Raw genomic sequence first — 104,231 nt, 5'->3', positions numbered from 1 at the left:
AGTTTAAGGATCTTTTCTGCAATTTCCAAATTAAAAAGCTACCTTAAAAAAAGAAAACGTGTGAACGTTCTGAATCAAATTTGAAATAAATCCTCCTTTTCGTCATTGTATGTTGTCTTTACGAAACTCTATATAAATAGGTATGTAGTGCAAAAAAAGTAAAACAGTTAGCAGCAAAAATTTCTAAGCTTATTTTTAAGCTTAGTGCATTATTTCATACATCAGAAGACAATAACAAAGTTTTCATAAAGCCGCATACATAATATTATTATAATATGTAACATATTCCTCGTATCACACGGATGTGATCACGTCACAAAGGTTCGTGATCGCTGCTACACATATAGCAATCATAAAACGATTACCAAAATTAAAGCAACGAGGTCAGGCGTTTGAGAACAAGACGATATCCCGATTAATAACTTCCTCATCTGTTGCTATGGCAACATAGGTTTTCGAGTGTACATAATGTATTGAATATCCGGCTCACGGATAACATAAGGAAAACCTAAGAGGAAAACTATGTTAAACTTGTAAGTATCGTCTAGCGCTAATTCATAAATATCACCTCATTTTCTTAGAAACGTGTTTTGTTCATCTAAATAATATGTTACACTATGATCAAATAACAAAGGAAAATGTATGATTGTGTCTTATGAATATGCTAACTAATCTTATAAAACAGTATTCTAGTGTTCTATTATCGTGTAGGTATCTATGGAATAATTTTGTTACACGTACAAATGTGTTCGTACAGTGGTAGATGACCCGATCCCACTCGTCGTCGCAGGCGGCCGAGACACGTCTTGGACGACTCCGACGACGACATTACCAAAGCTAACGCACGGCTAGACTCGGCGATTGAAGCCCAACGTCGAACCAACCGCGACACCGCACACACCACAGCAGAAAGCGTACACCGTCTTCGCCGGCGAAGACGAGGTCCCTTGTTCCGCGTTCCCGCGCCCACCCGGGTGAGCGCCCGTCCGATTAGGGCCCTTCTGGCCTCCTCCACTCAAGCGACAGCTCAAGCCGAGGTTCGTGGTCCCCGTCAAGGGGGGACGCCCTTGTGCATGTCGCTACCAGGGTGAACCTTCAGTTCACCCCCGCGTCCGCGTTAAAATGTAGAAGCCCTTCTGGCTAACATTGAGAGACACCACACAAAAAAAAAAAAAAAAAGTGGTAACTAAATGAAATTACGTGCATTAAAATTTAAAATTAAATTATCGATTTAGCCACTTCCATTTTAGCCCCAACAAAAAAGTCACTTTTATATAAGATATTTAAGTTAACCATACTTTATTTCCTATATACTTTCTTATAATAAGTATAATACATACGTACATAATGTGCTGTTGAAATAATGCGGATGAACATAAATTTAAAATACATACTTCAATTACGAATGCCATCTTTTCAAAAGTTCAATATTAAATACCAACATGTGTCTGCAAACAAAAAAATTAAGAATTTTATAACTGTCTGCCTAAAAGCTTACTTTTATTTCCTTATGAAACGAGTTTAATACATACTTGATTGCTTCTTCAATGAATTAACCTTATTAAAATTTATTATTCCCTATGTTTAATTCCATATGTTAATAATGAGGCTTTGAAGTATTTCAAGTTTTCTTATTTAATTTGTTTTACAAGGCTGGTTGATGTGTAGAGAATATAAGTCTGAATCCTAGACTATTGTATTTATATCTTACATATTTTAATATGTACAGTGTACACTGTACATAATATATCACTATATTGTTATTCCAAGAATAAAACCAAGACTCTTCCAAATTCATGCGTATTCACACTATACATTATTCCAATCAATTCCGAACAATGGCTTATTATTTTAATCGAACATCGTTTGTAACCAAATCCAATAAGGTCCAGCCGTAAAGTGTATTATATATATCTCTCAGCGTCATACTCGATCGGCAATATATCGTGCAAATACTTGTAACGTAAACCACGTGCACTGTAGGGTGGAGTGAAAAATATTTTTTTTCATTTTCGTTTCGGCATACCTGTGAAAAGATGTCATTATTGCTCATAAATACACATGCAAAATTATACTTTGCTGATGATACATTTAGAGGTGCCCCCAACATCATGAACTTTCAGAAATTCAAAAAATTTAGTCGAAAATCATTAAAGTTTAATTTTGACAAATTAACGCTAAATCAGATTCTGTGTTATCTCGTTGGTTGCCAACGGGAAGACACAGAATACATAATATTTCAATATATAAAAAAGTGGCTATCGCTGGCTACCAGTGGCTCTGGTCGGTGGCCCGTTTGCGCCGACTCTTATTGTGGGAAACGTTGATTTTGAACAGTGCCGTTAAGGAAATAACACTAATGTTAGTAATATTTCTTAATTATATTTTACACGTAAATACAATTAAGATCATAATTTAATATTTTTGATGTGAGTTCTATCTATAATTTCGCTTTGTTACAGTAAAGTGTTGGAAGTCAAAATACGACAAACGACATGTTGTCCTGTATTTTGTTTGCCAGAGAAGTACCCGCAGTGTCTCAATTACCAACTTATACTGATGCTAAGAAACTATTACTTATTTATTAGATATGAATTTAAACCTGATAAAATAACAAAATTCATGATTTATCCGAAAGATTAGCAACGGAAATGTTTGATGTGTGGCGAATAGCATCGCTTCCCACTATTAGCTTTAATAGAGTACTACAACTTATTCGACACACCATATTCGATGAATATAGACGCTTATTAAAACCTTATCAAGACCGACAAACTAACAAAAAAGAACAAGAAAAGATAACTGAAGTATTTTGTCACTCAGTACCAAAGGTTATTTGATATTTGAAGTTGCAAATGCATTTTTTTTAATTCTCTTTTACTTGCTCAAAAGATTATACCAATATAACTATGTGGCAAGAATGTAAGAAAACTGAGCCTCTGACTTCTAATTTATCTGAAGAAACCTTAAAAGACATCGTGAAAAGCGGTTTGACTACGTTTCAGAATATTTTCAGATTTTCTATGCCTTGCCCAGGCCGTAAAGCATATTATCAAATTGGTGACATAAGCTTCAAGTGCAGTTTGCTGAGAAAGTAAACAAAATGATTTTATAATGGCAAGAGCATCAGTATCACGACTGCTAATGCCTAATTTTGGAAAAAAAACAGCATTATCTATACTAATATTATAATCTATACTAATATTATAAAGCTGAAGATATTGTTTGTTTGAACGCGCTAATCTCAAGAACTACTGGTCCGATTTAAAAAGTTCTTTCGGTGTTAGATAGCCCATTTATCGAGGAAGGCTATAGACTGTATATCATTACGCTTAGATTAACAGGAGCGGAGCCACGCGGGTGAAACCGCGAGGCAACCGCAAGCGCAGCTAGTACTAAATAATTACTGATTTCTGATATTTTCATTCCTCTATAATATCATTTTCATTAATGAAATACGTTAAAACAACTAATCAGGCTATTATTTAGTGTATCACAAAGAAGTTTGTTATATAATAGACTTGAAGGCCATAAAAATACTGTGATTAAAAAATAAATCAAAGTTTGCGAAAAAATCATACTTTTCTAATTTTCAATTGGGTTGGGGCACCTCAAAACATCAAGACAGGTAAACAATATTTTGTATGCTGAATTCACTCATTAAAAGGCACCTTTCTGTCGCTATGCCTTTTGAAAAAAACAAAAAAAAATTTCTTTCATACATTATCACTCCACCCTGTCGTGCAGTCTCCACAGTCAGCCATGAGAGGATCAATCACCTATGAACCATTGAATCAGTCATGCAACATAACAACGTGCATATCTAATATGTTTCATGGAAACTTGATGTAATATTTCAGACAAAAAATGCATAGTTGCGTAACATCACGCACGCTGATCACGCTGTAATTTGGCATAGATTTCGGTGTTTAAGAAATTCACGAATCGGTAGCTAAGTGGAATATATTATGTAAATTGAAACCTAACAGACCTAAACTGAAATTAAAATTAAGTCTGGAATCAAGATATCAATCAGGGATGACACGGGTTGATACGGATAAAAACTAAACGAAATTACTGTAGTTGTACCTAAAAATAATGCAACCAACTTACAAATATATATCGTTCGTTTTTAGAACATAAAAATGAAAATCGTCAGAACGATAAAAAACAGCACATACAAATTTACATACTCAAAAAAATTAATCAATACAGCCTTTATACTAACAATAAAAACTCGTCTAATGCGTATTTTATTTTTTATAACCATCGATTAAAAATTGCATGATCTTTAAACTAAATTGACACATGAGGGTCGTTTAACGTCGTGTAAAAACAGAACGTATTCACGAACAATAAAGTAGTCGCTTCTTATTGCATTTTTTGCGGAGGATTCGGTCACATTCATATATTGAATTATATAATTTTTTACTTATTTTTTAAATATTTTGCTATTTTTGTTAAATGGAAAAATCTGACATTTTAGGTTTAATGTATCTTAGTATGTACCTACATGAACTTTTTGTACGGATACATAAAATTGAAGTACCTATATATACTCACAATATATCTTGATTACAATGACAAGAAATATATAATTTATTCAATTAATAAAAAACATGTTCTGTTCCTTTTATGCAAAAGTTTATTCATCATGCATCATATCGAATAAAATTCTAGTTCTAATTCTCGTCGATGTTGAGCGGAGCTTACAGGCTATAATATAGAGCTCATCTTTATTGGCAAATAACATAATGGGGGTTTATAAATTACATATGGTCCGCTTCTCGCCTCACGCCTGTCACGCTGCCGTTACAGAAAAATATAAATAAGCATGACATTGTATAAGAACTAAGTTCTCGAAACTGGTTCCCAGACCGAACCGCCCGTGAGTCTGCCTCGCCCAATAGTGTTTTTCTCTGTATATGTATACCCTGAAAAAAAAAATATTGAATCGTTAATGATTGTACATATAGGAAAATGTCAAGTGAGCAAAAAGTAAAGACCGGATTTCTTTAATTCAATAAAATCTTCCGCACTTCGAATGCTATAATAAGTGATGAGGAAACTGGGTAATTGGAAAACGTCAATAATTCAAGCATGTACTTTTTGTTGGGTGATGAGATGAGATAATGATTGCGAATAATATGGGCATAATTATATGACATATTTTTTTGTATTGTATGGAACTTCCTAGTTCAATTCAATAGCTTCAGATTCAGATTATAGATAATTTGTAATTAATAACCGATTTAATAGATTTTTATTAACAGACTCTTTGTGGATTATTTATTGGTCATCACTAAATAATAAATAATTTGTATGTCAACTCATAGGTAATGCCAAATTGGCGTATGGTAATTTAAAATTCAAGATGATTATAGCAACATCTCATGCGAACCATATCACATTTAAGATATTAACAATATTTGAATAATATAGAGAATGGGATAAAAATGTAAATGACCGTTGACAAAAATCAGTACATATTAATAAATATTTAAACAATTGAATTGGGTTCAAAGTGTACATTTAAGTATCGCAAAAGAGGTAACAGTTGACTAAGGTAGCGGTCAATCACTTATATAATAGAAAATAATTTGGAAAATCCAAAAGTGCACGCCTCATAATTTTTTTTTAATAAATATTTATTAATTATTATTTTTGTTTATTTAATAACAATTAAACCACATCGAATCAGACCCTGAAAAATGAAAGGGTTCTATTCCTGAGCATACTCAAGCGTAAGAGAAAAAAAAAGACTCGATTAGTAAAGTATTTCGGTCGCTATCGTGTTAACAAGAAAAAGGATCCGCACATACAGACACACGGACGTCCAAGACAGAACTTTTTTAAACTGTTTTTTAACTAGTTTAAATAACAAAAATGACATCAAAAATATCATGAACGTTAAAAATAGTGTTTTTTCTTAATATGTGTGTGTATGTATTATCTTACAAGTGCAATGTATGATACATAAAGACATTTTAAGTTTGAAAAATCAGATGTTTTGCGCGAAGTGACAGTAGTACCCACCTCAACGCTTCGCTTATGAGGCGTGCAATAATATATTCACGTACGGAAATACCCACTAGTTCATTACGAACATATTGTGCATGGACTTGTACACGTAATCCTATCGTTATATAATAGTGACCTTAGTACAAAGTTCTTTACCGTCTGTGAATACTAAAACTTAATACGAAATATGAATCAACTCCCTTGATATTTTAGCTAGCTATCCTGCTATCTTGGTAATAATAATATAAATGTGAAAGTTTTTATGATTGTTACTCAATAACTCACAAACCAGAAAAAGTATTGCTAAATAATAGGATACTTTTTACCCTATTTCCACCCAGGCGAAACCGTTATGGGCGGTTTGTTGTTAAAAAAAAACTATAATCTTCACCGAATATATTTAAAAAATTAAACATGTTGTAGGCAGATGAGATAACATTTTTCAATCAGTTTGAAAAAGGACGAAGGCTATTTTGATAAGAAAAATGAGGTCAAATATTAAATTAGCATAAAAATGTTATCTTTCTGCGAAATAAAACTCACACAAATCATAATTCTTTGTCCGAGTATTACAAATTACAACGTTAGCATTATTACGACTAAAACCTCAGAGAGGAATATAATCTCTATTTATAGAGTAGTAAAGCTGCCTTTTATTTCTCCTGTATATTTGTTCCTCAAAAAGTACAGAATAGTGAAACTGCCATAACAAATGAGTATTCATTTGCACCCATGTTACTTAGTAATGCGACTAGCTTAGCTTTACCCCATTAAGCTACATCTAAACTTATATATATAAAATGCTAATACCAGAAGGAAATAGAAATGACTCTATGATCTTTATATGCTACTTATTGATTCTTATTAGTATATTTTCCATATCAAGTCACGATCCGCTTTATAAGTATAACAAATAAAATGTTCTTAGAGCAGTTCTTTTTATTAAACTAGTGCATACGTGCAAACCGTCTTACTACCTGATGCCGACAACTATGTACTTCATTAGCATCCCTAGTGTTTATATTTTCATAATAATTTCGAACGTAAACATGATACATAGTATTTTATTTGTTACAATTTGCGTCATTTATCCGCTCAAATAGGTTCAAATAATACAAAAGTCATATTGATATAAAGAACTAGAGTTATCGACTTATCGCCTGCTTCCAATCACGCAATATTAGCTTTTGTGTATAGATCAAACGCATCTGTTTCAATACTTGACATATTCTTACGAAAAGTAGACAATTTGTAATGAGGTTCAAAAATATACATTAATAACATATTAGTATTACTTTACTACATAATATTACCTTACTCTCACAAGCATTCTTTTCATAATAAACAAATAGTGGTCTATTGTATGCAACTAGTAGGAAGTGTAAATTGTAACCCAATAAGATCCCCTTATATGTATCCCTCCTTCGTGATGCTGATCTTATCATGTAGCACGACGTATGGAACAAATCACACAGAGCCACTAAACCGGTTTCTAAGAACATTATGTTTTTTCTGAAAATTTCAAATGGGTTATTTGGTCAAAGGGTTGTTCGCGCGCACACTTTATTACTTAGTAATTGGCTTCGTGTATTTTGTATTAAGGGTACTAACACGCAAATAATAGAGAATAATCAAGTTTATTTAATGTGCAAATATCCACAAGGCCACCATTAGTGGTTTCTTTTTGTCAATAAAAAAGAGGACAATAAACTACTTTAAATTTACTACTTTAAATTTACTTTAAATTCAAAATTTAAACATGTTCAATAATTCATAAATTAAATTGCGAATTTTTTTTTGCTGTATGAATCCATATTTTTTTAGTTATCTGTAGATTAGGAAAACTACGAAAAATAACATCACGTGTGATTTTAAAAACATTTTTATTATTTTCAACTCACTAGTTACATTCGTTCGCTACCTACTACCTACCATGATTGACCTAGTCCAATGAAATGTTACATTTTTTAGGCCTAACCTTTCGTTTTTTAGAGGACGCAATTTTATTTTTCTGATGTGTAGGGGGGGGCGGGGTCAGTGTGAAGTTAAAACCAAGATTGGCAACCAAGGGGTCGCCACCCTTGTCCCACAGTTGACAGATATATACTACGTACACTGTATATTGTGCTTGTCTCACGGCCGCCATGTTGAAAATAGCGAACTGAGCGAAAAAATAACTGAAAAAAGTACTCACTTCGGAGCGCTGTAAAACCTTAGCTATTGACTTAATGAAAAAAATGTTAAATATTTAAAAGTTGTTTCTCGAAAAACAATCTAAAAAAATGGTCTGATAAAATTTTTTCGTTAAATGAAAAAAACAAGTTAAGTATATATTGAAATATATATCTCTAATTTCTGAACATTTTCGCTTATAACTTTTTTGTTTATGGTTCTACGGCAAGAAGTTACAAAGTTGTAGAGATTTTAAATTTCAACAAATAATGTTTATAATTTTTTAATCAGATAAATAGTTAAAGATATATACAGTAAAAACCATTTCAAATGCTATTTCAAGATAGGGCGGCCGTGGGACAAGGGTGGCGACCCCACAAACTTGGTGATAGCTTCACACTGACCCCCCCTACACGTCAAAAAAACTAAAATTGCGTCCTCTAAAAAATGAAACCCCAAATGTAACTTTTTAATGGACTTAAATAATATACTTAAATAATATGTATAGTTTTGAAACATCAAAAATTGATTGCCTACTAATTTAATCCTGTTGACCAACTTTGTAATTTACCGAATAGATAAATCTTAATATTATACGTCGTTGTTTATTCATTACATTATGTATTATAATTTATAGCTTTATTTATACATAGGTAATATTTACCTTAACCCTATATATGGATTCAAGATCCATCATAATTTTTGTGTCAATGTGATCAATACATGTTGTTTGATACAAAGTTCATATTAGCGATATAATAGTAAATAGGATGGTAGGACAATGGAAAAAATTACTATAATATAATATAAGCAAGAGTACAGAGGTTGGAGATTTCTTGAGCCAAAAAGGACAAAATCAAAAATGCATATGAATATACGCAATACTAAACAAGATTAAATAAGTGTTGTGGTATAGTTTTCACAAGATCACAGTTTGTGACCACAGATCACTTATACTTTTAAATAAAAACCGCACAAACGCCTTTACCAAGGAGGTATCTTTAGCAATCATTTCTGGGCTTTCCTCATTATTATTCCTATAAGTGAAATTATCAGACCTTGACTTTGTCCTCGTTTCTACATAACAGTCAGTTACGTCAGTTTTGTAATAACGTGAACATCACGTACCATTGCCTTAAAGTGATGTACTGCGTTCCACATGTGACTAAATACGTGCTTCGAACGTAAATTTTTCTGTCATAAATCAATTTTAGTAGTCATATTCGATATGTTATCGGCCCTACCACAAAAAGATACGCGTAAACAAACTCACACGTCAACAAGTCCTTTTCCAGTGGTATTGTTTTAATTTTATGTGGGTTTTGTTAGTCAAAGTAGCTTGAGAAAACTTCGACTCAAGCTCTCATAATTATATTTGAGGTTAAATAGTGTGAAATGTAATTCGTTGAAAAAAATTACACACACAATTTGGAAAACAGAAGAGTCTCTAGAGTCTAGAGAGATACCCTAATTTTGATGAACTTTTACACGATGTTTTTATTCAGGAGTTAGACCTTCATTTGTATTAAGTTCCATTATGTACCTATGCCTGAAACCCGAGGCAGTAAAGGTACACATAAAACTTTTAGTTGCACCATTTCAACCTGAAAAAGATTAAACAAAGGGAATTTACGAATAATGTCGAGCTAAATAAAGTGTCGTGTTTTCATATTTATTTATAAATTCATTTATCCCACATGAATAATAGAAATTGACCCAGATGAAACGCTAATATTTAAAATTTATGGACTCTTTCGTGTATCTGAAATACATACTAATTTTGCCATATTTTAATATAGAGAAGAGGCACTCCTTAAAAAATGACCAATGAAACCAAATTGGCAAATTCACAAATCGTGTTAGCAAACATTTGTCTGATTTCTATCTCAAAATGCTTTACGCACACCTCTACTTATTCATCAATTTTTTGTCCAGATTAAAATAAAATAGTTAAAGCCATTAGTGCGACGATAAATTATTATATTTTACAGAAGGCATATAGACAGAGTAACTACTAAAAATAGGACCATAATCGGTAATGTATAAGTAAACATATCGTTTTACTACCTGCCATAAAAAAATAACATCATGTTGTTAATTTATTATATTATATGGTAAACGGAAAATATTTCATTTACACTCATCAATACAGATATTTATAACTTGAAGACATAACAAATACCTTTTATTTGATAACCCAATAAAGATTACTTTTTAACCTTAGATATTTTGCAATGTGAATTTTTCAAACAGAAGTTTGGTAGTACAAATTAAACGAATTCATGCTCTCAATCGACGTAATACAACAATGAATTTAGCAATAATAATAAAGCATTGTGATTTAGAATAGATTACGATGAAATGAATGCGACAAGATCTCTTGTAGTTGTTAATGACGTTTTGTTGTTACTGCAACGAGTGAAGGCATTTGCATAATTCCAATCAAATCGATATTGCTTATGTTTTAATATTACAAGATATAGGCGCTTTGTAACAGATAATATTTATTCGTCGTACCAGTGTATTACATAACGTATATTGAATATAGCACGGCTTTTATTACCATGGGATAAACATATAAAATAAATATCGTAAAACATCCTTATAAAACACTATTGGTTTTGCAGCGTATAATTTTAGCGCTATTTAATCTATAGAAATTCATACATAATATTTATTTTGCAAGTTAACATATATGTTATCAATGTATTTTTCACATGCGAATATATCTGGTACCTAGCTAGAGTCATACGAAAATGCTATACAAATGAATATGACAAAATCTGAGGTAACTAAAATTTGTAAACAATTTTATTGTAACTTAGTACTACGAAGCGATAGCACAGCTAGTATTAATACATTCTTATGACATCATTTGTAAGTAGAGATATGTAAGATATTTTTTAATTTAATTATTATGGAGATACCAATGCTGCTAGATAGTTTTGCAATATCACGGCTACATAGTTGCATTAAGATACATGACTCGACAGCTCGGAGCTGATTGCTGTATACACAAACAACCGTATTGACTTTCCTGCTTAGCCAAGCCGCTTATTGTTATGACGGGACGAATTAGCCAGCCATTATGTTGTTCCTATTACTATAACACAGCAATTACGGTTACACAATATTTGCCATTACTTACACGGTTACACGAGGAAAACAAAGACGGAACTGCAAACTGCATCTACTCAAGGGAGACGATCGTGATGACTTCAATTATAGTATTTTATATATATAGTATTTAATTATATTCCTGTATGCGTCGAGGAAATTAAAATCCTCACAACGTTATCAAATTGTGTAAAATATTGATCAATATGCTTTGTAATTAAAATAAATTATTATCGAGTGCGGGTCTGTTGCCGGAGCCGGCACCTGGGGACCGGTCTCACTCGTTCTGCGCCCACGCAACCCGCCTTTTCCCCTTTACCACGACATTTGACACCGCGCCACTACCAACTCTGTGCACTAGTAAATTATCAACATGTTCGCTTTACATCGAGCAGTTTGTATGTTACTCCACTACTTAAGATAGCTGTGCGCGAGCAATAGAAGTTGATACAAGATGCGTATCGAACATAATCCACTCGGGCGTCGAAATTGCGTCGGACACATAATAACCGCGAGTTAGTTACCAAACTATTTGCATCGTTAAGTATTTTTCCACGAAAGCCTGGACTCCATTTGCAGCCTCATGAGAAACTTTAATGGATGAGTAGAAGCACTAATATACAAAGTAATTTATTTTTAACTAGTTTTTCTTGTGAGCGCCCGTATGTACATCGCTGAGTTCACTTAATTCACCCTCGGATGGGTTCCAGTCTCTAATTAAATCTGTTAGAGTAATTGAGAACACAATTTTCTTATTCAAATATGCTAAGTGCATTATTTTTTTTTAAATTTTATCTTTGTCGCATTTATTCTGAGAAAATATTCTTGTTTTTCTGCTGCGTGTAAGTAAATGTTTAATTTTATTAATCATAACAATAACAATAAACCTATTTTAATGTCTATTCTTACTTATACTTTTCTATTTACATAAATTCTACGATTAGCTATAGAAATAACATCTGTGTTTATTTTCATTATGAGTAGCAGCCATCTATATAATACCTATATAATATATAATCGGCTGCAATAAGGAATTAAACTTTTTTATCTATTAATAATTTTACTAATATGTCAAGATCGATCAATCAATCCGTTCGATTCCTCATTTCAAATATGTACTGCAAACCAGGAAGCGATTTACAATGAAATATCGAGCCACCCTGGTTGATTCCGACAAAATGTAAGCAGCGACCGAGGTCAATCGGAAGCAAGTCACTTCCGTCGCCATCGCCTGCCCATCGAAATACTTCATGTATTGACCATACCATTTCCTCGATACGATCCACAAAATCGCTCGCTTTTTTATTGCCCATCTTATTCTGGAGTCGTGAACTTCCTTCCTTATTACGAACGCAATGGCATATTGTCGACGCATTTTCGATGGCGTGGGAATTTATTTTCTTGATCCATTCATTGTAATAAATAAGATGGATTATAAAAAATACGAAGAGGAAAAAATACAGATTTGATTGAATCCCAATTACTCGGTTTTCCTTGTTTTTCTTGATTCATTTTTATTCATCAGATTATGATGGTCTATGACGAATGTATAAAGTGATATGTTCACATTTATCTTACAATCTATCTTGCAAATTAATAGGTTTATACGAATATAATTATTATTATTGGATAAAAAAATCTAAACATGTAGAGTTATCAAAAGTAGTCAGTAGAGTACATGTAGAGTCACGAAAAAAGTGTTACTGAATTAATATTTTGACTTTGGTTTTGATTAAGTAGATTACAGGTAACGTCCCTTATTAATAATCTGTATTATTATATCATTTATTAATAATATCTTGACAAACAAATCCTATGAAATCTCTGCATTTAAAGATAGTTCTTATTTCCAATAGAACATCTACTCGAATCTAGACTCAAACCGACACCAATCAAAACAGTAACATCAACAATCTCAACTCATTAGCGACACCAGTAGTCAAAACCTAGACAAACATAAGCAATTAAGTCATAAGTCGCGAGGCCTTCCGTCTCCACCGCTTCCGCTCGGAAGCGCCCAGCTTCCTGCCTGCGAGGCCGTTGCCACTACCTTAGTTTAGCCTGACACTATTATGTATAATATACATATATAGTATACACAGATCTGTACTTTACTTTCACTACAAAAATGATAGGGCTGCGCTATGATAACTTTTAGGAAATATTTATTGTGTAATTATTTTATGAGTATAAAATAAAATAATACGTAGTATTGTTAAAAAGGTCGCAAGTTGACAGGTTTTAAAATTTTATGTGTAAAGATTAATCGATGTAATTAAATATGAATATTATTTATGTTATAACCGTTCATAAATAAATTGTCATTAACATTAATTAATAACCTAATTTAAATAAAATATTTTATGCAATAAACCCAACTGTTTAATAACAACTTTAAAAAATGAGAAGATTATTTCATGGAAACTGTTCTTTAATTTAACAGTATTGTATTCAACACAATTTAACTGAAAAAGTAAAATGACTCAGCCGAAATCATACAGTTTAATCACCATTAATGACTCACTATGATTATCATACAAGTCATTAATTCTTATTGCTGCCGTTTACAATTTAGAATTTAGATATATCGTTCTTTAATTTTGGTAAAGTTTCGCAAAACTATTTCATTAATATTATATTTATACACATTGATTATTATCATGCGAAACCGCTCGTTTTGAAACTGTTTATTGCCCAATCAGTTACGTGCGTAAAAGTTAACCAACATTTGTCTTCAATTTATGACTTCAAATTACATAAATTCTATTAAGGACAACCATAACTAAGTGTAAATTACTACTGACGACCACACAGCTGCCTTCATATTTTGTAACTATTTGTACCTTTTTGTACGACACATAACTACAATTAAGTTTGCAATCTAATGTGAAAATATTAACGAAGTTCATATATGTATTTGTTTGAATTTTTCTGTGTTATATGTTGGGATAGGCTCATTTATTTCATAGAATCTCTATATTCTCTTTGTTGTCTAGTGTATAAGTCTGTATAAATTTTTTATTTTATATCTCTATTTATTCAATAAAATATTTCAAAGTTACTTTTACTTAGTTATAATTTTAAATTTAATCCCATAAATTGAGTTTGCCTGCTCTAACTAATCCATAAAATATCATAATTAATGTGCCGCATTCATAAGATCAACAATAGATTAATAATTGTTTATAAACATAACATAAACAGGTTTATTTCTACTCAGTTGTGAAATATTGTCACCTATATTCTTTGTATCTGTTTTAATAAAGGTTTAGGTGCATACTAATTTAATTATGACAATTAAACCAACTAATAAAAAAAAGTTTTTAATTGCGTCATGCAATATAAATATTCAACGTCATTCAAGACGAAATTGGTCCTTTGATTTAAAAATCATAAATGATGTAGGTAAATAACATCGTCAAATTGCACTAGAAAACAAAATTGTGTTTATGAATATAGTCATTTTACGTTATTTTAGTGACGTGAATATCCCATGTCGTAAAATAAACTCAAATGTGTATCATAACATAACGTGGCGTCATACCCGATTCGCTGTACCGAAATATTTTGATGAGCCCAAATATTTATCAGATATTTCTTGTAAATCGTCCACGCAGTCGCGACTTGTTTCAGATTTTTTAAATAAAACGGTCAATGAACTAGCTATTATTATGTAGCAACATTTTTTTCATTATATCCATGAAAAACCCAATAAAACAATAAATTAGTTTCTTTACAGTTTACACCGGACTGACGTGGTACATCGAATACTAATTTGAAATGCCTTTACCTAGTATCTAGCAAAATACGTAGGGTACGACCAAATCAAATACATATATGTGAGCATTGTTGCAATGGACATTAATAATTTATTTACCATAATTACAAAAATCACACGGCCATTAAATTTAACACCATAATAACTTATATATTTTGGAACAGCCGAAATCGTAATAAAAATTACTAAATAATAATGTTTATTTTTTCATTAACATCTCATATTGCGTGAATCTTCATTATTGGCTGTGATTAAAATTACAAGGTCAGGCAATTGGACGAATGTTTTAAGTTTTAAATGGCCATGCCCCAGTTCGTCTCTAATGTTTGGTCGACACAAAAAATTCAAGAGCGATTTAATAATAAACACCTAACGTATCATCCTTCGAAATGAATGCCTGGGATGCTTTCGAGTTAATGTTATTTGCATAATTCAGTCGATTAGTCGGCTAGAGGATAGTTAGAAATGCGTGTTTTTACAGTGAACAGCCCGAGGCGGTATTATTTAAATTAAAGGCTGGCTAAAAACTGGTTCTCGCTCGCGGCTCTCTTTGATATCTCATCAGTGTACAGAGGCTCGAAATGCGTAAATTGCAGGGGCTTAAGCTGAGGACACTTCGTTTCGCTTTGTTAGTCATAAGCAGGCTGGTATAATGCATCTTTCCAACGTGGAAAAAACCTAACAAGCACTATGTGAGGGCCATCTTTAACTTTCAATCTGTTTGGTCTTTAACTACCTCACTAATGTTTCTTACGTGTGAGATAATCCCATTACATCGTAAAAAACAACACAATGAACAGCAATTCCGACGCCTTCGAAGGTAAATGTTTTACATACAAAGAGAGTTTGAACATATTAATATTAAATGTCTGGGAAATGGAATATATTTAGACTAAGGCAAAATGAGATGCCTTCAAAAGAACTCTTATATTAATAAAAGAAAATAACAACAGATATTTACCATTTTTACGAAATCCATACTAATATTATAAATGCGAAAGTAACTCTGTCTGTCTGTCTGTTACTCAATCACGCCTAAACTACTGAACCAATTTGCATGAAATTTGGTATGGAGATATTTTGATACCCGAGAAAGGACATAGGCTACCTTTTATTGCGAAATATGTACCACGGGTGAAGCCGGGGCGGACCTCTAATTGAGCATAAATTGTTTAAAAATTGCAAATGTATTTCATAAAATATTCCACCCACCGACGTTCTTTATGTAGAAGTGTATAAATGGCTGCCGTCCTAACCGACTTAACGACAAAGAAACGTGCCAAATTCACCAAAACAAAGAAACGCTGTTTCGCTCCATATTCCACTCGGTAAGTTAATTGGCGCCGCTGAATTCCGAGAAATTTTCAAACAAGGCTTCTCAAACACTGTTTCATCATTAATGGTGATCAATAGGTATATTTTTAGATAATACTACACTTTTACGCGAAAATTTTATATACATTTGATAAATATGTCTGAACATCTAAGGCGTAGAACTAAAATGCTACGATACAGTAAGTAGGTACTACGTTATTACCGCCTAGAGTTAATTTCTTTCAATTAGTTCATTGCCGTTCCCATGATTGTATGGGGTAGATGGGCAGCCAACAAGAAAAACAATAAAAGCAGTTAAATGTAGTGGTAAAGTTTTTTACGTTACTATAGCACCTCAGTACTATATCAATCCTTATTCTATATTTTAAATTACCGGTTTGCCAAGTCCTAAATTTTAAATTAATTACTAGCATAGAGGAAGCTAACGTATAGATATTCATATCATGCCCCTATGCACAATACGAATTTGTATGAATATATCTGGTCCAGTCGTCTTCCTCAATTCAGTGACATATACGAGATGTTATATTGGGAGCTCGGACTCACACGAGACGCACAAAAGGAGCCTTGTTCGTGAACCGATGAAGGCCAACCGCCTGTACGACAACGGGTTACAGCGTGCAATAGCGACGAACATACTTTTAGTGAGGTTCATGGTTACTCTTATTTTTACATGAGATAAACTCCGGTGAAGAAGGTCAAGGACTTTATTTTTGGCGGATGCTCGCGCAGTCGGTGCCAGCAACTCGATTTTAATACTCATTTCATTATCTTTGTTTGAGTAAAGTCAGGCGGCATTAATGGACGTATAGTAAACAGCGATACTTGTAACGAATTCATTCATGAAGTGTTCATGCCAATCTTAGTTAATAGAGCCGAGAACGTCGAGTCTTGATGCGAAATAAATTGGCATTATTTTAGTTGTAATAAAGTTAATGTAGTGTGTGCAAAGGTGTAGGTAAATCGAATGATATGACATTTTTTAAGTACGCATAAGGTATTCAGCGTAGCGCCTGAATTAGCATTTGATCGCTGATTCGACGGCACTGTCGTCCTTGGAATAAGGATGTAGCAAATGGGTGTCTTATCTGACCGTTTACATTGTAACTAGCGCGTCAATTCAAAACTTGAATATATAAAATTAGGTAGCATTGTACATAATATCATTGTCATAACATACGTAAATAACTCATACTCAACGAGTTCGGAACTTTTCATTGTAAGTTAAGCTGTAGGTAATCCGAATTCCGATTGTATATTTGAATTTACTTTTCATATTTTATATTTGAACTTATTTCAAATAAAAACTTGTAAATACAAAATGTATGAAAATGTCATGGACGTTCACAACGTCTGTATCCGTTTAACAAATACATTCTGTAAATACATTAAAATTCTTCATATAACCTGGCCGTTGTAACTTGTACGTATATGGCCAACAAATTAACAATTTTTACAGCAAATATTATATCCAACTGATTACATAAATAGCTATTCTCAAATTAATTTTGCCCAACATAATCAATGCAAAATTAACATATTTTTTACATAATTTTATAAAAATTCAGATTTTTATATTTTAGACATTTCCGTTTATAAAAGGTATATAATATAAACGACTTTAATACATTAGAAACACAAAAGAATGTGCAAAAAAAGAAAACTTGGAGATAGAGTTCTCTCTAGAATCTAGATTGTGATTAAATTCATTATACATACTTAATAATAACAAACTAAACGTAACAATTTTGAAACCCAACAATATAATCCAGTCTGTAGGTATTTATGCTCTACAAAAGGTGGCGTAGAAAATGTTTTGAAACGATATTGTTTAGGTATGAAAGGTTAATAAAAATCCAAGTTTTCGACCTTGACGGACCCAGGCGCTAGCCGCCATCTTGAATTAAAGGTGCTAAAATTAGGTATATTTTAAATAACTTCTCAATTGTTTACTAAATCACAAAAGTGTCTATGAGGGGTTCAAAGAAGACAAAATTACCTACATTTTTTTCATACATGATTATTCTGTAAGTCTTAAAGGTAAAAAGTTACAAGCGACGGAAATAATTATATTTACAGAAATCATATAATTTTAATTTTGTTTAAAAATTGTACAGCTATCATTTTTTAATTCTCTTTGATGGCCCGGGCTGGTTAATGGTGGCTTCTTCATTATCGTCGCTGAAATTTTCTGTTTCATTGTCTGTATTTTTAGTTTCCAACCATGAAATTTCGTCATCATGATCAGAAGAAATCGAAGACGCTGGAGCACGCTTTCTAGTAACTTTTTACGGAGGGGACATGGATAAGGAATCCTTAGAAGATATCCGATATGAACGATTCATAAAGTTATCAATAAAAAGTAAATTTAATCGGCGAAATTTCATGGTTGGAAACTAAAAATACAGACAATGAAACAGAAAATTTCAGCGACGATAATGAAGAAGCCACCATTAACCAGCCCGGGCCATCAAAAAGAATAAAAAAAGATTGCTGCACAATTTTTAAACAAAATTAAAATTATACGATTTCTGTAAATATTATTATTTCCGTCGCTTGTAACTTTTTACCTTTAAGACTTACAGAATAATCATGTATGAAAAAAATGTAGGTAATTTTGTCTTCTTTGAACCCCTCATAGACACTTTTGTGATTTAGTAAACAATTGAGAAGTTATTTAAAATATACCTAATTTTAGCACCTTTAATTCAAGATGGTGGCTAGCGCCTGGGTCCGTCAAGGTCGAAAACTTGGATTTTTATTAACCTTTCATACCTAAACAATATCGTTTCAAAACATTTTCTACGCCACCTTTTGTAGAGCAGAGGCTTTTACATTTCCCCACAGACTTGACTAATAAAACAATCGAGTGATGGAACAATATTATATTTTTTCCTCTTTTAAATGCGTAAAGGAAATAATAAATTTATTTTTAATGTAAGTAAAATATAATATGTATTGTTCCATCCTCATCAGATAACGTCGAATACATAGATTTGATTATAATAACTGTTTTGCACATCTTTTATTTTTATATATTAAGTATGTTTTTTTCTCTAGTTCAATTTACGTAATACTGAAAAAGCTTCATAAAAATCGAGATTATCTAGCAGATAACTTTACGCCGTAATATGTTTGTAGGAATTTTGGCAACTTTGCTTTTAAACGGGTAGAGCGAGAACTGGTTTCTCGGACGAGTGCAACTTTTTATAAAAGCACTTACATTAACCGCATCGCCTCATCCATTTCGAGCTGGCTGTCTACAAAATAAAAGTGAAACATGTCATGACGTTATGTACGGTAATGTGGATCGAATTATTTCTTTAAATTTTAACTTTTTATCATTTACACCATAATATCGAAAGTTATATGCTTGTTTTATTTTAAGACAAATGTGATATAATGGTCTTATCATTCTGGATTTCAATACATAATAGTTTACCTATATATAAAAGGTTACATAATTTCAGTATCTTATATTCAGCTCTATTTATTTATTTCAAGTTGCAATCTACGCATACAATTAATATTAATTTTTATAAATAGCTTAATGCTTTATAACTAGAACAAATAAATGGTGGTTGGTAAACTCAATGTAAGTTAACGCCGTGAAACTGAAAGATCTCCTAGATAGTCATACATCGTTTTTTTAATTCACTTAGAATTCATGAAAAATCCTTTTTAACCTTCTTTTTAATAGGACTGTGAAAACAGATACAAGTGAGGTTGATATTTTAGACATAGGTACATATAGGTATACGTTTTTTATCATATAATTTTTTTAGTATCACAAAGTTGAAATGACGTTGCACCTTGGTGTATTTTTATCGTTGCAGATTTAGAATCCACTATTTGCGGAAAAGATTTATATCGGAATTCCATTTAAAAAACACTGTATTCACATAACAATTATTATTTCCAGGAAACATTATCTATACAAATTAATCGACGCCAGAAACTCCAAAGGAAATATAGGTACAATTTTTTTTGGGAAATTTTAACAATTTTTCTTTAGTTACTTTGTTACAAAATACATAATTAAACATTCTAAAATATTTATAGTGTTCTATAAATGGGAGTATTTTTAATATGTTGGTTTCAATTCTTAGGAAGAAAATTTTCATTGGGGGTCCGTAGAAGTTTAAGTGACTTTAACAACAACGAAGGGAAGCTTTGGAAAATATAGTTTTTAAAATATGTTTATGCTTGCATACACAATAATAAAAGAGAATAAAAGATTATAATTCTATTATTTTAGGTACCGAACTTACCTCCTGAACTAGCTTGATAGAAACACATACCTATCTACTTATTCTTAATTTAGTTATGATATGGTTGATAGATCTTCATTCAAAAATAATACCTATTGAAAAATAAATGGAATAAAGTTTAACACAGGCTGTTAAAAATTGAAAGACAGAGCTAAGTATCGGCTGAGACAATACATCGGGGCGCGTTTAGGGAAGTGCGTGACCAGCCTTATAACTTGCGGTTTGAAATAGGGATGTACGCAACTATCTATCGATATGTGATAATACATACTAAATTCTACCTCTAAAAAGTAATGCACAATCTGTTTGAGATGCAGCAAGAAACGCTGAAATAAATAATGTCTTAATCTCTGCAGACGAAATACAAATAAACTGCTTAATTTGCTGTTTTCTTATCTTATTAGTTTTATAAATACGTTCGATAAAACTTGTATGGAGAATATATACAACAATGCTATAAATTATTTTATTTTCGCAAACGTAAAAGAGTATAAAACCGATATGAGCTTAAAATATTTTAATGTCTTGGTCGTCGTAGTATGCATTCTATCCTTGAATATAATTTATGTTATTTGTCTCCATAGTTAATTTTTAATAATATTAAAATTACGATTTCATTTTTCTACAATTACCTTTAATCTGCACATCTGCTGCGATAATTGGCATTTCAATTAATGTGCTTTGGATTATTCATTGAATTAATCATAATAAAATCTATAATTTCATTCTGTCTCTATTAGAACTTAAAAGTCATAACATAAAGTATTCTCTGTTTTGGCCGACGAATCTCTATTTCCTATATTATTATTTACTTAGACATGGAGTGTATCGACAAAGGGTCTCATCACTTTTGCGGTAAGCTTGACGCGTCTGTCGAACTATAAAAGTGCATTGTACACCTCTTGGAAGAACGTACGTCATGCAACTCCATTTACATACACATAAAGCTAGCTATACTTAGTCGTTTGTTATGAGACGTGTCTGGGCTGGCAATATCCACATATGCTGATGTTTGTTCTGTTGTACACAAGAATATTATAAAATAGTAATACACGTGTTTCTACATTGTACTTAACACATTTTGTACATATATAAACATTTGAGATAAATAATAATGGCTCACTACATGAATAGAATGTAATTATAAGCTTACAGAGAATTGGAAACAATAAGGACCGAACATTTGTTTTCGGTGCGCGCTTCTCATTTGTTTAAAAAAAATGTACACATTTTAAATGCCGGTCTCGACCTCTGACGCTTCTACGAAATAAAACAAAGGAATACTCGCTGTTTTAGTGTTTCTATTGCTAGTTATATACCGGAGATTTAAACTAATATTAGAGTTCGTGTATCGATAAAATCACAATGCCATTCCGCGCACATTACGAAAAGACAAAGTAAAACAACATACATGAGATAAAAATAGAGAATCTAAATGTTAACTTACAACTTACATAAGTGACATAGGTACTCATTGTTTGGAATGGAATATTACTGAAGCTTATTAAAATTACATATATAGTTCAAATAAATTTTTAAGGTAGGTACATACGTGTATTATTTTTCTGCAAAGCTATCATTTAATTCCCGTATTTTCATTTAATCATTTATCGATCTATGCCGTTGGTGACGAGGCATTGTAATTATGTTTGCTATACACATCTTACACATGCTAATCATGCATGCCACATATTATGTACATACCTTTTGATTGTATATTAAAGTTTCTTATTAATTTTATATGTATTAATTGTACATCTAATATCTTACTAAAAACTCGTCTGAAAAATATATTCCTACAGAGATTTAAATTGATTTTAAATTCTATGTAAAGAGTAAAATATCTCTTTATATTATATAACACCCAGATTTGGCAAATCATTTTATGGTGGTTTACGTTTCGCTTTATTCAGACAGAAAGCCAAACCACGTACCGATATAATCAAAGAGATCCGCTTGCAAATACGTGATCGCATTTCACAATAGCTTAAACATTTTATTTATTGCAGCAATTGTTGTGTATAGCTAGATTATTTACCGATAATGTATCAAAAATCGTTAAAAAAGACATAAGTTTAAAAAAATATATGTACTTAAACATAAATACCTTGATAAAATGATTCCAACGTACACATTAGTTATTGAATAAAAACATTTCTAAGAAACTTTTTATCATTTAATTATGCCGTATGACTCGTATGAGTAATTTTATTAAAAATCTTCAATCTGCAATTATGCAATATTGTTGCCATTTAAGATAATTAGAAAACCATGCATTTTGGCAGATAATAATGAAGACTTATGTAAGTAATAAGTATACCATATTAAATTTAATTAAAATGAAAAAGATGTCGTGTATTTAAATTCTAAGCAAATGTGAGTAAATATGGAACCTTCGCCATTTACCTAAAACCACTTAGCTAAACGAATAAGCCCTTTTGAAAAGGCGAGAACTTCAATCCCATTAAAAAACGTTCATATAAAGCGAACCGAAATTTTTCTCTTGTCACCATATAAAAAATAAGGTTTTTGTACGACCCTCTACTTCATCCTACTCACTTATAAACAAAACAAACTAGTGTTGTGCATTTTGAATAACAAAAGTCGATAGATTTGCTTTTAGTCCTTATTTTGTTGTGAATTTAAAATGGAAACAATGATGATAATATTTAACTTAGACAACATTTAACGGCAGAACTCGCTTATCCAAATCTAATAAATTATATACTAAAATATTTCTCGAGAATCTCTATCTATAAAAAAACATTAAAATCCTTTGCGTAGTTTAAAATATTTACCAATATATTATAGAGACGGACAGACAACGACAACGACTTTGTTTTAATACTTTTTAGCGATACCTAGTAGTAGTAAATAGACTAATTCAGAAGAAGTCTTCGCCCAAAACAATTATTCGAGTATACATAAAATGATACCACTATCCACATATACGACTATCTAACTATTGACGTCTAACATCGATAGTAATGTTCCCATCACTGCAGTCACAAGTGCAAGCCGAGTCGGTCGGATTGGGTTAGGTCAGGTGTCACACTTCACCGCACATGTGTACCGCACAGACCTCGAATGTAAACCATACACTTAAAATATTACATACATGTGTCGGAATGATCTATATGGAAGTTTGTATATTTTGTTAAGAATTTCTTGAAAATCGAAATAAACTATAAATTGTTGTAAATAACCTTAGCCAGTTCGTAGTAATCAGGTGAATAAATAAGCTCAGATTAATAGCACGAAATGATTGTCTTGCATGATATGGCATAACGTATATTATTTGTTAATTGCTCTGCGTTACTAATGAAGTCGAGTCAGAAGTTATATTTTCCCCAATCCTTTCTCTTCCTAAAAATGTCTGTATTCTACTTGTATATGACCGTATGAAGTCCAACGACAGCAAATCACCTTACCTAGAATAGACAAAACTTAAGTAGCTGTGCCTCGCGGTTTTAGCCGCATTACTCCGCTCCTGTTTGTCTTAGTGTGATAATATATAGCCTTATAGCCTTTCTCGATAAATGGACTATCTAACACCGAAAGAATTTTTCAAATCGGATCAGTAGTTCCTGAGATTGGCGCGTTCAAACAAACAAGCAGTATTAGTATAGATGTGAACAGTCATTAGTTAATAACAAGCCCATTATCGTAGCTAGGAACCATTTCGGCAACAAGAAATTTTATCACCGATCTTTAGATGAAGTATCTATTAATTACAAATCGATGTATTTAGAAATCTTATTTTTTTTAATTACAAACCTATTAAAATTGACAGTTGTCACTCCCACTAGAGCCTTAAGTAAATTTATCTTTCCTTATCAATATAGGCTAAAAAGTGGGAAAACCCCAAGATCAGAAAATGTCATATAAAGTAAAAAAAATATTTGAAAGGAGAACAAAAAATAGCAACGAAAAAGCTAGCAGGTAGCGTGCATAAATCTCGCCGAAGCTGAAGCCATAAACTACAGTAGTTAGGGTTCGCATTTTTTGTACAATCGTGCCATCTGCAAATCTACGCTCGCCACCGGAGGGATGCACGCTTCAATTGCTCTCTCATTAACTCAATTTTCTTCAAAGTTCGTCGCACTTTACACAAACAATCTTTTATCATCTTGTTATCGTCGCTTGCACTGCGTGTGTGTAAAGTGTAATCTGTCAACGGCGTGTCATGCACAAAATTATGGATTGCTTACAAATACGTTCGTACCCAGAGCATATGTCGACAGAATTATATCTAATGTCGAACCATGAAGAAAGTTAGTCGTCTTTCCCCTTTGATATTTCCCTAATCAATTACGTGCCTATCAATTAGCAGCGAAACGTCATTTCAGAAACCCTAGGCGTGAACATGCATATGAAAACCCGGGAGGTAAAAATGCACCAATTTAGGTGGACCTCCATAATTTTAACGTTCTAACTAAAATTAAGCACTGAAGTCGCATGAAATGGCTCATCGTAAAGTGGCTGGTACCACATGGTGTATCGCGGGGGTGAAGGGAGGAAGAGCCGTGGGAACGTCGCAGGAACACATATGGAGCGCAGCTTTATCTTACACCATATTACGCGACGTTTAATAATAATAACTTCAGTTAATCTACACCGGCCTCATAATGACCGGATCGCATAATTGAATTATGTTAGCGGTAAGTTATATTTACAGTATGGTACACATGGAGTGTCGAGTTAAATTACTGAAAATGAACGCAAGTTAGCTTTAAAGAAAAACAAAAGTGATTCTTATCGTATTATTCTGCTCTACATACCCAAATATTAAGGCTGAAATTAAATTTAGGAGTAAACATTATTCATCACTCTCGTAGATTCATATATTTATACAATTCGAGTAAAATTTATTACGTACTGGTCATTAATATTTGTCAAACAGTTGAAAATTCAGAGAAAAATGTCATAACAATGCCAAAATTTGTCATAATTTTCTTGTAAAATACATAGATGACTGTTGTGAGTTGTGACAGCAATAGTATTTACAAGGTGGTAGAAGCGTTTTGAGTGATCGCCTGGCCTTTGTCCAAAACGTTCGATTTTATTACTTCACTTTCACACGTCTGCTGAGGTACGACTTGACGTATGTGACAAAAATAGCAAATCGGTGTAATAACCGCCCTAAACGTTAAACTCAATGCCGTTGAAGTTTCGAAACAAAACTAGATTTTCATTTTATTTTAAACAAGTAGTTTTGAAGTGAAAATTCTTTCGCAGTGTTGAACACTTTACATGGTGGGGGAAAATCTTATAGATTCGAGTCTCCGGCATATTATGCCAATGTAATGTTATGGTAAATATTATAATTTTAGATGTAAAATTTTAAGTGTATCACTAATTTAACTCTAATTTCTAATTTTATATCGCGTATAATTTCTAATTTTATATCGCGTACATTCAATTCCTTGAATGCTCATAAATCCCACGTCACTGGTACTAAAATAAAATCATAAAATTCTGCTTCGTAATCACACCGCGCGTGTAAACATATCTAGTTCAACGTCCTCAACCTACGCCAATGCAAACAATCTGCCAATAATGATCAATTAATTATCCATTACAACGCCGGCCTAATGTATTGGAAACAACTCGAACTGATTGCTGATTCCCTTGATGTGATCGAGTAATTATTATTTCCAATTAAACCCAGTTTTTTTACCATATACTAGTCTAGAGTCCATATTGTTACGGTAATTTGAATATTATTATTGTAACCGGTAGGTATGGTTTTCCTTATGAACGTAAAAATATCCGTACTCTAATAATTGTGTAATTATATTCGTTAATCATTAATTCTTATGAATTTGATGAATGTTTTGCAATATAAATATAACAACCGAACTAAATCAACACAATAATTATAATATGATGGCGTATTGTACAACGAAACAAAGCCTTGGCGACCGAAATATTTATAGGAAACAAAGCTAAGATGTTCATCAACGTCACTAAGAATTTAGGAAGTTGATCCAAACTGCCATTAAATCCGCAGATGACTATTCAAATATGAGCAAACAGTTGTGAAATGATAATCTGCGATGCGGAAGGTTTTGACTGTTGGCGTGGTGCCCGTGCTGTGTGGCATTGGGCCAGCCAGGGTCAGGAGCGGCCGATGCACTCGACACATTGATCACACGCCAATTATACACAACTTAGTGTTGGTAACGGCGAAGAAACAATAGGCCTAATCATTGCGCCCGTCGGAGTCAATGGACGTCAAACCGTGATGCCATTTCTCATTCGATCAATGGGACACTTTTAATTGCTTCGCGGAAGTGAGCGATCTCGCAGAATAGGCGTGGAAATTAAAAATAATTAACATTGGATATTACTTATTAACGTACTTATAGAACTTATTCTGTGCTTGTAGTAAGATAATATGTACTATATTGATAAGATTGTTATGTTGCCATGTAAACTCAATTATTGCTCTATTCATTGTTAACATCGCCAGAATACACACATATCTATTCTATTTATTTTTCTATGAGATTAAAATAATTTAACTACAATTATACTCCGTAGGATAAGATCACTCCAGGAACAATTTTAACAACTTCACACATTTATGTAAATTCATATCTCTAGCCTATATCAACAAAGCAAGTGCTTGTAATTTTAAAAACTTAATTATCTGAAGCTAAGGCTTCGGATAAGATAAGCGAGTACTTATCTAACCCCAAGGGACTGTTAAGAAATGCATACAAAAAACCACACAAAAACGTTTTGTGTTCACAACGCAGCAGGTATTCTCTACTTTTAAAAGGTTGCTCTTAAATAGCAAAACATAATTTTACTCTTATAATAATATTAAGAAAAGCGTAGATTTTAAGCATTAGGTATTATAAGTTGTCGTTGTTGAAATTTATTGCGCATTTACATTTTTATATTTCCATTAACTGTGTATACAGTCTTGGGTCTAGACTCTAGAAGCAACGTTCCTAAACGTTACTTTATGGATTACAGTACCTACGAATAGGTTTCCTAGTAGGTACATATCAACATAAATTTGAATGTCTGCAATTTTTCAAATTACTTATAAATTATATTATTTTATTATTTACACTAGCTGTTGCCCGCGACTTCGTCCGCGATTACGTCGTTTTTCGTCATTCGTCGTTTAAAAAAATACGTGACACTTTATTTTTGAATGTTCTTAATTGTCTCTTATAAAATTTAACTAAATTAAAATTGAACACTGATAAGAAAATCTTAAAATCGGAGGAAATCGAAAATCTGAGGAAAACATGAATGAATGTGATTTAAATTCTACATTACTTAGTATTTCAAATAATAATCTAAATTAAATGTAGATTAACAGTTTGAGCGCACTGTTATAGAATATATTGTACCTAAGTATTAAATTACGTTAGTTTACATAGTAACAAAACAAAAACACGATGACTTTCTTTCGCGCTCGGTACCACAAACTAAGCATGTTAATGGTACGTGGCCCGCGTCACTTGACCCCCCGCGAGTTCCCCTCCGTTGCTATGCGAAAATACATTCGTCGCCCTGCAGTAGAAAAAATTGTAATACTGTGGCCTGGGCGTTATAAAACGCCCAGGAAGTTCCTGAGTGCCGATAGACGTCCGTCTATCGGCATTTATAACAATTTTATATTAATATCACCATTCACCATCTTGAGGAAAAGCTTCTAATGTCGATTTAAAACTGCATACATACGAATTAACCTGATGAAACATGTTCTAAAATTGTCCTTACTCCACTTTAAAGCATTACAAAAATAACATACTACGTTAATATCGCCTATACAGAAGATGATCTGAGAATCAATTGTGAGGTTATAAGCAAACCCACTTTTATATTTGTCGGACCCCACCACCGAATTCGTAGATTGATCTTCTATGTTTACCTCTAATCTAAGTCATTAAGAATATGTCGAAATCTGTCTGCAGTAAGAGGGGCCTCTCGCTATGCGTCCGTTTCCAGAGACCGAATAGTTTCAATTCTTAATCTTTCATTAAACAAACTTATTAATCGTTTTTGTCTCAATTAATTGTAATATTCGCGTCCTTACTCTAGTCATTGCTTATGCTCATGTTCATCTTCAAGAGATCGAATAATATTATGGTGCACCCTATCATTTGTCAAACGGTCTTCATATTGAGTAAAAGTTTCAGATTCTCGAGATAAAATATGACGGCCGTGATCAGCTGTGAGACATTATACCCTCTCAGTGAAGGTTTCGGTTTCACGGGATAGTACATGCCGTTCGCGGTCAGCTGTGAGCCGCAATTCTCGTTGTGAAGCGGTTTCAGGTTCTCGGCATAACACATGTTGTTTTCGGTCTATAGTAAGCCTCTTACCTCTAACGATTCTTGAGAACTCGATAAAGATTTTTTAGGTGGCACTGATGCATGAAAATAAAAATTGAGTTGAAACGGACTGAGAGTGTTATAGACAAATATAATCAGAAAGCTTCGAACTCCTAAGCTATCGGAAGTTACACGTGTTATTGTGAGTCAACCATAAAAGATATACATTTATGATGTCGGGAGATATTTTTTATATAATAAGGAGAACATTTCTTTCATACAATATGATTTCTGTGTAGCTTTAACTCTACTTTTACTGCTCTGCTCAGGAATATGTAAAATAATTGTACCAAGTTTCGTTTAAATCCGTCGAGTAGTTTTTGTTTCTATAACGGTTATACGGACAGACAGACGGACAAAAATTTTACTGTTTGCTTCGTTGGCATCAGTGTCGATCCCTAATCACCCCGTGATAGTTATTTAGGAAATATATTTCATGTACAGATTTAATATAAGTATACATAATATATTTAGATTCCAATTTCCATGTAACGTTAAATTCGACAATACAATAACTAACAGACAACGCAGGTTACTCTCGTTTCCGTAAGTTGAGGCGGCTACATATTCGGTCCTCATAATATCACTTTTAGTGAACGAAACGACAGCGCGGTTTAATTCGATGCCAATACCATCAGAAAAAAGGAAATATTTTTAATTGTGAAAAAATATTATGATTTACACTATTAACACTATTTTAATATAAAATATATGGCTATGAGTGTGTAAAAATAAATCCAGCTAGTTTCACATCACACTTATGTTTATAATTAGCTATACGACATGAAAATATACATATTAATTACCAAGCAATAATCATACAGGTAAATACTGAACAAAAGTATTAACAGTCAAAGTTTATTTTTACTAACATTTAACAACATGTAAATGATGAAGAAATAATAATTATCAACGAACTAACCTTTTCTATAATACTTAACACAGCACATTTTTTAAATTATCTTGCTCAACTCTGCTCAAAAATTTGAGGGTTTTGTTGGAACTTTAATGTGTCAAAACTATGATATATCTAAACTACGATACAACTTGCATGCGGAAATGCTCATTACAATCTGTGAATTTAAAGAATAACTAACAACATACTATTCAATTTTATTGAGCTGATGAATATCTTTTGCCTGGAAAATCACCGCCGTCTAATAAATATACTGTGTTTTCTTATAAAATCGTAACATAATTTCTTTTATCTACTAAATTTTAATAAATAAGTTCTCTTTGTTATTTTCATCTAAAAATGAGCTTGAGCTTATATTAGGCAAGTAAAGTAAAAGTAAAAGTATACATTAAAATTTCAGGACCGCACCTTAAATGGGGCGCTTGGAAAATATGCCTACGGGTTATTAATAGAGAAATGATACACAACAAAGTTATGTTGGTTCCATTTTATTTATAAAATATAATGAAAATGGGCAAATATAAAACATATTATGTAAAATGATTAAAAATAAATAAATGAAGCAACTACGATTCAAAGAAAACATCTTTTTCAGTGTGAAAATGCTCTATGCAATCCTGGATGATGAGTATATCATGTACTCTCATCCCAGTACGGTCGATAGCCATAACGATAAATATTATAATCAGATAACAGCAAAGTCAGAATAAAAATCATAACTTGTACAGTTGTGAGTGCAAAATTTATGTTTCATTTGGCAATAACATTTTTTTCGGTACTAAAACGTAGTACTTTGATATGTGGTTGGCTGCCCCTTCTCTCCTTCCTGAAAAATATCCTCCAAAATTACCCGAGATACTTCCAATGATTGAACCATACGTTGGACATTAACTTCAGTCAAAAATTGACGAAGCGGATGATTACTAATTTCCACTTAATCCTCGCTGCCACTATCTTTATCATCAAATCATCAATTTTCAAGTGGTGTTGTAAAATTGTCAGCAGAAATCGTCTTCCAAAGGCGATATAATTTTATGAACATTGAATCTGTAAATAAAAAATCAAAAGTTAACTGTAAATCTATAAAAAAAGCTACTTACAAATAAAATTTTATCAACAAACTACTGTTCCCAACGCACCTCAAAATCTTGTAAAAGTCAAAAAGAATTCATCATTTTATTATTTCATTCTAAAAGTGTAATATAAAACCTTTATAAAACCAATAAAAATGTTGTGTGGTTTTATGAAACCACGGTAAAAGTGAAACTAAAGGCACAAAATTATCGTATTTGTACGATAATTATCGTACGGTTCGACCGTCACGCGACATGCGCTACACATACCAAAAAGTTTGAGACGATGTAATAAAAGTTTCACTTTAAAAAACATGAATTGCTATCATTATAAATAATAAATACCTATAAAAGTAACAACTTACCTTTTGTGGGAACCCATGGTGAAAATTCACAAAACACAAAGATTGAATTTGATATTTTTGGTTTTATGACATTCAAATGCTTTATAAAATAATATAAATTTATAAAAAATAAATTTATAAAGAATAGAAACATTCGATCACGAAATTATGTGGGTTCGAGTCCCGCCTCGTGATCGAATTTTTTCTATTCTTTATAAATTTATAAAACACGAAGATTTTAAAAATGTAACCAATGAACACAATCAATATTAGATTAATTGTAATATTGCTCTGTAATGTAATGGTGTCTAGTTTGACTTAAAATAATAAACATCTACCCTCACTTTTAAAAATGTAGTATATTCACACGAAATATAAGCGCACCTTATAGGGAAGGGAAGATATGGGTTAAAGAGTTAAATAAATAACATGATTATATTTAAATTATTAATTTTCAACAGTATTTTCAGTAGTGTTAACATGTAAATTGATTTGATTTTTACGAAATCTCATAGATGGCGCTGTTTCAGATTTGTCTTTATACTACTAAATTCATTATACTGTTTCTCTGCCCAAATTACGTAAATGACATAGTTTTTATTTTGTAAAGCTAGATAATAGCATGGCTTACTCGAAACCAACATTTAAACATGAGTCTTTAGATTGTACGCTGTCGTAGTACACGGAATATGTAAGAAAAATAAAGGTTCACAGCTCCTCCCCCGAAGGTGATATCATGATAATATGTTTAAACTATCCTCACCCGACCTCTTAGGAATATTCATGCAAAATTTGAAGTAAATCTATGCAGTACTTTTCGAGATTAGCTCGGTCAAACATACAGACAAACAGACAAACAGACAAACAGACAAACAGACAAAAATTCTAAAAACTATATTTTTGGCTTCTATATCGATTATAGATCATGGATTATGTATTCTTTTAAAAAAATATTCAATGTACAGTTTTGACTTTCCTACGATTTTATTATATGTATAGATTTACAGACATACAATTAATGCCTTATTACTGTCGGGATTATGGACGCGGCCAAAAAATATATCAATAGTATAGTTGAACCCTCAGTCGCATAAACCTTGCCAGACGTGTAAGACAAACTATTTAATAAGTATTTCTTCCCGCTAGTAAAGTTCTAGAAACATACTGGAAGCAGACATTTTTTTCATATAAACACTATAAACAAGAGACGAAGTAACCTTTCGGGCAATGGTTTGCTAACATTAGTGTCCAAACAGATGTGCGAGATGTTTGTTTAGGCGAACTCGTTAAACTCAGGATATGCTGTGAACCCTCAAGGTTGCTGAGGTTGTTTAAAATTAGTGAAACATGAAATAATGGCTTTTTTATTGGCAAATTAGCAAAAAATATATGTGTACTTAAGTCACGTGTTGACCAAATTAAATCATTGCGGATCACGGATTGATTTGAAATGTAAGGCCTTCAGGAAACAAGCCTTTATATTATTATTTTTTATTCATCTGTCCTGTATAATATAATGAATGACTTGTTAATATTTTCACAATAACATTACTTTAACATACAGCAAATGTAGTTAATTTGAATTATCTCCGAGTTCTAATGATTGTTTCTTTTTTTTTTATTTTGTTTATTACTTGACCAAATGATTACAAACACGGCCCTCCCTGGATAAATTAGCTTCGGCCCTTTCGAATGAATTACGTAAACTATTTCCATTAGCAGTTTGCGTTGAAAATATTTTAGCTAATTACTGACACTTTAACTAGATCTTAAAGCACGAGACTCTACTGTGACTCTACAATTACCTACATACAATGTTGCAGTCGCTTCCGCATCAACAACAAAAATGTTAGATATAGAAACTATTAATCTGTGGTTTTATGTAGACATATATATTATACAATGTAGATTATAAAAAAATAGTTTTATTTATTTAGTTCTACTCATAATATGAAAGAAAAACATTAAAAAATATTATAACAGAAAAAACACTCAATGGCAATGTTATTTTGCTTGTAAATCGAATATTTTTAATAAGAAACGTGCTTTCTACCCTAATAGACTTAAAGAAAAAATGAATTCGCCGTGTGATAAAAAAGATTCATGTCTATTAACTACGCGGAGGCTGTAATATTATAAAATTTTATTTTAATGGATGTTGTGATTTTTTGTGAGCGTAATTGCTCTTTGAAATAGACAATAATCGTTTAAATTAATGTACATTGTATCGATCTTCATTAAGAGCTGTGCGTGTGGGCTGCAAATTAAATAAAAAATGGATGAGTTCATACAAATAGTGTTGTAAATTTGTTTTTTATTTTAATGCGGAAATAGTTAAATTTGCCAAGTATTGTTTGTACTTTAAGGAGGGTAAGATATGCAAAACTTATCACTATAAATACTTACGTTTAATGATAAAAATATACTAGACTACTTTAACATTTTATAAACATACATTTTTATTATTATATTTTCAATATCTCTCGTAAACAATGATTAAATTATAAAATGTGAAATGATTAGTAAGCCACGATAGTAATTTGCTTACGTTTACATCTATCTATCAGGATGAACCAAAACAAAACATTGTTTACACTTATTATATAAATACATATATATATCATGTAGTATGCGACTAGGAGTTAAAATTTAGAATACAACGCTACTATACTTACATTTGTTATACCTGTCGCTTTTGTATCTTATGGCTTTTCTTGAACACGTCTTACCTTGAAAATTAGTTTTTTATATCCCACATGGAAATTAGTCGAACATAGGGCGCAGTTTGCGTTGTCATGTGCGTTTATTTTACGCGGTGGCCCGCAGTGCTGGCTATGTTCCAGACAACTAAAATAGCTTCTCTGACGATGTCATTGTACTAAAAGGAAGCCCTACTGCACGCTACGTATCATTCTCCCTTTGTATGATCAGATGAGGCTTTTTCCATCGACACTCGCTGAAATTTTAGCTTTGCTTATATGGTGTCAATTAAGATAATTAGTAATTACAAAGCCGAACTGTAGTATTAAGTATGTATTTTTTACATTTTCAGTACCAATTATATCGGAATTGACGGTTTCATAATTTGTAATGTTATTAAAGCTCTGGGTTTCCCAAGTTAAATTGATAAAGAAGATAAAGTTCTACCCATTCTACTCGTGCCGTCGTGGTCAGGTAAACAACCACGTCAATCGGGACCACGAATTATGGTCTTAAGCCTGTTATCCACAATAGGACGGGCTCACGTTTACTCCGGAGCGTAAAAGCACGTACCAAAACATGAACGTGTATAAACTTTTAATCTTCATTTCATCCAAGTTTCGGGTAATATGCAAATAACAACAAAAGCTTGTGGTATCTCAGGACGCGGAACAAACATACCTTTATCTACCCTCAACACAAAAGTAGGAAAGATGGCTCTACAAGGCTACAAAAAGTGGGACGATTCGTCCGTCCAACCCTTTTATTTGTTTCGACGTCTTCTTTTTACTTTTATACTAAAAATATCGCATTCACGAACCCATTTCGAAAGGAAACGTGATTCCGTTCAAGGTCAAGTAAATTAGTATTCGTATAGTGTGTTCGTTTGACCGGACGCAAAAACTCGTTAATATGCTGCTTGTAGATTTTTTTTATCTAACAATGATTAGAATTGCCTACGGCGGAGCCCCGTCTCCTTTTAACGTTTCGCGAGTTATGCAATTTAATCAACTAAGAGGGTATGAACCAGTACACAATTGGGTTTGTTTTCCGTGAGAAAACACATTGTTCGACGGTTGTAAATTACTTGTAGAGGTATGGGCGTGTTAAAGATTAAAGTGCGCATACATTAAAATGTATACGCTCTTAGCATGACACGATATCTATTGGTTCCCACTTAAAATGGTAGGTAATCTTTTTTTATTCACAAGAGTTAAATATTTATTTAGAATACCGTAGGTACTGCAACGTCATTATTTTTATGAATTTTACAAAGCATATTTAATCTAAAATGAAATATTAAAAAATACTATTTTTCTGTGCTAGTGGAAATGTTTTTATTACGTTGGTATATTTCCTATTAGGTTTTATGAGAAGTCGTATTACTTACCTACTACCAGTATATTATTATTAGTCTGTGCTACTACCTAACTATTATAAAATTGATTCAACGTCTTAAATCGTAATATTAATAACTTATAGGACGTTTATGTTAATAACGCAATTTCAAACGTGTCATCTATAGGTACCATCCAACTTTCCTATCTTTATTAAATTCTGAACATCGCAATAAAGTGGCTCGAAATGGCGACACCGCCTAACGAGTTCAGAGACAAGTTCAATATACGCAAGTGAAAAAGTTTTATGTCTAAACTTTGAACCTTGTTATTGCCGTCCATTGATATTAAAGAAGGTCTCTTGTTTACTCATTAAATATTTATATGAGATAGAGCTATCCTACATTTAGTAACTTAATCATAAAGTATACGACACGTAAGTATAGAAATACAAAGGAAAATAACAAGATAATCGCATGAGCATTGCAATAAAAAGCGAACAAATAACGTGTGATTGTGTGATTCAACTGCTCATATTATTTTATACGTGCAAGGCCTCAGGGAAGATAAAGGGTATGCTCTCTTCAAATTAATCAGGCTTCGCAAAAAATGCCGAGCTATAGAATTGCGAGAAATGTGACTCACGCTAGCTTGGTGAGAAACCTTTACGAGACAAATGAATCAGTTTTCTCAATCACTATTTACTTAAATCAAGCTGAAACTTATTATCCTGAGTATCTTCATTTTTTGCGAGCAATGTCTTATTTGTGACCAAAACAGAAACCAAATCGAAAACTTCCCATCTAAGTTAACGATACTTCTATTGGAAATAATAGCATTGCAATTTGCATAATATTAACATAAGATCTCATCTCTCATCTTAATAGATTTTATTAATAAAATATTTTGTTACGCAACTTTATAATTGAAAGCAATTTATAGTACGTATAATGATTGTTTGTCAAGGAAACACGCATATTTAAAACATGATAAGGTGGTGACTTTGTAATCCTATATACATTATACAGGTTGTTATTTAATTTTGTTCTATGTAAGCTTTATGTAAGTACCATATTCTCAATTCTAATAATAATCATCATAAAACAGTTTTGTTAATATCGATATCATACACTAAAGTAGTGTTTTTATTTGCCTATTAGAAAAAGATGCGAATTTTATAGAAGCCGGCATCTTGGTCATAACCTCAAAGCCCCAACCAGGAAGACAGAAGGGGACCGCGCAGCCGCTCAATGTTGTCACGCATGCGTGTCATCGTTTTACCAGACAAGAAACCATTAGCAGTTCACAAAGCAAAAGAACCCTCGACCGCTCGCACCAAGTCATCGAGAGATTAATGTTACGCGATATTTTCATTTTTTTATAACGAAGTACAACAAAACACTAGTGAGAAGAGCATGTGACTTGATACCAAGTGATACTTAATAAACTGAGTAGTGTTCTCCATATTTCAACATGTACAAAACGGTGCGTCATGGCGAAAATAGTCTTCAATATACCATTCTTCCGCAAACCGAAGAAGTTTTAAACAACAGTGGACTTAAGGGAAAAGGTCGTGATTACAGCCCCTCAATTCATGTGCGTCGCTCTAGGAGGAGATCGACTTTAAAATATGTTTTAATGGTGATTTTTGGAACAATCATCGCTCTGGCTCTCGCTTCCGTTCCTCTTTATGTTATGAATGGTGCGTTGTTCGCTCGAAGATTGCAGTTCGATCACCATGACACCACCACTGCGCCTCTTTCACCGGGAGGCAGAGAGATTATTCGATCTCGAAAAAAGGAACTAAAAATGTCACCAGAAATAATCACTGTTAAACCTAAAGAAGATATTAGTACTACAATAATTCCCACTACAACTACATCGACAACAACGACTACCCAACTTCCTAGCACCGTAACAAGTGAAAAGGTAACGACACCGCCTTGGACAATGCCTGCTTTAAGATCTTGGAAGTCGTCAGCTTCGTCGACCGCACTCCCGCAACTACCGACAGAGGATATAGAACGAATCCCATTAATCGGCACACCTTCTGGCAGTGTGCGCCTTTTGGATCATTACATGTCAATGAGACCATGGGATAAAGACATAATTATAAGACCCACAGTCACATCAGAACCCATAACGATACGCAACGTTTTCAACTACTATTCTCGTGCATTTAATCCTACGGAAAAAATAAATACAGACCGTGCAAAAGTATTCGATGACGTATTGATTACGACCAAAGCTACACCAATACAGACATCAACCACAAGTGATATAACCAGCACAAGTGAACGATCTAAATTTAAAGACTTGAAAGATACGTTACTATCCGTAGACGACGACGATGAATTTAAAGAATCATTAGAGGTGGACGAGGTATTTTCACTACCGCCATTAAAGCCAGATTCTGCTGTGCCAAGTTCGGATTCCGACGAAGTAACGGTGTCGAAGGCAACTGATAACGGATGGTACGGAGCGAGGTGGCCTTTCGTCGATTCTTCAACTTACTTCCAATGGCCAGTCAATGTAAGTGTCGAACGTTCGTGTAATACGTTTATATAACGTAAAATTTATATTTGCGTGAGCACATATTGCATGATTAGTGAAACGTAATCCCTAGTAAATACGTAATATAAAAACGTAAAAATTATAATTCTAAGCTGTTATTTAATATTACGCAGTTGTTTTAAGTAACAACACCAACGGCAATACATCATCTGTTTTAATTATAGCTTTGTTGTATGTGAACATTTACAGTGTGGGCATGTTGTAGAAACGCTTCAATTGCAAAAAGATAAGTGTCCGAGTCACTTTCCTAGCGTTAAGTGCAAAGCTGTCGTGACTTATGATTAATTCAATGGAATATTTTTAACTACATGTATGAGCCTACGACTCCGTCGATAAATGTGATGAATGTCGAATAAATTACTCCTTTTAAGTAGAATGAAAGCTTACTTAATGCAAGTGGAGGCGATACATGAAGATAAAAAAAATACTTAATTATAACATGGATATTAGATTTAAAGATATTAAACGGCTTACTACCAAAATGCTCTAAAAATCTCTTCGAATGATAATATTATAGATAGGTACCTATTATCATTCGAAGAGATCATATCATAATAGATTAAATTATTACATATTGACTAGCATAATTAATTAAACCTAGCTAGTTACCTACCTACTCTTTTCTATAAACATTCTAGATAACGTACAATACTGAAAAAAAAAAATATTTGCTCTACATTTTTAGGGCTAAATTTAATATGTATTATATAATATTGTGCGTGTTTCTAGTATAATCGTCAAACAAACTTGTGTTTAAATTATAGGTACTTGGCCCGTTTTACATTATTAACCAAAAAACAGCATGTATTATATCTCACACTAAATTACAATCAAAATTTAAAAGGTTAGTAGTACATACTTTGAAAAAAGAACCAGTTGCCAGCGCCGCGCACGTCTGCGTCACTTAGGTTTTAGAACGTCAACGTTTCTACTGACCGCATAGTCGTTACATTCATAAAATTAGTTAAAATTAGTAAACTATAACTAAACATCGATGATATTCCCAATTAAATCGGAACAAATACGGATCGGACTGAGATATTGTTCCGAACCAAGAATTGACACGTTCGATCAACATAAAACTTATAAAAATGCTTTTATCTAATTCCTTTTACAGTGTTTTCATTATTTTTCATTCTGCAGGGACCTGGGGACAGTTTATTACTACCGCTGCTGACTGCCGCTTTGTCATCTATGACCTTCGTTTTACTACTTGCTCTAGCAATAAAGTTACGAAAAAGAAGCAGCCATTCTTCGGCTCAGCTTGGGGTATGTGCTTTGGTATAATTTGCATTAAGGTCAATATTGTTACACAAAATTTTAATTTGTGATCGGACGTTAAATTGGTGTCAACGTAACATTTGAACCACGCCGAATGTTAAATATGTAAGTATAATTTTAATGTTATGATGTCCTTAAACTCATGAATGTTTATACATATTTTTGGGCAATAGTTAAGTGTGTCAATAATAACTGTGCTCTAAAAACAACACACTCATTAATTATTTAATAAAAATATGAATTAAGTAAAAATCGTGAAGGTTAGTCTCTATCTGACATTTAAATTCAAGAATCTGTAAATACCAATACTATAGTCTGTCCACTATAAGAATTGCTTTTTGACAGCTCGACGGGTGATACCAGAAGTGATGTTCAAAAGATTATCGATTGTGATACCATTTCAATTATAAATTCAAAATATTATCATAAATCGAATCAGGTACGTAAATAATAATTACAACGTAAACGTACTAATAAGATATGTAATAATAAGACCACATATCTATGCATTGTATGTTAAAACTAAACTAAACGAATATTTTATTATTTATTGGTTTCTATCTTACAATTTGGTTGTCTTTACGTTTAAATTATATAACATAATAGAAGAGTTTTTCTGTTTCGGATATATTTTACAGAGTATTTCTATCGATTATTATAATCTATCGACCCATCATTGAATAATTCTGTGTAGACATCACTAAGTGGGCGGGACCTGTCTATGAAGAACGATAATTATTTGTATGACATTTTAACATAAACAATACAATCTTTCATAGGCGTGAAGCTGTCAAAAAGCAAATAATATAATGGACAGAGTATAATGTTATTCCAGACCGTAATCTATGCGTATACAGCCAACCTTATCAGTCGAGCTGGATTAAGAAAAGGACCCAAACATCGAGCGTACTAATGACACAATAATTAACTCGCTACATTTGTTTCAGAAGTTAACCGCCGAATTACAGACAGATGACAACACTAATTTATTGCAAGCTGAAAATCCTGAAGAGACGGAGGAGTGAGCCGGCGTGAATTGCTTTTTATTTTATTTAAGTCCTATGCACATATTAAGGAACTCTAAAAGATAATCCCAAGCTTAAAATTATATAAAATAACACAGTATTTATTCCAAATATGTAAAAATCAATCATGAAAACTAGTATAGTGCATTGGGGGAATTTCGAATGAGGGGTAATTTCGGAAGATTGTGAATACCACTTCAGAGCATCGCTTTATCGTAAGTATCGTGAAGTAAGGGCATGAAGATATATAGGTTTGATATTATTAGCATACATATTTGCTTAATCTATCACTAGATACTTATTAATTGAACTTATACGTATTTACCCCGTGGCCGGAATTACCCCAATACACCTTATTAGAAAATTATTACCTACTCATATCCATGTAACTGTTAATTAATATTGTCAATAATTACATGATTACGTTTCGAGTATGCAAATGTGCGACCTTTCCTCAATTGTGCATAAGACGTGAAACACCTTGTAATAATTTTGCGGCTATATTAAGGGTACTGACAACTGAGCTACGTCTTACCGAACCGTATATTACCTTCTAGTGCCTATTGTTTGTATTTCAAATCAACAGATGTTTTCAAAGAAAAGAAATTGTGCTCATAAATTTATTTAGACTGAAATATTAATGCCAAATTAACTATTATAACTGGCATTTATAATCATTTAAAATTTCCCAAAAAGTAACACGACTAAACATGAATATGTACTTCTATTATTTTCAATCTCCTCTCTCAAACTAACCAATACTTATATTAGAACTATTATAGCGTTCATGAGCTTTTAGTCACTAACATTCTCAATGAGTCTTCGTTCACACATCCCTCATATCTCTTAAAGCTAATTAATATCTTGTCAGTATTAATAAATTAATGTGAATGTTTATTTTTAATATAATCGATATTAGGGTAAGATTGGCGTCGCTCTACTTATATTGAAATCATTAATAGTCCTTGTTCCAATGCCCGAACAAACGAACAATTAGAAAAAACACATTATTATTTTATACAAATAGCGGTTTTATTGATATCCTTTTTTATTGAATATATTATGAGCATTGAGAACAAGCGCTATATTTCGCTTTATGTTGTAATTTATTATTTTAATAGATATAAGACTGATGTAGGGTTTCGTTACGTTCGATACGTTGAACCTATTTTTATAAAAGGCATATTTATTTTCTTCTGTGTGCTTCGGTGTTAGTTATAAGGGGTGTAATATCATACTATACATATATATGTATCAAGAGTGGGCTACATGTGATATCGTGGAAGTAAAGGCGAGTAAAGGAATTGCAGGGCACTGTTTTAAATCGTGATAATCGAACACCAAACATTATGTAACACGCTAGCGATAGTTCATAATCACAGTATCATGATGCTAGCGAAATTTTATATCATATTATATCGCACACGAATATATTGATACTTAGCTGTTTATTTTGAACCGGCTTTTGTGTCCAATAGTTTGTCGGAACCGTATATTTATTTTGTGCTAAAACACTATGTACATAAATAATGATATAATAAATTATGTTTTCCCACTTAAATGATGTCTTATTTCCATAAAATATATTTTTCTTCGAAAGAACGACTGTAAAAAATAAAAACCGCCAGCATATGAAGGTATTACATACTGGTCGTAATTGCAGATATAATAAAACATTATAACGTAAATTAACTTTTTAAAACCAGAAATGAATAAAACAAAGTTCTTATTTTCTTAATTGACTTATATTACAGAAAATCCCAAATATTGCAGCATTTTAACAAAGTAAATAATATTTTTAATCATAAATTAAAAATAATTCTATAACTAAGTAATTCAACTTAATTATACACAATGTACACGTTACCTTAATATATTACATTTTAATCCATTTAAATCAAGGCGTAAACGTACCAACTGTAAAAAATATCTCCTAATAATTTGTGAAGGCAAACGCTTCAGAACAATTACTTCTTTAGAACAATTACATCAACTGCGTAGCGAAATCGTTTCTCGTTTGGAAAGCCAAGACACTGCAATAAAGTATCTCCAAAAACAATTTGATGAGACGAAGTCTAGTTTAGGATGTATACTGAACATCGTGCGCGCTTTAGAAATGAAAACTACCAATAATTTAATGGAAACAACTTCTAATATCGCATCAACTGAGTTATGTAAATCATCTTCTGATAACAATAGGAATATTATACGTAACAGCAGTATAGAGAGACAAGAAGACAAGCTCACAAGGGCTACAAAAAGTCGCACGGAGCCTTGTTTAAGCACAGTTACAGATGTCACACAGGGTTCAATACCAGACGATGAAAACCCCAGAAATGAGGAGCATAGCAAGATTGACGAATGGAAGACCGTACAAAAAAAACATAAATCTAATCTAAAGCAACTGAGTAACGTACGAGTGGGGAAGAATGCGGAATGTTTAGCATTAAAAGGTATGGAGCGAAAGAAATACTTACATGTTTGGCGATTGCAACCTGAAACAACACTAGAAGCCGTAACTACTTACGTGGAAAGCATATGTGGTTCCGATGCTGGTATTAAAACTGAAAAAATCATTCATAAATCCCAACGCGACTACGCATCGTTCATAATTGGTCTACCAGAGTCACTGTATAACAAATTAAACCAGCCGGAAATTTGGCCAATGAATGCACAATTTAGTGAGTGGACTTGGTTTCGGAAATCAACAAAAAAAGGTGCCACTAAATAGAACTATTAACTTATACTATCAAAACGCAAGGGGTCTTCGAACAAAGGTAACGGAATTTAGAAATAACCTAGGTTTGATGAATGCCGATTTGTTCGCGATCACCGAATCTGGCTGCACTGATTCCATACACGACTTGGAACTTGTACCGGCGGGATACCACATAGTGCGCTGCGACAGGGCTGATGGGCGCAAGCAGGGCGGCGCGCTCCTTGTGGCCGCGCCGCGGTACGAGCTGCGACAAGTATGTATACCGTTCGTGTCTATAGACTCTTGTAAGTTTGAAGTGGCCTGTGCAAACATTTTTATAAATAATAATTATTTGTTTCTGTGTTGTGTAGTATACATTCCGCCTAACAGTCCGGACCGGGACTATTTACTTTTATTTAGAATACTGGAGGAATTTTGTACTAAGTATAGGAAAGTAATAATTGTTGGAGATTTTAATATGTATTCGTGCTCAGTGAATGTTAAAAATTGTTTTGAATATTTTATACACTTTTGCGAATTCACCCAATGTAATAACGTTCAGAATAGCTTAGGCCGTCAGTTAGACTTGGTGCTGTGTACGGGTTTCGACGCGGGAACGAAGCAGCCGGTATGTGTGTCGGCGGCGGACGAGACGCTCGTGCCGGTGGACGCGTATCACCCACCGCTCGCGGTGCGCGTGAGCCTCGCCCCCGTAGCGCCCGTTGCGCCCGCCGTCCACCACCCGACGGATTCGAGAGCTCATGATTTGCGGCCGAGGTGGAACTTTTATAAAGCTGACTATAACATGTTATACTCAAAGCTAATGTCGGTAAATTGGGACGCACTGTATAAAATGCAAGATATGGAGGATATTCTAAATTATTTTTATCTTACAATTAACAGTATACTAGAGGAATGTGTTCCCAAAAAAACAGAAAAGAGCACCAACTTAAAATATCATTATCCAGATTGGTACACTATAGACTTAATAAAAAATATTAGAACAAAATCTCTACTACATAAAAAATATAAAAAAACAAAATTAGACTGTGATTATAGAGAATTTTCACTGTATAGGAAAATAGTAAAAAATGGTATTGATGATGCGTATAAAGCACATGTAAATAAAATTCAAAACCAATTTTCTAAGGATCCCAAACAATTTTGGCAATATATAAAGTCGAGACGTGGTTCATCAAATGGGGCTAATGTTATTATGAAAGAAGGTATACCGCTAACGGATAAAGAGTGTGCTCAAGAATTCGCAGCCTTTTTTAAAAAGGTTTATAACAAAGGGCCACCAGTTCTTGACACCCAGGTAGCGAGTCAGTGCGGAGCCAACAGCGCGCGCATAAGTCTAGATGTTCTTAGCATTGCCGACGTGAGGAAGGCGCTAGCACGGTTGAAGCCAAAACGTTCAGCCGGCCCGGATGGTATACCAGCTTTTATTTTTAAAGATTGTGCTCGAGTGCTGGCTGAGCCACTGTTGCATATTTTCAATACGTGTTTGAATGTAAATACATTTCCAACACTATGGAAAACTACGCGAGTGATACCCGTGCCCAAGGCTAAATTGTGTACCAGCGTACATGATTACAGACCTGTTGCAGTACTATCAACGCCTGCAAAGGTTTTTGAGGCCGCTATACATCACAGGGTGTACGAGCAGGTATCGGGGCAGCTGTGCGATGCACAACATGGGTTTCGGCCCGCGCGTAGTACTTCCACTAACTTACTCAATCTTATGGCGAACTTAGTTCCGGCGGTGGATGCAGGAGTACAGGTAGACGTAGTATACCTGGACTTCCAAAAAGCATTTGACACCGTCGACAATGATGTCTTATTGAGGAAGTTGGCGGAAGTAGGATGCACACCGAAACTCTTGCAATTCTGGGCATCGTATATGCAGGACCGGCAGCAGTATGTTTCTTACAATAGAAGTCAGTCCGAGCCCTTCTTTACAAGGTCTGGCGTAAGTCAAGGCAGCAATCTCGGTCCTCTGGAGTTCGTTCTAATGATTAACGACTTACCGGATGTTCTGGAGTACAGTCAGTGCCTACTTTTTGCCGACGACCTGAAAGTTTTTCTCCGAATAAACGAGGAGACGGACTGTGAGCGTCTACAAAGTGACTTGCTAAACATCTTCAGCTGGAGTCAGCAAAACAAGCTACATTTCAATATAGCTAAATGCTCCGTAGTCAGTTTCACTCGCGCGAATAAGAGTATACACTACAACTACTCGCTTGGATCCGTACCTATTCAACGGGTGAATAAGGTGCGTGATCTAGGAGTATACTTCACACCGGACCTGATGTTTCGTGAGCACATCACAAATATTTGCAAAAAGGCTTACAAAAATCTTGGGTTTCTACTGCGGCACGTAAGGGACTTTACAAATGTAGCAACTGTAAAAGTGCTATACAACGCGTTAATACGCAGCCACATGGAGCACAACTCCATTATTTGGTCTTCACACGAAGAAAAATATAATGTCATGTTAGAGCGGGTTCAAAATAAATTCGTTAGACACCTTTATTTTAAACTTTACGGGGTATACCCCTTTTACCCATTAATGTATCCTACCTTATTCATACTGGGTATGGTAGGGTACAATGAACTTAGAGTGCGACGGGAATTTTCCCTTGCGCTGTATTTAATTAAATTATTGCGGGGATTTGCACATAACCCTGGAATGCTGCAATCCCTCTCTTTATGCGTGCCGGACAAGTACACTGAGAAGCGTCACAGGCCGCCGCTACTTTACGTCCCTCAGGCGCGAACCATGCTGCTCGCGAAGTCTCCTCTCGTGCGAGCACTACGCATTCTCAATGACGTCCATGGCAAAGTGGACATTTTTACGTGCCCATTGGGTGAATTAGTAAAGGTTCTTTTGTATATTATTAGCTATTAATTATTGTATTATTATCGTGTTAATTTATTCCTTAGATAACTATCTAGTTCGTAAGTTTAAGTTGTTTTATTATTAGTTTTAGTTTTTCTGTGTAAAGTTTTTAGTGTAAGTCAATACCGCATTAGGTTAAGCCTGTAATGGTAATTTGATGTTATGATAAAATAAATAAATAAAATAAATAAATAAATAAATAAATAAATTCGTCCAGAAACAATTAATTGTTAAAAGTTCTTCTATAATATATAGCAATGATTGTGTTATACTTGTAACAAAAATCATACCTACAAAAACGCAGTTAATGAAAATTCGAAGGCAAAAATGTGGTCTTGTTTCGTTTAACTCAATAATGGCTGATTCTATTATAACGAAAAAGAAACACGCCCAAATATGATTTAATAATACATGATTAAATAGCAGCTTTTTGTTATGCTACTTGATGGAATTTTAATTCATTTAGGGCTGATTTTTCAATCCTTTGATTAAAACTTATTCGTCGTATAACGTAACGTAACTACAATTTAAACTATGCAATAGCCAAGTAGCTTAAAAATGTATTCTAATTGCCCATATGTGACAGTTTACTGGTGACATTTCAATATTATCGTGTAGGTAATAGGTACTTTATTGGACGAGTAAGTTTTAACCAAGGATTGAAAAATCGGCCCTTATTGGAAAAAAATAATGTCCTTATAATTTTAATGGAGATGCTTTTTTAATTACCTATATACTCCAATTGGTTGTATCCAGTAATAATAGAATCAACCCTATTTAAAGTGAATTATAAATCCTACTATGAATTAATGTCTAAGTTTCATAAAAATGTATGAAATAATTCAACTATGTACTCGATCTTTAGCACCTATTTTCATCTAGAGTAATAAAATGCGTATTGCGTACTAATTGAGTGTAAACTATAGAATAGTTCAAATGTAGTTTCAAATGAAACTATAAGATTGAACTTTTGTGCTCAAGTTATTATTCCTACTACATGTGGTTATGATCAATAAAATAATTCAACCATATCATTATAAACGCGATTGGAAGACGGGTTTCATAAAATTAATAACCGTTCACTTTCCCATTAAAAATACACACTTCGTTTTTTTTTCGTCATCGATCTTGCTTCATTTCCAATTTGAAATACCTACTAATCTTAAATAATAAGTTAAAATATATCACAATAAATAATTTATTTAATGTGTACATCCGAATATACAAATCGTTATAAATACATAACGTTTCGCCTCGACCTTAAATAAAAATTTTCTCTATTTACAAAATGCTCAATTCAACCAATAAATATGGAATATAGAAAATATCAATTTAATTTAATTTAAATTATATTGGCCTAATGTATTAATTTACAAAAACTATATTTCTTTACATTTCGAAATTAAATAACTTCAGAGATTTCCATATTTAATGATTAAAACTTACTTTTAAACTAACCACACAATCGCTACTACATTTAGGGCCGATTTTTCAATCCCGAGATAAACAGTCTAATAACTACCTTTCGAATAGATTTATTCAATTATTTATCTAACTCATAACGGCTCGCCTATTTTTCAATCGTGATTTATTTGATGAATAACTATCTGACCAAATATTTCCATATTGGCAGCTCTGCTCCCGGAGTGGCGAAACAAACATATTAAATTAGTCAGGTTAGAGCGGGATAGAGTCAACTCTTGCAATTTGTCAACAACCGTCATTGTGACTCACGTCAGGAGTGCACTTGTCTTCTATGATTGTTGATTGTTGTTTTGATTCGAGTAAAGAGTTTGGTTAAATTTGTGTTTCAATTTATATATTTTACGATGGAAACGACATACTTAAAGGCAGCGTTCGGCAAATTTTCAATGGCATGGTCATCAGTACTATCAAAAACATCAATTTCAATATGATTTTAATTGATAATAATTATATAGAAAGAGGTTTAATTGTTAATAATTCTACGCTCTATGTTATGACATACGAAAATATCCCAAATTTGACGCGTCAGTTGTCAACTCAAACGCCTAACCGTCGAATAGCGCGCTATCTGGCCGTTGGAGCGGCAAATAGATTTATTCCTCAAATAACGTAGTTATTCGATAGATACGTCCTATTCGTCTATTGAAAAATTGAATATTTTGTTAACTGAAGAATAAAGTCTATCTAGCTGTTTATCTGGGCATTGAAAAATCGGCCCTAACACATGTTAAAATTTTGTCTTGAAATTTATTCCTCATCCCAACGAATCCGAACATTCTTTTTATTAAATATTATTTACATGGATTCAAAAAGTCGACGATTATTAGGTGTTTTTATTTTCGTTAAACACGATTACTCGATAATTCTAAAGCTTGTTCATATAATTTGGCATGGCAATATCAATCAATTTAAAAACTATACTGACATTGATCCTCGAACTGAAACCAGTTATTATGAAATTAAAAAAGTCAGCATCTGTATATTAAATAGATATTCTAATTATATAATATCTATTGAACATGCATGCGAATTTCACAATCACTTTGAATTCAATCACATTATTAACTTTTACTCTTATCAATAATATCTACTGCAAATACACCGTAAATCGACGACTTCAATCTTTACTTTTGAATCACCAATCACACCATTCGACTCCTCTTTCTGTATATATTTAATTCGACGTTATTTCACGGTGCTATTATTTATCACGGTGATCTGTCATTCGACGTTACTTATAACAGTGTTATTTCACATCTTATTAACAGTAAAATCACGGGTTTGGATTAGCCGGTCTCAATAATCGCGCCAAAACATGTCGACCGCCGACGAGTTTCAACTGTTGTCCGTCCATTAGTACACTTCGAACGCCGCTAGATGTCGCTACTGATGTATTTGTGACTGCACCCTGTAAAAATATAGGTTTATTTATATTATACTTTCTTTAATACATTTGTTCTATGGGTTGCAAAAGTAATTTTGAGAACAATATTGCATGCCTATATACAAGAATTTGTAAAATTTACTCTTAATAACCCATTGAGCCCCGAACGGCCAGATCCGACCGCGACACAATAGATTTTCTATTGTGTCTGTGATTCCGGGGCCTGATGGAATAATAATTAATTAAAATTGTTAAAAGAACTTCATATTTTTAACTGCTATCTATAATATTTTTACATTTAGAGAATATTTCAGTGTGTAATCTTGGTAGGTATTTTATAGACGTATCAACAATCAATTCAAACTTAAGGGGGCGCATAAAGCAAAATAACCAATCTTCTATTAGATGATACGTGTAATATGCAAGACCAAATCTAAAAAATAAAATATATATCAAACTAGATGATATGTTCAACGATTCTGTTTAATCAAAAACATGAAATATTAAAATTTACTCGATAAAAAAAAAATCACCAAGTTAGCTCTAATTTTCACACTTTTACGTTTTCTACTTGACATGGTACAGGTAAATTAGCATGGAGAAATTTTTGCATATGTAGTGGTGTGTATATTACTCAGATCTTAGAGCGCGTTTCCACTATATCGTTCTGGCCTATACAAAAATGTTTCGATATCCTAACATTGCTATTTAATTTTATACTTATTCCTAGCAACACTTTTGTTTTCAATAAAAACAAGTTTTTATTTGAAAGAAAATGGTTTTGACTTAAAAAATATATCATTCAATTTTACGTCCTTGAGCAAACGACAAGGCGACTACCGTGAAAGATTAAAATATCGTGTCCATAATAATTTATTTCATAATTAATATTTGACCATAATAATTACGAAACAAAACAAATAAATAAATCGTCACTTGATAGTGGAAAGTGGAAACACGCACAAAACCAGAATAAACCAGTTTACGCTGTCCGCAGGTGCCACGTGCAGTCGTTTGGTACTGTTAGAACATAAAGCACACATTTCATTCAAAAATTATAATTATTATGTACATAGTTTAATTGATAAATTTTTTATTTGTTGATTGTTGTTATTATTTGTTATTATTGTTACATATAATATTTGTTGAAGTGAAATACATGTCCCGCAGCCGGAGGCCCCAAATGAAAACTCAGATGTACTTAAAAACTACATTTAATAGCTAAAATGAGACTTTTACACCCATGTCTGCACGATGCAGACCGGAGTTAAAGAATGAATTTATACAGTTTAATAATTATAAAGACGTAAGCTTGGATGCTAACTAAGGGAAATCGCATCCACATTCTATTCCCGTGCGAACGGCGTATTCAGCAGTTTTGTATGAAGGCAGGGCCGTAACTAGTGTTTAATTTGTGTGTAAGTGTTGTAACTTTATATTGTTAATTCAAAATGGCCTCAGTGTTAAAACATGGTCGAGGCAAGCCTTTGACTTCTCAAACTAAAGAATTAAACTTTAAATGTCGTTTCTTTTTCAGGTTAGTAAATTTTTCATTTTAGTAACATTGTTAATGTAAAAGTTATATGTATGTTAAATGTGCAAATATTAAAATAAAGTCTCATCTTTTTCAGAGGAGAAACACATATAGTTTAATTTAAAATCCCTTATATATATAAAATAAAAACTAAAAATAAAATGTTGTTTTATTTTATTTGCTGACCATACACTACTACAAACGCAAAAATTTCTCCAAGCTAATTTACCTGTAATACTTATAATGATTTTTTTTTCATAAACAATTATATTAAAACATTTGCAAGATATTTGTCAGAGCATTTTGCACGCCTCATAAGCGAAGCGTTGAGGTGGGTACTACTGTCACTTCGCGCAAAACATCTGATTTTTCAAACTTAAAATGTCTTTATGTATCATACATTGCACTTGTAAGATAATACATACACACACATATTAAGAAAAAACACTATTTTTAACGTTCATGATATTTTTGATGTCATTTTTGTTATTTAAACTAGTTAAAAAACAGTTTAAAAAAGTTCTGTCTTGGACGTCCGTGTGTCTGTATGTGCGGATCCTTTTTCTTGTTAACACGATAGCGACCGAAATACTTTACTAATCGAGTCTTTTTTTTTCTCTTACGCTTGAGTATGCTCAGGAATAGAACCCTTTCATTTTTCAGGGTCTGATTCGATGTGGTTTAATTGTTATTAAATAAACAAAAATAATAATTATTAAATATTTATTAAAAAACAATTATGAGGCGTGCACTTTTGGATTTTCCAAATTATTGTGTAATTACTTTTAGTTTTGGTTTTATCTGCGATAAACCACTTTTATCGTGACAAAATCAAACGTTTATCTCGAGAAAAAAAGAGCGCCAAAAGTGGTTTATCGCAGATAAAACCAAAACTAAAAGTAATTACACAAAATGCTCTGACAAATATCTTGCAAATGTTTTAATATAATTGTTTATGAAAAAAAAATCAAAAAAGACGAAGAAATGAACTCGCGCCACAGTATTACAATATACATTATCGTAATACTGTGCTCGCGCTCAGTAACGGCCGGTTACTACTTATATTTCTTGCTCTGTGGCATGTCTGTGGCCGGTACGCGTTGAATGGGAGTAACGCTCTTAATACTTTCTTATAATTCGATGTAGAAAAGTAATGCTGCATATTTCATACCCTAAATTGTACCTTTATGGTTTATTTATTAATAGTTCTGGTGCATTTATAATACATATTTCATTGCAATTTACTGTAATCATCTCAATAAATACTGCTGTTATTGTATTTTTATTTCCAGAGACAAAATTATATCCGTGCATGCCATCGTAAAGATATCAAAGCCTCTGTTAAGTATGAATTTTGGTTAGTTTTTTGCATGCATAGTTTTACATTCGTGCAAATTAGTGCGCACTCAAATATTTCAATAGCATGCAAATATAAATGATCACCTGTTGTATTTTAATCCCCTGCGCCAGTTTAACCTGATGTATGGGATTCACCTATAAATTTATAATCAATTAAAACACGTAGTTTTTTTATTCTTTCTGCAGCCTAAATTTATGGCTATGTATTAATATATTTTAATTGTACAGATTCTCCTTTGGAATGATGATAAATTTTAAGATTAATAAAGAGCTTTATTTTATTATTGTATTTACCTGTTGTAGTTTTAAAACTGGAGCTGATGTGGTGGACGTCGTAACTGTTTGTGCTCCTGTAATATAAATCCACGTTACGACTAGATGTTACTCCAAACAATTCATATTAATATATTCTTGTCAATTACGATTTTTTTGCTTCGAATAATCACAATCGATATGTTGATCCTATATAATGGGTTTAATGGAGTAGTAAATGCTGCATCATAAATTTAAATTATACTTGTATTTAGTAGAAAATATCTAAATATTGTTCACAATATTTTATAGGCAGTTTTTCCTATTGCTTAATCTACTTAAATATTAATTATTAAATACAAATTATTGCACTCACCAATATTGCTTATAACGATAGTCTGCGACGTCGGTGCCCCACTACTCGCCGGTACTCTTATGGCGCTCCCATCACTTTGCTGTAAAACATTATATTATTAAACTGATGTCTATAAAACTTGTGTGAAAAAGTTATAAGCCATAAGTTTGATGCCTGTGAGAAAAATACATAAACAGCTTTCTAAATGTAAATTTTCACCAATTTTCTTATTATGATGTGTTCTGCAATCAGCGGTTTAACACGGCCAAAATACTTGTAGTCATTTCAATAATACAATCTTGAGAAAATGTCTGTTAAACCACACCACTAATCTCAAACCTCGTTCTAAACTCAAACTCAAACATTTATTTATTCAATTAGACTTCTTCTAGAAGCACTTTTGAAACGTCATTAGGTACATATTTTTAACATTTACCACCGATTCGGAAAGCAGTATCCAAGGAGAAGAATCGGCAAGAAACTCCTTAGTTGCTCTTTTTAATCATGTCAGATTTAGAGTTTAATTTTACAAATTATATAATTATGTAACATCATATAAATAATAATTATAATAAATACACTTTATTTAGCACCAAATAAAAACAGACAATATAACAAAAAGAAAAAGACAATATAATATAAAGCCAAAAAGGCGGCCTTATCGCTACTGAGCGATTTCTACCAGGCAACCTATGGGTAGGATTTTGAATTAAAAAGGGGAAAAACAATAGGTGGTGCAGTAATGAAAATTTAATTATAATATGTTTAAACCAAAACATATATTATAGTAATATGCCAAAGATATCTCACGCTTACCTGCAGTATAATATTGTGCAGCGGCTTGGACGTAAGTAGCACGGGTCGCGCGAGTCTTGTGGCGGGAGACAACACACGTACCCCACGACCACGCCCAGCGCCCACCCCCACGCCCACCCCACCTCTACCCATTACACCCTCGAGAGATATCATTTGACCCTGCAAATTGGAAACAGAACAAGGGCTGGAAATCAAACCTTCTCAAGTAAAAGATACGGGAATAATTCAGAATTATGTATGCCAAACAGTCAAATTATTGAAGTGAAAACTTCTTTAGCGGCGTTGGGTATAAAATCTTAAACTCGCGTCAGGACACGTGACGATCGAAAAAGCGTAAGACGGATGGATATCAAACATGCTCAACGTTAATAATCAAGTTTTCACTTCTGCCGGCACTCCCGAAGTGCAACCCGTCTTTTTTACGTTACATTCGCGATTTAGATTTCGTAACAATGTTGTTACAAGCTAAATATTGCGCAAATGATATATCATTGTTTTATTATTATATTTTTTTCATCTTTAAGTTTACTAGATTTCTTGCTTGACGTGAAAACAAAAATATCTTGACTAATATTAAAATAACTCACCTGTGCATTAGTTAAAAGTTTTGCCACAATCGGTTGATTCGTCTTCTCTCCTGTGGTTTGAGTTCTTACTACTTGAGCTATGGACTTCGGCGTCTGATTGGCCAATTGCAATGTTTGTCCACTAGCCAATTGTAAGGTTTGCCCACTAGATAACTGAACCGTCTGACCACTAGATAATTGTAAGGTTTGGCCACTCGGCAATTGTACCGTCTGACCCCCAGCCAACTGAACTGTTTGATTACCTATATGTACAGTTTGCGAACCCAACTGAACGCTCTGGTTTGCCATTTGAACGTTCTGCGTATTCAACATCGTTTGTATGTTATCGCTGGCCAATTGAACCGTTTGGCCCGAAGGTAGTTGAACACTTTGTGTAGGCAAAACGCTTTGACTTGCCACTTGAACGCTCTGTCCGCTTGGCAATTTCACCGTATGTCCAGTAAGTTGAACACTTTGGCCAGCTAATTGGACCGTTTGTCCCGCTATTTGTACCGTTTGGCCAGTCAATTGAACTGTAGAAACTGGAATTTGAACTGAATTGATCGGTCGGACGGTTGGCGATTGCGTTCTCGGACTGGTATTCTTTTGGGCAACGGCTCGGACTGCTTGTACTGTTTGTGGGGAGGCCAATTGGACAGTTTGACCGCTCGGTAACCGGACGCTATGCGTTGGAAGTTGTAAGGAGGAGAGTTGTAGGGTGTGTCCCGATAATTGAACCGCTTGGCCACCAGCTAATTGGACCGTTTGATTGGATAATTGCACTGTTCGACCGCCGGCCAATTGCACCGTTCGAGTCGTGATCGATGTCGTGACTACTGTGGGCGAACTGCTCACTACATTTGTGACATTTGGTGTACTCTAAAACAATAAATTCCTTTTAATAACAAAACATGCAATAAAATATACATGTATGTTAAACTGGTTCGAATTCTAAGTTTTAAATATACCTGTGCGATCGTTGTTACACATGATGTCCCCGGTAACGACGGTCGTTTCTTTGCTGTTGTTACTGCTACAAATAAAATGACATAATTATATTATATCAATATTCATTTTTTACGTAAATTAAAATAATTTTATATAAATTATAGTAAATTTTCACTTACGTTGTGTCATAAGTGCCCGTGGTGATATGAGAGATTTTCCCGATGAGGGTGTGGCTGGACTTAATACTCTTACAACCCCTCGTCTCGCGTTTGATGGTAGCTGGATGGATTAAATTTTTATTAATGCATTTTATATTATTTTTTTTATAAACAATTACAATAAATTTTTGTTCATTTTATAAATGTCGTAACTTTTTTGTGTGCCAACAATAATAAACTTTTCTTATAATTATATGAATTTAATTTTAACTCTATTGTGTCATTTTATCTAAAATCCGTGTCAAGTGTTTTACCTGTGCAGAAGGTGTGCATACAGTGACCGCAGAAACCGTAGCAGTAGTTTGTACAGCCGGTGGTCTTATTAATAAAGACCGAGTGACTTGTGACACCTGAAATAAATAAAATATTGAAAAGACAATTTATAAAGAATGGCGAGATTATGTATAAATTAGACCGCCACGAGTACATGGTATACCTATGAAAAAAAAATGTGTGCGTTTACTAGTGTACACACGTAAGAAGTGAAACTTCTTTATGACCTTATTTTTCAAAAAATAATTTACTATATGCAACTTTACAGAAATACGTCGAATCACGCGTGGTAGGGATAAGAAAAAGATGGCGCGTAACGGAAAAATGTTACACTAAATTTTTTTCCAACCCCGATAAAGAAGTTTCACTTCAAAACTATTTTAATTACCTTGGAGGTTTGAATGACTGAATTCTGTTGATGCGCCGTGGAAACACTACTTTGTATCAATGTTGGTAGAACTGTAGATACTTGCGGTGCAGTAGACCCTGATGCAGCCACCTGTAAATTTTAGTAATTGAAGATATAATAAACAAAAGTGATTATTATTAGGTGATCATTTAGAAATGTAATATAAAAAAAATCCAAAAATATTAAAATCAACAATATTACATAAGTAAGAACTTACCGAAACCTGCGACGTTTCAATCTTCGGTAAGGACTTTTGCTTAACCATTGGCGATCGCTGTGGAGAAGCTACTGCAGACACATTCGTAAGTGACTCACTGGATTGCGAATTTTTAACCTGTATGAGATTTGGTTTTGGCGACTGTACACTTTGCTTCGGCGATTGCACACTTTGCTTTGGTGACTGTACACTTTGCTTCGGTGACTGCACACTTTGTTTCGGTGACTGTACACTTTGCTTTGGCGATGGAACACTTTGCTTCACTAACGGCTTCGATGGCATAACGCTCTGTTTCGTCTTAGGTTTTGGTGTAAGTAGACTTGTTTTTGCCTGTGACACTGGCTTTGCTTGATTAATTTTGATAACGTTTGGTGTTTTCGGCTGTGGTGTCTGCTTTGGTTGTGGGGACTGTTTTATAACGGTTTTCGGTCGTTGCGGTGTGGGCACCAGTTTCGGTTTCGGTTTCGGTGTGAGCGGTTTCGGTTGCGTGGCTTGTGTGGCTTGCATAAGAAGTTGAGCGGAAGATAATTGCGGCAATGAAGTTGAGGACCCGCTATCATCGACGTCTACGTCACTGTCGGAAGCGTTGTCGACGACTTCCTCCATGCTACCAACTTCTAACTCCATCTAAATTAACCAAAACATTTCAGTCATTTCAAATTCATGAAAAGTTTTGATACAAGATAAAAAGTAAAACAACTAAAACCCAACTACGACAAAAAACGACGCTGAAAAAGTATAAAACAAAAGTTAAATTGATGAACTAATAAAGAAGCTATGAACGAAAAGATGTGAATTATATGCAATCAGCCCATGAATACAGGTAAAGTCACAAGCAAATGCTAGTAATATATATATATTCAAAATGTGCAAGTAAAAAGCAAGTAAAAAGCTTTCAAATGATACCAAACACGGCATATTTATCTTAACTTTATTTTTTTACTCTGTATGTTTTGTCCGCTAGAGGGCGCCACATTAGATTTTGTGAAACCACATATAGCCTATAACCAGCGGACAATTAAGACGCTTCTAATGATATGTCATTTGTCGAATTCTGATAAGTAGTTTAGAAGTTACGAGGGAACAGATGAACATACATACATACATACATACATATATACATACATACATACATACATACATACATAGCCCTCCTTTTGCTTTGCCGTAGTCGGGTAAAAAGACAAATAATATCAAAGATATTAGGTATAAATTGACATTAAAACTTAAGGGCTTGGTCTAGTAGTGCAAACAAATGCATCCTGTCATCCTATATGTAAATAATACAAATGTACTAAGGGAAAGTTGCTCCACTTAATTTTTAAAAATTAAATCATTCGTATAATTTAATATTCGTAATAAGTACCAAAAATGACAATTTGAAACAATTTTCATGAAAATTACACCGGGTGATTTTTTTATCAGTACACAAAATTTGCGAATACTTTCTATTGATATCTTCAACTTCATGTTTATATATAACTGATCAACTTTTACAAAGAAATTTGGACGAAATATAAAAAAAAATAAGCTTTCCATACAAAATGCATAACTCTATACATTTTTTTCGACCTAAGTTTCTTAGTGAAAGTTGTTCAGTTTAACTAATAAAACGGATAAACAATAACAAATTTTGTATATAATAAAAAAATGTAATGTTTGTGTTAAAAAATTATAAAATAGAAAAATACGCAAATGAAAACAAAAGATATTTATTTCTGACTAGCTTCCGCCCGCGCCTCCGTCCGCGCGGATGTCAGTCTTCGCGTCTTCTACAGATTTATTATATTATGTATGATATATAGATTTATATTTATAAACCTAATAAATCTTTTGCTAGCATTCTGATGCTTTATCGGTTGCACTGGATTTATCTCTTTTTTTTCAATCGCTTGAATGATATAGGATGGGTCCTTGATGGGCATCGAATGCTGAAGTCTCGAATCAATCAATTCTGACAGTAGGCAATTTATATAAAATCTTGATAATGGTCCATCATTTTATTTTGCCTAAACGTTACATACTTTTTTATATATTCTATTTTTAACGAATGATTCACTCCAGTCCAAACAGCAAATAAGCAGACTTCTGCTTCTGCAACGTTTAGTTGTCCCTGAATTTGGAAAAAATAGTCATGATTCTTATCTATGACAAAAGTGTTATTTTTTGCATTGTATTTCAAATATTAAATTTTTTTTAACCGCATCTTCCGCATTAATGTCTTTTGCCGGAATTAGACATTTAACTTCTACTAGTCCCATTTTCCCTTTTTGATATGGGAGTGTATAAAGTAAATTTTTTAGATATTTCTCGTTATACTTTTAAAAAGTTATTATTGTCATTTTGCTCATTAGGTAAAGTAATTTCGATATCAGTTTTAAGTTTTTTGATACCTGCAATAATAACGTCATAATCGCCTGCACATACTTATCGATTACACCCTGTATACAATCCACCATCCACATTCATAATGTTTTCCTGTCCTCCTCTCCTTTACGCTTTTCACCGATACATTTTAAATGAGTAAATCTGCTACCACTGAAGGATGTTTCATTGTGATCAGCATATTTTCACCACTGTTGTTGATTATTTGTTTTTCATTTTTAATCAGCAATTGGGAATCATCAGTTTTGTTTTTTGCAGATTGGTGATGTACCCTAACAATACGTCGAAAAGGGAAAGCATCAACGAATTATCGTTTTCGTCCTCTTTTTTTATTCTTCGCGTCTCTGTTACTTCTGTTTGTTTAGTTCTCAACACCCACTGAATTTTCTATGTTATTGTGATCTTTCATTACATCTGAGTTTTGATGATGTGATGATAATCCATTCGTTTTAATATTGGTACTTAGAGTTGGTAGACTAAACTAGAAATGGCGGACTAAATTTGTCAGCGCGTCTGTAAGATCAGAATATAAAACCAACATCCTGTATTTAAGTTACAAAATTAATAATCAAACAACATGCCGCTACGTTGAAAATGACTAGAAGAAAAAATTAAAACACCTCGGATCAATTTTGGAGTAAACAAATCATTTTCCCCGTATGGGGATTTCCCCGGATGAACTTGGGAAGTTCAAGTTCTCAATACAAGTTTATATTATATTTCGTATTTCTCAAACGAAAAATAAACATTTTTGGAACTTCAAAAAAATTATATTATAAGAAAATTTATGAGCTCACTTTAGTTTTAAAGAAATATACATCCCTTTACTGACACCCCGTAAAATAAAGAAATTGTTGCCAATCACCTTTGCAATCTATTTGGTTTCATTAACTTTATGTTCGAAGATATTTTTTTTTCTAGTAGTTACACGCGTATTTTTTTCGTTTATTTTCCATATCGAAATCAAATGTTTAAAAATACGAATATTTGCACAAAACTAAGATAAAAATAATCAATTAACAAAAATATTAAATTTAATGAAGTAGAGCAACTTTCACTTCGGTATGAAGGAAAATCGAGCGTAGAGCACACGTCAGAACGCTCCGGCCCAAGGAGCGCGACTAAAGAAATTCGCTAGGATTTTTCCTAATTATTTTAAATATTTTTTTAATATTTAAAGAATTATCAAAATTCAAAAAAAAATTTTTTTAAAGGATTAATACTCATTGGTCTTCAACCAACTCGAATAAATTAATGGAAAAAATAACTTTTAGCAGTATTTATCAATAGATTTTGTAAGGCAAAAAATGGGAAATTTAATGAATTTATAACGTTCTAATTAAGAAAATCATAAGTTTTTCGGCAATTGTATTCAGCAGTTTTTAATAACGACTATATAAGGATAATAATGTGCTGATCAGATTGTGTAAATTGTAATCGGTTGCAACGTAGTGAGTGCACAAACTTAGCTCGAAATGTCTTTGGGGGAAAGAGACTTATCTTGAAGGCCTGATTAAGGTAACATAAAGTAACTTTACAAATGTGAAAAAATTCACGCGCATTGCGTATATAACACTAATTGATAAACAAGAAAAAAAAATTCAGTTTATCATTTCATTAGCCGGGAAAAAATTGTCAAATAACTTGTTGAAAACGCAATTTTGCTAGACTGCAGCCTTAAATGTACATTAAATTTAATGTAAAAATAATAGATTAAAATTTGAATACATACATTACTAACACTATGTGGTGTTTGTGGAGATTGTAACGGAGGCTCTGATGCAAGTGCTTTGTTTGCGCGATTTCGGGCATTGCTGCTTTTTAACCAGTCTTCTTCGGTTCTATAAAATAATATAATTATTTCAAATATTATACTTTTGTTACAGCAGACAGAAAGAAATAACCGCATGATAATAAAAAAGAAACTTTTATCGTATTTTTTATGAATATTATATTCTAATAACGTAAATTTTACACTACCTATTTCTATGTAGATATGTCCAAACCGCTGTTCTCTGATCGTATTTGACGATGGGATCCCGTTTAACAGAAACGAGTCGATCCAAAGCAGCCGATATAGCCGATGCCAACGTTTGATCACTGCACGGTATTATCCATTGGGACATTCTGTTCAACAAAAATGTAACATAAACATTGGTTGATTTTTTCTATTACTTACGGTAATACAAAATATGAGTAAATGTGCAAATTAAGATAAGTAAAAAACGCAACAGATTCTGTACTGTATATTTTATAGCGTTTTATTTAATGGTCTATGAATTTAAACCGCTGTAAAAAAGTGAAAAAATCTCCGAAGGAGCCGGTTATGTATATGGTAATTTAAAATTTTTACTTGACGATGGAAAATATTATTTTTAAATTTCTCATATTCGGTTTTCACTTCATTTCATTTGAAAAGTTCAATATGTATTTTATTGCATTATGGATAGTTAATTTTGTATATTACGTACTTTTTCAACATAATATTGTAAATATTGTAGTATTATTATTACACAGTGTGTAGTCCATAAGTGCAAAGTGAAGCACTATACAGGATGTAGCGACACCTCGCTCTGAATCGCGCAAGCAAAATGTTTTCGCTACAGAGCTATATATACAACTTTCCGACATCATCCATCGGGGCCTTCACGGCCGGCCAGTCGAGTAGACTGGTCGAGGATCCTCCCTTTTTCGATGCAGGAATTCCACCTTCCTTCCTCCACAGTGGTGACCCCGACGTGATCTGAACACGCAACCTTCTGATTTAAAAGGAAAATCAACGACGGTAAGTATAGACCGCCTTAAGCCAGCCTACTTACTTTCGTCTTCTACTGATATCCCTCCTTCTCCCGCTCATCCACCTCCCAGTCCTCCTCTACCTCTTCCCAGTACTCCCGTGGCATATACCACTCGTTCTGGGAGGAGAGTTCACTTTCCAGACTTTTATCGCCCTTAACCCGGTCTCTGGAGGGGAGTGATGTGGCTAACACACGATATTTTAGTGTATGTATTTTATCATACGTATATATTACACACAACAAGTATTTAAATATTTTATTTCATATTTATATTCGTATTTAATTATAACACAAACATTCATTACACAAAACACAAAAATACAGACATGCATTACACTCATACAAAATAATTATAATATTTATTATTCTATAGCATAGTCGCGGTATTTGCGTAGTATGCGTGCCGCGACAAAATTATCAACACACCAGCGGGTAGATCGGAATATTTTACATCGAATTTCTACACAATTTATAATTAACAATTTAGTTCGATCTTAGCTATTGAATACGCTCATTGTCAGTTTCTTTAATTTAGTGTCTTTTAATGTTCGAAGTGTTTTTTCTCGTGTATAGTAATTATTATATACATATTAATACTTTCCCCTTCTACGTGGAGTTAATACACGACAAAATTGTGAGTGTGTGTATAATTTGTGCATAACCCAAAAGGTACTGAGTCTACATATTCATTTACACACACCCCACACAGGATGTATTTAATGTAATTTTTAATGTTATATCCCGTTTTATTTTTAAAAAGTTATTATTATGATTTTACTCATTAGGTAAAGGGCTTTCGATATCAGTTTAAAGTTTTTTTATATCTGCAGTAGTTACGGAATAATCGCCTGTGCTAAGTGTGCGGTGTACGATTACACCCTGTATAGTGTGTGTACAATGTACACATTGTACGCACTTGAGCAGCGTCAGTATGTCCCGCCGCGTGCCCTCCCCGTTGGGCAGCCGCGCGAGCGCGTCCCGCAGCAGCGCGAAGAAGCCGGCTGTGTACGGTGTAATGTACTCACTTGAGCAGCGTCAGTATGTCCCGCCGCGTGCCCTCCCCGTTGGGCAGCCGCGCGAGCGCGTCCCGCAGCAGCGCGAAGAAGCCGGCTGTGTACGGTGTAATGTACTCACTTGAGCAGCGTCAGTATGTCCCGCCGCGTGCCCTCCCCGTTGGGCAGCCGCGCGAGCGCGTCCCGCAGCAGCGCGAAGAAGCCGGCTGTGTACGGTGTAATGTACTCACTTGAGCAGCGTCAGTATGTCCCGCCGCGTGCCCTCCCCGTTGGGCAGCCGCGCGAGCGCGTCCCGCAGCAGCGCGAAGAAGCCGGCTGTGTACGGTGTAATGTACTCACTTGAGCAGCGTCAGTATGTCCCGCCGCGTGCCCTCCCCGTTGGGCAGCCGCGCGAGCGCGTCCCGCAGCAGCGCGAAGAAGCCGGCTGTGTACGGTGTAATGTACTCACTTGAGCAGCGTCAGTATGTCCCGCCGCGTGCCCTCCCCGTTGGGCAGCCGCGCGAGCGCGTCCCGCAGCAGCGCGAAGAAGCCGGCTGTGTACGGTGTAATGTACTCACTTGAGCAGCGTCAGTATGTCCCGCCGCGTGCCCTCCCCGTTGGGCAGCCGCGCGAGCGCGTCCCGCAGCAGCGCGAAGAAGCCGGCTGTGTACGGTGTAATGTACTCACTTGAGCAGCGTCAGTATGTCCCGCCGCGTGCCCTCCCCGTTGGGCAGCCGCGCGAGCGCGTCCCGCAGCAGCGCGAAGAAGCCGGCTGTGTACGGTGTAATGTACTCACTTGAGCAGCGTCAGTATGTCCCGCCGCGTGCCCTCCCCGTTGGGCAGCCGCGCGAGCGCGTCCCGCAGCAGCGCGAAGAAGCCGGCTGTGTACGGTGTAATGTACTCACTTGAGCAGCGTCAGTATGTCCCGCCGCGTGCCCTCCCCGTTGGGCAGCCGCGCGAGCGCGTCCCGCAGCAGCGCGAAGAAGCCGGCAGCTCTCGGGCGCTGCGCCGCCACCAGCGCCGCGCCGCCGCCCGCCCCGCCCGCGCGCACGCCGCTCGCCGGACCCACCACCGAACGGTACCTGTGAGTAATTCATAGGTTACCATTGAGATATACATATGGAGACGACACCGCCTACATCACTTATGTTCCTCTCAACATACGCCATATGGCGTAACTGCACGCTCATTTTTTATTTGTTTTAAAGTGAAACGCATCAAATATGCCTTCGTGAGTGTTACGATATTGCACAAATAATACAAATAATACGGAAAAATGCAAAGGAATAACTTTCATCGGTAAGTACCTAACTAGATAATAATTTTTAAAACTTAGTTAGAGCAAAAAATGGCGCACAGATTTTGTTCGTGGTGTCTCCTCCATACGTAGTACTATTATCTCAATGTAGGTTACATGCTCAGTCCGGCGTCAGTTCAGTCCATCAGTTTGATCCGGCTTAGACTGATGCCAGAATGATCGATGAAAAACACGGGTATTCTGAACCATCAGTCCGTCAGTCAACCGGTTACACGATAATTCTCCCGTCATTCTGAGCAGACTGATGGACTGAACTGACGCCAAACTAGCGTGTAACCTATGTCTAAGAAGTTATTGTAAACACATTGGCGTATTATAAACTAGAATCGACCTATAAAAGGATCATTTATATCCGAGACGTTATGTAGATGTCCCAGACGTACTACAACTAGAAACGCGTATTGAAAGGCGAAAGATGTTATTTAAAATGTCCAAGCAGTGTCGTGTAGATGTTCCATACGAGTTATATAAATTTGCCGTTAACAATCGGCGTATGCTTTATTTTAAAACTACACAGAAATAAGAACCCCCCCGCTTTTCGTAGTTCGTCCGCTCACAACGTTCTGTTGCTTTAGCTACTACATATTAAGTATTCTGTGCTCTCGGCATAATACAAATTGCTAAACAATTTTAAACTGACGACACCGTTTGTAAACGTCTAAATTATACTATTTGCCTGCGAAATATATACAACATGTATGCATATTAACCACATTATTTCGTGGTAACCATATTCAACCATTTGTACAAAAAAAAAAGTCTGCCAAATAGACGCATAAATACTGTCACTTCGGACATTTTTTGAGCTCGACAAATTTGTTATGTGTAAGGCGATTATGAATAAAATCCATTAAAAACAAACACAAAAATCCTTGGAAAAATTGTGTTCAGAAATATTTTGTTTTCACTTTTTCTATTTAAAGCTGCATTCGCGACATTGCTGGTACTGAAAATTCATTTGGGAGACTTGTTTCTGTGCGCTTTGTTTGTTTATATGAAAAAGTATTTCCAATGTATTTAACTTTTATTCCAATTTTCTTAAATTTATTAAACTACTAAAAATATATGATATTTACCCATACTGGATGTACGTAAATGGCTTGGAAGCGGCTGCAAATCTACGTCGTTCTTGAGCCCTGAACTCAGTTATTTCGGAAGTAGTTGGCTGTCGAACAACCCAGTTCGTTGGGTACCTGCTAAAAATGTAACATATCTTTAAAACACTGTATAAAATATAAGAAATTTTAAATACGTAAATACATATTTCAAATTTAAATCATCTTTTGCATTAATAAAATTATGTATGTATAAGTAAAAATAAATACATACCTGGGAGGCGGTGATGGCGGTGCGGCAGCCCTAAGCCACCTTTCACACAAACGGCCCAATATTGCGTCACAATCTCGACCTGCACCTATCCATTGGTACATCTATCACAGAAATAAAATAATTTAAATTTTTCACCAAGCTTCTTCTATGAGCTCTGCCTCATTATAATCAAATGTATGGACCCTAACTCACTATGCGACGGTTTGGCAACGCCGCCAATTAGAAAATTCCCGTACTCAGCTGGCGACGTTGCCATTGCGTCATCGTGATGCACAGCTGTATGTTGTCTACAAAATGAAAGGCTTTTCGAATTTCGTTAAATCTTTATTATCTTTGCATTATTTTGGTTTGTTTGTAATTTGTATTTTTTATTTAAATATTTATTTAATTATAGTGCATTCGAGGAATTCCGGATGTCGGGTAATTCGGAAAATTGTGAATACCACTACAGAGCATCGTTTTATTGCGAGTATCGTGAAGGTATTGTATGAAAATAAACGGGTTTGGTAATATGTAATAGCATTCATATTTGTTTAATCAGTCACTAGTTACGTATTAATTTAACATTATTGCGTTTACCCGTCATCCGAAATTACCCTAATGCACTTTATAGATATAGATTTGAATTGATTAATTGTGTATTTATGTATACCTATTTAATAAATACTTTTTAGTTTTCTTACCTGCGTTTCAGGCATGTATTGAAGATATGGTACAAAATCATCAGGATGTGGTCCTCTCTCCCCGGCCAGAAAGTCCAAAGCTGAACTTAACTCTGAACACCAATCATCAGACACTGAAATCATTCATCATTTGAGACTTAATTTACTAATATGTAGATGAAAATCAAATAAATATATAATTTAATATATTTGTGTCAAATGAAGTTTTACTCCGAGTTAAAGCTTTAGTTTCAGTAATTCCCTTTGACTGTGAAATCATTGCATTTTACAAAATGCTAGGAGGAGTTTAAATTTTATTGTAAGTTTCGTTTTCATGTATTATGTATTAACACAAACCTAAAAAAAAGTGTGCGTGTACTAGTGTACACACGTAAGAAGTGAAACTTCTTTATGACCTTTTATTTCAAAAAATAATTTACTATATGCAGCTTTACAGAAATACGTCGAATCACGCGTGGTAGGGATAAGAAAGATAGCGCGTAACGAAAAAATGTTACACTAAATTTTGTTCCAACCCCGATAAAGAAGTTTCACTTAAAAAAACATATAAACGCATACATAGATAATATGTAGTAATAGAAACTCACAATTGTACCACGTATTGAGCGGCGCAATGGGCGATCGCATGACAGCCGCGCACCGCGCATACAACTCATGTTTGGACGCTCTATGCGCCGCCTTCGCTGGGAACAACGCGCGCACTAGCGATAGGAAATTCGCATGAGTCGTCTCCGTTAGGGCTTCGTCTTCGTCCCTCACGTCTGAATCCACCATAACGTCCCCCGAATCATCCGCTAGCTCTACTGGTAACGCCATCATGTCTATTATTAGACGCAAATTGGGATTAATAGCAATTTTTTATTGAAGGTAAGGTCATTTCATAGTGATAGAAAATGTTTAATAATACTTTGCACAAATAAGAATACAATCAATTTTATAATTGATATGAGTTTGATTATTTATCACTCAAATCGTACATAAGGGATGTGGCTGAAATGACCCAAGTTTTATTTACAAGTTATTTTTTCTAAATTGTACCCGTATTCTAATAATTCACATATAGTATTGTGAAAATAGATGTGGTTTCGTCAATTGAAAAAGAAAAAAAAATGAATAGTTTAGTCATTTTTTGTGGCCATTACTATTTCTATAATTTTCCAGAACAATTAAACAATAAATTCAAATAAAGTATAAACTAAATTTCATAATAAAATATACAATTTTAATATATGATTGTAAAAACCGACCGATTCCATCAAGATCTTCCAGTTTAATTGGAACAGGTTGATGTATCCTTGAATTTGGTCCTAGTCCATCTTGAGGCTCCTTCTTGATCCCATCCTCTTTTATATCATAATATCTTGAACTAAAATTTTTCAAAATAATCATTAAGTTTGATTTTTTTATAAACAAAAACCTACATATTATGTATAAAGAATAAAACCTACTTTACATGATCAAAATCATTCACTTCCTGTTTAATTTCCACACTATCAAGCAGTTTTTTGCAATGCCTTGGACTGTTTGTTGGATCGAAAAATGATGAACTTTCAGAATCCGTCTCCTCTTGTTCACATTTTATCTTTATATGTGGTAAGAGTTTATTTTCAGTGTTCTCAAGGTCATCTTTAGGTTTTTTCAGAGGTAATTTAAAATCTTTAGCTTTTTGATGTATTTCTCTTTTAGTTCCTTTGCGCATCTTCTGTATAGGCATATCTGTTTTAGATCCTCCAAACATGAGTTTCTTTGCTCCATTCATTAACGCTACTCGCTGTTTGATATCGTCTAAAGTAATACCAGTGGTATTTAATTCTGGATGATTCTGAGAACATAATATTTTTAGTAAGACACAGTTTAAATTGTAGCAATACAGTCTTCAATTGGATGAAATATTAAAGAAAACTAGATACAAATGAAAAGTAATATTCTACTCACCAAACTCAAGGCGAAAAAATGTACACAAAAAATAAAAAGTAATTTTAAGCTCAATTTTTCTAAAATAAAATAACTATTTAATAAATAAATATGTTATGATATTATGTATAGAATAACATATAAATACTGCAATACCTCTCTGTATTGTCTCCTAGCTCTGTGAGCAGATAAAACATTCTTTAAGCAGGCTAATGAAGATGGATGTGTGACCTCAGCACCTCCCAACGTACTTGATACATTGGTATCAGCACTCTAAAAACAAAAGTTATTCAATAATACATAAAGTAGTCACTTATAATATACAGGGTGTAATCATTGAGTGTGCACAAGCGATTCTTCCGTAATTATTGCAGATATCAATCGTTTTATTTTTAAAAATTTATTATGGCCATTTTACTCATTAGGTTAAGTACTTTCGATATCAGTTTAAAGTTTTTTGATATCTCTAATAGTTACGGAATAATCACCTGTGCACACTTAACAATTACACCCTGTATATTATGGCATTATTAGGGCATTTAAGTTTATATATTAAAATCATAATTGATTTTTTTTTGTATGATATTAAATTACACGCCAAATTATTAAATTATTTTCTGCTAAGTTAAGCCCTGATAATATAACCAATTATATTTTTTTTTACATTAATAGGTACCTGTAATGCATTATTTCTTTTTCTCTTTTTCAAGAAATGTTCTGGAGGTCCTTCGGGATAATTTTCATCATCTGATTCTTGTCCACCCACCTCACTCCATATAGCTGCTAATTCTTCAAAATATCTATGCTTGGCCCGGACATACATTGGCTTATAATTATTTTTAGTTGATGGTTTTGGTGGTAGTAATGGCACATGAGGAATGGGGCCTGGCGGTGCAGCTTTTGCTACTGCTAATAATCTCTCTCTTGAAATTAATACTTCAGGCAATAACTTTGCATAGTAAGACTTTATCTGAAAAATAAATTTATCATCATGCTACTGTGAATTAAGAAAATGCCTTTAAATAGTAATGCATTAAGCAGTATTACCTTATGCCTTTGTTGTTTAGCTCTAGCCTTTGTCAAAAACTTCCTCATTCTGGCAATATCCGGTCTGTAGTTACCTTGCCTTAAATTTCGAAAGAAACATGTCAAGGGTGATGTAAAATGAAATGGTTCATGGTTGAATAGCATTTTTATTGTTGTTTCCTTTTCTTCCTCATCATTTTCTGAAAACGTTGGCAAGAGTTCTTTGAGGTATTCCTTATGCCTATCATCCAAACTATCCCATAATTTCATTGAGAAAAACTCCTTAAATAAAGCTGGATCTTCACAAAGATCCTGAGGTAGCTCCAAGGTTTGGCCTAAGATACGAATAGGTTCCATCAACTCTTCCTCACTATCTGAACTCTCACTGGAACTATCAGAGGAACTACTGCTGCTCTCTTCACTATAACTCTGTTCACTCTCCATCTTATCCTCCATGGTTTCCCGAAGTATTGAGAACGAAGGTTAGATTATCACACAAATTAGTTTACTGCACCATACAAATGTAGTATTAACTTGCTTGAAACATTTATTTTCCTCCCATTAGACTAAAATTTCGTCTTGTTTCGTTTCTGATGTTTACGAAATACCAAACCAGTAATATAGCGATAACCAATAGAAAGCCATGGAGTTTTTTAAATAGCCGTCAAGTCTTGTCTAAAATAAAATACAACGCACACGCCAAACTGTAATGTTTCATACATAGTATGCGCCAGAACGGCACATTGCGATGAGAAAATAGCTTGACAACCAAGAACAGCGACATTTTGCCTATTCAAAATGGAATTTTAAAAACAAATCACCGATAGTCTATGGATTAATTCAGCAGTCTATATGACAATTACAGACTACAAATTTTTTTTCTAGTTATTGTCCCCGTTTTCCAATTACAAAGCATAATGCGACTCAGTGCCGCACAATGCCGAATTATGCTGATGCTTAATCGGAACATAAAACGCACCAGCAGGTTGTGCTAAGTTCAGTGTTGAAAAAAATAAATATTCATAGAGTTAGCAATAACCTCATTAATGTGTAAATAAAGTTGTATACATAATATGTAATTGAAAAATATTTACGGTTATTTTAAGTAATTTGGATTTTGATTATTTCATTAACATTTTTTTCATCCATACTTATATTTATTTTTTTAACACAATTTGAATTAACTTTGATTATTTCGAAAAAACTACAATGAAACGAAAGCTTTAAAATTTTTTCCAACAATTAATAATTACTAACGATAAATCGATTGCACGCATCAATTCACGCGCATTACTTTTTCTAATGCTCGATTGTGCGAAGCGTTGCTGTAGTTGGAACATTCAACGAAGCATTATGCCGCATAATGCGCTCTAGTGCTGTAATTGGAAAAAGGGGTGTGCTGTAAAACAAATAAATTGATTTATCCTAAATAATCAAATTTATTATACAGGATTGGCATTTAACATAGCAATTGTAGAAGATCCCTCATTCAGATCAATAAAAATACGATTATAAAATAAACTTTTATCACCATTGTAAAAACATATATTTCGTTCAGTTGTTTGTTTGCTTAGTTTGTTTGTATTCAATAAATAGCTAAGAATTATTGTGATTGGTACCTCACGCAGCACGCTCCCCACTCCGACGGGCACGGAGGTGTGGCTTGAAGTCATAGCATGCAATAGCTTTACCGCGGGGCGCGGCAGTCCCCGAGTGCCACACGTCTTTTGTTTATACAATGCCGTCGAGGCTGCAGACGGAATCTAGGTAAATATGTTCCTAATAGAACTAAATATAACTAAATTAACTTCTCTTCCAATTCGTTAAAAAAACGTAATTTATATTTTAGACTTTAGTTAAATTTTCCTTTATTATCAGCAATACCGTGGAAATAAGCCTTAAACTAAAAATTATCATTGAGAGTCTGTGACTTCGATTCCTTTGTTGGCTATGGAAGGTATCGATAAATTTGACTTCGACTCTTGTTTGACGTAAAATAATCGTGGTGTAGTAAACATGGCGGAAGAACTGAATGTTGATAGTCTAATTCACAGACTTTTAGAAGGTAAAAATTTCTTATAACATCAAATTTAAGATATTTCCATATACTTTATGTGTAGTGACATCGTGTGAATAAATTTATTTGGTTAAATGGTGTTTCTAGTTGCGTAATTGTGGTCGAGTGTATAGGTATAGTAACGTCTAACTCATAAATAAATCGATTATCCTCAATTCTTATCTGAATCTACTATAGATGTTAAGACTTAAAATTAAAGAGGAGTCTGGCATTGTTGATAATAGATATAATATTGTTATGTTCACGAATCAATTTTCTTAAGTGCTCTTGTATAATGTACCACGGATATCATAGCTTTTAATTATTTCATGGGCTTATTGTTGTGCTTTGTTCGCATTGTGTGTTACTTTACTTGTTAATTTCACTTTATCATGCTGCTTATTATGGGTTACATCAGTATTCAGGCTGCAACAAGAAACTGCAAGACGAAAAGGAAAATTGAAAGACATCTTTTCTGGAGAATGTATGGTTGAATCCAGACTTGTAAAGACAGTACTTTGCTAGATGTTTTCAGTTTTTATTATCCTTGTAAATGTGAAAATTTGTTTCGGAATTATTTGCGTCACTAAATCACTTTTATTTAACATCATATTATATTTTTGTTTCTTATATTGCATCCATGGAATCATAAAAATTTATTTGTTTTTTGTTGTTTCAAATGTTAAAATGTAACAAAATCGTACCTATGTAACATTTCTAGTTACGAAAGTGTATTTGTTAACCAGTTGAATTACAAGTATTTTACCATTATATAAGATTGTTAATAATAAAGTATGCATGATATCAACTTCCTGTCTGCAAAGTACTTGTAAAAAAAAGGTTACTGCAGGTTTGACAAAAGTATAACATTAAATGATTGTTACTAAATGCCTAAAAAACCTAAATATTACTTCATCTTCATTTCAATCATACTCTTTTTTTCTTTGTTGCTTCTGATTGTTAATTGCTAAGTATAATGTTTATTTTGTGTTATATTATTTCTTGTTGTAGTTCGAGGATGCCGCCCTGGGAAAACAGTGCAGATGTCAGAGTCGGAGGTGCGAGGATTATGCACTAAATCCAGAGAGATATTCCTGCAACAGCCCATACTTCTGGAATTGGAAGCACCACTCAAAATTTGTGGTAATTATACAACCTTTATTTAACTTATTCCTTAATTTGAAAAAAATTGTGTTTCATTTTTATTTACGTACCATAAAAACAATATACTTGAAATTGTTTGATATTTCAGTTTATCTTAATACATATATATAAATCTTGTGTCACAATGTTTGTCCTCAATGGACTCCTAAACCACTTAACCGATTATAATAAAATTCGCACACCATGTGCAATTCAATCCAACTTGAGAGATAGGAAAGTTTAAACATGTAGGTACCACGGTGAAGCCGGGGCGGACTGCTAGTATATTATAAGTTTTTTTTACTCTCATTATAAATAAGAATAAATGAGGTTTAATTACTTTAATTAATAGACATATTTATGATAATTAATAATTAATGAAATTGAACAGTATTTAATAAAATTATTCGAAATTGATATAGATACAAAAACAGAATCATAGCTATTTTTCATTTCAAACTTTTAAAGTATAGAATAGTAAAATATCTAAATTAACCCCAACTAAATGAAACTGGTTTATTGGAAATAGTGCAAAGTTTATATTTTCAATTAGATATCAAAGCAAATTCTCTCTGACATTATTACTAAAATCTTATTTAGTATTAGTACTAGATGCGTTTCGCGATTTCACCCGCGTTGCTCCGTTCCTATTGGTCTTAGCGTAATGATATGTAGCCTATAGCCTTCATCGATAAATAGGCTATCTAACACCAAAATAATTTTTCAAATCGGACCAGTAGTTCATGAGATAAGCCAGTTAACAAACTCTTCAGCTTTATCATATTAGTGTAGATGAATGAATGAATGAATGAATGAATGAATACGTTTTTTGCCACAACAAGCTTGATACATACATTTAAAACTACTTAACCTAAAGAACACAATAAAAAACAATGAGAAAAGAAGAAAAATAAATAGTTTGTGACAAAAGGTCCAGACTCATAATGAGATGAGATAATAATGATAATATATAATAATATATAATATTATAGATAATGAGATGTAATACAGACAGAATTTATAGAAAGCTCAACAGCCAGTGACTACATTTGACATTAAAAATAAAATAAATGTATATATATATGGAAAACCTTATACCACATAAGGTTTTCCATACATAATATTATACATTTATTTTATTCCTGTATAGAATTTTTTCTTATCTGGAACTTATAAGATCTTCAATATACAAACTAGATTGTGTGTGAATTTAACGGTAAGTAGTTAGTGATAACTGATTATACTGCAACATTATTGTTCAATGAGTTCTTTTTGGTGCCTGTTAAATTATCTGAAATTTCATCAAATTAATAAATTGTATATATTTTTCAATATTGCTTTATTTCATGCATGAGCAAAAATTATTTGTTAACTAGATTTCCGCCCGCGGCTTCGCCCGCGTTTGCAAAAGAAAACCCGCATAGTTCCCGTTCCCGTGGGATTTCCGGGATAAAAACTATCCTATGTGTTAACCCAAGTTACCCTCGATATGTGTGCTAAATTTCATTGTAATCGGTTCAGTAGTTTTTACGTGAAAGAGTAACAAACATCCATACATCCTCACAAACTTTCGCCTTTATAATATATATTAGATATTAGATATAAGATAGCAAGCATCATTACAATAATTAAATAGGTATTGTTTATAGATAATGATTGTTAAACATATTTGTTTCAGGTGATATACATGGCCAGTACACCGATTTGTTGCGTCTTTTTGAGTATGGCGGCTTTCCGCCCGAAGCCAACTATCTATTTTTGGGAGATTACGTAGATCGCGGCAAGCAGTCTCTCGAAACCATATGCCTTTTGCTTGCTTATAAAATCAAGTATCCCGAGAATTTCTTCCTCCTGCGCGGGAATCATGAGTGCGCGAGCATAAATCGTATTTATGGTAACTATTTGTTTATTCTTTCGCCATCGGAGTTTATAACAGTTTAAGTATTGGAGCGTGTAATTTCGACCTTGGTTATTTTCCAGCTATCTTTTTATACAAAATGTAATTTATTTACGTATTATTTTTTTATGTGCGAATGACAAGCGCAAAAAATGATAACGAAAATAATTAACTTGTAGGTTTCTATGATGAGTGTAAACGCCGATATAACATCAAGCTGTGGAAGACCTTCACAGACTGCTTTAATTGCTTGCCAATCGCCGCTATAATTGATGAAAAAATATTTTGCTGTCATGGCGGTCTTTCGCCCGATCTACAGGGCATGGAGCAAATTAGACGGATAATGAGACCCACTGATGTCCCTGACACTGGTAAGGCTATTGATTGTTTATTTCGCTTCGGTTATCTAAGGACAATAGAACATACTATCCGTTTTGTAATTCCATCTTAAATAAAGACATGTATTTCATCTAAGAATTGTAATTATAATAAAATTTGGATACATGCTTACAAAAAGATTGCATACATTTCTACAATGTTAAAATTATGAACTATGCTTTGATATATGTACCAGCTGAAAGGTAAGACGTTTGACGAATTTAGACAGGAGCTTCTACTTATGAAACTGAACAACTTTTGTTCTACAACTTTGCTAAATTCGTAGAAAAAAATTGGGACTTTGTATGGAAATCGGTCAGCTGATTAGCCAAGTTTTCTTACAAAGTTCAATTTTAAAGTGAAACTTTTATTACATCGTCGCAAACTTTTTGGTCTGTGTAGCGCATGTCGCGTGTATCGCGGCTGCCGAGTAGGTATACCTACTCGGCAGCCGACCGTCACGCGACATGCGCTACACAAAGCAGTGATCGGAACCGTTCGAACAGTTTCACTTTTACCGTGGTTTCATAAAACCACACAACATTTTTTTTTTACGGCAAAGTTGTAGGACAAAAGTTGTTCAGTTTCTTGAGTAGAAGCTCCTGTCTAAATTCGTCAAACGTCTTACCTTTCACCCTGTATATACAATAAACAAAAAACAATAAACATATTTAAGGTTTACTCTGTGACCTCTTGTGGTCGGATCCTGACAAGGACGTGCAAGGCTGGGGCGAGAATGACCGTGGTGTATCATTCACATTTGGTCCCGATGTAGTCAGCAAGTTCCTCAATAGACACGACTTGGATCTCATTTGCAGAGCCCATCAGGTAATGTGATTAATGGGATTAACAATAATACCAATGTAATAATCTAACTTATTTCATTCTATAAGTACTTACCTATATTAATGTATGACATTGTAACTGATGGTTTTTACATGGTGAACTTGTAATATCTCTCTGAATTAAAGGTCCAATTCCGTATCAAAGTTAAAATGTAAATACCAAATACTAAAGTTGTACTATTTCGCATTTTTTGCATAGTCTACAATAATTGTGAATTGTTATTTCTTAGGTTGTTGAAGATGGCTATGAATTCTTTGCAAAGAGGCAGCTTGTAACACTCTTCTCTGCTCCCAATTATTGTGGTGAATTTGACAATGCCGGTGGAATGATGTCTGTTGACGAGACATTAATGTGCTCTTTCCAGGTATGATAATATATGTAATACTAGGTTTTCGCCCGCGTTTTCAGAGAAAACCACGCATAGTTCCCTTCCCGTGGGATTCCCGGGATAAAACCTATCCTATCTCTCAAGTTGGATCGAACTGCACATGGTGTGCGAATTTTATTATAATCGGTTTAGTGGTTTAGGAGTCCATTGAGGACAAACATTGTGACACGAGATTTATATATATATATATATATATACAATATGTAATACGATAGTCTGTATGTAATATGAATCATGTAAAATAAAATATTGATATTGACAATCGAGATGACTTTTAGATCAGGTGTTTGTATTTGTAATCAATGACATGCGTTACATTTCGTTTCCGAATCTGTGGTAAATGTTAAAAATATGTAATGACGATTCAAAAGTACTTCTAAAAGAAATATACCTAATTGAATAAATAAATGTTTGAGTTGGAGTTTAAATTCCAAAATGGGATATAAATTTATCATAATGTGATATCTTGTCTATAATAATTGATACTAAGTTTCAACTAAACTTTGTTCAATAATACAATGTGAAATGCACAATATGTAGTGTTTGGAAGTCAAAAAAAGACGGGTTGCACTCTGGGAGTGCCGGCAGAAGTGAAAACTTGATTATTAACGTTCAGCATGATTGATATATTGGAATGGTATACGTCTTACGCATGGAATATAAGGGCTAAAAAAAAACCATCCGTCTTACGCTTTTTCGATCAGGCCACGTGTCCTGACGCGAGTTTAAGATTTTATACCCAACGCCGCTAAAGAAGTTTTCACTTCAACAATATATATTTTGTTGTACAGATATTGAAACCATCTGAGAAAAAGGCAAAGTATCAGTACAATGGCATCAACAGCGGGAGACCAGCCACACCCCAACGATCACCGCCCAAAAAGAAATAACTGACGTTTGGGATCCAGTGTGCTGCACAGTGAGAAGGATGCTACAAATAATTTAATTTAATTGTATCATGTATTATATTACTACTTTAGTGTAGTCATCGGACATAGCCGAGTATAATGTCATCTGTATAGTTAAATTATTTTTCAATAATTTGTGCCTTCTGTTTTGTTAGTGATATTAAATTTGTGGTTAGTTTACTCAGTTTTTGATTGACATTATACATTCGGCGATGCCTATTGATTGCAGCTTTTTCGATCCCTCATAATATGCAGCCTTATCCTTTTTTCTTATATTGACCCATTGTAGAAAATTTTATTGAAATGAAGTGGCAGGCTAAGATGCGGGCATTGGACATTAAGCGTCAGAAAACTCTTTGTGTAGTTTTAGTGGATCGAAAAACCTATTTGAGTTTCTTATTCTGTAACTAATGTGCCTATAAATGTAAAGTATAATAGGTCTTAAGTAAAATTGGTTGATTACAAAACTTAAAATTATAAGTTTTGACGATAATGTTTTATGAAAACTGACTCGTCTCCTAAATTATTCTGTTGTGTTTATTGTGATTGGTTTTGAGTAAAATTGTCCTGAGGAGAAGCTGGCCTAAGACATGATATTAACCTTCACCTGTAGCTAATAAGTGTTTATTTGTATTCTAGGACTCCATTGCAATTCACTACATTGTATGCTTAGGGAGTGAGCCCAAGTCCCCAGTGAATTTAATGTTATTTTGCATACAGTATTACTCTTATGATAAGTAGTTATATCAAAATTATTGGCAAATTGGCATGATCTCCCCAGAGGCTTTATCTTCGTGTCCTTAGATCATCTATCTATAAATGAATTGATATAATTTGTAATGACTGTAGAGAGCAGTGTAGTCCTCGCAACAATAGTGCAATTGCTATATTATTATATTTAAAATTATATGCAAATTTTGCATTGTACAATTTTATTTTTTAGCTATGTTAACATTGTCAAATAAATAATCATTAATAAATATTACTATTTAAAATGAGATGTTTATTTTTGTTTCATTTGTTTGCATTTACAGACACTGTATGTTTTCAAAAATACTTTATTTCTACATTTTCATACAAGATTTTCTTCTAAGCTTAGAGATATGAAAGCTTTATTATTTAGTATGTAGTTTAATAATAAATTTTAATGAGATTTCTAAAACTTTTGTGTAATATTATTTGCTTGTTTAACACTGCATAGGGCTTGCAATTTGCTTTTGGTAACACTTTGTATTACACTTAAGTCATTTGTTCACTATGTAACACTTGCAAAAATTGTTTTGATGTTTTATTGAGTTAAAGAATTCTTAGATATATAAATTTTTGTTATATGTTTCTCAGGTGTGTACAATTTTCTGAAATATAAATTTTATTCAATGTTGTAGTATTATATCAGTTATCCAAAAAATTCATTTTCCTTTTCTGACCAAACTTTGTTATCAATTGATATTGTATTTGGTGAAATAATTTCAATCAAGTTACTGTGTGTTTCAATGTTTTCCGCTATCTTATTTATAATTTCTTCATTTTTCTTTTCATACTTTTGTATATCCATTTGTAATGCTTTAAAATAACATCTTTTAGCAGTCAATTTTTTCTTTAGTTTGACAACTCTTAATTCATATTCTTTTGCTAAAGACTCAAGTGATGCCTTCTGCTTCCTTAAATTTGCAGCATCTTTAGCTCTCAATTGATCTTTAATATTCAAATGTTGTGGTCGCCTGTAAAAAAACTCAAGTTAGAAATAGGCAAACTAGACCATCAGAGTACAATATTAATATAATAATAAAATATTACCAGACAGGTTTATCAGGATTAATTTTAGAAAATTTATCCTTTTGTTGCTCGAGTATTTCTAATTTCTGTGACATATTTTCAAAGTCCCACATTGATCCAAGTTCTTGTACCATTTCATCTAATATGTATTGTTTTAAATAATTGAACATAGGAACCCATTTAAGTCGTTTTAATTTTGCATTGGGAACAGTTTCAAGAAAATCTTCATTCCTAAAATCAATGGTTAAAATTAGGTATTCAATAAATAAGCAGAGTTGTTATCTATTCAACATCCACTAAAATCATATATTTTGTATTAAGCACCAACAATATTAAAATTAATATGAGTATCTGTCATGTTACATTCTAAAATAAAATTTAATAATATGAGATTGGTAAATCAAACTTTAATGAATCACCATTTAAGCCATTATTGGCTTAATAAATGATTCCAACATTTTTTTTTTAATTGGGAATATACTCATTTAAGTCTTACACACAATTTACTCATTTATTTAATTAAAATATGTAAGTAGTTATAAAAATACGTACCGTACAAGGTTTGCGATATTATTCAATTCGTTCAATATAGTCATGTTATCAAATGTGATATTGTTTGAGTCCATATTCACATTATCACAAATTTTATCCTCCATTGTATGAAATTAGTAAATTGAACAAGTTCCTGTTCTATATAATCATTTAATATTTTAGAATAACTGTAATAACTTGAGTATTATGAACACGATACATATAACGATATTTTGTTTTCAAATTTTTAAGCGTCATAAAGCTGTATGCTGACATATGTCATACGTCATATGAGTTATGACCTCAGAATTGCTCTGAGCACAGAGCAAGTAATATAGTAGCTCTGAGGTTATGACTGTCAACAGACAACAACGCAGTACGCACAGACTATATTATGATTTATGGTAATGGACATCGACACGGGGTTTTTTGACAATTTATTTTGGTATCTAAATTCTCAGTCTATACTGGATTATTTTTCATTAGGATTAATTATTATTAATACCGTTTGATTTATTTAATCAAATTACCGACCGAAGAAAAAATCGCCACCGAATTTATTTAAAATCCCTACTGTTAGTATAGTATTATGTTATGTTCTAATATCAATAAGAAGTTTGTTATTGAACAGACTACTCGTTAATTGAGTCTCTGAAAAATATGAGCGTTATCCCATTGGATTCGGTATGCGATTCTGAGAAAGACGCAGATAGCAACAGCGCCGTATAACCCGCGCAGATAGAGAATAGATCTGAAGATGGCGACGTGTACTTATGGTAACAAACAATATAACAACCAAACTCAACAAAAACAACAATATCAATTAAAACAACTACAACTCGGAGTGCGTCAAGTACCTACCTAGCTTGGAAAACAAAATCCCGCCTGATTAATTTTTTCTGTAGCGCGTACTTCACAGTTCACTGTGTGAGTATAGACAGCGATAGAGATCGAGCGAGAACGCATACGAGCGGAGGCCATCTTCAGATCTATTCTCTATCTGCGCAGATTATACCTATGGACAATTTTCAAACATCTGCTATCTCCGAAATTATAATTTCTTGAGCTCGTTTAATATATTTTTCTACAGACACACATTCAATAGACTATGGATTAATATATAAGATACTACACAGATTTTGACAAAACTGAGTATATATTGTGTATACCTAAGTTCATTTATACAGGGTGTCCCACTGTTGGTATACTAAGCTCAAAGGAGGTTATAGTTTTGCATACGCTGAGTAGCTATGTGTACACCCATAACAAGCAACCCGCCCAGCTTTGCTACCAGGTACCAGCACGTGACCTATCGTTTAAGATTATGTTTTCATAGACAAAATGTTCACATTAGCGAAGCGTTATAATATGCCGACCGCCTCCTCGGTACAGTGGCTGACGCGTGAGCGTAACACCGAGGGCTCCTAGGTTCGATTCCCGGTGGTGACGAAGAAAAAAAAAATGTCTCGGTCTGGCAGGACACAGAAGGCTGATCACCTACTTGTACCTAAAGAAAATCGATCAGTGAAACAGATGTATAATGCATCTGCCCCTTACCCTACTTGGGGACATGGGACTTCACTTTATATGCCGGCTGCGAGAAGCTAGAGAAGAAAACATGGATTTTCAGGAAAAGTTTAGCAAAATTTTTTTGATGTAATTTTGTTGTTTGTAGGTATTTTTACGTGATCAGTGTATGCAAAACTACAAGTCCCTTCGCGCTTAGTATACCAATAGTGGGATACCCTGTGTAACTGCATTATAATCTAACATCGTTTAATGTAGGTACCGATTAAGTATGTACCTATAGATATTTTCTGCTTTTAAGCAGTCTATTATTTGTTACCTACTAGCTGCGCCCCGCGGCTCCCCTCTTGTTGGTCTTAGCGTGATAATATTATATTATAGCCTATATAAGCCTTCCTCGATACATGGGCTATCTCACACCCAAATATTTTTTTAAATTGGACCAGTAGTTCCTGGGATTAGCGCAAACAAACAAACAAACTCTTCAGGTTTATAATATCAAAATATTAAGTAAAGATAAAATATAGTAAAGGATATATAATACAATGGAAGTTGTTTGAGGAGGCCTATGCCAAAAGACACGGTAGGTAACGGGTAAACTGACGAAAAGACAACTATACTATTATTTCGTATTAAGATTCTTTTAGTTCACGAAAAATGGGAATAGTATCTATCTAATATACTTGTTATAATATGTTATACAAAGTAAATGACAAATTGCCAAGATTAAATAAAAGACCAATAAATTTTATAAGTTTTATTATTTTTTTAAAGGTTTTGGAGTAAGTAAGTACATAAAAATAAATTTAATAAAAACAATTAATGTAACAGTTTACTTCCGTGGCAGTGACTATGTTATAGCAGTCTTTGATTTTTTCTTTGAAAAAATTAGCTGTGAAATATATAGTGCTGTGGAAACATAATAATATATTACATAATTTTAACATAGTCAGTTGACAGTTTTATAAAAATAGTTGTAAATGAAATGTTCATAATATTCTTGCACAACATTGAATAGAATCTTCATTGATCGTCCCTTAAAAAGCAGCAGCTGAAAAATAATCACAATTGTTAAATAACACAGAAAGATGAATGAATGTAGGTAACTAGGTGCATAATAAACGAATCATATCCTCTAATAGTACTAGTAAAACCACAGAGTAAAACATAGATTTACAAGAGATTTACCATCATAGCTACCTACTTGATACTACACAATATACATATTATGTATTACAATATTAATCCATTATAAATTCGCATTCGTTTAATATTAAAGTTGTGTAAAAATCAGTTAAAAATAATGTGAATAGGTAGGTACATAGATAATTTTTAGTAGGTTTAGATATAATAATCTACAATAATGTAAATAGTTATTATGCATTTTTAATTGAAGTTTTTACATTTTATTGAAAATATTACGCTGTTTATTTTTACTATTACAAACTAGGTGCGTAGGTAGGTAAGTGGTGAAATAAAAATGACAAATCGTGGTAAATTATTGGGTTATTGTGAATAACGATGATTTTAAAAGAATAAAATTTATTTAATCTTATAACACATAGAGCTGTTTGTGTATATGTATAATAAATAGGTAGGTACTATAATATGTATCTATGATATCTACATGTGCATGAACTGATAGTGTGAAACAAGATTTAAGTTATATTAATATAAATGATATTGATAGATAAACAAATATAACATGAAAAAATTAATAAATATAAAAAAATTAAGAGTCAAATCGAACTACATACCATACAATCAATCAATAAAGAGGGTATTATAGAAATAAAGGAATAACAACATGAAGGATAAAAATTGCGGAATTAACGATCTAATCTACTTGGGTATCGAGTTTACCTAAAGAAGGTACCCCACATTCATTTATAGACTACGAACATAGGGTAAAGTCTTGCTTAGATCGCCCACTGTGAATAAGTCCTCCATCATTAAATCTGTCGTGACCAGAGAGTTACATTTATTATTTTATATTATTTATAAAATGTTAGACATAGACCAGAGCTGCAGAGACGATAAGAAGGTAGGCCAAATAGTACAGCTTATGATAAAGCATAAATTATATACAGCGACGCACTAACCTAAGGGCCTGATAGGGTGTTTGTCCCAGAGGAACGTGCGTTTGACTGGTGACAGGTACGAATCGCGGATGTAGGACGGGCTCCTGTCCCATCGAGCCATGGGTCTCAGCTCAGGCCAATCGTACCAGAAGGGGTCCCTCGTGATGGCAGAAATTGGCAGAGACGGGCTCGGGTTGAAAATGTCAGCCCACGGCCTGCGTCTCAGTCCGCCGGCGTTGTACAACGGCGCACCTACATGGTATGTTTATTATTACCGGGACAACAGACACTCATACTGATACTGCTCTTCGTCATCGCCCATTTTATTCACACACAAACTAAAAAGCGTCAACAAGAACTAAAATGGTTATTCTGATATAGTTACACACAATAAATTTGGAGGTGTTTTATGAATTTAAGCAGTCTATAATCTAAAATCGCTATAATATTATGATAAACTAAAGTGAGTAGATTTTATTATGGTCCCAAACATACTTTATACCCACAGCTAAGTAATTATAAATGTGTTTTATATTTTACAAAGCAAATGTTAAAGAACCAAAAGCAAATCTCATTCATGATCATTTTAGTAAATGGAATGCTTAAAATGTAATTAGTTGTTATTGTAATATCGATATAAGCATGTTGCATGCACATAATTGTGAACATGTACACCCAAAGTTGACTTCGTGAATGCAGATGTCTCGGTTCCTCATTCACTATTCGATACAAGAAAGAAAATTATGTCTAACTACATAATTATTCGGACACGGACAACACTTTTATTAGACTAAATCCAATTCTTAGAGAAATAAATATTATCACAGGGTAGTGACGAAGATACAGGGGATAGATATCTGTTGCCCTTACCGTCCGAATCAAAAGCGACCTCGCAGTCGCGAGGCTGGCTAATTCTTGGCTTCACGGGTGTTGGAGACTTCCCTCGGAGTGAACGATCAAAACCTGCCCATTTTCCCGCATCAGCGAAAAATGGGTCCTTATCGAACACGTCCGATATTCTCGACGGCCACGATCCTTCATCGAAGTCTCATCGTCAATACCACTCAAATCGAAATAGTTGCCGATTTTTAAATATTGCTTAGGCATCGATCACACATTACAATAAATTTTAATGGAGTGTACTGTTCGTGAATCATGAGACATAATAATTCCAATAAATATCTTGCGCATATTTACAATGCAGTTCATGCACATGAGCTTGATATGCAGATAATTACAATTTTGAAGGATGCAATGATGGTAACTGATATTTTTGCTTGCCATGATATTGCCTTGAGCTAAAAGATATTATGTAAAAGTGCAATAGATGCAAATGAAAGGAAGGTACTAAACTACAAAATTAAACACGAATTTGTCTTTTATATTTTAATTAAAAAATGAATTGGGTTAGTTTTATGTAAATAAATTTGTACTTGGTAAATTATAAACAGCAGAGCATAAAAATTCAGTAAAATAATAGCAACATCTCATTAAATACATTAAAATTTCAGAAACATTTTGAATATTTTTGTATAACAAAGTATAAAATATAACAATAAAGAGTATAAATTTTAGATGTAATAACAATAGAGATATCCTATTAAATACTGAATGACAATTTTATAATGAATATAGGTATAATACAGATAATTTTGCTGATGTATTTTTTTGTATATTATAGGATTCTTTAGCTCGATGTTATTATAAGAACTGACTACAGCCCACACTGAAGATTAAATTAAAATAGAATCTTCGCGTAGTGTTGTCAATTCTGATTACACAATCTTTGAATCCACAACCCACTATGGCCGGAATGATTGCATATCAAATATTCCAAAAGTTTGATAAAAATTTCGAATGCATTCAGTTCCTAGCGCATACACGGGTCCGTTAACAAATCGATATTATCTCGTTCGTTATTCCCATATTAAAATCTTTTCGAGACACTTGAAAAGACTCTTTGTATTTATATAACCATCGAGCTTACGTTCAAACGAACGATCTAACTTCGATATTGCCTAACATAACTTAGCCTAAGATGTTCGTGCATAGATTTTAATAGAATTTACCTGATCCCCAGTGAGGTTTGTTGTCAGGCTCATATTCGATGCCTTTAAGGCTCTTAGGATGGAGGGGGTCGGAGATGGGTGCGGACAAGTCGGTGATGGGGTAGGCCCGGTCCTTCAGGTAGAGGCCGTAGCGAGAAGGATACAGACGGTCGATGGCGGCCAATCTGTCGAGATGGTCTTGCCACGCCTTGTGAGCGTCGAAGGGATCGACTCCTCGTCGGATACGCCTTGGCACGTGGTAAACTATTGAAAACATTATAATTTAAGCACAATAAAGGCACGTATTTTTTCATCAAAATCGACAAATACAAACTAGAAAAAAGGAAGACTCAAAATGGACCCAAACGTTTCCTTTATAGAGGATTTTCTATAATCGTTGAAATTAATACATTATTATGTCATTTCATATTGCGTTTTAATTATAATTATGTCTGTGTTAATTTTGAAAGTGATCAAATCGTAAGTAAACAACACTATGTTAAAGTAAAATATGTATGTATTAGGATTTTGGCGTAGCATAAGCTTTAGTAATAATGTAAATTGTTTAATATCATCAGTATATGAAATTAATGCTGTTCTAGAACTCACCTCTTTATCATATAAAGACTCGATAACAAGGATTTTTACAATCCATGTTGCAAACAAAGGAAGAAGGGAGGGCATGATTACTTTAAAACAAATATGTGACACCTGAGATATGCTTGAAGATTTAATCAATGAAGTCGACACATATTATTCATTAATACACAAGTGTAGGTAAATGGTGTTATGTATAAGAGGTGATTTCTAATGTGCCATGCAACTATGATGTATGATCTGGATATATTATTATAATGCAAGCAAACATTTGATGGCTTTTACAAATATTTTTTTTATGAAAGTAAAATGATATGTGATCAATAAACACAATTGACATTTCATAAGTAACAAAATTACACAAGAAACGCAACATAAAACATTTATGATGAAACTGTTTTCGGAATTTTCAGGATGAATTTAAACTATCAGAACGTAACGAAACAATTACGGACAATATAACGTATGTGAGTATTTGTTTATTATGTGAGACGTATGTTATGGTATCGATTCATTTGTTTTAAATCTTCTAGCCTTCTACAGGTCTCACTTCAAATATAATCGCGTAAGGCTTTATTTAAAAAATGAATACAAATTATGTAACATTAAATATAATTGATTTTCTTAAATAATAATAAGTTACAAGTTGGTAGGTACTTTTAGTACAATTTGTACACTTGTTGACATAGTATAAGACAATTAGATGGAATATCGTTGCAACTATTTAAGATGTTCCTAACCCTATTTAAACTGCTCCGTGTTTTGACGCTGAAACAATCAAGAGAATAATGGGAAATTTGTTTAATGCAATTAGATTAAATGATGTTTTGACATGTTACAGCGCAACTCTATTTACAATTAATAACGAGAATTGATGAATTATTTACTTTTATATTTACATAGTAATAAGTATGCAAACAATTTAATAAGGAATCTAATGAAAGAGTTATAATAACAAATTAATTAACGCTGCGCTTCATCAAATGCATAAGTTAAGTGCAAATGCGTAATTATCAATTAACAACGAAATTGAAAGCGAAGATATATTATCCCGGCGAATTTTTTCCTTCAGTATAGTTGCAGTTTATACAAATTTCGATATATCACCGCTTTCAAGAATACTTTTAAGAGAGAAATCGTTGTTTATTGAAAAGCAGTTTGTGATTGCATTCAGTACTAACTTGGCCTGTAGGAGTCGAGTGAGCGAGGGTAGTTGTGGGTGTAGATCGGACGCGGAGAGTATCCGTAGGTTTCACGGTGGACGGGCAGGTAGCGGTAGCCGGGGACGGTGATCCTTTCGGCGGCACCAATGGGGTCGTCGTAGATAGATTTGCTGTAGGGGTAGGTCGAGAGCAGCTCAGGGTACACGCTGCGGCGTGTTGGCCTGTACCTCTCTTCGGCTCTGATGTCTTCCGATCCTGTGCATGAGATGGGATTAGAATATAACGCTCTTATAGACAATAGAATAAAGGCACGTGTATTGGCGGTCTTCATTGGTACATACCTTTTAGAGATCGTACGAAGGACTGCCAGAACCTGGCCTTCTTTGACGGCGTCTCATTTCTGCCAATCATTTCTAAATGACTTTTAAACATTTTGGCGGATTATGTCGAGCTCGTTTTCTGAAACAAAAACGTACTTGTTACCAAAACATTAGTTTACTGTGTTTGTTGTTTTAGGCCTTGGCACATTTACGCGGTATACTTTATTGTGATATTCAATAATCGTCTTCAAATGACATAATACAATAGCATTACTCGTAAATAGAGCAATGACGTACGTAGTTTTAGCAGCTGGGACGTAAATAGCTTGTCTCGATGGCTAGGTGCCGTGGCGAATAGTCCGTGGACTTGGCCGCCCGCCAATCGAACTCTAGTGACGACTAAAATGGCCGTTTTTACGAATGTTTGATGATTCCTTGGCTATTTTCAAGATTTAGACGACCTTGTTACGGTTTTCTTATTATGAGAATCGCCCGATTGCTTTTCACAAACAAACTACTGTAAAATGTGAAACTAGCTGCAACAGAATTATAATCATTGTTACTTTAAAATATTTGCTTGCCTTCGTTCGACTCTACGGCCAATTAAAATGCTTTAAACATTCTCCACTAAATCTAATGAAATTGAAATAATCTTTATTTTATGCAAGTACTATAAATATTCTAAGATCAAATGCAGCTTCTACTATAAGTTCTCAGAGCTGGCGAAAGCTGTCCGCCTACAATTCTCTAAAAGCGTAATTATTATCAACTTGTCAGTATCGGTTTGCACATTTGCGTCATTCATTTATTTCTGGAAGAGCAGATGTTTCATTGATCAAACTCTCGACATGAGATCGACGTTTTGTATAGACAGACCATCACCTGATTAATCGTAATTGCCTTTAATATTTCATTGATAATTTCTTAGAGCATGCCAAATTGTTAAAAATCAATCATTCTATTCTATTTTTCCTTTTAAAGAAGAAGTTTATATTATTTACTGTGTTTTAATTTTTAAATAATGGATGGAAATATTAGGTATTTATTCCAAATTCATTTAAAAACTGAGTAAATGTTTTTGAATTTAAAATGTTTAGTAGACAAGAATTATTTTTCAGATTTTCCATTAAATTCCATGAACGCTTATCTGTAAGAAAGTTTCATTCATCCTGAAAAATCACATGTAAGGTTATCCAAAGTGTCAAATTAAACTTGACTTTAAAAATGATTCACAGCGGATTAATATTACATTCAGGTCAAGAACGAAGGCCAATGATATTTGCCATATACACGACGGCCCATTTTAGAATATTCTCAATGTCAGCTAAGTTTCCTGAAATAGCGCACCTTAACGAAAGTTAGGTAAGATGTGAAAAATGCCCGATTGTGAAACGGCTACAAAAATATACGTAGGCGCGTCGATAGGTGGAGATTGCAAATTTGGCTTGGTGTGTGCGGCTATAAATAGACACCAAGCGCTCGGATCGGATTCACGGCATTCTGTAACACCACCAATTTACGTCGACACGCCTTGTCTATTGCTTAATACATTTGACTTATATTCTAATTTATGCATATCATAAGAAAATAGACGGTAAGGAATGAAAATAAATAAATTTTGTATTGACGGTTTGCACCAATGAAAACAGATATTATCATGAAGGCAAACAAATGATCTGTTAAAAAATTTAAAATAATTGATTGTATAATATAAAAGCAAAAATTTTATTATATAAACAGTAAAATAAAACAAATTATTTCTATAATTTTCAAAAAGAAATTAGCAAGATATAATTGTATTTTATTTTAATTTATCAATAATAACAGATTCAAAAAAAATATTTACTTTTAGTAATTTGTATTTTACACTGTTATGTCACCATTTAACTTACGTGCCACCAAACAATAATACCCTAACCAACTGATAACGCGAAAAAGGAGAGTCGTACGATTGCCCTACAATAAAGAGACACTTGGGGATCACAGTTGAATATATGACAGTTGAATATACACTTGCACTCAAGGGGATCACTAGGTATCTTACCGATTTTAATAATGATCGTTATAGCGGGTGTCTTGTATGACGAGCCGACGTCGAGTGTCGGACCTGGGCGGGCGCGCACTGGCGCGTCGGCGGCGCCCTGCTCCCAGCCCGCCCCCACGGCCGAGCTGTAAACATTTCAGTTCCTTCATACTTCACTGTACTCGCTTCTGGAAACTCTTATTTTATGAATTTCATTTTTAATGTCATCCTGAAGACAGTATGTTTTGTTTTGCTGTGAAAACAGTCAACATATTATGTAGAGCCAAATTAATTTTTGTTCAATTTTTTTTCGTTTAGGTGGTACAATCCTTTTTACATATACTCAACAAATTATTAAAATAGATTTATGCGGGTAGGTGGCAAATATTAACCCACATGATGCAAAATTACTCAGTATTTGCGTCTGAATAGTTTAGCACCTGAGTAATTTATAGTTCAATGATTCATATTTGACTTCAACGCAGAGTTATTAAGTATTTTCGTTTTATAGCTCCAGTAACTGGACAAAGTGTTTGTTATTGCTACCAGAATCATTTCTAATTTAAATTGAGACATGTTTATCATGGCGTTTATAACATCATACTATGTAATAAGCTTCAATTTAGAACACGTATTTAATATCTCAATACAAGTCATAGTCAGTTTCATAGATTTTTACGAAATAAACTCAAATATCTCTTAATAGTGGTAATATAATTAGTTATGATATACATTGGCAGAGAAAAATATTTTTAGATGGTGAATATCCGATTCCATACAGCCGGATGTTGTAGTTGTTTACGTGATTTACAACATTTTGAATAGGTATGTTTTCGTCATTTAATATGTGATTTGTAACATTCAGAGTTACAGTATTTAGTTCGATCGATGTTACTGTCTTGTTAGTAATTATTCATGTATTATAGAAGATCAATTAAAATTAGAAATTCGAATTTCGCTATATTGTTATGTTATGAAATTAACGTAGAATATAAAAAAATCTACTGCTACCTAATATAAATAAGGAAAAATTTAAGAAAACATAACATTTACTAAACTCTCAATTAATTGGCACACATAAAAATACTTTGCGGACATCTGTATCATTGTATCTATTTAAAACAACAATATAATAGATAAAATAATAGTGGAAAAAAACATAAGTGTAATAAATAAGTACGTCAGTGTTGTTTAGTAATTGGTGGTGGATTAATGTAATATTTTGTTTTTGCTTTTACATTAAAATTAAAATTTTCAATATATGTATAGAGGTCCCTTTATTCTATTACTAGCGGTCCGCCCCGGCTTCGCCCGTGGTACATATTTACGTTTTCTCTACATAAAAACCATCCTCGTACTTCAAGGAATATAATAAAAAAAGAATTATCGAAATCGGTTCAGCCGTTCTCGAGTTATGCGCTTACCAACACATTTTGCGATTCATTTTTATATATAAGAATAGATAGAAGGAATGATACATATTATGTTAATTAATTACTATCTTGTCTTTGGTACAAAATATTTTCGTTATTGTCATAAGGCTTAATCATGAGCTGTATTATCTCTTTTGTATAAATCGAGATCTGTGTAATTTTCACAGAGACGCTACGTTTTATTGAAATCTGGCTCGTTATCAACGGTTAAATTTAGCTTCTCACGCTCAAGATCAGACATATACACCTTAACGAGTTTCTGTTATTATAGAGGTATATACAGTGTCTGTGTTCTTACTAATTACTTATTGAATGATATATTTTTACTATACTTTGTATTTACGTACTTGCAAAGCTTTTATAATTCTGAGGTTTTGGTTGTTTGAAGTTACATAAAACCACTATAACATGAAATAGTGTGTGTTGTGTGAAATTAGACAAAGCCAAGTGTCCAGAAGTATTTTTTATACATTTTTAGAATAATCACCACCTACCACCACATTACCATCGCGAGTGAAATCCCCCTCCACGAGATTTTTATTTTTAATTAAAAAATATTTAATGTAGTGAATTACAATACAAATATTAGAAAATTAAAAAAAGCAACAATTATGTCAGTTATTAAATTTTCTACCATTTATAACCTATCGTAGCACTTAAATATTTAACACTTAAATATGTAAGTGCTACGAGATGTTCTACGAAAAAGGTGCTACGACCGGACCTTTGTTGCGTTGCTTCTTAGAAAAAGAAACTGATAGTTACCATAAATAATTGTATTTTTAACTAGCGGTCCGCCCCGGCTTCGCCCGTGGTACATATTTACGTTTTCTCTACATTAAAACCATCCTCGTACTTCAAGGAATATAATAAAAAAAGAATTATCGAAATTGGTTCAGCCGTTCTCGAGTTATGCGCTTACCAATACATTTTGCGATTCATTTTTATATATAAAGATGCTCGTGCAAATCTTCATTATCTAATATAAAAGCAACTTGTTATTTTATAAAACAATTATGTATTATTATCGCATCACTTGCCAAACTTGACGACATTAACAAATGACTTAATTAATAGCTACACGGGTTATTTTATAGCTTATTTGCCATGTGTTTATTTTAATTTATCATTCATTAAACGCGTTCAATAATTTTGTATTAAATACTAGCAGCGTCCCGCAGTTTCACTCGCGTAAAATTGTTTATCTTTGAGAGAAAATCGGTTTAAAAGTAGCCTAAGTTACTGCTTATCATATCAGCTATCTGTCAGTGAAAGTGCCATCAAAATCAAAAACTGTTATTTGGTATATACCATGTATTATATACCCGTATAGTTTTAGTAAAAAGAGGTGACTATATAATATTACAAACAAACAATCTCATTCCATTACTATTATGAATAAACCTAACTGATAAACTACCTCAATAATTCTATAAAAGCTCTAGTTGTGAGTACGATACTAGAAATTATGCTTTAAAAATCAAGAATCTATAACTTTCACATGATAGTAATTGGTTCTTGGACTTAATACAATTACAATAAACTTTACAGCTGCACAAGAGTGTGCAAATTACGTATTTGTAATGCGGATAACGTCTGCAGTAACGTAGCTCATATAAAAACATTACAGCGTATAAAATCACGTTTATAAGACAACAATTACATTGTAATAGCATTTTACCAAGCTTTTTTAATTGCATTCTAATTTAAATGTCGCTATTGCCCTTCAAAACGTCTATAAATAACGAGTTGCTTCACGTGACTAACACAGTGAAAATAAATCTTATAAATTATTTTTAGAATTCTGTTTTGCATCAAATTATATTGTGTAAACAAAATGAGATACGTTTACATCAGATTATTCGTTTCTTTTCTGACAGAGTTGATATTAGTTTATAATAAAATTGTAAAAATAGATGAAATTAGGTACCTTCTCATTGTAATTAGTATTTATTAATTAATGCTCAGTTTTGAGGCTTCGATTATATGTTATGCTATCAGAGGTTCTTCATGTTTTGAATCAAATATATTTTGAACTTATCATTCTTGATCCAAACCGTAACTCCAACACACACTTGACCCCTTTTTAATGTTTTATTTGTGTAACCTACTTCACGGGACCGCGATATTGTAAATTAGAATTACTATACAGTATTTGTTTTTAATATTTCAATAGAGAGATTCCTTCCTAGTTCTCGCAAGGTACTCGCACCATACACGATATTTTTAAGTCTGCGCTGTGTATAATTTGTATTGTATTTAAAAAAAATCCGTATAGTATACCAAATGCATACGACTGGATAAAAATAAGAAGAAATTATACCTTTATATTGTGATGTTATCGAAAAATGTACGTTTACGAAAAATAGGCCTTCCTATTTTACAATAAATTGAAAATTGAAAATAGGTAACACAGATAGGGTTCGTAATTCTTACATTTGAATTATAATTGCACTTCTGCTTCACTGTAAGAAACTACACAAAACTTACAAATTTAATGCCAGAAGTAGATTTTGGTGAAATCATGTACTCAAATCTATATTAGTCTGTTATTGTTTATATTCGAAATGCGCACGAAATCTAAGACGCCATACAGTAAGACGCACGAGAGTCACATGTCACCATGTTGTGAGATCACCATGAATGAAAAAATACACATAAATCTTGTCTAGAGGAAGATTAATAATGATCACAAAATATAATTCTTTTTTAAAATATATTTTCGTTACGGAGAAAAATTAAAATATTAAGCAGTAATGAAACATCTCATCGTCATCTCATCTTTATTTCAAATAGGTATATATGATAGCGTTTTCTTAAATGTTTCTGAATTCCTGTGAATGTGAACGTGAAATAATACCTATTAATTGTGCTAAGGTTTAGTAGTAGCTCGTACAGCGAAGGTAAAGTATAGCTATAACAACATTTTGTCTCAAAAAAATCATTCTCGAAGCACGTATATTATTAAGTAACAGAGCATAAACGTATAAAATCTAAAAACAGAAATAATGACATAATTGTGTATTACGCACTAACCCATCACAAGTCACATTAAATAAAACAGGATGCAAACCATCCCGCATTTAATGTATTCGTACATTAAATTTGTCAGATTTCACATCATCAATTGGCTATCACTTTATTTATAAAACAAATAAATGTCTTGTAAATCTTTGGAATTCTTTGCCACTACCTATTAGACAAGCTAAAAATGTATCTTCTTTTAAAAACCTTTTGCGACGACACTTTCTCACCACTGCTTTCAACTCGGCACATTAACTATGTTTTTACATATATGTATTTATACACAGATATGTATGTATGTATTTATAGTATTTTATATTTTGTTATATGTAGTATGTATATATTTAATAATATTATATAGTATCATGTATATATATATATAAATCATAGTCATATAAGTAAGTATATGTGTAATTTGTATGATGTATATATTATTAATGTATAATATAATTGTGTATATTCGAGTGCAGTATATTTATCCTTAAGTATCTTTATTTATATATCTATCCGTAAATCTATTTTAATTATTATTTTTTTTTTTGCTTTTTTTTTTTTTATCCTTGCTTTTTTTCTACCACCTACCATTGTCATTTCAGTAAGCTTGTTACCTTTTGCCCAGGTTGCCTGGAAGAGATCACTTCTAAGTGATAAGGCCGCCTAATAAACTATACTGTTTTTTTGTTGTTTTGTATACTTATATTAGCAATAAGTTTTATATGTATAGTTTTATTGAAGAGTAATAAATAAATAAATGTCTTGTTCGCGTAGAAGTAATGGTTAAAATTACAGGCGTTTATGTTTTTATATCTTCTCAGTCGATTCGATCCGAAATTATAAAAATACCATGATCATTATTGTCTACATATTATAACAGTAAGCATTGATACAATTTTATAGTAACATTTTCGATCTAATTATGTTTATAATGAATGTATTCTATTTGTGTTAACAAACTACTTACTACGTACAACGTTAAGCGAGCAAAAATGTTTATAATTTATATTATTATTTCTCTGTAAGTGATTCAAATGTAATCTTTTTGAGAAATAAATGTCTTAAACCGTAATGAAGGTGCTGTTTTCTAGTATAATTTGTAATGAATGACTTATAATGGCTGTTTAAAGTAATTCATAAAAGTAATCCTTCAGATCAAAAAAATTTAAACATCAATTTTTAATTTTAATGTAACGTAAGGTGACTTACAATCTGGCCGGGAGTGACGTAATATGTCAATATGCGTAGGAAGACAATACACGACGTAGGCGATCTTGAAAGTCGACCAAATATCGTAGACCTCTACACCATTAGAAACGTTACATATCTTGAAAATATTTTCAACGGAATTCAGAGAGTTCACGTTATAATTGTTATAGAAAATTTGTAATACTATATCTCAACCTTGCTACGAATAGTGCCCGCCTACGCACGGGCTTCGAAAGTGATGCGCTATTTCAAATATACACTTGGTTAAATCTTTTGAACTAAACGCATAAAGGTTTATTATGTAGCTTTATGATGCATTAAATACTGAGCTTATGATTTAAGACATTTGTTGTATTTATTCATTAGTATATTAAACACTACAAGCTATAAAATATTTATTATAAGATTATAAGGTAAATAAATCTACCTAATTTTAACTTATATACCTACGTCAGTTTTCATTCTAGAAACTAATATAAAACAATATATTAACCCAATTATGTATTTAAACAATATGCGTTATAAAAAGCTATTAAAATATTTTAGTTAAAACCTTTATAAAATTACTCCTTCACACATAAAAAAATACATTACAGTTTATTACTTTTCTTCTTTAGTGGGCCATGAAGCAAATTGTGTCAAAAATTATAAATAAAAATTATAATCAAATATTATTTTTATTTCTTACTTTTTCAAATTAAACGAAGTATTAAATAAAATAACGTTGATATTCGAGCTTGTATTTGTAGATTTGTCCTTGTAGAATAAGATTTTTTAAAGCCAATAAATCTCTTCAAGAATTGAATGAATAAAAAGACCCTCAAGGAAACTCCTAGGCATCCGTTCACGAGTTGACAGCTCAAGACTTTTTGAAGACGAGCCGGAAGCACGTCAGTGTAACGGACAGTTGTAGATGGCGCCACAATAGCAAACTTTACTATTCCCTCCGTACGATGTAAGTTTGGCGCTTCCGGATGGGAATTTTGCGCATAGAAATGGCAACATTACATATTGTTACACAAAACTTTGCCAGTAATGCTCTTCTCTATATGCGTGCTTCATTCGGTAATTCACGGGACACTTCCTTTTGGACAAGTTGGTCAATAAATAGTATGTTGTTATTAACTTCTCAAATTTCTATTGAAGATTTTCCTCAACATTTTATGTATGTGGTTCTAACAGGACTAACAGGACAACAGGAGGAGATATTCAAGAAAAATGCTGTAATATCCTATTATCCATTTTTGTATTCTTATTGGAATTATTAATTTATTAGTATCGCTTAAATTTTATTTTTATTGGAATTGTATTAAATTTGAATTAATTGATTTTAAAACCAGTTATATATATTTTGCATTGCAGCTCTGAATATTACTTGTAGAGTGTAACCCTTTATTTCTTTAGATAAATATAACTGTGTGAATTTACGGTTATTACATTTAATTTTGTTAGAAAAATGATAATAACAGTTTTTCACTCAGAAAATAAATACTGACACGCCGTTAACAGGCAAATAAAGTTCAATCAAGTACACACAGGGCGCGGCATAGTAAATGTTTGCACAAACATGACATACACCGCCTCTGAACAAACCGACACACTGTTCTCACATCTATTTATATTTGATCTATTTGTTACGTTAATGACCGATTTAATTGTTAGTCGTAAGGTCAAACGTTGTTTGCTATTGGCGTGTGTATTTCAGTAAATTTAATGTCTAACTAGAATTATTGGTAATAATCAAAGTTTGCATGTATATAAAGTTCAATATGTAATTGGCCCAGAAAATTACTTTTATTGTGATTCTTTGGTGGACGAATGCTTTGAGTACCTTCTATACCTATAGAGTTTTTTTTATATTTTAATTCATTGCCTTATATAATAGACCTACAATTTTATTCAGCACTTTGACCAGATAATCTAAAAAAAATGCGACTAAAACGATAATAATTCTGAGTAAGAATCAAATAAGATTTTGCCTTAAGTAGTAAATACTACAAGTTAACTTAGGTTATTTTTTAACATCACATGAAGGTCTGAATAATACTACTTAAGTATTATTTCCATCTTCATAGGATTCAAATAAAATAGAATAAATATCATCACATACGTCACATTCATTCTGTAAACGACATCCAGAATTATACTTTTGATAATTGCCAAACAACATTAAGCGATAACATTACAAAAGAACATCCCTCTCTCGTAGTTAAATTAATTTCAGTCTTATTCGCAACGTATACGATTGAAAATTATGGGAAGTTATTTGTTGTTTTAGCTAGCAACACTGCGTGATTGTTGTAGGGTGTAGTTCAAAGATGGCGCGGCACGCGTCGCGCTCGTGTCGGAAGCGACGTCCGGTAGCGCCCGAACACCCTCGCCCGAAACAATACTATCCTGTAAATTGAAATAAATTGATGCACTCACATTGTTTTCATAACAATTATTTCACCCGATAATTCTTCACGGTGCTTTTGATGTAATTATGATGCATAATTGACTTTTTAAAGCAATGGAAGGTCTACAAGCTAATAACAATAGACTGTATTAAAAATTTTAAGATGACTGTTGCAATAAACATATAGTTATACCAAATTTAATTTTTTACTAGTTAGTAAGTAATCATGATTCAGGAAAACTGGAAATATGTTTACATTTTTCACGAATTATTATCTATAGATAATATAGAGATAGGTTTGTTCATAGATAATAATTAATAGATGAACAAGAAAAATATGGATATGTGGATTTTAGACACTAGAATAATTTTTATAATAATAAAGTAAGTATAGCCTAAAATAATATTTTGTTGACTTCAAAAACGGAATTGACTGCGTTAAAAAGTAAACATTAGCAATTAATATCCCACGGGTGTTTAAAAACAAAACGTGCGAGGGTGACCGTTTCCCGCGCCCTCGGTGACACGCCGCGCTAATTGTGCAATCAGTTCTCACAATTAGAACGCCGTGCTTTTATTACCTGTGACTATCTTTTTTTAAATCTCAACTGGGATTCTATTGGAGGACAGTACAGTTATATTAGCAATTTATTTATGACTAAGTCAACGTGTTTTAGCAATCAAAAAAGATCGAATCATTTAATAATGTAAATTAATTAAAGACTCACTGCATCGTCAATCGTCATATATATACACATATCATAGATATGATTTAAATTATTGAGAAGGGTACTGCCCTTGGATTTATTTATATTTCATTAATAATACCTAACCTAGAAGAAAACTTACTTCTTTTGCATCCGTTATTTACGTTATATTCTAAATTTTTAAATTTTCCCAGCAAGGCACAAAATTAAATGATGACTGCGTCGTTCACAATAATATAATGTACCCGTAAATCGAATTCTTTTTTTTTAAATTAGGCAGACTTCGACTTTCTGAGATGCGTTGCTAATTTGAATTGAAGATTTTCTTTTCATGAAAAGTGAAAAATTATACTCTTTACTTTATTTTCAGACTAATGGTGGCAGAGGCTATTTTTATAAATTTATAATATTGAAACTAGCGTATAAAACATTGTTTCATCTAATTAACAGACGAGGGTATATTTTTCTAAGCTCGGATCTTTGATTAATAGGTAAACGAATATAATTTACTTCTGAGTGTAGATTACCGGTAAAAGAAAATTTCTTACTTAATTCTATGGATCACTTACATTGGGAAATGACAAATACGCACCGGAAGCATTTTGGCGGGAAACGGTACGCAGGAAGTCGATTCGCCGACCGCGAATATTGTCGGCGCCAACGTCAGTGATTGTTGTCATTTTCAAAGTCACATTTATTTCATTTTTATAAAAAAGTAAGATGAAAAATTGTATACAATTTCATCAATTTCCCAGTAGAGATTATTCGCATTAATTATTTTAAATTAAAGGAGAACTTAATAATGCCTTTAAATAGAATATTTTGGCAAAGAATCATCCTTTGTTTGTTGTTATTAGTACAAAAAGATTCCACTTAATGAGCAACATTTTTCAGTGAAGCAACAAAACATTATGATAATATACAACCACAAGGGGAGCCAAACATCTGCTATTCGTTCAACCCGCCTCCCGACGCATCTGCACATGTTTAAAGAACTACTTAAATAAAGTTTGAAGATCACATAATATAAATTAAACAATCATATTGACAAAAGTCGGTGGCGTTGCGAATTACTACAAAGAAATAGGATGGAACGGTGTCGGGGTCGCGTGGAGGCCAGGTGTAAAGTCATTCCTGGTTTTGTGATGACAAATTATCATGGTGTTTTTTACAGGTATGACACATTGGCGGATAAAAACTTGATAGTACATAATTTAAGTCCTAGCTTTGAATTAAAAGATTGAATCGAAAGACTTCATAAAGTGGCTCTATATATGTTTATAGAATTAGTTGAATACTTAGGTACTATACCTATCATTAAGGGTGCTATAACAGTTTTTTAACAAAAACCGCTATTTTACGGTACAATTTTAACTCAAAGCACTTACACGTGAGAACAAAGTAATATCTTAATTTAAAGATAATATATTCAGTTCTACGATCATCTTATAAAAATTGTACGACGTCATACAAAATTGTCACTGAAATACGATTTTCCCAGCACAATGATCGCATAAAATGCAAAAAAATGGGGTCTAAACCGGTACACTTTTAAGAAAATTAAAAGCCTAATCTATCTTCTTACCTATAAATTATTGAGGGATATATAGTCCTTTATAGATTGTGATAATTTTTTTGTATCTAAATCAAAATTTTATTTCAATTATAAGCTAAATTAAAAATACTTGTCGATTTCTTCATACATTTTGCTCTCGCGGGTCGTCAGACCGCGCTCAGAAGCGCTCTTGGAAGGACGGGTGTATCGCTCCTCGTCCCAAAAATAAAAACGAATTAGAAAAAGATTATTGTGCGTATACTGTCGTTTTCGTGATTTGAAATATTTGATACTTTATAAGAGTAAACTGTATAAGTTTCATATTCCAGTTATTTGTAATTTAAAATTATGTTTTAAAAATTATGTTGACTGAGATCCTCTTTTTTTATGGGTTGTTGAACGGATTGGTGGGGTAAAGCAATTTGACAAAACTTAAATCCAAAATGGCGCCGACGAAAATTTGCCATCTTTTCGTCATGGGTGTCATTTTCATGGTTTTTGAGGTAGCTATTAACCAATATGAGGTCAAAAATAAAATCCAAGATGGCGCCGACGAAAATTTTACATCTTTTCATCATGGGTGTCATTTTCATGGTTTTTGGGGTAGCTATTAACTAATATGAGGTCAAAACTAAAATCCAAGATGGCGCCGACGAAAATTTTACATCTTTTCGTCATGGGTGTCATTTTCATGGTTTTTGGGGTAGCTATTAACCAATATGAGGTCAAAAATAAAATCCAAGATGGCGCCGACGAAAATTTTACATCTTTTCATCATGGGTGTCATTTTCATGGTTTTTGGGTTAGCTATTAACAAATATGAGGTCAAAAATAAAATCCAAGATGGCGCCGACGAAAATTTTACATCTTTTCGTCATGGGTGTCATTTTCATGGTTTTTGGGGTAGCTATTAGCCAATATGAGGTCAAAAATAAAATCCAAGATGGCGCCGACGAAAATTTTACATCTTTCCGTGATGGGTGTCATTTTCATGGTTTTTGGGGTGGATATTACGCAATATGAGGTCAGAACTAAAATCCAAGATGGCGCCGGTGAAAATTTGACATCTTTTCGTCATGGGTGTCATTTTCATGGTTTTTGGGGTAGCTATTAACCAATATGAGGTCGAAAATAAAATCCAAGATGGCGCCGACGAAAATTTTACATCTTTCCGTGATGGGTGTCATTTTCATGATTTTTGGGGTGGATATTACGCAATATGAGGTCAGAACTAAAATCCAAGATGGCGCCGGTGAAAATTTGACATCTTTTCGTCATGGGTGTCATTTTCATGGTTTTTGGGGTAGCTATTAACCAATATGAGGTCAAAAATAAAATCCAAGATGGCGCCGACGAAAATTTTACATCTTTTCGTCATGGGTGTCATTTTCATGGTTTTTGGGGTAGCTATTAACCAATATGAGGTCAAAAATAAAATCCAAGATGGTGCCGACGAAAATCTGTTATTTTATTTTAGTTTACTTCTTAATTATTAAGAAAATTACACCTATGACGACAAGATGTCAAATTTTCGTCGGCGCCATCTTGGATTTTGGTTTTAACCTCATATTCGTTAATAGCTACCCCAAAAACCATGAAAATGACACCCATCACGAAAAAAGTCAAATTTTCGTCGGCGCCATCTTGGATTTTAGTTTTGACCTCATATTTGTTAAGAGCTACTCCAAAACCTTGAAAATGACACCCATGACGAAAAGATGTAAAATTTTCGTCGGCGCCATCTTGGATTTTAGTTTTGACCTCATATTGGTTAATAGCTACCCCAAAAACTACCCACACTTGCAAATGTGTTTGCTACGTAGGAAAAGTTCAGATTTAAGAGTATCCTAGGTAATGTGTTATGTGACGAATACCTATAATTTATTTCATTCCGACTATTTTTCGGAATAACATACATTTACTAAGAATTGTATACAATGCCGGATTTAATACAGTGCCGGTAACATCATATGTATGATAATAATTCTACATTTCTTAAAAAGCTTTGATATTGTATACAATTCATAGATTATTATTCAATGAAATAATGATGTAAAATAGTCACACTTTTTTAAGTTGTTTGAATATACTAACATACTTATTAGGATCGTACCTACTAATAAAAGTAACAAAATGAATTTTTAAAGTTCCTAGTAATCTTCTGGAATCAATTTCAATAAAAATACATAATATCAAAAATTAAAAATAATATCAAGTATGAAGATGGTCTATAAAATGGAATGCGCTATGTTTACGTGAGCGTGATATTGCCGCGAACAAAGTTACGTCGTTAGATACCTAAATTTGAGTAACGCAGATTTGTGACAGCGTCCTTAATAGCGTTTATATGTTTATTTTAAAATTATGAATTATTTTTCTAGCCCAAAAGCTAAGAATGATGAAAAATATAAAAAAACACATGTATTTTGAAATGCATTTATGAAACTTTTTACAATCTTACTTTAAATTTAATTGAAATATAACCAATAATGTTTCCGTTTTTTAAAATTTCTTTCACGGCTACCTCTGAATACTCATTTTTTTCTCTGGAAATGTAACATTGACTTGGAATGACGGCGGTCTAGTTAGCGTGTTACTTACAAGCTATTAAATCCCACATTCGTTGCACTAGGAATTCCTTTGCATAGATAATATTTGAGAAATCAATCAAGCATATTCTTTATTGAATTAAACTTAAAATATTATACAACAGGCTTTTATTCATATTTTTATTACTTACTGGATTTCCACTCGTATTAAACTTGTTGATTTACAGTTACTATCTACGTCTCTCGTGAAGTTCTCGTTTTGCAAAATATATTCATTCGGTAAATTAGGTAGTTATTATTAATTTGAAACACTGAAATTACGTACATATAAAATAAAATAATCTCAAAGCTTTATTAAAAACGCTTTTTAATAGTACCTATTACATACCATCAAAAAATTACCCTTACATTAACCGAAAAATCAATTTTATTGCAACGTATTGTTACGTTGACTTATACTTTTGTCTGTCGACTCATCATGCAATAGGGGGAAGGGGCTGTGAAGTTAAAACACATGAGTATACATTGTTGGTTTTGTAGGCACCACATAGGCACTATGCACATGTAGCTATACAACACGGGTGATGTAATGAAAGCGTTACGATAAACACGCATCGAGGGAACCGGGGTAAAGTTGACACCGCATTTATAAGTCAGTTTACCATTGCTGGCTAATTACACGGTGCGCGGCGATGGGCGATGTTACGATATGCGATAACAGTAAAACTGCCGTAATGGCGGCTTCGACGCCAAATGTGTCAACAGCGTCGCCCTGCCCTAATGGTGCCGTGGATTCATTACTTTACCTATCATTTGTTTTTATTGGCATGGCAATTACTTTAAACATTGAAAACTACGTTCACTATAGAAAATTTGTTATCGTGAACACATGGTCTATTATGTGTTTATTATTCTTCTAATTATATTGACGTAACAATCGAATGTATGGGCACCATCCCAACTTGCAAATCTTTCATCAGCCATGCTCTCCTAGGTCACATTTATCTGGGACCTAGGTTATTGACAGCTGAGTCATAAGTAGGCCACAATGAAACTTGGCGATGTAGAGCTTTTTTACAATTAGGTTTCAATTGTTTCTGATCAAGAAGGATGTCCAAAATTATGTTAATTTTGATACAAAACACTTAAGTAATTAATACAATTTATACAATTGAAAATTGACATCATTTGATTTATGCGATAGCAAAAAAGCGTATTGTTGAACACCTGAGTATACAAGAAACACATTAACATCGAGATCAATGCTTTAACAGATTCAATACTACAAGTGGTTAAAGGTTCCGAAAGTTCGTGAAGTCATTTCCGATTGTCGGTAATGAGCGATGAGCCAACGTTGAATTGTGGGTGGAAACATCCCTTCGCAACAAACGACCAATACATTCTTTGTATTGTAGTTATTGCGTAAAAAATCACCGCATTGCGTTTGTCGGCGGCGAGTCGGCGCGAATCGCATCCGCTCTTCCGACTTTTGTCACAGCGACGTCCTATTGTAATGTCCGATATTTTTGATAAAATTACGTCACACAATGGAAAGAATTCTCAATGGCTTGTTGTTCGATTGTTGTTGCCTTATTGAGCAATTGATGAATGTAAGGGGCCTTTGCGCGCTGTTCCTTCCGATCTTGTTTGATTTGCTAATATTATTGCACAACGCTTTGAATCCAATATAATGCCAATGACTATTAAGATTCCCTTGCAATAAAGTGTAAGCTTTTATAAAAATATAATGGCAACTATAAATTTTATCTTGTCGGACTTCCAACTCGATATTTTTTTGAATTAAATATCATTCCTCTTGTCGATCAAGATTCAGGAAATTAATGTTAAGATTGAAATTGGAATTATAAGTTTAAGGAAACATAATATGTAGATAATATTCACAATAACAAAAAATAACAATTGTGTTGTGGTTCGACTTCTCCATACCGCGCCTAAATGTGCACTAATCTAAAATTATAAGTAATACCAAATGTCAAAACATATTAATCAGAACCCTTTCAACAAATACCAGCTCTTTGTCAGAATTAATAACCCGAAAAGAGTTGTTCTACTTTCCTGATTTTGGGATTGTTTTACGCGCTATTAAACTCGCAATTCAATTATGGAAAAACGTTGAGGAGTTTATGTTTTGAATAATAAATTATTCCTTTTTGTGGATGAAGTAACACACATTTTTTTAAGTAAAAAAAATAAGGGATCGTTCTAATAACCAGAGCAACCAAGCACGAATTAAACTGCCATCTGTCAATTTAATCTCGTAGTTTATTTATTCACGTAATTTTATCTTTTAATAAGACCTTTTACATAGTCTTTATACCATATCAAAATCATTACTCAACAAAACAAAAGTTACAACATAAATCAATACCAACAACATCCAAGAGATGTTGACTAACAACACAAACAAATAAGGCAGCATTAAATCAGCTCCGCTTAAGGTTTTAACTAGAATCAATGACGCCGGTACACAGCACGATGAATATAAAACAACTGGCTGTTAGTAGGGTGTGAAGGCAGGGATGATTAGGCAATATCCTGCCCTCCTGGCCCTCCGACCCCTGCTGTTACATCTCACTTAATGCACCCGAACTAACCTGATCGGACATCTGATTTTGGATACACTTTTATTACACTATTATTTTGTACTATTTTGCATACATTAATATAATTAAAGAAAAGTTATTACATTTAAGAGTACATTACTAATTCGTTTGTTTTGTAATAAGGATCATAACACAAACAAAGATAAATATGGTATTTCTTACGAATAGTCTACAATTTTTTATGACTTAATAGCTTATATTATGTTATATCATATAAGCTTATGTACCTATTTATTAAATTATATAAGAGTAATACAATAATAACACCAGTTATCAAAACAGCCTTGTATTTCAATAAGTCTATATTTGGTTCTGCTAATCTTTGAAACGTCTAGACCGATTTTACTAGATTTTGATTAGATTTTGATGGATAAACGACAACACTTAAATAACATTACCATACGTAAACTTCCTTACTATAATTTTCAACAGATATTGTATAAAACAAAACGCCAATAGATATATTTCTTTTCTCCTCCGTCAGAATGGGTTTTAAATTTAAATTTCAAACAAGGGGCTTGGTCTAAATTGGACGTAGGTATCTACTATATTAAACGGATCCATCACAGCAGATTTGCGGTGTCACCCTTTATTCGCTTAATTACGTTGTCATTGTCGCTACGTGCTACGTTTTAATTTTTAGTGTTTAAACTTTCAATTAGGCTATTTTTGTGACATCTGTCATGTGATGCTACATTGTTTACAAAAATAGACACTTACATATAGACGGTTATCTATATAGATAAAAGTCCTGTTAGTAACACAGATTTTAAGATGATTCGTCGCGATGATACACAAATTTACAATATTATCATCGGTGTAAAAATAACTTTTCGGGTTCAGTTTTTATAATATGAACATACACAATTGTAAAATTTATATAATATTGAT

General features: G+C 33.1%; 5 protein-coding genes across 9 annotated transcripts; 2 read left to right on the top strand and 3 right to left on the bottom strand.

Annotated features, from left to right (window-relative positions):
* Positions 1 to 36,445: 36,445 nt before the first annotated feature.
* Positions 36,446 to 40,439, top strand: LOC149907046 (uncharacterized). 2 transcript variants are annotated; one of them, XM_090104106.1, is made up of 3 exons: positions 36,446 to 37,956; positions 39,142 to 39,267; positions 40,227 to 40,439. In XM_090104106.1, exons 1-3 carry the CDS (start codon positions 36,898 to 36,900, stop codon positions 40,302 to 40,304), a joined length of 1,263 nt encoding a protein of 420 aa, XP_089960232.1. In that variant the 5' UTR covers positions 36,446 to 36,897; the 3' UTR covers positions 40,305 to 40,439. The 2 variants fall into 2 exon arrangements, with proteins under 2 accessions (XP_089960232.1, XP_089960233.1); XM_090104107.1 differs by having other exon boundaries at positions 36,448 to 37,956; positions 40,230 to 40,439.
* Positions 40,440 to 48,117: 7,678 nt separating this feature from the next.
* Positions 48,118 to 68,948, bottom strand: LOC149907045 (uncharacterized). Its single transcript, XM_090104105.1, has 23 exons — positions 68,187 to 68,948; positions 67,816 to 68,109; positions 67,296 to 67,412; positions 66,674 to 67,047; positions 66,473 to 66,591; positions 65,813 to 66,046; positions 65,226 to 65,338; positions 64,543 to 64,643; positions 64,290 to 64,409; positions 62,801 to 62,977; positions 60,086 to 60,232; positions 59,838 to 59,946; positions 55,721 to 56,347; positions 55,483 to 55,593; positions 55,076 to 55,171; positions 54,783 to 54,882; positions 54,624 to 54,688; positions 53,677 to 54,534; positions 53,090 to 53,248; positions 52,295 to 52,373; positions 51,961 to 52,016; positions 51,751 to 51,801; positions 48,118 to 48,797 (listed from the first exon to the last, which is right to left on the bottom strand). The coding sequence occupies exons 1-23, from the start codon at positions 68,619 to 68,621 to the stop codon at positions 48,663 to 48,665; spliced, it is 4,677 nt and encodes a 1,558-aa protein (XP_089960231.1). The 5' UTR covers positions 68,622 to 68,948; the 3' UTR covers positions 48,118 to 48,662.
* A 1,145-nt stretch (positions 68,949 to 70,093) lies between these two features.
* Positions 70,094 to 76,779, top strand: LOC149907044 (serine/threonine-protein phosphatase PP1-beta catalytic subunit). Its single transcript, XM_090104102.1, has 7 exons — positions 70,094 to 70,230; positions 71,233 to 71,364; positions 73,043 to 73,258; positions 73,441 to 73,632; positions 74,316 to 74,467; positions 74,715 to 74,849; positions 75,665 to 76,779. Exons 1-7 carry the CDS (start codon positions 70,182 to 70,184, stop codon positions 75,761 to 75,763), a joined length of 975 nt encoding a protein of 324 aa, XP_089960228.1. The 5' UTR covers positions 70,094 to 70,181; the 3' UTR covers positions 75,764 to 76,779.
* A 378-nt stretch (positions 76,780 to 77,157) lies between these two features.
* Positions 77,158 to 78,354, bottom strand: LOC149907043 (uncharacterized). Its single transcript, XM_090104103.1, has 3 exons — positions 78,110 to 78,354; positions 77,579 to 77,788; positions 77,158 to 77,502 (listed from the first exon to the last, which is right to left on the bottom strand). Exons 1-3 carry the CDS (start codon positions 78,211 to 78,213, stop codon positions 77,178 to 77,180), a joined length of 639 nt encoding a protein of 212 aa, XP_089960229.1. The 5' UTR covers positions 78,214 to 78,354; the 3' UTR covers positions 77,158 to 77,177.
* Positions 78,355 to 80,357: 2,003 nt separating this feature from the next.
* On the bottom strand, positions 80,358 to 87,977 carry Mf (myofilin). Of its 4 annotated transcripts, none has more exons than XM_090104098.1 (8): positions 87,869 to 87,977; positions 85,846 to 85,963; positions 85,523 to 85,759; positions 83,766 to 84,008; positions 82,567 to 82,731; positions 81,718 to 81,948; positions 81,479 to 81,573; positions 80,358 to 80,666 (listed from the first exon to the last, which is right to left on the bottom strand). In XM_090104098.1, exons 2-7 carry the CDS (start codon positions 85,934 to 85,936, stop codon positions 81,503 to 81,505), a joined length of 1,038 nt encoding a protein of 345 aa, XP_089960224.1. In that variant the 5' UTR covers positions 85,937 to 85,963; positions 87,869 to 87,977; the 3' UTR covers positions 80,358 to 80,666; positions 81,479 to 81,502. The 4 variants fall into 4 exon arrangements, with proteins under 4 accessions (XP_089960224.1, XP_089960225.1, XP_089960226.1 ...); XM_090104099.1 differs by lacking the exon at positions 87,869 to 87,977 and adding an exon at positions 87,717 to 87,835; XM_090104100.1 differs by lacking the exon at positions 81,479 to 81,573.
* Positions 87,978 to 104,231: the final 16,254 nt, after the last annotated feature.

Source organism: Colias eurytheme, chromosome 7, assembly GCF_061535395.1.
Source record: "Colias eurytheme isolate Ceu_HAF_F1 chromosome 7, ilColEury1 Martin Lab GWU primary, whole genome shotgun sequence".
Lineage (NCBI taxonomy): Eukaryota > Metazoa > Arthropoda > Insecta > Lepidoptera > Pieridae > Colias > Colias eurytheme.
The sequence above is the reverse complement of the archived record's forward strand: the minus strand, read 5'-3'. Positions and strand labels throughout refer to the sequence as shown.

Bases quoted from the DNA above. Each gene is read 5' to 3' on its own strand.
- LOC149907045 (XM_090104105.1), bottom strand. From the start codon at position 68,621: ATGGAGGATAAGATGGAGAGTGAACAGAGTTATAGTGAAGAGAGCAGC. The intron at 65,339-65,812 runs GTGAGTTTCTAT...GAATGATTTCAG, and splicing joins GCTCAATACGTGGTACAATT to TGTCTGATGATTGGTGTTCA. The intron at 54,883-55,075 runs GTAAAACACTTG...TAATCCATCCAG, and splicing joins TATGCACACCTTCTGCACAG to CTACCATCAAACGCGAGACG.
- LOC149907046 (XM_090104106.1), top strand. From the start codon at position 36,898: ATGTACAAAACGGTGCGTCATGGCGAAAATAGTCTTCAATATACCATT. The intron at 37,957-39,141 runs GTAAGTGTCGAA...TTCATTCTGCAG, and splicing joins ACTTCCAATGGCCAGTCAAT to GGACCTGGGGACAGTTTATT. The intron at 39,268-40,226 runs GTATGTGCTTTG...CATTTGTTTCAG, and splicing joins ATTCTTCGGCTCAGCTTGGG to AAGTTAACCGCCGAATTACA.
- Mf (XM_090104098.1), bottom strand. From the start codon at position 85,936: ATGTTTAAAAGTCATTTAGAAATGATTGGCAGAAATGAGACGCCGTCA. The intron at 84,009-85,522 runs GTTAGTACTGAA...TGTTTTCAATAG, and splicing joins ACTCGACTCCTACAGGCCAA to TTTACCACGTGCCAAGGCGT. The intron at 81,949-82,566 runs GTAAGGGCAACA...CATACCATGTAG, and splicing joins GGTCGCTTTTGATTCGGACG to GTGCGCCGTTGTACAACGCC.
- LOC149907043 (XM_090104103.1), bottom strand. From the start codon at position 78,213: ATGGAGGATAAAATTTGTGATAATGTGAATATGGACTCAAACAATATC. The intron at 77,789-78,109 runs GTACGTATTTTT...CATTGATTTTAG, and splicing joins AATATCGCAAACCTTGTACG to GAATGAAGATTTTCTTGAAA. The intron at 77,503-77,578 runs GTAATATTTTAT...GTTTTTTTACAG, and splicing joins AATCCTGATAAACCTGTCTG to GCGACCACAACATTTGAATA.
- LOC149907044 (XM_090104102.1), top strand. From the start codon at position 70,182: ATGGCGGAAGAACTGAATGTTGATAGTCTAATTCACAGACTTTTAGAA. The intron at 73,633-74,315 runs GTAAGGCTATTG...AACATATTTAAG, and splicing joins CACTGATGTCCCTGACACTG to GTTTACTCTGTGACCTCTTG. The intron at 74,850-75,664 runs GTATGATAATAT...TTTGTTGTACAG, and splicing joins CATTAATGTGCTCTTTCCAG to ATATTGAAACCATCTGAGAA.